At 43.2% G+C, this 144,179-nt stretch overlaps 6 protein-coding genes and 1 pseudogene across 11 annotated transcripts in view; 2 read left to right on the top strand and 5 right to left on the bottom strand.

Annotated features, from left to right (window-relative positions):
* Positions 1 to 27,040: 27,040 nt before the first annotated feature.
* LOC118371702 (suppressor of cytokine signaling 5-like) lies at positions 27,041 to 35,510 on the bottom strand. The gene is made up of 2 exons (XM_035757266.2): positions 35,308 to 35,510; positions 27,041 to 31,320 (listed from the first exon to the last, which is right to left on the bottom strand). Exon 2 carries the CDS (start codon positions 31,150 to 31,152, stop codon positions 29,500 to 29,502), a length of 1,653 nt encoding a protein of 550 aa, XP_035613159.1. The 5' UTR covers positions 31,153 to 31,320; positions 35,308 to 35,510; the 3' UTR covers positions 27,041 to 29,499.
* A 1,512-nt stretch (positions 35,511 to 37,022) lies between these two features.
* LOC118371703 (protein Smaug homolog 2-like) lies at positions 37,023 to 58,663 on the bottom strand. Of its 6 annotated transcripts, none has more exons than XM_035757267.2 (13): positions 57,937 to 58,663; positions 51,806 to 52,282; positions 51,153 to 51,629; positions 50,670 to 50,900; positions 49,084 to 49,214; positions 48,696 to 48,782; positions 48,115 to 48,394; positions 43,486 to 43,571; positions 43,037 to 43,176; positions 42,656 to 42,857; positions 42,078 to 42,204; positions 40,859 to 40,942; positions 37,023 to 40,638 (listed from the first exon to the last, which is right to left on the bottom strand). In XM_035757267.2, the coding sequence occupies exons 2-13, from the start codon at positions 51,999 to 52,001 to the stop codon at positions 40,610 to 40,612; spliced, it is 2,070 nt and encodes a 689-aa protein (XP_035613160.1). In that variant the 5' UTR covers positions 52,002 to 52,282; positions 57,937 to 58,663; the 3' UTR covers positions 37,023 to 40,609. The 6 variants fall into 6 exon arrangements, with proteins under 6 accessions (XP_035613160.1, XP_035613163.1, XP_035613161.1 ...); XM_035757270.2 differs by having other exon boundaries at positions 49,105 to 49,214; XM_035757268.2 differs by having other exon boundaries at positions 58,186 to 58,663.
* A 955-nt stretch (positions 58,664 to 59,618) lies between these two features.
* On the top strand, positions 59,619 to 61,488 carry gmfg (glia maturation factor, gamma). Its single transcript, XM_052467640.1, has 7 exons — positions 59,619 to 59,779; positions 60,256 to 60,352; positions 60,480 to 60,529; positions 60,647 to 60,698; positions 60,822 to 60,902; positions 61,119 to 61,192; positions 61,346 to 61,488. The coding sequence occupies exons 1-7, from the start codon at positions 59,777 to 59,779 to the stop codon at positions 61,415 to 61,417; spliced, it is 429 nt and encodes a 142-aa protein (XP_052323600.1). The 5' UTR covers positions 59,619 to 59,776; the 3' UTR covers positions 61,418 to 61,488.
* Positions 61,489 to 62,449: 961 nt separating this feature from the next.
* LOC118371704 (RNA polymerase II-associated factor 1 homolog) lies at positions 62,450 to 67,791 on the bottom strand. The gene is made up of 14 exons (XM_035757274.2): positions 67,413 to 67,791; positions 67,179 to 67,208; positions 66,647 to 66,739; positions 66,345 to 66,466; positions 66,163 to 66,229; positions 65,947 to 66,048; positions 65,733 to 65,838; positions 65,252 to 65,320; positions 64,942 to 65,045; positions 64,721 to 64,837; positions 64,354 to 64,482; positions 64,032 to 64,137; positions 63,712 to 63,793; positions 62,450 to 63,609 (listed from the first exon to the last, which is right to left on the bottom strand). Exons 1-14 carry the CDS (start codon positions 67,460 to 67,462, stop codon positions 63,173 to 63,175), a joined length of 1,614 nt encoding a protein of 537 aa, XP_035613167.1. The 5' UTR covers positions 67,463 to 67,791; the 3' UTR covers positions 62,450 to 63,172.
* A 3,213-nt stretch (positions 67,792 to 71,004) lies between these two features.
* Positions 71,005 to 108,796, bottom strand: LOC118371706 (serine/threonine-protein kinase TAO1). The gene is made up of 20 exons (XM_052467630.1): positions 108,217 to 108,796; positions 97,420 to 97,676; positions 97,246 to 97,317; positions 93,202 to 93,303; positions 93,040 to 93,085; positions 92,831 to 92,927; positions 92,583 to 92,696; positions 92,338 to 92,429; positions 91,974 to 92,067; positions 91,771 to 91,852; positions 85,472 to 85,642; positions 84,747 to 84,947; positions 83,422 to 83,562; positions 82,624 to 82,860; positions 82,360 to 82,488; positions 79,648 to 79,851; positions 79,159 to 79,398; positions 77,467 to 77,679; positions 76,883 to 77,065; positions 71,005 to 76,597 (listed from the first exon to the last, which is right to left on the bottom strand). The coding sequence occupies exons 2-20, from the start codon at positions 97,549 to 97,551 to the stop codon at positions 76,064 to 76,066; spliced, it is 3,084 nt and encodes a 1,027-aa protein (XP_052323590.1). The 5' UTR covers positions 97,552 to 97,676; positions 108,217 to 108,796; the 3' UTR covers positions 71,005 to 76,063.
* A 9,843-nt stretch (positions 108,797 to 118,639) lies between these two features.
* LOC118371695 (pre-rRNA-processing protein TSR1 homolog) lies at positions 118,640 to 133,918 on the top strand (annotated as a pseudogene).
* Positions 133,919 to 141,796: 7,878 nt separating this feature from the next.
* LOC127908689 (basic salivary proline-rich protein 3-like) overlaps positions 141,797 to 144,179 on the bottom strand; it is a 9,793-nt gene continuing 7,410 nt past the window's right edge. Inside the window, exon 3 of the mRNA XM_052467641.1 lies at positions 141,797 to 143,147. Coding sequence (XP_052323601.1) covers positions 142,850 to 143,147 — 298 coding nt within the window. The 3' untranslated portion in view covers positions 141,797 to 142,849. The remainder of the gene's footprint in view (positions 143,148 to 144,179) is intronic.

Below are 144,179 nucleotides of genomic sequence, written 5' to 3'. Positions count from 1 at the left end.
AAGGTTAATATAACTAGTCTCATACAAAGTTAGAACAAGGTTAATATAACTAGTGTCATACAAAGTTAGAACAAGGTTAATATAACTAGTGTCATACATTGTTAGAACAAGGTTAATATAACTAGTGTCATACAAAGTTAGAACAAGGTTAATATAACTAGTCTCATACAAAGTTAGAACAAGGTTAATATAACTAGTGTCATACAAAGTTAGAACAAGGTTAATATAACTAGTGTCATACAAAGGTTAATACTAGTCTCATACAAAACTAAAACAAGGTTAATATATCTAGTGTCATACATTGTTAGAACAAGGTTAATATAACTAGTCTCATACAAAGTTAGAACAAGGTTAATATAACTAGTGTCATACAAAGTTAGAACAAGGTTAATATAACTAGTCTCATACCAAACTAAAACAAGGTTAATATATCTAGTGTCATACATTGTTAGAACAAGGTTAATATAACTAGTCTCATACAAAGTTAGAACAAGGTTAATATAACTAGTCTCATACAAAGTTAGAACAAGGTTAATATAACTAGTGTCATACAAAGTTAGAACAAGGTTAATATAACTAGTCTCATACAAACTTAGAACAAGTTAATATAACTAGAACAAACAAGGTTAATATAACTAGTCTCATACAAAGTTAGAACAAGGTTAATATAACTAGTGTCATACAAAGTTAGAACAAGGTTAATATAACTAGTCTCATACAAAGTTAGAACAAAGTTAATATAACTAGTCTCATGCAAAGTTAGAACAAGGTTAATATAACTAGTCTCATACACAGTTAGAACAAGGTTAATATAACTAGTGTCATACAAAGTTAGAACAAGGTTAATATAACTAGTGTCATACAAAGTTAGAACAAGGTTAATATAACTAGTGTCATACAAAGTTAGAACAAGGTTAATATAACTAGTGTCATACAAAGTTAGAACAAGGTTAATATAACTAGTGTCATACAAAGTTAGAACAAGGTTAATATAACTAGTCTCATACACAGTTAGAACAAGGTTAATATAACTAGTGTCATACAAAGTTAGAACAAGGTTAATATAACTAGTGTCATACAAAGTTAGAACAAGGTTAATATAACTAGTGTCATACAAAGTTAGAACAAGGTTAATATAACTAGTGTCATACAAAGTTAGAACAAGGTTAATATAACTAGTCTCATACACAGTTAGAACAAGGTTAATATAACTAGTGTCATACAAAGTTAGAACAAGGTTAATATAACTAGTGTCATACAAAGTTAGAACAAGGTTAATATAACTAGTGTCATACAAAGTTAGAACAAGGTTAATATAACTAGTGTCATACAAAGTTAGAACAAGGTTAATATAACTAGTGTCATACAAAGTTAGAACAAGGTTAATATAACTAGTCTCATACCAAACTAAAACAAGGTTAATATATCTAGTGTCATACATTGTTAGAACAAGGTTAATATAACTAGTCTCATACAAAGTTAGAACAAGGTTAATATAACTAGTCTCATACAAAGTTAGAACAAGGTTAATATAACTAGTGTCATACATTGTTAGAACAAGGTTAATATAACTAGTGTCATACAAAGTTAGAACAAGGTTAATATAACTAGTCTCATACATTGTTAGAACAAGGTTAATATAACTGGTGTCATACAAAGTTAGAACAAGGTTAATATAACTAGTCTCATACCAAACTAAAACAAGGTTAATATAACTCGTGTCATACAAAGTTGGAACAAGGTTAATATAACTAGTGTCATACAAGGTTAGAACAAGGTTAATATAACTAGTCTCATACAAAGTTAGAACAAGGTTAATATAACTAGTGTCATACAAAGTTAGAACAAGGTTAATATAACTAGTGTCATACAAAGTTAGAACAAGGTTAATATAACTAGTCTCATACAAAGTTAATATAACTAGTGTCATACAAAGTTAGAACAAGGTTAATATAACTAGTCTCATACCAAACTAAAACAAGGTTAATATATCTAGTGTCATACATTGTTAGAACAAGGTTAATATAACTAGTGTCATACATTGTTAGAACAAGGTTAATATAACTAGTCTCATACATTGTTAGAACAAGGTTAATATAACTAGTCTCATGCAAAGTTAGAACAAGGTTAATATAACTAGTGTCATACAAAGTTAGAACAAGGTTAATATAACTAGTCTCATACAAACTAAAACAAGGTTAATATAACTAGTGTCATACAAAACTTAGAACAAGGTTAATATAACTAGTCTCATACATTGTTAGAACAAGGTTAATATAACTAGTCTCATGCAAAGTTAGAACAAGGTTAATATAACTAGTGTCATACAAAGTTAGAACAAGGTTAATATAACTAGTCTCATACCAAACTAAAACAAGGTTAATATATCTAGTGTCATACATTGTTAGAACAAGGTTAATATAACTAGTGTCATACAAAGTTAGAACAAGGTTAATATATCTAGTGTCATACATTGTTAGAACAAGGTTAATATAACTAGTGTCATACAAAGTTAGAACAAGGTTAATATAACTAGTGTCATACAAGGTTAATATAACTAGTCTCATACAAAACTAAAACAAGGTTAATATAACTAGTGTCATACAAAGTTAGAACAAGGTTAATATAACTAGTGTCATACATTGTTAGAACAAGGTTAATATAACTAGTGTCATACAAAGTTAGAACAAGGTTAATATAACTAGTCTCATACAAAGTTAGAACAAGGTTAATATAACTAGTGTCATACAAAGTTAGAACAAGGTTAATATAACTAGTCTCATACCAAACTAAAACAAGGTTAATATAACTAGTGTCATACATTGTTAGAACAAGGTTAATATAACTAGTCTCATACAAAGTTAGAACAAGGTTAATATAACTAGTCTCATACCAAACTAAAACAAGGTTAATATAACTAGTGTCATACATTGTTAGAACAAGGTTAATATAACTAGTGTCATACAAAACTAGAACAAGGTTAATATAACTAGTGTCATACAAAGTTAGAACAAGGTTAATATAACTAGTGTCATACAAAGTTAGAACAAGGTTAATATAACTAGTGTCATAACTTAGAACAAGGTTAATATAACTAGTGTCATACAAAGTTAAACAAGGTTAATATAACTAGTGTCATACATTGTTAGAACAAGGTTAATATAACTAGTCTCATACAAAGTTAGAACAAGGTTAATATAACTAGTCTCATACAAAGTTAGAACAAGGTTAATATAACTAGTGTCATACAAAGTTAGAACAAGGTTAATATAACTAGTGTCATACAAAGTTAAACAAGGTTAATATAACTAGTCTCATACAAAACTAGAACAAGGTTAATATAACTAGTGTCATACAAAGTTAGAACAAGGTTAATAATAACTGGTGTCATACAAAACTAGAACAAGGTTAATATAACTAGTGTCATAATATAACTAGTGTCATAATTGTTAGAACAAGGTTAATATAACTAGTGTCATACATTGTTAGAACAAGGTTAATATAACTAGTGTCATACAAAGTTAGAACAAGGTTAATATAACTAGTGTCATACATTGTTAGAACAAGGTTAATATAACTAGTCTCATGCAAAGTTAGAACAAGGTTAATATAACTAGTGTCATACAAGGTTAATATAACTAGTCTCATACAAAATTAGAACAAGGTTAATATAACTAGTGTCATACAAAGTTAGAACAAGGTTAATATAACTAGTGTCATACATTGTTAGAACAAGGTTAATATAACTAGTGTCATACAAAGTTAGAACAAGGTTAATATAACTAGTGTCATACAAAGTTAGAACAAGGTTAATATAACTAGTGTCATACATTGTTAGAACAAGGTTAATATATCTAGTGTCATACAAAGTTAGAACAAGGTTAATATAACTAGTGTCATACATTGTTAGAACAAGGTTAATATAACTAGTGTCATACAAGTTAGAACAAGGTTAATATAACTAGTCTCATACAAAGTTAGAACAAGGTTAATATAACTAGTGTCATACAAAGGTTAATATTAGAACAAGGTTAATATAACTAGTCTCATACCAAACTAAAACAAGGTTAATATAACTAGTGTCATACATTGTTAGAACAAGGTTAATATAACTAGTGTCATACAAAGTTAGAACAAGGTTAATATAACTAGTCTCATACAAGGTTAATATAACTAGAACAAGAACAAGTTAATATAACTAGTCTCATACAAAGTTAGAACAAGGTTAATATAACTAGTGTCATACAAAGTTAGAACAAGGTTAATATAACTAGTGTCATACAAAGTTAGAACAAGGTTAATATAACTAGTGTCATACATTGTTAGAACAAGGTTAATATAACTAGTCTCATACCAAACTAAAACAAGGTTAATATAACTCGTGTCATACAAAGTTGGAACAAGGTTAATATAACTAGTGTCATACAAGGTTAGAACAAGGTTAATATAACTAGTCTCATACCAAACTAAAACAAGGTTAATATAACTAGTGTCATACAAAGTTGGAACAAGGTTAAAATAACTGGTGTCATACAAAGTTAGAACAAGGTTAATATAACTAGTGTCATACATTGTTAGAACAAGGTTAATATAACTAGTCTCATGCAAAGTTAGAACAAGGTTAATATAACTAGTGTCATGCAAAGTTAGAACAAGGTTAATATAACTAGTCTCATGCAAAGTTAGAACAAGGTTAATATAACTAATACAAAGTTAGAACAAGGTTAATATAACTAGTCTCATGCAAAGTTAGAACAAGGTTAATATAACTAGTGTCATACAAAGTTAATATAACTAGTCTCATACAAAACTAAAACAAGGTTAATATAACTAGTGTCATACAAAGTTAGAACAAGGTTAATATAACTAGTGTCATACAAAGTTAGAACAAGGTTAATATAACTAGTCTCATACAAAACTAAAACAAGGTTAATATAACTAGTGTCATACATTGTTAGAACAAGGTTAATATAACTAGTGTCATACAAAGTTAGAACAAGGTTAATATAACTAGTGTCATACATTGTTAGAACAAGGTTAATATAACTAGTGTCATACAAAGTTAGAACAAGGTTAATATAACTAGTGTCATACATTGTTAGAACAAGGTTAATATAACTAGTGTCATACAAAGTTAGAACAAGGTTAATATAACTAGTGTCATACATTGTTAGAACAAGGTTAATATAACTAGTGTCATACAAAGTTAGAACAAGGTTAATATAACTAGTGTCATACAAAGTTAATATAACTAGTGTCATACAAAGTTAGAACAAGGTTAATATAACTAGTGTCATACAAAGTTAGAACAAGGTTAATATAACTAGTCTCATACAAAGTTAGAACAAGGTTAATATAACTAGTGTCATACAAAGTTAGAACAAGGTTAATATAACTAGTCTCATACAAACTAAAACAAGGTTAATATAACTAGTGTCATACATTGTTAGAACAAGGTTAATATAACTAGTGTCATACAAAGTTAGAACAAGGTTAATATAACTAGTCTCATACAAAGTTAGAACAAGGTTAATATAACTAGTGTCATACATTGTTAGAACAAGGTTAATATAACTAGTGTCATACAAAACTAAAACAAGGTTAATATAACTAGTGTCATACAAAGTTAGAACAAGGTTAATCTAACTAGTGTCATGCAAAGTTAGAACAAGGTTAATATAACTAGTGTCATACAAAACTAAAACAAGGTTAATATAACTAGTGTCATACATTGTTAGAACAAGGTTAATATAACTAGTCTCATGCAAAGTTAGAACAAGGTTAATATAACTAGTGTCATGCAAAGTTAGAACAAGGTTAATATAACTAGTCTCATGCAAAGTTAGAACAAGGTTAATATAACTAGTGTCATACAAAGTTAATATAACTAGTCTCATACAAAACTAAAACAAGGTTAATATAACTAGTGTCATACAAAGCAAGGTTAATTAGAACAAGGTTAATATAACTAGTGTCATACAAAGTTAGAACAAGGTTAATATAACTAGTGTCATACATTGTTAGAACAAGGTTAATATAACTAGTGTCATACATTGTTAGAACAAGGTTAATATAACTAGTGTCATACATTGTTAGAACAAGGTTAATATAACTAGTGTCATACAAAGTTAGAACAAGGTTAATATAACTAGTCTCATACCAAACTAAAACAAGGTTAATATATCTAGTGTCATACATTGTTAGAACAAGGTTAATATAACTAGTCTCATACAAAATTAGAACAAAGTTAATATAACTAGTCTCATACAAAGTTAGAACAAAGTTAATATAACTAGTGTCATACATTGTTAGAACAAGGTTAATATAACTAGTGTCATACAAAGTTAGAACAAGGTTAATATAACTAGTCTCATACAAAGTTAGAACAAGGTTAATATAACTAGTGTCATACAAAGTTAATAACAAGGTTAATATAACTAGTCTCATACAAAACAAGTTAGAACAAGGTTAATATAACTAGTGTCATACAAAGTTAGAACAAGGTTAATATAACTAGTGTCATACAAAGTTAGAACAAGGTTAATATAACTAGTGTCATACAAAGTTAGAACAAGGTTAATATAACTAGTGTCATACAAAGTTAGAACAAGGTTAATATAACTAGTCTCATACAAAACAAGGTTAATTAGAACAAGGTTAATATAACTAGTGTCATACAAAGTTAGAACAAGGTTAATATAACTAGTCTCATACAAAGTTAGAACAAGGTTAATATAACTAGTGTCATACAAAGTTAGAACAAGGTTAATATAACTAGTCTCATACAAAGTTAGAACAAGGTTAATATAACTAGTGTCATACAAAGTTAGAACAAGGTTAATATAACTAGTGTCATACAAAGTTAGAACAAGGTTAATATAACTAGTGTCATACAAACTTAGAACAAGGTTAATATAACTAGTGTCATACAAAGTTAGAACAAGGTTAATATAACTAGTGTCATACAAAACAAGGTTAATATAACTAGTCAACAAACTTAAACAAGTTAATATAACTAGTGTCATACAAAGTTAGAACAAGGTTAATATAACTAGTCTCATACAAAGTTAGAACAAGGTTAATATAACTAGTGTCATACAAAGTTAACAAGGTTAATATAACTAGTCTCATACAAAACAAGTTAAACAAGGTTAATATAACTAGTGTCATACAAAGTTAGAACAAGGTTAATATAACTAGTCTCATACAAAACTAGAACAAGGTTAATATAACTAGTGTCATACATTGTTAGAACAAGGTTAATATAACTAGTCTCATACAAAACTAAAACAAGGTTAATATAACTAGTGTCATACAAAAAAGTTAGAACAAGGTTAATATAACTAGTCTCATACAAAACTAGAACAAGGTTAATATAACTAGTGTCATACAAAGTTAGAACAAGGTTAATATAACTAGTCTCATACAAAACTAGAACAAGGTTAATATAACTAGTGTCATACAAAGTTAGAACAAGGTTAATATAACTAGTCTCATACAAAACTAAAACAAGGTTAATATAACTAGTGTCATACAAAGTTAGAACAAGGTTAATATAACTAGTCTCATACAAAGAACAAGTTAATATAACTAGTGAACAAAGGTTAATATAACTAGTGTCATACAAAGTTAAACAAGGTTAATATAACTAGTGTCATACAAAGTTAGAACAAGGTTAATATAACTAGTGTCATACAAAGTTAGAACAAGGTTAATATAACTAGTGTCATACAAAGTTAGAACAAGGTTAATATAACTAGTCTCATACAAAGTTAGAACAAGGTTAATATAACTAGTGTCATACAAAGTTAGAACAAGGTTAATATAACTAGTGTCATACAAAGTTAGAACAAGGTTAATATAACTAGTGTCATACAAAGTTAGAACAAGGTTAATATAACTAGTCTCATACAAAGTTAGAACAAGGTTAATATAACTAGTCTCATACAAACTAAAACAAGGTTAATATAACTAGTGTCATACAAAGTTAGAACAAGGTTAATATAACTAGTGTCATACAAAGTTAGAACAAGGTTAATATAACTAGTGTCATACAAAGTTAGAACAAGGTTAATATAACTAGTGTCATACAAAGTTAGAACAAGGTTAATATAACTAGTGTCATACAAAGTTAGAACAAGGTTAATATAACAAGGTTAATATAACTAGTGTCATACAAAGTTAATATAACAAAAACTAAAACAAGGTTAATATAACTAGTGTCATACACAAGGTTAATATAACTAGTGTCATACAAAGTTAGAACAAGGTTAATATAACTAGTGTCATACAAAACTAAAACAAGGTTAATATAACTAGTGTCATACATTGTTAGAACAAGGTTAATATAACTAGTCTCATCCAAAGTTAGAACAAGGTTAATATAACTAGTGTCATACAAGGTTAATATAACTAGTCTCATACAAAACTAAAACAAGGTTAATATAACTAGTGTCATACAAAGTTAGAACAAGGTTAATATAACTAGTGTCATAAAAATCTTAAACAAGGTTAATATAACTAGTCTCATACAAAGTTAGAACAATATTAATATAACTAGTGTCATACAAAACTAGAACAAGGCTGAAAATACCAGTGTAGCTTCATAACATTTGTATCCATTCAGATTTGAAGAATTAAAGTGTCATGACTTATTCTGTAATGAAGTGGAAGGGGATATATTGAGAGGAGGGTGCTCATGCTGCATCATTGTAAAACTAATGTTCAGAATGTATAACATCTTCGAAACTAGCAATCGTGATCTGACTGATTATATAGCCGCTGTACGAAAGTGCCTTGGAAGTTCTCCACTAACTAAATCAGTCTGGTGCTTTTGATCCTTCAGCCGGAGACATGCCTTCTGCCCTAGCAGCAGGCCACGCTGTGTGAGTGAACAGAATACAGAGGAAAGGCCTGAAGTACCACATACTAAAGAGATAGACTATTTTAGTAGCACTCAAGACCTCTTCACTATTTCAGTATGATGATGAGGGGCATGCTGACTAAGTATCCCATAAGTCAGAGGATTTGTCTTTGTCACCCCACAGGTTAACGCCAGCCAATGCATTTCCTTGGTGCAGGAAGTTATATTTGCCACAACAATGACAAGAGCTGAAACAAAAGAGTTATGTATAATCACTTTAATGAAAGTATTAAGGAGGAGTGACAAGAGCGCTGGAGCTGCGGACTGAGTGTTGCCTCTCTGACTCACCAATGCAAACCAATGGATGTTGGGTGGTAAAGGGCTCTGACTCCCTGCAGCCAGTGATGGGCTAAAATGACATAATAAAAATACAATGACAAAATACAAATACCATAAAGACCAATGTATCAAAATATACTATATATATTTAATTAAAATACATGTATTTTGTATTTTAAAATACAGAAATACATTTGCGAGTAGCTGACCCGAACAGCAACAGCATTCTCAGAAACAATTAAAGAAATGTTTTACTTGCTATGAGTGTGATATGTTATTGTTTATCTACCTTAGTTAAATAAAAGTCACTCTGGATAAGAATGTCTGCTAAATGACCCAAAATGTATACTGATCAAAAATATGAGCGCAACAAAATTGTTGGCACCCCTTTTTCATGAGTTGAAATAAAAGACCCCAGAAATGTTCCATATGCACAAAAAGCTTATTTCTCTCAAATGTTGTGCTAAAATGTGTTTACTTCCCTGTTAGTGAGCATTTCTCCTTTTCCAAGATAATACATCCACCTGACAGGGGTGGCATATCAGGAAGCTGATTAAACAGCATGATCATTAAATAATTGGGGCGACAGGTAGCCTAGTGGTTAGAGCGTTGGTCCAGTAACCCAAAGGCTGCTAGATTGAATCCCTGAGCTGACAAGAGTCTGACAAAAGTCTGTTGTTCTACCCCTGAACAAGGCAGTTCAGGGGTAGAACTGTCATTGTAAATAAGAATTTGTTCTTAACTGACTTGCCTAGTTAAATAGAAAATAAATTAAAAAAACAGGTGCACCTTGTGCTGGGGAAAATACAAGGCCACTCCTGAAATGTACAGTTTGGTCACACAACACAATGCCACAGATGGCTCAAGTTTTAAAGGGGGAAGTGCAATTGGCATGCTGACTGCAGGAATGTTCAACAGAGCTGTTGCCAGATACATTTATGTTAATTTCTCTACCATAAGCCGCCTCCAGCATCGCTTTAGAGAATTTGGCAGTACATCCAACCGGCCATGTGTAACCACACCAGCTCAGGACCTTCACATCCGGCTTATTTACCTGCAGGATCTTCTGAGGAGGGATTCTGTATTTAATAAAGCCCTTCTGGGGAAGAAATACAATTTTCTAATTAGCTGGGCCTGGCTGCCCAGTGGGTGAACCTGGCTCCCAAGCGGGTGGGCCTATGCCCTCCCAGGCTCACCAATGGCTGCACCCCTGCCCAGTCATGTGAAATCCATAATTTAGGGCCTAATGAATTTATTTCAATTGAATGATTTCCTTATATGAACTGTAACTCAGTAAACTATTTTAAATTGTTGCATGTTACGTTTATATTTTTGTTCAGTACACATGTGAAAATCAACATACCAAAATGGACTGCAAAGCACCCTGTGTAATATCTGTAACGGCGTTCTTCGTTTGTCAAAAGAGAGTCGGACCGAAATGCAGCGTAGTGGTTACTCATGACTTTAATAGAAAAAAGTGACACATGAAATAACGATACAAAATACAAAACAACAAACGGAACGTGAAACCTAATTACAGCCTATCTGGTGAAACTACACAGAGACAGGAACAATCACCCACGAAATACAAAGCGAAACCAGGCTACCTAAATACGGTTCCCAATCAGAGACAACGAGAATCACCTGACTCTGATTGAGAACCGCCTCAGGCAGCCAAGCCTATACAACACCCCTAATCAGCCGCGATCCCAAATACTACAAACCCCAATACGAACCACAACATATAAACCCATGTCACACCCTGGCCTGACCAAACATATAACGAAAACACAAAATACAATGACCAAGGCGTGACAATATCATTAGCCTTATTTCTTGGCAGATAAAATTATAATAATACTTAGCATGCTTTGAAATTGTTCATTTGTACATTTTTAACAACAAAAAAATGTGGACATGCTCTTTTACCAAATAGGGCTATCTTCTGTATGCCACCCTAGGAAACAGGAAACACGCTAGGAAACACTGTCACCACTGATAAATCTATTATAATCGAGAATTTCAATTATTATTTTTCTACAGCTGGTCATGCTTTTCATCTGGCTACCCCTACCCCGGTCAACAGCTCTGCACCCCCCACAGCAACTTGCCCAACCCCCCCCCATTTCTCCTTCACCCAAATACAGATAGCTGATGTTCTGAAAGAGCTACAAAATCTGGACCCCTACAAATCAGCTGGGCAAGACAATCTGGACCCTCTCTTTCTAAAATGATCCACCGCAATTGTTGCAACCCCTATTACTAACCTGTTCAACCTCTCTTTCGTATAGACTGAGATTCCTAAAGATTGGAAAGCTGCCGCGGTCATCCCAACTCTTCAAAGGGGGAGACACTCTAGACCCAAACTGTTACAGAACTATATCTCTCCTACCCTGCCTTTCTAAAGTCTTCGAAAGCCAAGTTAACAAAATTATCTCCGACAATTTCGACACCAATTTCGTACCTTCTACGCTATACAAACTGGTTTCCGAGCTGGTCATGGCTGCACCTCAGCCGCGTTCAAGGTCGTAAACGATATCATGACCGCCATCGATAAAAGACAATACTGTGCAGGCATCTTCATCGACCTGGCCAAGGCTTTCTACTCTGTCAATCACTGCATTCTTATCGGCAGACTCAACAGCCTTGGTTTCTCAAATGACTGCCTCGCCTGGTTCACCAACTACTTCTCAGATTGAGTTCAGTGTCAAATTGGAGGGCCTGTTGTCCGGATCTCTGGCAGTCTCTATGAGGGTGCCACAGGGTTCAATTCTTGGGCCGACTATTTTCTCTGTATACATCAATGATGTCGCTCTTGCTACTGGTGATTCTCTGATCCACCTCTACGCAGACAACACCATTCTGTATACGCCTGGCCCTTCTTTGGATCCTGTGTTAACAAACGGCCCAGACGAGCTTCAATGCCATACAACTCTCCTTCCATGGCCTCCAACTGCTCTTAAATGCTAATAAAACTAAATGCATGCTCTTCAACCGATCGCTGCCCGCACCTGCCCGCCTGTCTTGCATCACTACTCTGGACGGTTCTGACCTAGAATATGTGGACAACTACAAATACCTAGGTGTCTGGTTAGACTGTAAACTCTCCTTCCAGACTTAAGCATCTCCAATCAAAAATTAAATATAGAATCGGCTTCCTATTTTGCAACAAAGCATCCTTCACTCATGCTGCCAAACATACCCTTGTAAAACTGACTATCCTACCGATCCTTGACTTCGGCGATGTCATTTACAAAATAGCCTCTAACACTCTACTCAGAAAATTGGATGTAGTCTATTACAGTGCCATCCATTTTGTCACCAAAGCCCCATATACTTACCACCTGTCACGGCCTCTTCGCCTGAAGAGGAGTAAGGATCGGACCAAGATGCGGCGTGGTAAGTGTTCGTCATTTTAATGGGAAAACTGAACACTACAAAACAACAAAGTGACAACCGTGATGCTAATGAACACTGCGCTAACGTGCAACATAACATAGCCAATCACCCACAACCCACAATGACAAAACAGGCTACCTAAATATGGTTCCAAATCAGAGACAATGACTAACACCTGCCTTTGATTGAGAACCATATCAGGCCAAACACAGAAACAGACAAACTAGACATACAACATAGAATGCCCACTCAGATCACACCCTGACCAAACAAAACATATAAACATACAAAGCAAACTATGGCTCTGGCGGCCCTGGACCGACTGGCGGCTCTGGCGGCTCAGGACAGACTGGCGGCTCTGGCGGCGCTGGACAGACGGGCGGCTCAGGCGGCGCTGGACAGATGGGCGGCTCAGGCGGCGCTGGACAGACGGGTGGCTCAGGCGGTGCTGGACAGACGGGAGCACCTGTAGGGAGGAGACAGAGAGACAGCCTGGTGCGTGGGGCTGCCACAGGACCCACCAGTCTGGGTAGACCTCCAGGAGGCTTGGTGTTAGGAGGAGGCACCTGAAGGACCGGGCTGTGGGGGAGCACTGGAGCTCTGGTGCGCAGCCTTGGCACCACTCCCCCAGGCTGGATAACTACTCTAGCCCGGACCCTCCAGAGTGCAGGCACAGGTTGAACCGGGCTGTGGGTAAGCACTGGAGATCTAGTGCCTACTACACGCACCTCTCCCTTAGGCTCCAAACCCACATTTGCCCGGCACGAGCGGAGCACATGCATAGGACACACTGCACCCTCCCAGCGCCCCGGAGACACAGCACGCAGAGCCGGCGCAGGATACCCTGGACCGAAACGGCGTACCGGCGACCAGACACGCTGAGCAGGCACCATACGCCCTGGCTGGATGCCCACACTCGCATGACACTTTCGGGGGGCTGCCCTATAGCGCACAGGCTATGGGCACGTACTGGCGACACCGTGCTCTTAACCGCATAACATGGTGACTGACCAGTAACACGCTGCTTATAATAAGCACGCGGAGTGAGCTCAGGTCTGCTACCTGGCTTAGCCACAATCCCCGTGTGCCCCCCCCAAAAAAAATTGGGGGGGGTGGCTGCCGCCCGTACCTGTCGCGCTGCCGTGCTGCCTCCTCATATCGCCACCGATCAGCTTTCGCTGCCTCCAGTTCTGCTTTGGGGTGGCGATATTCTCTGTTTAAAATCTCCTCCCATGTCCAGGAGTCCTGAAATTTCGGCCGCTGCTGCTGCCCATTACCACGCCACTTGGTCCTTTTGTGGTGGGTGATTCTGTCACGGCAGATTTCCTCCTCTTCGTCTGATTTCCTCCTCTTCGACATGGTAAGTGTTCGTCATTTTAATGGAAAAACTGAACACTACAAAACAACAAAGTGACAACCGTGACGCTAATGAACACTGTGCTAATGTGCAACATAACATAGACAATCACCCACAACCCACAATGACAAAACAGGCTACCTAAATATGATTCCCAATCAGAGACAATGACTAACACCTGCCTCTGATTGAGAACCATATCAGGCCAAACACAGAAACAGACTAATTAGACATACAACATAGAATGCCCACTCAGATCACACCCTGACCAAACAGAACATATAAACATACAAAGCAAACTATGGTCAGGGCGTGACACCACCACTGCGACCTGTATGCTTCGTTGGCTGGCCCTCGCTTCATATTCGTCGCCAAACCCACTGGCTCCAGGTCATCTATAAGTCTTTGCTAGGTAAAGCCCAGCCTTATCTCAGCTGACTGGTCACCATAACAGCACCCACCCGTTACATGCGCTCCAGCAGGTATATTTCACTGGTCATCCCCAAAGCCAACTCCTCCTTTGCCTAGCTTTCCTTCCAGTTCTCTGCTGCCAATGACTGGAACAAATTGCAAAAATCACTGAAGCTGGAGTCTTATATCTCCCTCACAAACTTTAAGCATCAGTTGTTAGAGCAGCTTACCGATCATTGCACCTGTACACAGCCCATCTGTAAATAGCCCACCCAACTACCTCATCCCCATAATGTTTTTTTCTCCTTTGCACTCCAGTATCTCTACTTGCACATTCATCTTCTGCACATATATCACTCCAGTGTTTAATTGCTAAATTGTAATTATTTTGCAGCTATGGCCTATTTATTGCCTTACCTCCCTAATCTTACTACATTTGCACACACTGTATATAGATTTTTCTATTGTGTTATTGACTGTACATTTTGTTTATCCCATGTGTAACTCTGTGTTGTTTGTGTCGCACTGCTTTTCTTTATCTTGGCCAGGTCGCAGTTGTAAATGAGAACTTGTCCTCAACTGGCCTACCTGGTTAAATAAAGGTGAGAAAAAAAGAAAACATTTTTTACAAAATAAATGTAAAAAAAAAATTATATATATTGACATTGAAATAGGCAGAGCAGGTCAGTTAGGTACATACAGGTAAACAAAATGAGGTACAGTGTTATTGAAACAATCCAGGGTGCATCGGCTGTGTAGCCGAGTGATCATAGGGTCAAAAGAGCAGCAATAGGTGAGTCAGGGTGCCGTTCGGTTGTCACTACTACGCTAGGCGAGCAGGGGACACAGCGTTCAGAAAAGTTAGCGGGCCGGGGCTAGTAGATGGTTGTTCAGCGACATCGTAACAGAATAGCATGTTGAAACCACATCGGGCGATCACGTCTTCAGTCCAGTCATAATGGATCGGCGGGTCTCCGTGTCGACAAGAAAGGGTCCAGACCAATTGGCAAAGGAGGTATTGTAGCTCTAGAATTAGCTGATATATGGGCCTAGCTCGAGGCTAGCTCAAGGCTAGCTGGTGCTTGCTTCATACGGTAGGCAATTAAGGTCACAGTTCTGAAAACGCCTAAGACAGCACTACAGGGAGACTGAACGGACATCGTCCTCGAGTGGCAGACCACATGTAACAACACCTGCACAGGATCGGTACATCTGAACATCACAGCTGTGGGACAGGTACAGGATGGCAACAACAACTGCCAGAGGAAGGAACGCACAATCCCTCCATCAGTGCTCAGGCTGTCCTCAATAGGCTGAGAGAGGCTGGGCTGAGGGCTTGAAAGCCAGCATCCTGGAGTCGACTCTTTACTGTTGACTTTGAGACTGCTGTTGTGCGGGTACTATTTAATTAAGCTGCCAGCTGAGGACTTATGAGGAGTATGTTTCTCAAACTAGACACTCTAATGTACTCTTGCTCAGTTGTGCACCAGGGCCTACCACTCCTCTTTCTATTCTGGTTAGAGACAGTTTGCGCTGTTCTGTGAAGGGAGTAGTACACAGCGTTGTATGAGATCCTCAGTTTTATGCAATTTCTCGCATGGAATAGCCTTAATTTCTCAGAACAAGAATAGGCTGACGAGTTTCAGAAGAAAGTCCTTTGTTTCTGACGATTTTGAGCCTGTATTCGAACCCACAAATGATGATGCTCCAGATACTCAACTAGTCTAAAGAAGGTCAGTTGTATTGCTTATTTAATCAGAACAACAATTTCAGCTGTGCTAACATAAAAACATAATTGCAAAAAGGTTTTGTAATGATCAATTAACCGTTTAAAATTATACATTTGGATTAGCTAACACAACGTGCCATTGGAACACAGGAGTGATGGTTGCTGATAATGGGCCTCTGTACGTCTATGTAGATATTCCATTAAAACCAGCCGTTTCCAGCTACAATAGTCATTTACAACATTAACAATGTGTACACTGTATTTCTGATGAATTTGGTGTTATTTTAATGGACAACAAATGTGCTTTTCTTTCAAAAACAAGGACATTTATAAGTGACCCCAAAAGTTTGAACGGTAGTGTATATTATTTTTTGTTGTTGTAGCTAAACAGGTGTGGCTCAATGCTGTTTGATGTTCAATGAACAGCAGAGCAGATCCTCTGAAAAATGCAAGTGCATTTTCAAAATTAAAGTTATTTACTAACTATACACTTTGAGGAAAGGATGTAATTAAATACGAATAATTCATGGTTGTTAATTTACTACTTATTAAGCCTTTATAAAGCCAGACAGACAATTCCAATGTCATGCATTAGACCGGCCATTAAATCTCCTAAATGTATCTCAAAGCAAACCAAATTTACCTCAAAGTAAATCAAATGTACGTCTTCTACGTGAAACTAATGAACAGTGACCTCATGTAATTGTGCAGATGAAAATGAATGGCTATAGTCTTACAAGTCATATCAGTTATAACAGTCATATCCCAGTTACACATTAAATATTAATTCCATTGAACTGGCTATAAAGTCCTGTATTTAGCCAACTGTGCTATTATTCCAGCAGTCATGTGGGGGACATTTCCAGGAGACACGAGGATGTACAATGGAATGCTTTTCGATTACTCAGGCTGTATGTGAAGTTCTCAGATTGTACCAGCGTGTTTATACGTTTTCTCTCTGGAGGAAACAGTGAAAACACTGAGACAAGGATGAATGACCTAATCTCATTTTATTTTAAAAGGTTATCCTTTTTTCCACCTCTTGGGCCCCTGGCCTCTGCCTGCTCACCCGGGGTCCGCTGTCTCCCTCTTTGGGGCTAGCAGCTCTGTACCTTATGTAACTAGACATTTAGAAATGTCACAGGCATTAACAGTCAAAAAGCATCCCTAACCTGGATTTAAATGAGTTGCCCTGCACAATGAGAGGTCATTATAGTATCTGTAGCTCAAAAAATTACCTTAGCTAACTGATAACCCTCAAACTTCTAATGTATGTAATAGCGATTACTTACCATCTAGCCATCTTTACACAACATAAGCCATATCAAAGTTGGCTCAGATGCAGCTGTAATAGAGCCTGAGCATGCTTTACACAGAGTTCCTGGCTGCCTGCCATCTTAAACCTACAGTGCCTTCAGAAAGTATTCACAGCCCTTGACTTTTTCCACATTATGTTGTGTTACAAAGTGGGTTTAAAATTGATTTAGTTGTCATTTTTTGTCAGCGATCTACACAAAATACAATTTAATGTAAAAGTGGAACAACAATTCTAACATTTGTAAAAAAATCTATTAAAAAATCTATGAAAAATAAAAGTAATTTATCAATCAATACATGTTAGAATCACATTTGGTAGTGAGTACAGCTGTGAGTCTTTCTGGGTATGTCTCTAAGAGCTTTCCACACACAACATTTGCCCTTTATTATTTTCAAAATTATTCAAGCTCTGTCAAATTAGTTGTTTATCATTGCTAGACAACCAATTTCAGGTCTTGCCATATATTTTCAAGCAGATTTAAGTCAAAACTGTAACTCGACCACTCAGCAACATTCACTGTCTTCTTAGTAAGTAATTCAAGTGTCTGATGGAAAGCAGACTGAAGTAGGTTTTCTTCTAGAATTTTGTCTGCGCTTTGCTTCATTCCGTTTCTTTTTTATCCTGAAAAACTCCCCAGTCCTTAACGATCACAAGCATACTCATAACATGTTGCAGCCACCACTATGCTTAAAGATATGGAGAGTGGTACTTAGTAATGTGTTGTATTGGATTTGCCCCAAACATAGCACTTTGTATTCAGAACAAAAAGTGAATTGCTTGCCATTTTTCTTGCAGTTTTTATAGGAAAACGCCTCCTGTTTTGAGCCCCACATTTTTAGCAAAACGTTTTTTTAAATAAATTGTTTTGGGGGGCTCCCCTGTTTTGCATGTTATTTTTGGCAATACGTGTCACATATCAGGTGCAGGTGTTTCAGCCTAGCTCAGTGCTTTCTGTGGTGTTGGGGCAAGCCAGCAGAAAATACGGAGCGTAGCACTGTGATTGGCTCAGTGTTCTTTCACTCATGGGGACACTATTTCACCGCCAAGTCTAAGAGTAGAGCTTGAAAATTCAAGCCCCTTGGGTGCTGCCAAAGAGTTACATTAGAAGTGCCCATCCAAGAAGGCTCAAGGTCACTGGCCACAGATATAATGACGTCAAATCTATGACCTGAAGATCACTGACATCATGATGATTCAAACTTTTTTTCCTGAGTTCGCAGTTGTCTTGAAAGCACCATAAATCCAGAGAATGCCAGGCTTTGATGACAAAATTTGCCCACGAAGGACCGTCGTGCCACCTTCCTGTCCAAGTGAGCACAGACTCCAACAATGTCTGGTATCCAACAATGTCTGGTATGAATTTTCAAGCTCTACCCTTAGACTTTGTGGTGAAAGTGTCCCTATGAGTGACAGAACACTGTGCCAATCACAGCGCTACGCTCCGTATTTTCTGCTGCCTGACGAGCCGGCTGAGGCATGACGTGGGATCAGAGCCTGCCGAGCCAACTGAGGCAAGGAAGCCTCTCTAGCCAGCTAAGACGTGGAAGCCCGACGAGCCAGCTGAGGCACCCCCGGTTCCTCCGGCAGTGGCACCTGGAACCGTCATCACCAACAAAAACTAAAAACTAAAACTCCCTGATGGTTCAAATTGTGGTGTCAGCATTCTGTAAGGACAGCTGGGAGACGAGAAGCAAGTACAGGGAGTGAATATTTCATAAATACGGACATGAAACAGAACACAGACAGCGTCTGGAGAGGCGAAACAAAAACAACATTAGTGCTGACACGGGGAACAAACTGAGGAACACACAGATATAGAAGGGGCAATCAACAAAGTGAAGGATTCCAGGTGAGTCCAATATTGTGCTGATGCTCATAATGAGGGTGACAGGTGTGCGTAATGATGGGCAGTCTGGCGCTCTTGAGCGGGGGACAAGGAGCGGGCGTGACAGTTATAGTGTAATTAATGTGTTATTTAGTGTTGTGCTGTGGCTAAGCTGACATGCATCACACAAATTATTATTTTTTGCCCGCAAGATGTACATGCTAAAATCGCCACTGATTGTGGAGTAACTACAATGTTGTTGATCCATCCTCAATTTCCTCCTATCACAGCCATAAAGTCACCATGGTAAAATCCTTAAGCCATTTCCTTCCTCTCTGTCAAATGAGTTAGGAAGGGGGCCTGTACCTTTGCAGTGACTGGGTATATTGATACACCAACCAAAGTGTAATTAATAACTTCACCATGCTCAAAAGGATATTCAATGTCTGTTTTTCCCCCCATCTACCAATAGGTGCCCTTTTTTGCAAGACATTGGAAAACCTCACTGGTCTTTGTGGTTGAATCTGTGTTTATAATGCACTTCTCGACTGAGGGACCTTACAGATTTAATTTTTAATTTTAATTTTACCTTTATTTAACCAGGCAAGTCAGTTAAGAACATATTCTTATTTTCAATGACGGCCTGGGAACAGTGGGTTAACTGCCTGTTCAGGGGCAGATAATTGTATGTGTGGCGTACATACATGAAAATCATTTACAAAATCATGTTAAACACTAGTATTGTACACAGAGTGAGTCCATGCAACTTATTATGTGACTTGTTAAGCAAATGTTTACTCTGGAACTTATTTAGGCTTGCCATTACAAAGGGGTTGATTACTTATTGACTCAAGACATTTCTGCTTTTCATTATGTATTAATTTGTAAAAATTGTCCTCCAATTCAATCCATTTTAAATTCAGGTGGAAAAAGTCAACGGGTGTGAATACTTCTATGAAGGCACTGTAATTACACTGAATCATTCAATTTGGCATGAACACCATCATTTATACCTGCAATTGGTGCTCATTTGTTACATTTCTGCCCGTGAGCATAAATTTGTGCTCTAATGCTGATTGTTTATTTAATTTAGAGCTATTGTAAGACAGGAAAATAAGAACAGAGCAGCATTCACTCTCCCCTGCTGACGCAATCAACCATCAGTGGTGTTCCTCACCGTTCTCTCACCTCCCCTTCCACGACTACACATCTCTCAAATCGTCAGAGGGCAACTATTGTCAGGATTACAACGTCACAGCAACTGTATGTGAAACCAGTGGGTGGTGCGACGGACGTCGCTGTGGTCTCCAAGCTCCCAGGAGATATGATGATGTTGCGACAACATATTCATCATCAAGTCTGTGTGTGGGAGAAGTAGTGACCTTTAAAAACACAATGTTGTCTACAATGTTGTCTGGCAAACTCTGCCAAGCTACAACAGAACAAGCGGGAGTCCATCTCTTATCAACTCATAGAGTAAGTCCTTTGCATTAGTGAATGTTCTCTCTCTCTCACACTCTGAGCTGCATAATGGGACTAGGGGATTAATGCCACAATGCAATACTAATAAATCCATCTAGGTCTTCACTAAAGTAACTGCTCCATCCGCAGCAGCACAATGATCTGCCCAAAACATTAATATTCATCAGCCTTTAATAACTGATCTAAAAAGTTCATCACATTATAATTAATCCCAAGAGTAAATACTATTATCTAAAACATCCCAACTGCAGTACATGCATTTGAAGTTACCGAGATGTCCAGTGAACCTAAAAACATTGGATTCAAACAGCTGAATCTAATGTGTATGACAAAATGGACAAAGCCAAACATATGATGTTATTTTTCCGCACAAATCGACAATACATGTTTTAGTTCCACAGTGATATTTTTCCCAGTTTGCTCTGAACTATAAACATGAATAAATTGAAGCACTCCACCTGCCTGCCCTGGAAACTGCATGGAGCCCATTTCATTTGCAAGGGCCTCCTACGATTTCCCATTTAATTGAAAATAATTAATGAACAAATGAGTTCCCTGCTGACAGGATATACTGTATACTTTGAAAGGGCAACCCAAGAATGAATTTTAGACCAGGAACTTGACTTGGGTTGCCTGAGCTTTCAATGGTAATAAGAGGGAAATCAACCAGTGTTGGGATGCACTGTATTTAATCAGTGGACTTGAAGAGGTGGTTGTTTTGAGTAGCAGTTGAAAGGCTGAGAGTTAATTTGAATAGACACACATAGGCCAAACTAATGGCGTTCCTGCTTCATTACCTTAGTCTGCTCTTGCAGTGCTGAAGGAGTATAATTCAATAAATCTCTCTCACACACATCTATTCTCAATCACTCTCACTATCCAAAAGGAACTGTTTTTTAATCTGGTGTTGGTGCATTAGAGAAATGGTATTTCCAAAAGCCATTCCAATTTGTTTCCCAGATTTAAACTGTGGTCTGGCTATCATTGTGGTGTGAATAATCCCCTGCACCGGTCATTTACCCAGTCATGACTGGACTCTGATACGTTCAAATGAGAGTTCCTCTTGGTGAAGTGCTGAAGATAACAGGATGATTCATAGCCTTTCAAAGGAGGTCACAGCTTCCTGTGCTTTTCTGACAGGAATTTGGGATCGCCTCTACTCTGGCAGTCAGGGGCTGAAAGCCAAGCATCCTGGTTGGAATGCAAAATGAGCTATGGATGCAGAGCAAAGCATGTCCTCACAACTCCTAATCCTACACTCCTTTTGCAATTCACCATTTCAGAATTTTGTCTATTTTTTGGATAAGAATGGAAAAGCACCTTTTTGAGAAATAAGATCCCAAATCCCTACCTGTGAAAGGTTTCTCCTTCTACCCTCCTAAGCAGAGAAAGCAATTTTACAAAAGGTAAAAATAGCTTGCCTGCAGGACGCCAAGGTGTCTTTGTGCATGAAATGTCAAGAGAACGAGCACTGAAATGTCACAATCAGAGCCAAAGTTTATACCATTATACATTTAAAATGAAATAAAAACCATTGTAGTTACAACATTTACTGCACTGGTCATCTGAAACATACATGACAACAGAAAGGGGACTACAAATATATTCATAAACATCTGGATTACTGTGGTTCGCACCAAAAACAGGATGCTAACAGAAAACAGGATGCTAACAGAAAACAGGATGCTAACAGAAAACAGGATGCTAACAGAAAACAGGATGCTAACAGAAAACAGGATGCTAACAGAAAACAGGATGCTAACAGAAAACAGGATGCTAACAGAAAACAGGATGCTAACAGAAAGCAGGATGCTAACAGAAAACAGGATGCTAACAGAAAACAGGATGCTAACAGAAAACAGGATGCTAACAGAAAACAGGAAGGAACATTGGAAGATGTGACAAATTCACTGAGAAGAAAACAAGGAGACATGAAGGTTAAATACATTCTCTTCCCTCCATTCACCCTGTTTCTAATTATTGAGCAAGAGCGTGAAAGAGCAGTGCTCCTGATTGCAGCTGCTTGGTGCTGCAGCGAGAAGCAAATCTTCTGTTGTTAATAATATTGAAAGTGACCAAAGCTACAAGGTCCACAACTGTGTTTCTGTGAAGATAATGGCTTCCAACGTTGAGAACTGATTCTAAGTTCAACATGTCCATTTGACAGACACGCTCCCTTTCTGTCTAAATTAAACTGTATCTTAATTTCAGCATCATTGCACAAGACAGTTGGCAGGCAGTGAAATGGCATATTGTCAGTGTGCATGTTTATGAACTGATCTGTGAGTCACATCATCATGACATTTGTATGGAGACAATATTGTTAATTAAAGCTATAGTTTAATGAGAACAAGTGTTTGATATACACTTAGTGTAGAAAACATTAGGAACACCCTCCTAATATTGAGTTGCACCCCATTTTGCCCTCAGAACAGCCAAATGTTCATCGGGGCATGGACTCTACAAGGTTTTTAAAGTGTTCCACAGGGATGCTGGCCCATGTTGACTCCAATGCTTCCCACAGTTGTGTCAAGTTGGCTGGATGTCCTTTGGGTGGTGTACCATTCTTGATACACAGGAAACTGTTGAGCATAAAGTACCTAGCAGCGTTGCAGTTCTTGACACACCGAAACCGGTGCGCCATGCACCTATTACCATGACCTGTTGAAAAGCACTTCAATATTTTGTCTTGCCCATTCACCCTATGAATGGAACAATACACAATCCATGTCTCAATTGTCTCAAGGCTTAAAAAGTATTATTTAACCTGTCTCCTCCCCTTCATCTACACTGATTGGTTGATTTAACAAGTGACACAAGGGATCATAGCATTTCAGCTGGATTCACCTGGTCATGAGGTCTATGAGGTGGTCCTAATGTTGTTCACTCAGTGTACAGTACTGTAGTGTGGGGATACTGTATATGCATTAAACATTTTGAACCACAAACAATGGGTCACAGGAAGATGTCACAGGAAGGCCATAAAGATCATCAAGGACAACAACCACCCGAGCCACTGCCTGTTCACCCAGCTATCATCCATAAGGCGAGGTCAGTACAGGTGCATCAAAGCTGGGACCGAGAGACTTAAAAACAGCTTCTATCTCAAGGCCATCAGACTGTTAAATAGCTATCACTAGCACATTAGAAGCTGCTGCCTATATACATAGACTTAAAATCACTGGCCACTTTAATAAACGGAACACTAGTCACTTTAATAATGTTTACATATCTTGTATTACTCATCTCATATGTATGTACTGTATTCTATACTATTCTACTGTATCTTAGTTTATGCCACTCTGACATTGCTTATCCATATATTTATATATTCTTAATTCCATTCCTTTACTTAGATTTGTGTGAATTGGGTATATGTTGTGAAATTGTTAGATATTAATTGATAGATATTACTGCAATGTGGGAGCTAAAAACACCAGCATTTCGCTACACCCGTAATAACATCTGCTAAACACGGGAATGTGACCAATATGTTTGATTTGATTTGGATTGTTTTTTTTTGGACCATATAGATATTTTGGATTTGTTATAAGAGGAAAGAAGAGAGATTTATATTTAGGTGGCTCATACTTTTCACTTTTATAATGGAAGAAGACAAAACAAAATATATTGTTTACTTTGTGTCTGGTTTGTTTTCTATTTCCAGGTGAATCAAGGAGAGTTTTAACAGTTCTACATAGTGGATTATAGCCTATTCATCAAGGAGAGCGATGTAACTAATTAGTTCTGGAGATTGAGCGGCACTTTCTCTTAAGTACCATATCACAGCATCATTAATTAGCACATTCAAATCACTTAAGATACTGTCATAATCCACACGTTACATGCTAGATGTTATATGAATTGATAAAGTCATACAAAAACCCAACAGTCAAAGTAAAATAATAACACTGCTAGGAGTCCTTGGCTCTAACATAAATATGTCATTTGTGGCAAATGCATTTCTGGGCTATGTCTGGCGTTCTTTGCTATGCCTTTCCATCAAAAGTGTGCGCCATCCGCTGGCTCTTGTACACGCCTCCCATTGTGGCAACAAGGATTTGCCACTGCAGGAGAGAGGGAGGGGTTATGAGACAGGCAGGAAACTCTCTGCCATGAAGATACAGTATGCCACGGGGAAAACAGAAGTACAAAGAAGAAGTAATGCACTGGAAATATACTGTAAATACAACATACTGTTTCTCTGTGGTGTAAGGACATACAAAAAAGGACCAAAGCAAACAAGAAAATATTGGATGACAAAAAATAAGCTGTGTGCATGTACTAAGTTAAAGCTTGTATACAGGGAAATATCTACAGTAGAATACTGTGGGCTTATCACTGATAGTGGTATCCAATATATTCACCAAATGCTGTTCTCAGGGAACACAAGTTACCCAATTCAACAATATTTCAAAACTGTTATGAGTACTGCTTTAACAACACAAGTATGTGTATTTATTTGGTAAAAGGAAAAAAAATATTTGAAAAAGTCCTGTAGTTTTGATGATTCATAATGCAATCCATACTCAAGGCTGAATTTCAGTGGGATTCATTCACAGGAGGCTGCAGAGGGGAGGACGGCTCATAATAACAGCTGGATTGAAGTAAATGGAATGGTATCAAACACATAGAAACCATGTGTTTAAGGTGTTCAATGCCATTCCATTTATTCCATTCCAGCCATTACTATGAGCCCATTCTCCCCAATTCAGGTGCCACCGACCTCCTGTGGCATTCAGTTAGTAACAGTGAAAGAACTTGTCAGCTGCAGAGTTTCCTCTGCCAGCACAACTCCTGCTTGCTCGCTGTATTCCTACTCCCTGGGTGGACAAGAGGAATCTCTCGTCAAGCCTTATCCATCCGGCATGAATCTGGAATCAGTTGGATACACCCTCCTCTAAATTCATGTCCTAGATACAGAGTGGATGATTCTCATGATTATATTCCTGCTCAGGACCCAACACATACAGACACAGACAACATTACCACCCCTGAGAGACTCATACCCCAACGATGAGCCATTTCACTGATTTTTATGATTCTAAACCACATATTATTTGGGAACATATTGTCTTCAGTTGTTGTGAACATTCCAAGCGTGTTCTCCACCCCTGATTTCTTATTCTACAGATTAGGCTGAGAGGGAAAATATTCTCCCTCAAAGGAAGAAGGGAAAGACCCAAATAGACTAAGTATGTGTGGCCAATCAACTTTGTGCCTTGCTGTGCCTTGTCTCCCTCTGGGCACGTTGATCCAGGCGCAGTGAAGTCCTCCTTCTCCCCCGACGCCTGTAATACCTGCATGATGAGAGCCAGGGCGCTGGCAGCTGCAGCAGTCACACTCCCCCCACAGCACCCCACCCCCAACCACCCTCCCATCTACTGCACACACACACAGTCTACTGAAGCTCTTTAGAGCCACCTACTGCATTCCTGACTGTACAGCAGTGTTACTACTGCTTCTCTGCTCTGTGGGCTGTACTGAGAGTGATGTTTAGAACAACATGAGAGATTGCAATCGTAGGAGTTGATTGAGGCATCTAATAAACACTATGGCAGATGGGATGATTCTAATTAGACTGAAGCTAAACATAGTATGGTGACTAATTTTAGACCCAGTCATAAACCAGAAAGTGTTACTTTCCTTACTCATTTGAAAGTCCACTTTAGTGTATTTTGGGTACAAAGGCAATTGTTACCGTGTCTGGGAGGATTGCTGATTCTGGGAAACTCAATGAAAGTATTCCCAGTTTCCCACAACAACATCTAAACCTAATCAACCAGAACAGCACTCTTTGTTCAGCACTCTAAATCCAATTAAGGTTGTTTGGACAGATATCTGAATAAAAAATGTACCATGCAAAAACATAGTTGGTACTCAGCCAAACAAGATTGGTTTCCATTGGGATAACTATGCTCTTCTTCACAGCAGCACAGTGAGCAATCATCCCTCCCTAATAGCATGATGTGATACTGTAGTTCCCACTGTGGAAACTGATTATATCAATCACACATCATAAAAACACTTGGTGGAAAATCAGAGGAAGGGCAAAGACAGTAAGACATACAGGAGTTGGAGATCAACTCAAGGGCAAGTTCCTAGATTATGCCTTAGTGGGCAGTCAGAAATCTTTTGGCTGTTTCAAAGCTTGCTTACTGCAATTGTATATGTTTAACATTAACTCAGGCATAATCCATTGACAGCAACATGACATTTTGGGTGGGCATTGCCCAACCCTGCAGCCCCCTATAGCCAAAGTTTATCAACTCTAGAGTAGAGCTACAGAGAGAGTACTCAAGAAAGAAAATCTAAAGTTGAATGTTGAATGAGTTTACTGTACGCATATGAAGCTGGAGGAATCTCTAGCCAGGCAAAGGCATTCATGTTCACATCCACTGTTACATTCCAACACTACACTTTAATAGTTATATGTGCCCAAGAATAGTTTTGTGGGTTAAATGTGTCCTCCAACATAGAAAACATTTTAACATTAGACTTATGGAAATATACAAGGCCATCCCACTGAGCAAAAACTGGTTGAATCAACATAGATTTTTTTTGTAGACATGACGTGGAAACTATGTGATGTTGAATCAATGTGGAAAACTGACTGGATTTGAAAAAAGCCATAAACATAAGGGAATTTTGTCATTTTTTTCACCCAACTTTTAACCTAAATCCAATTACATTATATTTTTTTGTGGTTTTAACGTTAGTTGAAAACAACCAAATATACAATCAAAACTAGTCGCTGAAATGAAGTCTGTGCCCAGTGGGATGGCTCCCTAACACTGTGCATTTTGAGTGCTGCCATGGAACTTTTCATAAAGGATGGCGACATCCTCCTTAGTGGAGAAAAGGTTCAATACAAACAGTAGCATAATAAAAGAAACACTCTAGATGAAATCACAGCATCCATCTGAAGACATACCACAGTGATGATTCCTAACATGACTGCTGACAGAAGTGATCCATTCTCCATGCTCACTCAATATCAGGACGGCTGTCCACTGTACTCTCCACTGTATTATTGCACACTGCACACATTAATTAGCACAGAGGCCTCTCTTTGTGTGTTTCCATTAATACCAAATTGTGTTCACACAAAGTGGTCAATCACTTCACTGCATAGGTAAATTATGCAATTAATCCATGAATGGGTCCCCAAAATAACCGTCAAATGAAAGTCCTTGCATTAAATGCTTTTTGTTCTTTGTGTCTTGTTTGGGAACATTTACAAAGGCATTACTTTCTTTAATTTGCCTAGTTAAAAAAGGTTAAATAAATACAAAAATGTATTTCTTTAATTAATCCATGAATGGGTCCTCCATTCTATTAATTTACTAAAGGGATAGTTTCTATTTATATATGCAAATACAATTTCCTGTCTGTCACATTAGAAGTCTGCTTCATTGAATTCCTCCAGATCTGCTTTTAGTCCCAGCAGAAGGGATGTGTAAATGTACAAATAACTGTATCATTTCATCAGCCTTCCAGGCGCAAGCATCATCGACAGAGAGATGGCATATATTCAACAACAGCTTGGTAAGGTTTTCAGGTCATGTGAAGACATGGTACTAAAAAGGGAGTTTTATTTTCTGATAATAAAATGCTCCCTTTGATATAGCCACTACTGAAACATGATATTGCGATTACTTCGCAATACAAAATGGAGGCCTTCCGAAAATCACCATCATGCTGGAATGTGTATATTGGACCAGGCTACAGCAATAGCCTCAAAGCACAAGGCACAATGACTCAATAATCAAAACGTAAGGGTATCCTAAATGTGCTTCCATCATCATTACTCTGATTCCAACACAGGCTCAGTGGTAGGCTGAGAAGATCAATAGATCAAAGCTAGACAGAGATAGAGCTCTTCTCAGTAGGTGCTGCTTCATGTTCTGTTCTCAGCACCACAAAAAAACAGCTCTATTATCGTCACTCACTGTCTGTTTGCTCTAACACTGACAAACGGCTTCAACTCGCATGCAATTGGATTCATTTTGTGTTCGGCATTCAGCAATGTTCTCTCATTTGATAGGAAGTAACACAACGGTAAAATCTCACATGGATAGAAGCTTGAGACATTTACCTGCCTTATACCCCATAGTTTTAGTTTACCTCTGAAAACTATAGGCTATACAGGAAAGTATTGGATTATTCAAGTAATTAGGATGAGTCAAAAATTCCCTTTCAAGTACCTTTCTTTCGCCTTCAAAGGAATGACACAAAATATATAAAAAATGAATTTGCAAATGGTTTATACCACCAGCTAGGTCCTCAGCAGCTTGCCAGCAGGTTGCCATCCACATGATCTACTAGAAGACACATCTGTTCATCTCCAGTACCCTACATTTGGCAATGATAATTCATTGACCCATTATTAGACCTGTATGTGTTCCATATTGTCACCAAACCAGCATTGACTCTTCATTGTTCACTTCAACCCAAAGAATTGATACACCTCTACACACATGGTGTATCATTACCATGAATCTAAAGTTTATTGTGAGCAGAGAAAAATGGGTGAATGTGCATCAGAATTGAAATAACATAGTATCCACAGAGTTTAAGACATTGGTCTTATATTGTAAATTATAAATAGATAAAACAGGTAGCTAGGTATACAGTGAATGCAGTAGGTAGGTATATGTTAGAGTGAAATGGAAGAAAATGGAGTGAGTCAACTGGTTGTCCACTGAGTGAGGCCTGCCTCCATAGTGTTAAGTTAGTAGCCTAGTTGTGGTTCACTTCCACCAGAAGGTCTTTGTTATTCCCACCAGGTGTCCATCCTCCGTACCCTCACCCTCTGTTTGTAATGGTACTCCTTCAGGTGTTTCTTCAGGGTGTTGGGGATGGGCAGCACGTTGATGCCGTCGTAGGTGGTGCAGCTGCTGATCACCGCCCTGCACACATGCTGCAGGCTGAAGGGCAGGGTGCGGTGGATGGGGTTGGACAGCAGAGGCTCGAAGAACATGCAGGAGTTGGGGTCCTTGTAGTGCTCCAGCAGCCCCGTGACGGTGGGCGCATGGAAAACACTAGGGTCGTGCACGTCGAAGCTGAAGTTGTGGTTCCACTGCTCGATGCGGGCGTGCAGAGAGCGGCCGTAGCGGCGGAAGCTGACGGAGAAGAGGTAGTCTTCCTGGGCTGAGTCGCGGAGCAGGAAGGTGCCCTCTGGCTTACCCTCCAGCAGTGTCTCAGCCTCATAGCGGTCCATCACACCCCAGTAGCAGGGTAGGTTAGTGATCTGCAGCAGGTCAGGCACCAAACAGTGGATGTAGTCGATCTGGGTGTGGATGCGATAGCCGTCCTGAGTAGGGGGACCCTCAGCCTGGGGAACAACAATTTTGGTTGGCTGGAGGCTGGCTGTGACCTCAGGGTCAACCATGGGGTCAGGCACAGAAGCAGCTTCACAGACAGGGACCAAAGCAGATGCTGAGGCAGAAGAGGAGGAGGCTACGGCCACCACCTCATCCAGAGTGTCCAGACAGCTCTGCAGCAAGAGCTGGTGCTGCTGTTGCCTCTGGAGAAGCAGCTGCTGTTGCTGGTGAATGGTAGCTCTGTCATCCCCTGCAAGCTCATTCATACCATGGGCCAGTTTGGGCCCCAGCTTGTACAGAGGGTTGATCTGGGCCGTCACCTCAAACGTGTGGATCTCTGCGTTGGGCGGCGGCTCCACGCCTTGCTCGATGCTGATGCGCCTACGCTCTCGCAACCGGTCATCCACATCCTCCACGACGGCGGCCAAGTTTGAGGCAGAGGCACTAGCGCTGACCACCAAGGTGTCCACTACGGGAGGTGTGGAGATGGGGGCTGTGTGCTGCTTGATGAGGTACCACTTCTGAGCCAGCTCAGTGCCTGCAGCGAAGGGACAGTCATCCAGCATGAGTTCAGTAAGGTGGATCTTGCGGCGCGAGGAGGACCCAGCCCCGGCAGCAGCAGCTTGTGGCATGAAGACCTGCTGAGTGGAACTAGACGACGGAGTGTTGGTCTTTATGGGGAAACACTGCCCCATGGCATCCTGGATCTTTTGGCGGAGTGTGCGACTGCCACCTGCCCCCCTGCCCTCAGCCTCATTGGTTGGTGGCTCAGCTGTCCCCTGTGACAGCCTGGCTGTCCCCCTGTCCTGGCTGAGTGAAGTGACCCCCTCCAGGCCCTGCCATCTCCTGCCCTCCTTCAGTGGAGAGGAGGAACAGCGGTCCCTGGGCTCCAGACCAGTCAGCAGGTCCCCATACTCAAACCCATCGCTGACAGGCCGCTCCCCAGCTTGCTCATGGGATGTCTGGCCTTTCTTTTTTCCTCTTCCTCCCTTTTGCCCCCCGCCGGCATCTCTTCTCTCCTCAGACCGGCTCTGTCTCACCTTGGGACGGGCGCCCCGCTCCCTGTCTTTCCCACGATCACCCGACTCCTTCGGTTCAGACATGACAGGTTAATTATGGGCTGGAATAATGGCAGTTGCAGTCGGGGTCAGCTGCAGGGAAAAGGTGATTTGTGGCTGTAGTCAGTTCTCAGCAGCAAGCCCTCCCATTCAGAATCTTCCCAAAGGCTGTCAATAGCATGTCCCATGAATCACTGTCACAGTCACTTGGGCCTACAAGAGAAACAAAAAACAGAGTTTCTCTTAGCTGCAGCAATTAGGGGTAAACGATCATATGTACATTAAATATAACTAAGGCCTAAAAGCAAGATTTTTTTAAAGCATGCCAAAAAAATTTTGATCACACTAGACTTGTCAACTGGTTTCTACAAGAACGGAGGGGATGTAATTTTTTAAAAACTAGGACAAAATTCATAAAATGTCTTAAAATTATCAAAACATGATGTCAACTTTTTTCAAACATTGAAAAGGTATTTTTGCTGCACCCTGGCAGCAAAGACTATCGGTTAGTACCGTCAATAAACTACACTGCTCAAAAAAATAAAGGGAACACTAAAATAACACATCCTAGATTTGATTTCTTTACATAGTTGAATGTGCTGACAACAAAATCACACAAAAATTATCAATGGAAATCAAATTTATCAACCCATGGAGGTCTGGATTTGGAGTCACACTCAAAATTAAAGTGGAAAACCACACTACAGGCTGATCCAACTTTGATGTAATGTCCTTAAAACAAGTCAAAATGAGGCTCAGTACTGTGTGTGGCCTCCACGTGCCTGTATGACCTCCCTACAACGCCTGGGCATGCTCCTGATGAGGTGGCGGATGGTCTCCTGAGGGATCTCCTCCCAGACCTGGACTAAAGCATCCGCCAACTCTTGGACAGTCTGTGGTGCAACGTGGCGTTGGTGGATGGAGCGAGACATGATGTCCCAGATGTGCTCAATTGGATTCAGGTCTGGGGAACAGGCGGGCCAGTCCATAGCATCACTGCCTTCCTCTTGCAGGAATTGCTGACACACTCCAGCCACATGAGGTCTAGCATTGTCTTGCATTAGGAGGAAGCCAGGGCCAACCGTACCAGCATATGGTCTCACAAGGGGTCTGAAGATCTCATCTCGGTACCTAATGGCAGTCAGGCTACCTCTGGCGAGCACATGGAGGGCCCCCCAAAGAAATGCCACCCCACACCATGACTGACCCACCGCCAAACCGGTCATGCTGGAGGATGTTGCAGGGAGCAGAACGTTCTCCACGGCGTCTCCAGACTCTGTCACGTCTGTCACATGTGCTCAGTGTGAACCTGCTTTCATCTGTGAAGAGCACAGGGCGCCAGTGGCGAATTTGCCAATCTTGGTGTTCTCTGGCAAATGCCAAACGTCCTGCACGGTGTTGGGCTGTAAGCACAACCCCCACCTGTGGACGTCGGGCACTCATACCACCCTCATGGAGTCTGTTACTGACCGTTTGAGCAGACACATGCACATTTGTGGCCTGCTGGAGGTCATTTTGCAGGGCTCTGGCAGTGCTCCTCCTGCTCCTCCTTGCACAAAGGCAGAGGTAGCGGTCCTGCTGCTGGGTTGTTGCCCTCCTACGGCCTCCTCCACGTCTCCTGATGTACTGGCCTGTCTCCTGGTAGCGCCTCCATGCTCTGGACAGTACGCTGACAGACACAGCAAACCTTCTTGCCACAGCTCGCATTGATTGATGAGCTGCACTACCTGAGCCACTTGTGTGGGTTGTAGACTCCGTCTCATGCTACTACTAGAGTGAAAGCACCGCCAGCATTCAAAAGTGACCAAAACATCAGCCAGGAAGCATAGGAACTGAGAAGTGGTTTGTAGTCACCACCTGCAGAACCACTCCTTTATTGGGGGTGTCTTGCTAATTGCCTATAATTTCCACCTGTTGTCTATTCCATTTGCACAACAGCATGTGAAATTTATTGTCAATCAGTGTTGCTTCCTAAGTGGACAGTTTGATTTCACAGAAGTGTGATTTACTTGGAGTTACATTGTGTTGTTTAAGTGTTCCCTTTATTTTTTTGAGCAGTATATATTCATTGTCAATAACCCATCTAGTAGATCAGGGGTTCTGAAAGTGGGGTCCGGGACCAGATCTGAAATGAATATTACTCAGAGATTAAATTAATTTTGGCCAAGGATCAGTGGAATAAGTTGAGGGTGTAATATTTTTTGCTTTGTAATTTCACTCCACCTGTTTACATTTAGCTCCTTTAATCTACAATTTACGCTGGGCAACATTGGCCTGGAAGGGTCACAGGGATATTGGTATCCACAGTACTCCACCATTTAAATATTTTTCAACTCAACACTTCTTGCATTCCCCTTACAATGTTTTTGATTAAAAAAAAAAAAAAAACGCACTAGAATACCTCACAATCAAAAGCCGACCGTCCCAAGAGAATTCTCTTCGGTTATAGGCACAGCTGTGTATATTCCCCCTCAAGCAGATACTGTGACAGCCTTCAAGGAACTACACTGGACTTTGTGCTAACAAGAAACCACAAATCCTGAGGCCGCATATATTGTAGCTGGGGATTTTAACAAATCAAATTGAAGGAAAACGCTACCGAAGTTCTATCAACACATTGTCCGCGTACACATCACTGACAACCTGAAATGGTCCACCCACACAGACAGTGTGATGAAGAAGGCACAACAGTGCTTCGTCAACCTTAGGAGGCTGAAGAAATTCAGCTTGGCTCCTAAGACCCTCACAAACTTTCATAGATGCAGAATTGAGAGCATCCTGTCGGGCTGTATCACCGCCTGGTACGGCAACTGCATCGCCCTGCAACCACAGGGCTCTCCAGAGGGTGGTGTGGTCTGCCCAACGCATCCCCGGGGGCACACTGCTTGCCCTCTTGGACACCCACAGCACCCGATATCACAGGAAGGCCACAAAGATCATCAAGGACATCAACCACCGAGCCCATGGCCTGTTCACCCCGCTATCATCCAAAGACGAGGTCCATATAGGTGCATCAAAGCTGAGACAGAAGCTTTTTTTCAGTCTCAAGGCCATCACTGTTAAATAGCCATCACTAGCCAGCTGCCACCCAATTACTCAACACTGCACCTTAGAGGCTGCTGCCCTATGTACATAGACATGGAATCACTTATCAATTTAATAAGGTTTACATACTGTTTACCTAATTTCATATGTCTATACTGTATTTTAGTCAATGTCACTCTGACATTGCTCATCCTAATATTCATATATTTCTTAATTCTATTATTTTACTTTTAGATTTATGTGTATTGTTAGATACTACTACACTGTTGGAGCTAGGAGCAGAAGCATTTCACTACACCTGCAATAACACCTGCTAAATATGTGTATGTGACCAATAAAATGTTCATTGTAATTCAAGCTTTAAAACTGCACATTTTGCCATGAGACTGCCTCCTGGCAAAATGTGTAGAATTGCTGTATTTGAGGTTTAAAGCTGTAACAACAAAAAGTCGCCCCGATCCATGACAAAATATGTAGAATTGCAGAAAATGTGTTTTAAGCCTAGAAAATGTGTTAATTTAAAAAAATAAAACTGCTAAAAAAGTTCCTTCCCAGGGGTAGAGACTTGGTTCATCCGAACATGCAATAACAAAGTTAAAATAAATCTCATTGTATGCTATTTTTTCTCACTCCAGTTGTGTTCTGATTATGTGGCGGTTCCTGATGAATTTGCTATGACAAATGGGATTCCTGGCTCCAAAATGCTTGAGAACCCAAGTAGATAACTGACTTACTCCCTTCCTTCCTTGATAACGGAGATGACGCAAGAGTTATTTTATAGCTGGTTGAGATTGAAGCGGTGCCCCTGGCTAGCCAGTTAACGTTAGCTAGCTAGATGGTTATGTAGCATCTTCTGAAACGTCTCAGGAATCACTATTTTCTTTAGCAAGATGCGTTAGCTTACTTAGACAAAAACAATATATATTTGTTTCATAACAAAAACCCTTTGTCAATGTGCTAAAAACGAACTAATATAGTTCATGATAACGGAAGCAAGTTTGCTAGTTGAGCTAACACAGAAGGCAACATCAAGGGGGAAAAAAAGGTTAACTCAAAAGTATTACAAAGGAATGTTCGTGAAGTCTCCTTATTTGACCGTACTGTTATACTGTAATGAAAATGTGATATCAGTTTGATCAGATCAATTTTACTTACCATAAAAACTTCGTTGTTGTTCTCTCTAAAAGCTAGTGAATAAAACCAGGAAAAGTTCACAACCCGGAAGTAAAAACAAAAATCAAAGTAACTCTATGTAATCTATAACACAGGACATTTCAAAGCAAACGTATTGAAAATGGATTGGTGTATTATCCAGACGAAATGTATGAATGTACATGCAGTTCATATATTGTAGTTTGTAAATATTGACTTACTGAGTCTCCTGATGTTGTTGACTAACTGACTAGGCATGTAGTGTACTGGAATGGAATGTACTGATGGCACCATTACATGCAAAACATACACACTTGTAATCCATACTCATAGGTATGATAAATTAGAATTACCTATGATAAGGCTGTATGCAACTGTTGCAAAGTTTCTTATATAATACAATTCAAGTCAGAAGTTTACATACACCTTAGCCAAATACATTTAAACTCAGTTTTCACAATTAATTACATGTAATCCTAGTAAAAATTCCCTGTTTTAGGTCAGCTAGGATCACCACTTTATTTTAAGAATGTGAAATGTAGTAGAGAAAAATAGAAGAGAGAATGATTTATTTCAGCTTTTATTTCTTTCATCACATTCCCAGTGGGTCAGAAGTTTACATACACTCAATTAGTATTTGGTAGCATTGCCTTTAAATTGTATAAATTGGGTCAAACGTTTCAGGTAGCCTTCCACAAACTTCCCACAATAAATTGGGTGAATTTTGGCCCATTCCTCCTGACAAGAGCTGGTGTAACAGAGTCAGGTTTGTAGGGCTCCTTGCTCGCACGCGCTTTTTCAGTTCTACCCACACATTTTCTATAGGGTTGAGGTCAGAGCTTTGTGATGGCCACCCCAATACCTTGACTTTGTCCTTCAGCCATTTTGCCACAACTTTGGAAGTATGCTTGAGGTCATTGTCCATTTGGAAGACCCATTGGCGACCAAGCTTTAACTTCCTGACCAATGTCTTGAGATGTTGCTTCAATATATCCACATACTTTTCTTTCCTCAAGATGCCATCTATTTTGTGAAGCGCACCCACAACATGCTGCCACCCCCTTTTTCCTCCAAACATAACGATGGTCATTATGACCAAACTGTTTTATTTTTGTTTCATCAGACCGGAGGACATTTATCCAAAAAGTACAATCTTCGTCCCCATGTGCAGTTTCAAACCGTTGTCTGGCTTTTTTATGGCGGTTTTGGAGCAGTGGCTTCTTCCTTGCTGAGCGGCCACTCAGGTTATGTCAATATAGGACTCGTTTTACTGTGGATATACTTTTGTTGTACCTGCTTCCTCCAGCATCTTCACAAAGTCCTTTGCTGTTGTTCTGTGATTTATTTGCACTTTTCGCACCAAAGTACATTCATCTCTAGGACAGAACGCATCTCCTTCCTGAGCGGTATGACAGCTGCGTGGTCCCATGGTGTTTATACTTGCGAACTATTGTTTGTACAGATGAAAATTGTACCTTCAGGCGTTTGGAAATTGCTCCCAAGGATGAACCAGGCTTGTGGTCTCCTTTTTTTCTGAGGTCTTGGCTGATTTCCATTGATATAGTTTAAGAAATTTGTGGAGTGGTTGAAAATGGAATTTGAATGACTCTGACCTAAGTGTATGTAAACTTCCAACTTCAACTGTATGTAATAAATAAATATATACACACACACAATACTGTGAATAAAAGAAAAGACTGATGATACCACAAACGTAGTCACGTAGCAAAAAAATGTAACTCCTTTATTTGGACTGTCTATCTGATCAATGCTGTATTTCAGATTATTCAAACAATGTGTGACAGTAAAAAAGTAGAGTGTGTAAGCATGGGATGCAAAATGTTCATTCATAAAACATTAGAAAAATGTTTGGGGTCCAAATTAAATATAAATTGCACAAGACAGAGATGCAAAAAAAAAGCCTACAACGTACTGCTTATTTATTATGCCAGGCAGGGACATTGACCACATCTGACAGACCACTGGAGAGAAGGAGTCTCATGTATGACAGGCTGGCTATGTACCTCATAATTCTGCTTGGCATGTGAAAATAAAGCCTGACTCATGAAGTGCACTTTCTAACCCATTTCACTGGAATGTAAACATGGGGGTAAACATATTCCTTGGCCAGTTGTTAGTGTTAGGCTAGACTCAAACTCACATAGTATGGCTCAGATTGGCCATTTCATCCCTCTCTGCATCCTAAACCCCTGGCATGAACAGACTCAATTTAGCCTGGCCTAAAGAACTAAGCCTTTTCTACAAGTGGACTGGCCACCTCCTAAATGGAGGACTTACTTCAGGTGCCATTGTATGTATTGAGAGAAATTACAACCTGAGCCATATTACATGTCATGCTAGTATGAATGTATTATCAGTTTAATAGCTTAGATTGAGATCATTGGTTGCCTATCTGAACCATTCGACTCTCTTAGTGAGCATGAATCTATTCATAAAGTCAGATCTATCCAAGAGCCAGCTCAGAGGAAAACCATGACGACTAGGACACTACTCTGGCTCAATAGCCAATCAGAGAGAGAGAGGAAGCTGTCACTGTGCAATTCAGGTGATATCAACGGTCTATCAGCCTGCTGCATCTGACAGTTCAAACACACAAGGCCAGGCAATATCAGTCTTCTCGTCACTCAAAAACTTCAGGAGCACAGAGCAGAGGGTACAACAACATACCCTCATACAGGTCTCACTCACTAGACACTAGTATCTAGTCTAGTGAGAATGATGATTACAGCAAGTAGATAAGCAGCTGAGGGGGTAAAAGGCATCTGTCATTCTCTACCCAGCTAGCTCATGTGTTAGAAGGCTTAGCTACGAGCTTTAGGCCTTACATATTGAGGAGACAGTATATTAATGAGCACTGAAGTGCCAACAGTCATTTTCAGACCCATCATTACACATCACAGAACATGAAATGGGCACTCCCAGAGGGAGGTAAACAGTGCTATTAGGAGGTATCAACATTGAACTCCAGTCCCATCATCTCTGCTCTCTGGAGGATTTGTAGACATTGAGCACTACTGTGACTGCAACACTGCCCTCTCTCAATATCTACAACAATCGTTCAATTTGTGTGGGGGAAAACATGCAATTATAGGAAAAAAGGACAAGTTATAAATATTAAGGGAGGGTAGTAAAAAAAAGAAGTGGTAAAGTCAAGCTTGTAAATAACCATGTTTACTAAACAAATAGACCAGCCATGGCTCTGCAGAAATAAAATGCGAATGGATATCCCTGCCTCGTGATGCAACCAAAAGGTGATCCAAACGTTAAGACCATATACATACATGCACCTCCGCTCTGCCACATTCAAAGACAGAGGTTGTATAGGAGTTTCTGATTCAACACTGATACCACCAAATAAATGTTAGGGTTTTACAATTGGAACACAAAGAGATCCAAACAGGACATATTTCAAGCACCTTAAAAAGTTAGCCAGAATAGATTCCCACCCTACGCTTTCTTACAGTTGCACCGGGGTCGGACAGGCTTCCTGTTTAGATTAAGACACTGCGGAGCCGGTGTGAGATGTTGCTTGGAAAACGTACTTCAACCCAGGGATGAGAAATGCGTTGTACACCGAATTGTCCCATTATCAACTGTTACACCAAGAATATTGAACGACTGCTAGTTTCATCTTTGTGGTAGGTAGCAGAAGCCTCAGCAGCCAGATTGGAATGGCAGTGTCAGCCAATCAGCTCCATTGTTGTTCAACGCGACATGCCAGTCCATAATGGCTGTTGTGGCTACTGAGGGCGAAAACGGCAGTTTACTTAAAAACTAGCAGTCGTTCAATATTCTAGATGTAACATTTGAGATAAAGGGCCAATTCGGAGTACAAACACATTTCTCATCCCTGGATTGAGGTACGTTTTCCGAGCCATAGATGTCTTAATCTGTCATGTTAAACTGTAAGTAAGCGTAGGGTCGAATCTATTCTGGCTACATAAAAATGATGATTCATCAAATCTCTACACTGGCCATGTTGAGGAGAGGGCAGGGTGAGGTGGTGGGTAGTGGTTCATTCTGAGAGGCAGAGACAGAGCTTCCTTTGCATTTTTCAGAGCCAATCATAAATGGGACCTCTGGGTAGAAACAGAATTCATTAAGGTTCCTCACACAGCATAACATAGTGAGGTAACTACTTGAAAACAGATGCACCAACAGCTCCCCTCTTGGAATTATTTCCCCCCCCCCCATTTTCTTTACCAATGCAATTTCTCACTCAGGCCCCACATAGAACAAACCTCATCAGCCCTTATTCAACCCTGTGGGGTTTGCCTCGGCGCTTAACTTGCAAATGAGATACATCATCATTTTTGTAGTAGGGAACAAAATATCAATGCAGACAAGTTCCAGCCGACACGTTAACTTCAAACCGCCATTCTTTAAACAATTACCATGTATACTGTCGCATTGGCCACTCCAAAAATCATTCTAACATAGGGATACACACAGAGCCCTTCTCTTTGGCCTAGTAGAGGTGGAGAGGTGTCAGAGCCAGTAATACCCATGTTGGGGGTAAACCCATGTTGGGTACGTGAGGGGAATGAGCCAGGGTGTTGGGTGTCTACGTATAGGGCCTAACTAGCTCTGGCTGTAGCTGGGTAGGGTGGTTGTGTAGACAGCTGTAGTTGTGTTTTAGGATCAGAACAGCGCTACAGGCTGGTCGTGTTTTAGGATCAGAACAGCGCTACAGGCTGGTCGTGTTTTAGGATCAGAACAGCGCTACAGGCTGGTCGTGTTTTAGGATCAGAACAGCGCTACAGGCTGGTCGTGTGTGATTAATCACTGTTCTAGTTCCCAATTCCACAGAGTGTGTGGGAGGCCAAGTGCCTTACTCCTGGTCGGGAGACCCTGGCGGTACAGTTACAGTATCTGGGGGTGAGAGGCGTGGCTCTGCGTGTTTCTGGGAGGAAAAGGGGAGAAACCTGTAAGATAGAACACCCTTAAGACAGCACCAATCCTCCATTTTCCTCTCAGAGCTCAACAATCTGAGCCTCATTCTGCTCGTTTTAATGTCACAGTCCTGCAGAAGACATTGAGCATGTTGCACAAGTAACCTCTTCTCCCTCCTGTAATATAATAGTCATCTGTATTCCATTTATAATAAACTTACTTAAGTATAATAAAGTAGAAAAATATCAGAGAACATATACAGTTGTCGTTTTGTAGTGACCATTTTGCTTTGTTTTTTAAGCATATATTTTTGTGCTGGGCAAGAGAAACTGAACAGGCCTCAGTTGAAGTGAAGTGTCGGTTTGGTTTCTTCTTTTCACTGCTTTTATTTTCAAATTGTTGATGTTCGGTCAATTCCATCTACAGGAAGGAGGATTGGGAAGAAATTTATAATAGATACAAAATGTATTATTTTTTTCATTTTGATTTCATATCGTAACTTTATTTCACTCTCTGCCAAATACAAACTATTCAACAACATCAGAAAATTCCAGTTAACCTAAATGTGGTTTTAAATATCAGTGTCATAACACTTCCAAGAAGTTGGATGTGGGAGTGTAAGACGTGTGTTTTGACTCACCTCCTAAGGCATGCTCTGTCATACTGAGGCACAGTGACTCCAGCGTGGGGTTGATCTCCAGGTCTGCACCTGGAACTTGGCATTCTGGGAGACGAGACACAGGTCACTCAGTTACCCCGCTTGTGTGTGTACTATATCTGGACCATAAATCACTTATTTTTAAAAAACTGACAGATGCATTAGATATGGAGCCGTGTGAATGCGGTTTGTAGGGCTATGTGTGGGATGTGTAAGCTGCCGTAAAATTGGGTTTAGAAGGCTATGTGGGTGAAATGCATAAAGACCATGTATGATTGGGTTTGGAAGGAGATATCGCTGGGATATAAAAGGAAATGTGAATGAAGGTTGTAGTGACACATGCATGTGTATGTGTAAAAGACAGTGGGAATAGAGATTGAAGCTAGGTGTGACTAGTATGTGTAAAAGACAGTGGGAATAGAGATTGAAGCTAGGTGTGACTAGTATGTGTAAAAGGACAATGGGAATAGAGATTGAAGCTAGGTGTGTCTAGTATGTGTAAAAGGAGCATGGGAATAGAGATTGAAGCTAGGTGTGACTGGTATGTGTAAAAGACAGTGGGAATAGAGATTGAAGCTAGGTGTGACTAGTATGTGTAAAAGGACAGTGGGAATAGAGATTGAAGCTAGGTGTGTCTAGTATGTGTAAAAGGACAGTGGGAATAGAGATTGAAGCTAGGTGTGACTAGTATGTGTAAAAGGACAGTGGGAATAGAGATTGAAGCTAGGTGTGACTGGTATGTGTAAAAGGACAATGGGAATAGAGATTGAAGCTAGGTGTGTCTAGTATGTGTAAAAGACAGTGGGAATAGAGATTGAAGCTAGGTGTGACTAGTATGTGTAAAAGGACAGTGGGAATAGAGATTGAAGCTAGGTGTGACTGGTATGTGTGAAAGGACAATGGGAATAGAGATTGAAGCTAGGTGTGTCTAGTATGTGTAAAAGACAGTGGGAATAGAGATTGAAGCTAGGTGTGACTAGTATGTGTAAAAGGACAGTGGGAATAGAGATTGAAGCTAGGTGTGTCTAGTATGTGTAAAAGGACAGTGGGAATAGAGATTGAAGCTAGGTGTGGATGGTATGTGTAAAAGGACAGTGGGAATAGAGATTGAAGCTAGGTGTGGATGGTATGTGTAAGACAGTGTATATGACGTTTAGAAGAGGTTGTGGTAATGTTTGAGAAGGGGGTGCTAGGATCCTACCGTGCTGCTGGAACAGGAGCATGGTTTGCGGGGAGGTGTGGACAGGGAGTGAGTGGGTCCGTTGCACGGAGCTGCGACTCTGGCTTGGCATGCTGTTGCTGCCCCCAGGGTTGGCAAACCACAGGTTCTACAGGGACAACAGAACATCTCTCATCACAAACATGCCACTCATCCTATATGTTCTACACCGTGTTAGTCTTCCCAGCACAATGACTACAAAGAGACTCTTCCAGCTATGATAATGAACCAATGCATATCAAAATGCAGTGCCTAACCCAAGTGTTTCCCTGGGTATTGCATTGATTAAACTGTCAGCACTTTCTGTGGTTGCACTTGTTAATCTGTCAAAACAAATGTTGTCTAAGGAAAGTTCATCACCCTGTGGGTATAATAACATGTAGATCAATAGAATAATGTTAAATCTAATGTTGGCTAACTAGCTGCAACCCTCAATGAAAAAGAGTTCTTAGAAAATAATTTATCTTGTGAATGAATCTGACTTTCCTATAAAATTAACTTCCGTGGGTGTATCCCATGCCAACAGGCTATATGACATATGATCCCATCCTATGACTGACCTGTCTGCCCTGGCCTGGCAGTGTGGGGCTGGTGAGGGTGTGGCGTGGGGAGGCAACCCCAATGCCACCTGGACTCAGGAGCCCCATGCGCCCGGCAGGGAGGCCACGAGGGGGCATCTGGAATGCCCTCTGCCCCCTACGTGCCAGACCCCCAGCACTCACAGAACCTGCTGTGGGGAGGGAGTTGGAACCATATGCCCAGCTAGAGGAGGCAGAGAGAAAAGGCGTAAGACAGAGCCCTGAGGGAAATCCAGCTAGAGGAGGCAGAGAGAGAGAACCTGAACAAACTGCATACTAAAGTAGCAGAGAGAGCATGGCACAAAAACACAGCTGCCATGACAGTGATAGATTAAAAGGAGAAGAGAAGTTCAGTGGTCTTACCCTTTCTGTCGGTACACAGGCATGTCCAGCATGGCTTTCCTTGGGAACAAGCGGAGCAGCTTGAGAACCTGCTGCTTCCAGGAGACCAGCCTCTTCCTCTGAGTCTCTGTGAAAGCCTGAGAGACAGAGACAAGAGAAAACTGTAAGAGAGACAGACAGATATAGTGATAGAGAGGGAGAGATGGTGAGTGAGAGAGAGAGAGGTAAAAGAGGGAGAAGTAAGAGAGAGTGAGCGGTAGAGAGCACATAGCAGCAAAAAACAAAACAAAAAACCCATTCCATTACTTTCTTAGTGCAGTGAAAGTTATCTTTACAACATACCGTTGAGAGTATCATTACGTGTTTTTACACATTGGTTGCAGCCTTGTCACATTTTAAACTACCAGCTGGCTGAATGTGACAAAGTTTAAATGTATTTATTTTATAGATGTGGTTTTGCGCAGTCTCACCTCATGTGTCAGACATTTCTCAATGAGCTGCAGGTAACAGCTGATATTCTCCTCGTCCGGCCTGGACACCAGTAGCTGAGTGCACACTGCAACACATGGACAGGAGGTTCACACAATGCAACACAACACCAACACACACAAACCCTCCAAAACTAATTCCAAACAAAACACATCAGCACACATCTCACATCCACAACAACCAAGAGCAACATTTGGCCAAATGCACGATATACAGTGCATTCGGAAATTATTCAGACTCCTTAACTTTTTCCACATTTTGTTACATTTTGCCTTATTCTAAAATGGATTACATGTTTTTTCCCCCTCAATCTAAAACAAAATACCCCATAATGACAAAGCAAAAACAGGTTTAGAAATCATAGCAAAATTATGAAGACACACACCCTCCCGCAAAAAAATATTACCTTTACATACAGTTGAAGTAGGAAGTTTACATACACTTAGGTTGGAGTCAATAAAACTTGTTTTTCCAACCACTCCACAAATGTATTGTTAACAAACTATAGTTTTGGCAAGTCAATTAGGACATCTACTTTGTGCATGACACAAGTCATTTTTCAAACAATTGTTTACAGATTATTTCACTTATAATTCAGTCAGAAGTTTACATACACGAAGTTGACTGTGCCTTTAAACAGCTTGGAAAATTCCAGAAAAGGTTGTCATGCCTTTAGAAGCTTCCGATAGGCTAATCAACATCATTTGAGACAATTGGAGGTGAACCTGTGGATGCATTTCAAGGCCTACCATCAAACTCAGTGCCTCTTTGCTTGACATTATGGGAAAATCAAAAGAAATCAGCAAAGACCTCAGAAAAAACAGACCTCCACAAGCCTGGTTCATCCTTGGGAGCAATTTCCAAATGCCTGAAGGTACCATGTTCATCTGTACAAACAATAGTACGCAAGTATAAACACCATGGGATCACGCAGCCGTCACACCGCTCAGGAAGGAGACGCGTTCTGTCTCCTAGAGATGAACGTACGTTGGTGCTAAAAATGTCAATCCCAGAACAACAGCAAAGGACCGTGTGACGATGCTGGAGGGAACCGGTACAAAAGTATCTATATATCCGACATAACCTGAAAGGCCACTCAGCAAGGAAGAAGCCACTGCTCCAAAACCGCCATAAAAAAGCCAGACTACGGTTTGAAACTGCACATGGGGACGAAGATTGTACTTTTCTGAGAAATGTCCTCTGGTCTGATGAAACAAAAATGGAACTGTTTGGCAATAATGACCATCGTTATGTTTGGAGGAAAAAGAGGGAGACTTGCAAGCCGATGAACACCCTCCCAACCGTGAAGCACAGGGGTGACAGCATCATTTTGTGGGGGTGCTTTGCTCCAGGAGGGACTGGTACACATCACAAAATAGATGGCATCATGAGGAAAGAAAATAGGAATGGGCCAAAATTCACCCAACTTATTGTGGGAAGCTTGTGGAAGGCTACCCGAAACATTTGATCAAAGTTAAACAATTTAAAGGCAATGCTACCAAATACTAATTTAGCGTATGTAAACTTCTGACCGACTGGGAATGTGATGAAAGAAATAAAAGCTGAAATAAATCACTCTACTATTATTCTGACATTTCACATTCTTAAAATAAAGTGGTGATCCTAGCTGACCTAAGACAAGGAATTTTTACTAGGATTAAATGTCAGGAATTCTGAAGAACTTAGTTTAAATGTATTTGGCCAAGGTGTGTGTAAACTTCCGACTTCAACTGTACGTAGTCAGACCCTTTCCTCAGTACTTCGTTGAAGCACCTTTGGCAGCGATTACAGCCTCGAGACTTCTTGAGTATGACTCTACAAGCTTGGCACACCTGTATTTGGGGAGTTTCTTCCATTCTTCTCTGCAGATGCACTCAAGCTCTGTTAGGTTGGATGGGAAGCGTCGCTGCAAAGCTATTTTCCCCAGAGATGTTCGAGTCCGTGCTCTGGCTGGGCCACTCAAGAACGTTCAGAGACTTGTCCCGAAGCCACTCCTGCGTTGTCTTGGCTGTGTGCTTAGGGTTGTTGTCCTGTCGTTCATTTTCCCCCTCAATCCTGACTAGACTCCCAGTCGCTGCCGCTGAAAAACATTGCCACAGCATGATGCTGCTTCACCATTGGGATTGTGCCTGGTTTCCTCCAGATGTGACACGTGGCATTCAGGACAAAGAGTTCAATCTTGATTTCATCAGACCAGAGAATCTTGTTCGTCATGGTCAGAGTCTTTTAGGTGCCTTTTGGCAAACTCAAAGCGGGCTGTCATGTGCCTTTTACTGAGGAGTGAGTGTCTTCCGTCTGGCCACTCTACCATAAAGGCCTGATTGGTGGAGTGGTGTAGAGATGGTTGTCCTTTTGGAAAGTTCTCTCATCTCCACAGAGGAGCTCTGTCAGACTGACCATCAGGTTCTTGGTCACCTCCCTGACCAAGGCCCTTCTCTCCCAATTGCTCAGTTTGGCCAGGCTGCCAGCTCTAGGAAGAGTCTTGGTTGTTCTATACTTCTTCCATTTAAGAATGATGTAGGCCACTGTGTTCTTGGGGGCCTTAAATGCTGCAGACATTTTTTGGAACCCTTCTCCAGATCTGTCCCTCAAAACAATCCTGTCTCAGAACTGTACGGACAATTCCTCCGACTTCATAGCTTAGTTTTTGCTCTGACATGCACTCTCAACTGTGGGACCTTATATAGACAGGTGTGCGCCTTTCCAAATCATGTTCAGTCAATTCAATTTACCATAGGTCGACTCCAATCAAGCTGTAGAAACATCTCAAGGAAGATCAATGACAACAGGATGCACCTGAGCTCAACTTCAAGTCTCATAACAAAGGGTCTGAATACTTATATAAATAAGGTGTATGTTTCTTTATTTTTAATATAAAATGTAAAATGTATAAAACCTCTTTTCGCTTTGGGCTATTGTGTGTAGATTTATGAGGAACATTTTTATTTAATCAATTCTAGAATAAGGACGTAACGTAACAAAATGTGGAACAGTCAAGGGGTCTGAATACTTTCTGAATGCACTGTACAGTCATGGGAAAAGATTTGAGAATGACACAAATATTAATTTTCACAAAGTCTGCTGCCTCAGTTTGTATGATGGCAATTTGCATATACTCCAGAATGTTATGATGAGTGATCAGATTAATTGCAATTCATTGCAAAGTCCCCTTTTGCCATGCAAATTAACTGAATCCCCCAAAAATATTTCCACTGCATTTCAGCCCTGCCACAAAAGGACCAGCTGACATCATGTCAGTGATTCTCTAGTTAACACAGGTGTGAGTGTTGACGAGGACAAGGCTTGAGATCACTCTCTCATGCTGATTGAGTTCGAATAACAGAATGGAAGCTTAATAAGGAGGGTGGTGCTTGGAATCATTGTTCTTCCTCTGTCAACCATGGTTACCTGCAAGGAAGCACATGCTGTCATCATTTCTTTGAACAAAAAGGGCTTCACAGGCAAGGATATTGCTGCCAGTAAGATTGCACCTAAATCAACCATTTATCAGATCATGAAGAACTTCAAGGAGAGCGGTTCAATTGTTGTGAAGGCTTCAGGGCACCCAATCTCCTAAAGTTGATTCAGCTGCAGGATCGGGGCACCACCAGTACAGAGCTTGCTCAGGAATGCCAGCAGGCAGGTGTGAGTGCATCTGCAGGCACAGTGAGGCGAAGACTTTTGGAGGATGGCCTGGTGTCAAGAAGGGCAGCAAAGAAGCCACTTCTCTCCAGGAAAAACATCAGGGTCAGACTGATATTCTGAAAAAGGTACAGGGATTGGACTGCTGAGGACTGAGGTAAAGCCATGTTCTCTGATTAATCCCCTTTCCGATTGTTTGGGGCATCTGGAAAAGAAGCTTGTCCGGAGAAGACAAGGTGAGCGCTACCATCAGTCCTGTGTCATGCCAACAATAAAGCATCCTGAGATCATTCATGTGTGAGGTTGCTTCTCAGCCAAGGGAGTGGGCTCACTCACAATTTTGCCTAAGAACACAGCCATGAATAAAGAATGGTACCAACACATCCTCCGAGAGCAACTTCTCCCAACCATCCAGGAAGTTTGGTGACGAACAATGCCTTTTCCAGCATGATGGAGCACCTTGCCATAAGGCAAAAGTGATAACTAAGTGGCTCGGGGAACAAAACATCAATATTTTGGGTCCATGGCCAGGAAACTCCTCAGACCTTAATCCCATTGAGAACTTGTAGTCAATCCTCAAAAGGCAGGTAGACAAACAAAAACCCACAAATTCTGACAAACTCCAAGCATTGATTATGCAAGAATGGGCTGCCATCAGTCAGGATGTGGAGTGGCCGGGCTTAATTGACAGCATGCCAGGGCGGATTGCAGAGGTCTTGAAAAAGAAGGGTCAACACTGCAAATATTGACTCTTTGCATCATCTTCATGTAATTGGCAATAAAAGCCTTTGACACTTATGAAATGCTTGTAATTATACTTCACTATTCCATAGTAACATCTGACAAAAGACACTGACAAAAGACACTGAAGCAGCAAACTTTGTGGAAATTAATATGTGTCATTCTCAAAACTTTTGGCCACGACTGTACATGTACTCAGCCCTGTAAAAGCCTTTTTCCTCTCTTACCTTTACCCATGACACGCGTGAACTGCCCAGCAATGTCGCCGTCTGAGATGGGTGTGGCTGAGGACTCTCCGTCGCAGGGAGGGGGGTTGTGGGGCTGGAAGCCCTCCTGGGCCAGGTCCTTGTCCTCCCCAGGGTTGGTGTGGTCTGAGGGGGATCCACTCCCCTCCATATCTCTGTGGGAAACACTGGGAGGGCTGTAGCTGTAGACCTTGATAGGGGTGGTGATAATCTGCTGCAGTTCCTGTAGGGCGTTACGCAGGTTGCCCCCCTCCAATATATCCTGTTGGATCAATCATAGAATTATCTTATTAGCAAAGCGGTCTTGAAGTGTGACAGGACATTTTCACGGAACTTGCTGGTTAACTTTTAATTGAAAGAAAATGTGAGTCGTATCATATCTAAAATATTGGTGATAATTATAGTGGATATGTTCATTCACATTTAATTGGATTTCTCTAAATAAGCCACAGGGATCCAAATGGAAACTAACAGTTAAGTTGTTCAGAACAGCATGCCTATCATGAGATAAATGTGAATCTGAAATGCTTTTAAAATAATAGTGATGACAGTATGTGATTTACCTTCTCTAAAGACTTGAGAACGCTTGGCCTCTCCCGTAGCTTCTGGACACTCAGGGCTATCTTGTGCCGCGCACCTTTGGTCACATTCTGGAAGACGACGAAGAGTTAACAAAAGGAGGAATCATTGCTCACAGAAACATGGACATCCAGATATCCAGTTACTAAATAACACTTCTGATCACCATCTGTTTCATTAAAGCTATGGAGCAGAGCCAAGACGTTTATCTGTGCTGGGGAGGCTGTGTATAACTGTATAACTCTATGCAGCGATGATTCATTTCATGGCTCATTGAGATATCACTATGCTGGACAAAAAATTGGCCGTATCTATTCAACACTGATGAGGAGGGCAGGGGAAAGAGAGGACTAACGAGAGAAGCTGACCAACCTGTGACAAACGATGACAAACCTGTGACTCCAGGTGGTGCTCTGTCAGAATCATCATCTCCTCATAAGTCATCTGGGAGAAAAGTGCTGCGTACTTATGAAGACGGAGGCTCTTCAGCCACATGGGCACATCTGAAACAGAAAGTAGAAAAACAACATGCTCAGAAGTTATTCTTCTCCTGCTGAGTCCTTGTAACTCTAGTCCATGAACAATGAGAAGGATAGAACTGTAACGAATATTATACAACAGGTGGGTCTAATACTGAATGCTGATTGGTTAAAACAGCATTCCAGGCAGTGTCTATTCCACAAGTTGCCACCGGCTAAAATCTATGACATCAAAATGCCTATTTAATCTGTTCCACCTGACTAATCCACTGTGTCATCAGCCCAGCCAGGCAACTTAGAAACTTGATCTCCACTATAAAAAGTATCAAGACCTTATCTCACATTTCTTTAAGACTAACATGTAGTTTTCCACAACGGAGACTTGTATAAACCTTGCTGTCTGTCTCTCCGACATTTACGATATTGTTTCAATATTCAAATTGATTCTCCTGTTGTCCCATAGTAATGATCGAGTCGGGAGACGAGACAGACAGGCAGGCAGCGTTTCTCAGCCAGTCGAAATTATGAATTAGCTGGCATCATTTTTATGGATATATACAAAAGAATGTCAATTGAAAAAAGGTAAAACAAAACGCAGCTAATTTGCAGTCTTTCCAGCTTCAGTTTGAAGTGATTGTGTTACTGTAGCTGTGTTGTTGACTAGCTCCTCTGAACAACAGTGTCCTGATGAGTGAGCACATTTTCTATACCAGGCGAAATTGTGCCTCATTAGCTCATTGTTATGGATGTATCCAAATAAATGTCACTAGTAAACAGCTTAAACAAACGCAAATACTTTGCTGTTATTCTGGCTGACTACGTTAGCCGTAGTTGGCTAGCTAGCAAGCAAGGGATAAGTACATTGCCAGCCAGTATGGCAATGGAACATTTAGAACGAACGACTGGGTCGCGCCCATTGATACAGAACAAAAAGACTGAATGACTGGGTCGCGTCTTCAGCAACCATAGATGTGTGTCGGGACTATATATTGTGGAAGGATGAAATAGTATGAATAAATTAATCAAAATATATTTTTTTATGAAAATATGTCAATCATTATTTGAACATGTTGGTAACACGTTGTATAAAAGTGATGATACCTGAGAAGCCAGTGTTTGGAGACTAACAACACCTGTGTCAATATATCCAAACACCGGCTTCTCAGGTATTATCACTTAAATAGATACTGCTCTGGAATGCTTGACGTATCTGTGCAGTGCATGTCAAAATAGTTAGAGAACGCTGTCCTACTTAATTTTCATGGACATCTGGAGCACACGCAAACAAAAAAAAATGAAACACGAGGGAGGGAGACCAAAAAAATAACATCCCACTGACTGGGCAATTCAACCATCGCCAAGTGCAGTAGCCATTGGCATGTCATGGCTTTTGCCAGAGTGAAATACCAACAACAATGTGACCGACCCTGGCCTGTTGTTGGCTTTGAACACCTAGCGTATTATGGTTGACCTCCTGACCTTTCATGCCACTGCCATCCTCCTGGAAGGTGTTTCTGGAGCCCTGTTCCTCAGTCTGCTCGCTGCCTGAGGATGCCACACTACTCTGGGGGGACAGGGGGGCGTGGTCAAAGGCCTGTCGCCCCCCCAGGTCGTCCTGGCTCAGCCAATCTGTGCCACAGATCTGGGAACTGGAGGGGATTAGGGACGAGGACCTCTTCAGAGGACTGGGCTGGCCCATCTGACCCATGCCTGGCAGGGGACACAGTAGGGTCAGGATGTTAGAGACAATCACAGTAAACCATCCCTTTAATGAAGGCTAGGCCTAAACAGAGAGATTCTTTAGATGTGACAATCATTACAAAGATCACAGACTAAATAGTTGATTAATAGCATGAAAAAGTTGTATTGTATCTCGGTTATGTTTAGCATATTCCTATTCACCCCAACAACAGGTCCTTGCTCTCCCTCAGTCTGTCTTGGTTGGAGATGTGAGCCACTGACCTGCGTTGTTGCTATTTATGGGAGAGGGCATCCCACCCTGGAAAGACATGTGTCCGTTCTGCCCTGCAGGGGAGGAGCTAGAGGAGGGGGGCTTGTCCAGCCAGCCATGGCCAGGGTCCAGGACCTCTGCTGAGCCCGGCCACTCATCTGAGCCCTGGCGGGGGTGGTAGGAGCCAGAGGGGGGCCGGGAGGGCGCTGGGTAGCCGCTGGAGAGGTGCTCCTCCAGGTGGTTGAGCCACATGGCCAACGAGGTGCGGTCATCCAGGGTGGTGGCCGGGTGGATGAGGGCGTAGGACAGCAGCTGTCTACTCTCTTCCACAAACAGACTGCTCTCGATGGTGTGGCTCAGCACCTTCTGCAGCAGCTTCATGTACTCACACTTGGCCTCGCTGTTGCGGGGCTGCAGCAGGGGCAGGTGGGACAGCAGCAGGGACACCGCCTTTTCCATGGGTTCCAGGTGCCACTGGCTCACAATATCTGGAGAGGTGAAGGACAGAGGGGCAATTGTTTACAAGTAAAATACATTTTTACAGGTTGTAGGTCTATTTGTTACATGGTTTTTACACCATAAGATAGGGTATACCGGTAATACAATATGACTAATCCAATAGGGTTTCAAATGTGTTCTTCAGAAATCTGCAGTTATTAGCTACCTGCATTGTTGGCCTCAGCCTCCAGGATGTGGATCTCAGTGCAGTCTGCCAGCCAGTGCTCCAGGCAGATGTGCAGGAAGCGGGCCTGGGTACGAGATGCTCTCTTCAGCAGGGACAACAGCGCCACCGTCTGCTCACACTCGTTCCAGCCCTTGAACCAGTCCGTCAGGATGCCCACCTGGTCTCGGAACATCATGGCGAGTTGCCAACAGGAAGGGGGGTGGGAATATGTGGGTGGGGGTTAGGCGGAAGACTGCTTGCTCACACACAGGTTCACTCTGGCCCCGCTCAGTGGCTGCTTTTACACAACAGTCCTGGGATCCCCTCAAAGTGGAGCGAGGGGCCCTCACATGGTTCAGATGCAGGAGATGGGGGTGCTGAGGGGAGGGCTGGGAGAGTGTGTGTTAAATCCAGCTGGTTGTGTCTTAGACAGGAGGGTTCTCTCTCAGGTGCATCAGTATCAGCATCATCCAAATCCTAACAAATCAACGGAAAGGAAAACTACATAGAATACACTGAACAAAAATATAAACTTGTAAAATGTTGGTCCCATGTTTCATGAGCTGAAATAAAAGATCCCAGAAATTGTTCATACTCACAAAAATAGTATTTCTCTCAAATTGTGCACACATTTGTTTACATTCCTGTTAATGAGCATTTGTCCTTTGCCAAGATAATCCACCCACCTGACCGGTATGGCATATCAAGAATCTGATTAAACAGCATGATCATTTTATTTCATTTTTTTTTTTTTTTACCTTTATTTAACCAGGCAAGTCAGTTAAGAACAAATTCTTATTTTCAATGACGGCCTAGGAACAGTGGGTTAACTGCCTGTTCAGGGGCATAACGACAGATTTGTACCTTTTTACCTCGGGGGTTTGAACTTGCAACCTTCCGGTTACTAGTCCAACGCTCTAACCACTAGGCTACCCTGCCGCCCCATTACACTGGTGCACCTTGTGCTGGGGACAATGAAAGGCCACTAAAATGTGCAGTTGTCACAACACAATGCCACAGATGTCTCAAGTTAATTGACATGCAGACTGCAGGAATGTCTACCAGAGCTGTTGGTGCCAGAGAATTTAATGTTCATTTCTCTACCATAAGCCGCCTCCAACGTTGTTTTAGAAAATTTGGCAGTACGTCCAACCAGCCTCAACTGCAGACCACATGTATGGTGTCTTGTGGGCAAGCGGTTTGCTGTCAACATTGTGAACAGAGTGCCTCATGGTGGTGGTGGGGTTATGGTATAGACTGGCATTAGCTACGGACAATGAACATAATGCTAAAAAAAACAATACAGTAATGAGATCCATCCTGAGGCCCATTTTTTAAAAAGGCATCTGTGACCAACAGATGCCCATCTGAATTCACAGTCATGTGAAATCCATATATTAGAGCCTCGTAATTGTATTTTAATTGACTGATTTCCTCATATGAACTGTAACTCAGTAAAATCTTAGAAATTGCATGTTGCGTTTCTATTTTTGTTCAGTAGAATTTAACTAGGAATTTGATGCTCGTACTGAACCCTGATCATGACGATGAAATCCCAATACCAGAAATGCTGTTCATGCAATAAATTGAACTAACCAATATTAACACGGTGGCATGACTACCACAGACCACAGGCTTAAGTCAGGGCAGTCTACAAAACACCTTTTTTTTGTGGTTATTTCAATATACTGAGGCTCCAATATAATAACCATAATGTGAGACAAATGCAAACTTACAACAGGGGCCAATCACGAAATCTGACACTAACCACGTTTCCATCCAGTTTCAGAAATGTTGACAGAATGTTTGTTCGGCATGGTGGGATATTTCTGCGTCGGTAAAATGAATGATGGGACAAATAGCGGTGGAATCTATTTATTGCGCATTTGTTGATTGAACAACCATGTCGAGGTATATTTGCAGTCACGCGATGCTATGTTGTGTGGTCTTCCCACTACTTAAAAAAGCATTCCGTTTATTAGGCTACAGATGCAATAAGTTCTAATGAACATAACAGGGTGGTGAAAGTGCACGGTGGTGAGCGTGACGCTCCGTTTCAATAAATATGTAAAGTAGCGACCCTTTGCCTTGATGACAGCTTTGCACACTCTTGGCATTGTCTCAACCAGATTAAACTGGAATGCTTTTCCAACAGGGTTCCCACATATGCTGAGCACTTGTTGGCTGCTTTTCCAAGTGCACAATGTTTCCTCCGACACATTGGTGCGGCTGGCTTTCGGGTTGGATGCGCGCTGTATTAAGAAGCAGTGCGGCTTGGTTGGGTTGTGTATCGGAGGACGCATGACTTTCAACCTTAGTCTCTCCCGAGCCCGTACAGGAGTTGTAGCGATGAGACAAGACAGTAGCTACTACAACAATTGGGGAGAAAAAGGGGTAAAATTCACAAAAAATAAAACTATGACAAACATGAGATTTTTTTCTCTCCAGAAAATCACATTGTAGGATTTTTTATGAATTTATTTGCAAATTATGGTGAAAAATAAGTATTTGGTCACAGACAAACAAGCAAGATTTCTGGCTCTCACAGATCTGTAACTTCTTCTTTAAGAGGCTCCTCTGTCCTCCACCTGTATTAATGGCACCTGTTTGAACTTGTTATCAGTATAAAAGACACCTGTCCACAACCACAAACAGTCACACTCCAAACTACACTATGGCCAAGACCAAAGAGCTGTCAAAGGACACCAGAAACAAAATTGTAGACCTGCACCAGGCTGGGAAGACTGAATCTGCAATAGGTAAGCAGCTTGGTTTGAAGAAATCAACTGTGGGAGCAATTATTAGGAAATGGAAGACATACAAGACCACTGATAATCTCCCTCGAACTGGGGCTCCAGGCAAGATCTCACCCCGTGGGGTCAAAATGATCACAAGAACAGTGAGCAAAAATCCCAGAACCACACGGGGGGACCTAGTGAATGACCTGCAGAGAGCTGGGACCAAAGTAACAAAGCCTACCATCAGTAACACACTACGCTGCCAGGGACTCAAATCCTGCAGTGCCAGACGTGTCCCCCTGCTTAAGCCAGTACATGTCCAGGCCTGTCTGAAGTTTGCTAGAGAGCATTTGGATGATCCAGAAGAAGATTGGGAGAATGTCATATGGTCAGATGAAACCAAAATATAACTTTTTGGTAAAAACTCAACTCTTCGTGTTTGGAGGACAAAGAATGCTGAGTTGCATCCAAAGAACACCATACCTACTGTGAAGCATGGGGGTGGAAACATCATGCTTTGGGGCTGTTTTTCTGCAAAGGGACCAGGGCGACTGATCCCTGTAAACGAAAGAATTAATGGGGCCAAGTATTGTGAGATTTTGAGTGAAAACCTCCTTCCATCAGCAAGGGCATTGAAGATTAAACGTGGCTGGGTCTTTCAGCATGACAATGATCCCAAAAACACTGCCCGGGCAATGAAGGAGTGGCTTTGTAAGAAGCATTTCAAGATCCTGGAGTGGCCGAGCCAGTCTCCAGATCTCAACCCCATAGAAAATATTTGGAGGGAGTTGAAAGTTTGTGTTGCCCAGCAACAGCCCCAAAACATCACTGCTCTAGAGGAGATCTGCATGGAGGAATGGGCCAAAATACCAGCAACAGTGTGTGAAAACCTTGTGAAGACTTACAGAAAACATTTGACCTCTGTCATTGCCAACAAAGGGTATATAACAAAGTATTGAGATAAACTTCTGTTGACTTATTTTCCACCATAATTTGCAAATAAATTCATAAAAAATCCTACAATGTGATTTTCTGGATTTTTTCTCTCATTTTGTCTGTCATAGTTGACGTGTACCTATGATGAACATTTACAGGCCTCTCATCTTTTTAAGTCAGCACAATTGGTGGCTGACTAAATACTTTGTTTTTTTTATTCAGTACATGAGAATTTCTGCACAAAAGTGTTCATGTGCACTAAATCAAAAGATGCCATTTTAAAGCAAGTTTGTTGCAATCATACACATTTTGCCATGGGGCACAAAGAAGGTTTAGCAATTTTATAACTTGTGTCATGCAATTCTACTTATTATGCCCTAGGGCGGAGAGAAAAATGTGCAGTTCTACAACTAACTCACTGCAATTCTAAACATGTTGCCATAGGGTGGAGGCAAATGTTTGCTGTTTTTAATATGATAACTAATGGGCCCTACCCCGCTACCACACTTACTACAAGTTTAGATAGCTAGCCACTAGACTAATTTACCAATCTAAAAACATTTTGTTGACATGGGCAGGCTAATTGAGTGACTGCTGATGCACAACCAAATTTCAAAATTGCACCTTGTGAATTAGATTATTCTTCCAACAGTAAGTTGAGACCCCGACTGAGTAACTCATTTTATTTTATTGTTTAAATTGGTCTGCATGCCTACAAACAGGGGGGCATACGCACCAGTTGCCCATCCCTGATCTAGGCTACACGTGTGCCCTAGCCAACAGCTCGCAGAAGGCGCCAATACCAGAGTGGGCACATGCTATATAAAGCATAACAAATTTGTGAGGAAAATAATCAGTAAAGTTGAAAATATGATGGAAACACATTTATCTTGTATTTTTTATTCCTTACATGAAAAAAAAAAGTTTTGTAGTAAAACTATGTGCACTACCTCATCACGTACTGCTTTTAATCTGCAACAAGTCAATTTGATGGAAACATCTGGTAAAATGTGCATAGTTTTTATGCTCATTTTAGAATATTCACATGAAACTTTTGCCAATTGGATGGAAACCTAGCTAGTGTCACTCTGTTACCGTGGAATTGCCAGAGTAAAGATGGTCTCTGTACAACACGCTAATATTTAGGCCAGCTAATCATAATGCAGGATAATCAGCTTCATGGTGCAGTGAAAGTAGAGCACATTATTGCCAGCATCATCACTTCAGCATCAACACAGAGAACTTCCATGCAGTATGCATGCACATTTCTATTGACCATTCAGCCAACATCTGTGAATGTTTGATAAAGCCAACATCTAAGCCTAACTGCCCAGTCAATGCATGAGTTTGTTTGACTTGAAGCAAAAAATAAAGACTACATTATCTACATGCAATCTACATGGCTGTTATATATTCTTAGAACAATCAATACTAAGTGATGACTTGCAATACAGCTTGTTACAGGGTAAAGTAATGGTGTCACAGGTTGCCAATAGGCCATGGCATGATCAATCAAATCTGAAACAGTCATCCAACCATCCCAGTATTGCAATGACTATCTGAGTTGTGGGTATAGAACTTGCAATGCCTAGTTGTTATGTTTCATTTACATAAATAGAACTAGCCTGGTCTCATAGGCTAGACTTAACATAGTAAATTTAAATCCGGGCACTCAAACTACCATAATATGTTATGTTTGGTATGGTTACACCAGACAGATGCTAACTTATGGTAAAAACGAAAGTAGGGTGGTTGTCGTGGGGTGGGCGTATAACGAGAACGTCTAGTTGGAGTCTCTTCTCTGACAACTTTTCTTTTTAGCTACTTTGTAACTACTTAGCTAACCCTTCCCCTAACTCCTAAACTTAACCCCAACCCCCAGCTAACGTTAGCCACCTAACCAGAATTCAAAAGATATTGTACGTTTTTGCAAATTTGTAAAATATATACGAATTGTAATTCGTAACGTATCATACGAAATGGATGTTAGACATCCACAAATGAATACATACCATACGAAACGTAACATACCATACTAAATGGGGTGTCTCGGATTTACGTACAGAATAATACGAAGCGTTCTGATACCAGCCAGCAACCTATAGATATTTGTCCAAGTTTTAAAAAAACAGAACGTAACGTTGGTAGCTAAATTCTGGCCAGGATGGTCTGTATTAGTAGTAACTAGCTAACAAATAGGAGGGGTATGTTATTCTAACTAGGCTAACGTTCGCGTAAAACAGTCCATAAACAAGGGCCTATCTACAGAGCTAACGTTACTCATCTACGTTAGCTAGGTTGTTGGTAGACGTAGCAAGATAGCCAGTAACTATGTCAAACGTAACTAGCTAACGTCAACTCGCAGCCTTACCTATGCAAGTTAGCTTGCTAGCTACGTTTGACCAGGTCATACATGTAGTTAGCTAAGCTAGTTGGTCAGAAAACGTAAAAACAAACCTGTGTGACAACGGTGACGTTTCCAGGGTACGGCTGTTACCAGTGTGTATTTGATGGGCTGGGGGGCAGTTAGCTAGCTAAAAAAACTAGCACCAGGCCTTCACCGTGTAAATTGATGGGGGATTCAGGAATGGTAACGTTGCTGTTGGAATGTCTCTCTATTTTTCATCTCGTAAAACGACATTTGAGTCCTCGCGTTGCAAAGGTTCCCCATGGTCCATTTAGAAAAAAACAAGTCAGATTACTTACATTATATCCACATCCCATTCTCCAACCTCTAGCGGTTGGTTTGTTTACCTTCTTTGTAAATTGTCACTTGTTAGCTAAAGTAGCAGGCAGCTATTGCTTCATTTATAAACGCTGGATGAGACGAAGATTTCGATCCAACAGTTGTCGTTGGTTGCTTTGAAAATAATGATTTTCTGATTATTTCAAAGATAACATTTAAAACAGTCTAGCTATGTATAACATGTTTATTTGAACACAGAGAAATAGGGAAAGTACGCTTGGCTCAATCTAGATAGCCAACTTCGATTCAGAGTTGACGCAACGTCGGAGACCAACGTAATGGCGTTTGGGCGGGGTAAACAAAGAGAAAAATCCCCCATCTAGTGGATTAAACGCAAACACCCACACCACTACTTAACTGAAGTTGATCGATATGATCACAGAGTATACATTATATTGACCAGATACTCAAGTGGCCACTCTAACAATGGAAATACATGTCTTAAAAAATGGAAGGCAGTCGGGAGGAGGCAATATCAGGTGGGACGATTCTAGCCAATGAGAGGGCAGACGCGTGTGAACAACAGGCACAACTCCAATATAAAGTGTTTTTTCTCAAAGTTGCCGGCATATTACGTGTCCTACTTATTTCAGTGGAGTTGTAACAACCTAAGCATTACGAAACTTCTATTCGATCAAATAAACCACACGTAGCAAATAATCCATGCAATGTTTGTTGCCCAAATTCAACATCCTCATGACCTCCATACAAAAACACCACCTGCGGGAGAAGTAGATTTTGGGTCCATTATCCCTCTCGCTTCTTCTCTTCCTCTTTGATATGATGCATAGCTGCTGTCAAACCAAGCACCCCGCTCATTCAAATTCAACTCCTTAGTCTCAAACATATTTGGATTGATTGCATTTGATCTGTTAGATTAACGTTTGAGGAATGAAGATAGAAATGACAGAGGACACAGACAGTGCCTTGGCAACTTTTCAGTTTCTTGAAATAAAGGCTGAAAACACTAATGTAGAATTAATCACAATATCAAAGAATGCTCACCTTTCTCTGACTGCACCCATTCAACAAATTTGAAAAGAGAATATCACTTTATTTTATCTTGTTGCAACACTACATATTTTGGTTATTTTTGTATTTAACTAGGCAAGTCAGTTAAGAACACATTTTTGTTTACAGTGATGGCCTAGGAACAATGGGTTATCTAACTGCCTTGTTCAGGGGTAGAACGACAGACTTTTACCTTGTCAGCTAAGGATCAAGCAACCTTCTGATTACAAGCCCAATGCTCTAACCACTAGGCTACCTGCCTAGAAACAATTTGCTGTCGGGTACAGTGACAAAGGATTGCAGATAGAACTAACGATATCCCTAACAAGAAGGCTAGATCTGACACAGTGCAGTGAGGGGGTACTGGGGATGCTCATATGTGTACATGTCTGCCCTCCCCTACTGTATGTGCTACTACATAAAAGGAGGATCTTGAGAGTAAGACAGCATCCTGTCACAAGCAGTTGGCAGAGGAGTAACAACCTCAACAAGAAGACAATATCTTTGCAGACAAGAAACCGAAACAAGACCTCTTCTAGAATGGTATGGGAGACCGTTTATTTTTTACGATATTGCACTGGAAAATGTATTTTGGCATGGACGGTGATGTCCTAGTTTATGTTGTAAAGGTTTTTAGGCTGGCGTAAATTTATTTTTGCTACTTCCCTCCCTTACCCCATACCATCTTGACACAGGAAGCTGTGTCGTTCCATGATGCAACAAAAGCACTTCCTGGTCTCAATATGTCACTTTAAGATTTTGTTATGAGCTATGCGTTCATGGAATCTTGCACTTTAGATATCAAAACAAGTTGCTCTAAAACCTATTTCTCTGGTTCCCTCCCTCCCTCTTTCTTTCTCCCCTGTCCCTATTCTCTCTCTCTCTCTCTCTCTCTCTGAGTGAAATATGACAGAACTTTCAATGATGTAGCCTGACAGTAGCAATATGACCAACATATACAATTACAACGTGTCAAAACTTCCCACGGTTGATGAACTTGTTTCACATTTACATTCTAGTCAAGCTCTTTGGTTGTGTGCGAGGTGGATGAGAGTCTGAAAGAAAAACTGAAGAAGTTCAGATTTCGAAAAGAGACCAACAATGCAGCCATCTTGAGTGAGTAAGACTTAATTGAAAGCGTGTTCCAATTGTCCTGTTTCACCTAATTAAAAAAAACATAATAACCCAGAAACAGAAAAACATGTTAAAGACTCAATATAGAATAATGATCCTATTCCCTCAGTGAAAATTGACATGGCAAAACAGCTTGTGATCCTGGAGGAAGAGTATGAGGCAAGTCACAATGTCTACCTGAGATGTTGAATATCCCATACTGAGTTAATAATTACTCAAATCCATCCACGCCTGTATCAATACCAGTTCAACTCAAAACATGCTCTCACATTTTAGGACATCTCCCTGGATGACCTGAGGAATGAACTTCCCGAACGGCAGCCAAGATATCCTTTTATAACATGTCGGAGTGATACAGCAGAAATCTGTTAACCTCATATTCACCAGCACTGCCAGTGTTGAGTTGTATCATTGACCAGTGATTGGATCTCCTTGACAATATAGTGTACATTCATTGTTTACAGCTACAAATACATCCATACAGATGGCAGGGTGTCCTACCCGCTGTGTTTCATATTCTCAAGTCCAGTGGGTGAGTAAACCACCCTAATTCAGTGAACAGCCAATTGAATGAAGGATTAGCATTTTACTGTACTGCAACATCCCTTTGAACAAAATAACTTTTTAAAGGTAGTAAGGGTTGATAATTGAAAGTAGAAATGAGATTCAATCAGTGTTTACCATATGGAGATCAAAAAGGTTCAGTGGACAGACATCTGTGGCTTATGCACACTCCTCATCTCAACAGGGTGCAAGCCTGAGCAGCAAATGATGTACGCAGGAAGCAAGAACCAACTAGTCTCCGCAGCAGAGCTCACAAAGGTCAGGAGTATTGTCCGTTTCGAGTATTGACTGATAATAATGATCTGAACATAAGCCCAACACTAAACTCATAAAATAGATAAGTTATAATAGAAAATGTTCAGAAAAATAAGCATGTTAAGCCTGATCCTCCTACCCCTTTTTTCTCAATAGGTTTTTGAGACGCGAAACATAGATGACTTGTCTGAAGAGTGGCTGATAAACAAACTGTCTTTCTTTCGCTGAACAGTGTTCATGGTGGCAAAAGTGCAACATGAACTTCATTACCAGTTTGCAATAAATTGCTTTTATTATCACTTGTGTTATTGCATTCTTATTCCTTAGCTATACTCAAACCATTACTACTAGCCCGGTTGCCAGTTTCTGCTCTCTTAACAACTCCTCGTGGAATTGTCATGCCAATGAGTGAGAAGGAGTTGCTGATAGGCCAAACAGATCTAGGACCAGGCTACATTATTACTACGTCAGAAGGAGTTGCTGATAGGCCAAACAGATCTAGGACCAGGCTACATTATTACTACGTCAGAAGGAGTTGCTGATAGGCCAAACAGATCTAGGACCAGGCTACATTATTACTACGTCAGAAGGAGTTGCTGATAGGCCAAACAGATCTAGGACCAGGCTACATTATTACTACGTCAGAAGGAGTTGCTGATAAGCCAAACAGATCTAGGACCAGGCTACATTATTACTACGTCAGAAGGAGTTGCTGATAGGCCAAACAGATCTAGGACCAGGCTACATTATTACTACGTCAGAAGGAGTTGCTGATAGGCCAAACAGATCTAGGACCAGGCTACATTATTACTACGTCAGAAGGAGTTGCTGATAGGCCAAACAGATCTAGGACCAGGCTACATTATTACTACGTCAGAAGGAGTTGCTGATAGGCCAAACAGATCTAGGACCAGGCTACATTATTACTACGTCAGAAGGAGTTGCTGATAGGCCAAACAGATCTAGGACCAGGCTACATTATTACTACGTCAGAAGGAGTTGCTGATAGGCCAAACAGATCTAGGACCAGGCTACATTATTACTACGTCAGAAGGAGTTGCTGATAGGCCAAACAGATCTAGGACCAGGCTACATTATTACTACGTCAGAAGGAGTTGCTGATAGGCCAAACAGATCTAGGACCAGGCTACATTATTACTACGTCAGAAGGAAAATGTTTCAAGGAATACATGTTCATCTAAAAACAGGGGACGTTGGAGAGGGTAACTGTTAGCAGTATAAGAAGCGTACAGGCATAAATGTTGTAAAGTCAGCTACTACCATTTATTTACAATGTCTAAATGTTACGAAGTTTCCGTCACAACTGAACTTAAACAGGTTCATTGTAATCGTTTGAGGGGGAAACAAGAAACGGGCAGAAAAATAAATGTTCTTCTGAAAGTTAACTCAAAAACATTTTAAAAAACAACTTTTCCTTACAAAACTAGCCCACATTTTATTGGCTGCTCCAATTACATTTATAATGTATTGAATCCTCAAAAGCCAAGGACAAAAAAAAAAAAACATTTAATAGATTTATGCACAAGAAAAGTCTACAGAATTATGTATTTTTTTTATTTTTATCTGCTTCACACCACTAAGTGCCTCATATTGAGTGAGACAAAAAAGAAAAGAAACCCAGGCTTAAAAGAACAAACTAAATATGTTGTTGGTAGGAAATAATTGTATTCAATGAAGCATGTCCTGTACACAAAACTACTAAGATAGTGGCTCCAACTATATCTATGAGCAAAAGTCTGACATTTGAGTAACTGGCATTTACAGGTACCCAAAAGATTTGTAGTAGTTAGTCCCTTAGAGATTGTGTCTCTCCTAAAAAAAAGTAGCAGACCAACACTCAACAGGAATGAGATGCTGGCCTCTGTAAAGACAGGGCTGTTCTGCGGGTGGGACTTGTGAGACTGGGCTGGCTGGAGCTCGGGGGTAAGGCATGGAGTGCCAGCGTTGTCACAGTAAGGCCTCTTATTCACTGTCACTGCCATCGCTGGAATCTGAGGCCTGCTCACTGCCACTCCCGCTCTGGGCACGGCCACCCTCTGAGTGGTCACTACCGCTACTGTGGGCCGGAGACACGCTGCCACTCCTACTCCTCTCCCTATGGCTCCTCTTCTCCTCCTCGCTCCCACTGCCCTCCTCCCCACTGCTCTGGGCTGCTCCATTCTTGGGCTCGTTATCATCGTTATCACTGTCGTCATCGCTACCGAAGATCTCCACCTCATCCGCCAGCTTGACCTCCTCCTCGCCACTCTCACTGCCGCTACCACTGGCCTTCCTCCTCCGTTTCGCTCCCTCCTCGTCATCATTCTCAGCTCCACTCCGCTTTCCATCCTCATCCTCCCTGTCAGAGTCACTGTCAGAGTTGTCTACCTCACTCTCGCTGCCTTTCTCCTTCTCATCACCTGGGATTGGAGACAAACAGATACAGACAATTAGTTCATATGGATCTAAGAAGCAGTCGTAAACAGACACAGTAGTAAACATTGGGGAGGACAGAGACTGACCAGAGTCCTGCAGTTTACCCAAGTCCATGTCCTCTTCTTCATCCTCTGGTTCATGGTTCTCTAGCTGAGCCTTACGCGCATCCTAATGGACAAAGACAGATGTTGTTATTACTCTCATTATTTAGATGTTTGCAAATGTACACTTTTCTGCTGATGTCCAGCACTACCTGTTCATCTCCATCAGCGTTGAAGTCCACGTATTAAGTAAACACAGTCGTTTCCACAGATTTAAAGTAATGCTCAGTGTAGAAAACAGAAGTAAAAAACAGAAGTAACCCCCCCCTCCCACCCCCAAAGGAGGGCCTGACTAGCAGTTTCACCTGTGCTTCCAGCTCCTTGTCGTTCATGTCTCTGTGCTTACACACCAGCACAGCGTTTGTAGTAGACTGGGCTCCAGCCTTAGCTCTCCTCTTACTCAGCCTCACTCTGCAATCCAGGACAACACAGTCAGAACAACACAGTCAGAACAACAACCTTCACAGGTGGTGTCCTCAGGCCATAACAAACTAACTAAACCCACCCTAGAAAATACTAATCTACCAGAATGCAATTTTCTCTTCCAAGAGAAACCCATGTCACCTCCTGTTACAGTAAACCCAACAGACCCCCACTTTGAGACCCCCCACTCCAACCAGTGGTTACCTGGTCTCCAGCTCATTGTAGTAGACTCCATCTCCGTCTCTGAAGATAAAGAAGTAGTTCTCCTCATAGCCCTTGCTGGCTTTGTTCTTCACGTTCCAATTGTACTCCCTGGCTATTTTATAGTCATACCTAGAACACACAAAGAATCCATCCTCATCACATCTAGTTCAATGTTACAGTAAGTGTGTTTCAGAGATTCCAACACCATAAAGGTCCTGTACTTGGACAAGGTGAACCAAGTAGGTGTGAGTAAGTAGACAATGACAACGTGAATACTATACTATCCCAATAATATTCAGTTAACATATCAGTAGAATTGTTGGTGTCCTGTCTACTCAAGTGTGTAAATGCTTGTTGGATGACTCACAGATCATCAGGCATGTAGTCCAGCTCCTCATCCACGTCTCTCTTGCGCTTGCGAATCGTTTCCTCATTGGGCAGGAAGTAGGCCACAAACTGGTTTCCTTCCTCATCCATCATACCTCTGCAGGTCACAACAATAAACAATTCAGAACATTATGTAAATTGTCATAGTGCAGGACGGTCACAGAAAATCACAGACACACAATGTGGCAATGTTCTCCTCACCTAATCATGGCCTGTGACATCATCTCCACACCCTGGGGTGCTGACATGTCTTTAGGCGCAGGATCAGAGTCGAAGATTACCTGAGCACACGGGTTGATCCACATCTGGGGAGCAGAGAACAGAACATACAAATGCTTACTCTTTACCACAACACACTAGGGCAAGACAACAACAGTTAAACACATCCAGCTTGAAACAGATACAGGAACCAATGACTCCCCAAGAACAAAGACAATGGGCATAATCCAGATAGGTAGCCAAGACCAGTACAATGATACTGTATGTCCTGATGAGTGCTATGGATGCTCACCTTGAAGTCAGGGAACACAGGCATCACCTCCACAGGAGTGACTCTGGGTTTACTGTAGTGCTGGGCAATCTGGGGGAAGAGGAGGAACACAGCGTGTGATGTACAGATACTAGGATCTTAATTTGATCACTTTTGTTGCTGAGAATTTTCCTGTTATATTATACAGCTACATTAACAGTGTACCACTTTTCATGTAGCCTCGTTTTGACCAGCTAATAGCCTAAACACCAATCAAGAAACATTATGGACTAAACATTAAAATCCTGTTGCTGCACGATTATTTTGCTGTGACAATTTATGTACAAATAAGATCCGACATTAACTTTGTTTGTGATGGAATTAATCATATTATAAGGAGCATACAATGAACTGTGTCATCTCTGTGTAGCTGGACATTGACTTTGAAGTTGTTACTGAAAGACCTATTTGGACTGAATATCGCACAGTAAATTGTGCAGAGCCAAACACGGGGCACTCTCACCGGTTTCTGTGCATCCTCAAAGGTCTTTTCAATAGCAGCAATCTGGCTGTCCCTATCCTTGTATATCTCCTCCTCTGTGAACTGCTGTTTGACAGACACACCGATCCTAAGGACAGAACACATAGGTCATAGAAGGGGTGGGACAAACAGAAAACAAGATGGGAAGTGTGTACGCTGAATGTGGTGGTTAGCTAGCCTGTTAGGTCACACTCACTTGACTTCCACTTTCTCATTGGAGACACCATATCTGTTGAACTCTGTAGAGATGTACTCAGTTTTCCTCATCCACGGGACCACCTTGGCATGCTGCTGAGATCTACAGGAAAACAAACAAAGAGCTCATAACACAGATTCCAAGTCATTCTTAACATTTTAGTTGAATTTTGTCACACAGATACTGTATTTTCTGGTATACAGTCAGTATCCAAACCTTTTCGAGCTGGATGGAGCTGTGATGTCTTCCTCCAATAACTTCTCATCAGCTGGATCAAGAAGAACTAGAAAAATAAGGATGGGACGATTCTAATTCAGTACTACACAAGCTTCAAGTAACCACCACAAAAATATACTGACTGTGTGGTATAACAGTGTGTATGTCGTTCAGAAACGTACTGCTGGGGTCGACACGGTAGGTGTCTGGGTTAATGAGGTCGATGGTGACGCCAAGGTCAGGCTCAGTCAGCAGCTCATGTTTGTGTTGCTTCTCTAACGATGTAGCCTTGTACTGCACAAACCTGTCAACACCAGACAGAGCAACATCCAGTCACATCAGAGTCAGATCGGTATTTATGGGAGAAGGCTTAGAAAAGAAAAGCTGGACACTGTGGCTCCAAAAACAATACATTTAATAGACATAGCAACATCTGGACTGACCTTTATAGCAGAAGGAACTTGGTAGGAACAAGGGTGTTTACCTGTGCTGGTCAAATGGATATGTGATGAATTTGGGATCAAATGGGATGTCAGGCAGGCTATTGCAGTACTTTACCCGACAGACCACGCCGGACCTGGGAGAATGGTTGGGACAAACATGGAAGCACACATTTTTAAAAAATGTACAGAGAAGAAGTCATCATCATGTTCTATCAACCACTGATGCCACATATCCTCATAACCACCTAATGGTCATGTGGGTTTTGATCTGTCAATGACGGGGCAGGTGGCAGGCAGGCAGCCTAGAGGTTAGAGCAGTAACCGAAAGGTTGCTGGATCGAATCCCCAAGCTGACAAGGTAAAAATCTGTCGTTCTGCCCCTGAACAAGGCAGTTAACCCACTGTTCCCCGGTAGGCAGTCATTGTAAATAAGAATTTGTTCTTAACTGACTTGCCTAGTTAAATAAAGGTTAAAAAAAATAGTGATCTCCAACCCCATTTGCATAAAAAAAAAAAACACTTATTGAATTGTAACTGAATCTCTTTTGTTGAAACATCAAACTGCAAGCATACCTCTCTGGAACAGTTCTGTGTGATGAACTCCTAGACATGTTGATAGAAAAAGCAAGTGTTGTTAGCTACACACTCAGCTGAGACTCAATAAATAGGAAGTAACACAGCCCCCATTTCAACAGTAACTTATGATGGCACAGTCAGAACATATGTAAATTAATTAATGATCGCTAACTAGCCATGCCGTCATTAGCTCGGTTGCGGCAAAGCAAATACAATCGAGAAAAGATTTACCTGTGACCGTCTGAGTCTCGCTGGGCTTGTGTCTGTATAGTTGGAGCCATTCTCTTAAAATAATGATCACGACTGGAAACACAGCTTCACGTAAATTCAGACAACCGATCAAGTAACTCCTTACTAAAACACTTTACCTGAAAGAATAAGAACCTCCGTTGACTACCTAGCTATTTACTCCAAAGTAGTCAGAGCTTGCGCTCTTTTTGCTTTTCTGTCTTGGCTGGCGGCATCTTACTACTAGTAGGACCCCTAATATTTTCATGGGTAGCTTCGGAGCGGCCTGAATGTAAATTGCGCAGTAGATCTACCGTCATGTATTTGCTATATATCGTATGTGGATTTGTGGTAGGCAGTTGTACCTTAAACCGGTCAGTATCAATTTAAACGATTCTACGTCGGAAAGCAAGCTACAAAAATAAAATATCGCCCTCTACTGTATTGGAATATAACATCGAGAAATGACATACTGACAACCAATCTGTAGCATAAAACTGTTTGAAATAGAAGTGCAACAACAAGCTTGGAAAAAGCTAGAATTTATTCTGTCTTCGGATGCAAAGAAATAAAAACAAACGTACCATAGATGTCACTGCCCAGCTTAATACCTGACATGTCACTTTCCTAAACAAGAAGTCGACATTAAAGACAATACTTGTTTTAGGCTATGCCTGACATTACAGAAGGACAATCTTTTAATTAAGACAATTGACATGTTATGAACAGGTACAAATCGAAATGTGGAATTAATCTATGGATTCTAATAATTTTCCTCATTTGCTATTAAGGCATTCATGACATTATTATTGAGGTGTGAGCTTTACAACAGCATCAAAAAACAAGGAAACCGAGAACTTTGATCTTCATCAAAAAAAGCTTCATTCAACATTTTAGTTTGAGCGCAAATTTCAAAACATGCAAAATACTGATGAGTGCAAATTATATTTTCATAATGTTGTAACATTTCCAAGAGTAAAGCTTTTCATTAAATATGTGTGTCATGTCAATAATGTTAGTATTCTACATAACAAAACAATCCAGTGACACTGTCATGTAAGTGCCCAGACTGAAGCGGATTATGTATATAGACAGATTTGTGAAAACAAACGTGTACAACCATGATAATGTGCAAGTCTGCCAAAATCCACAAAAATGACAGACTATGGACTAAATTGCAGTTAAAAAAACTTTTCAAAGCATCTGCCAAGTGTTTTTCACATTTTTTGACCTATATCACATATTAACACAGACAATAGAAATAGAACATGTGTATGATGGTTCATGCTTTGGTGGGGAACACTTAGCAGCCTTACTATGCATCAATTCCAGTTACTGCAGGACCCCCTCCCTGGTTCTTCCCACCAAGCTGGGTGTCTCTACCCATATCCAACAACAATCCAACTGCATTCAATGCAGTTTGTTCATGTTGACAAAGACCATGCGCTAAATCTAAGAGGGAACCAGTAGCAGGGAGGTAGAAAACGACTACTTGTTCTCATTATTTTATAGGAGTGGCTCAAACATACAGCTCCCATCATTTTATATCTGGAGAGATCCATCCAACAATCCACGATGTGCTGTTCCTCATATTCTTTCCCTATCTCAGGTCTGCATCTGTACAGAGGGATCCACTCTGTCGAAAGAGGACAATGGAGACTTTATTCATGAAAGTGTCAAAAACATGACCGGATCATGCCTATTCACTTGTCAGTATCTGTAAACACATTCTTGTGACATGCTACATGGTAATAACTATTAACAACAGTATAGTTTCCCATTTCAGATACAAGTTATAGTACTGCATTTAATCTGATCACATCTAAGAACAGATAGAAATCAAAATTAGGACTCACCTGCTCAACATGTACAGCATTTGGCCAGGGTCATCTGCAAATACCCTGTAGTAACACAATGAGAAAGGAAGGTCTGTTTGATACTTCATCTGGATATTTGTAAGACGATTGAAAATCAGCAAGTTGCCTGTGTGTAAAATATGATTAGATACTCATACCCATCTCCCCAGTGATAAAATGTCTGGTCCTGGTAGAAAATACATAGGAATAGCCACACGCTTATGGTCTCCACCCAAAATATTACAAAAAGGAACCACAGTGAGGAGACAAGCAGCTCACACACCATCCTGGGGCTTCTACATTGAGACAGAGTAGAGAGGAGAGTTAAACCATAGGGGAACATACATACACTACACTACGGTCCTATGCAGACAAATAGTGAAGGTACTGGTGGCAGCAACATGAGAACTGCTAGTCCTGAAGAAAGATAACAATATTAAGCAATGCCAATTTTAGATCTGGATTGCAAACACGGTTTGTTTTTTGGTTGAAAGCAAGGACATTTCAGGGATTATCAACACTAGCACATGAACTCAAGCCCAAACCAAACAAGCAGTATGTTGGTCTTTGCAAACTAGCAGATGTCCTAGCTAAGTAGGGAGGAACGTTGATCAGCTGTGTTCAGTGAGAGGGTAGCTAGCTGCTAGCTAACTCAATCTTGGTGACATGCATCATTGCCAGCTAACAACAAATATTGGAAGTAAAGTATCTTACCTTTATTCGTCGTGATGGGAGCAGATTTAATGGTATCCAAGTCCGTGAATATCAATAACATTCATGTAGGCAAGATGTTTAGCTAATCTTGGTTGGTCTAGCTAGCTAACGTTAGTTATACGCAATGCTACATACAGCTAGATAGCAATTAGCACCAGCTAACTGAGTTTTTGTATTGTTGGCAAGCTAGAACACTTAGCTTGCTTGCTTATTAATAACTTATTTGGGAAGTTAATATGATTTTACTTGATCAAATATAACATTGTATCGCTATTTAGCCAGCTAACATGCATGTTTTCAATGTTCATGGGCAGCTTTGCCTGCATGCACCAGCAAAGTTAATGCGTTACCAGTGAGTTATTTCCGGTGTTGTGCCGAAAAGCTCCCCCCTCACGTTTTAGGCAGCGTTTCATGTATTTTTTTTATGACGGTTTGATCGCGGGGAGGCACTAGTAATGCCTGCAGTTTTCGGTTTGGCTATTTGTTTCAAGTGTATTAGTCTATAAATAAATATATTTGCCAAAATTCGTAATCTTTCCCATGTCTTATTCGACGAGTAGTTCTGAAATGTTTATTGCTTGCCTACAAACTGATTTGTTGGAAAGGTGGCATCCTATGTTGGTGCAACGTTTAAAGTTACGGCGTTATTCAATAAGGCCATTCTACTGCCAATGTTTGTCTATGGAGATTGCATGGCGGTGTGGTCAATTTTATACACCTGTCAGCAACGGGTGTGGCTGAAATAACCAAATCCACTCATTTGAAGGTGTCCACATACCTTTGTATATATAGTGTATATATATATAATATAAATTTAAAAATTATGGAATTAAAATGCAATGTCTGTTAGCACTGAAATTGTGCCATACATATTCCAAATTTGGCAAATGACAGTACAGGTAGTGGAATGTAATAACTGAACAAAGAATGGCAACCAGGCTCAATGATTCTGTACAAAGTGAACATTTTCTAACACAATGTTCAAATTTCTTATGCTCCAAATTGAAAAGACAGGACACAAATGATATACTAAAATTACTTTATTACAGCTGATTTCTGTTCAATATCCCTCTGCCAGCACAATAGTCATTATAATACAAACAAAATAGTAGATTTGATCCTAGTTTTATTCTTCTGTTTCATGAATCTTTTTACACATTTCAATGAACTTTTTTGTATTTTGTTTTGGTGAAAATGTATGTATAATCTTCATAATCTTTCAGACATTCAATAACAGGTTTCACAATTTATACATTTTAATACAGGTTATATATGAGTTGTAGTGGTAATGCTGTGCCAAGGAAGAATACTGACATCCTCATAGAAATGGATCCTCTGTTTTCATAAGTAGCCCATTACCACTCAATCTTTTCAAGCCTCTACATTGACCATCTGACCAGAATCAAATAGCTCACATCATGCTATTTTTTAAATGTCATGCCATCAGGCCAAGCCAAAGGGAACTCTGGAGATGAAACAATGCAGTGGTGTCTGGGCTTGGCAGCTCTGGGATGGCACAGTGTTTGACCAGAGGGAGGACCTCCATTTTTCTTTAGCTGACACCATCAATGCTAAATTATAATTAAAACATTATCCAGGTTGGTGGAGAAGCCTTGGTACATCATTAAAACAAATATGACTAAAAAATATCTAAGTAGTCTCCCTCACAAAAAAATTATATTTAAAAAACATGAACAAAAAGGTGTGATGGGTTGGCAATCGATCTCGTATGAGATGAGGTTTCATTGGCGGTTAGTGCTATCCGGGATCCTTGGGACATCCCTACCCTAAACCCTAAGTATTTGAAAATGTCAACTCCAATGGGGTAGGGACATCCCAAGGACCATGGATAGCAAGGACCTTTCATTGGCCTGACATGTGAATTAACCATTGACCTAAGAAGCTGTTGACCTGAACATGGGCTAGGTCCCAATAATCAGAAATACCTTTTTTCCCGACCACTGATCATAGAAGACTTGGTCGGTATAAGCATTATAGTGGTAAATTAACCTTTTGAGGTGTTTCAACTCTCTGTGGTTACAAATGAAAGGAAACATGAGGTGGAAGGTTTTGGAGAGTATTGGGACACACTCACAGCCCTATGTACTGTAACATAATGAAACCCATGCCTGCTTTTTGGAAAGGACAGTTGGATATGATTCTGAGGCAGATAATGAGAATTGTATTGGGGGATTAGAGTCTGCAACCATTTAAAACAAACTTCTCCTGCATCTCTTTGTGCCCGTAAAAAATCAAACAAGTTTTTGCCGCACAATTGTAGCATCACATTCAACAAGAACAAACATCAGAATAGGTACTAATCTGGTGGATGTGAATGTAGAGAGGGTGGAGTAGAAGGAAACACAGGAAGTACAGACTTACTGCAATGACAGGTGTCATGAAGGGTGCAATGACTAACAAAGTGTGTGACAGTAAAGGAAAATGACACTGTAGGCTATGCATGCACAGGAAGCAGTAAGAGTCAGTGTACACACAACCAAGCTCACTTTTCATCAGTTACTTTTACAGACCCTCATACCAATCTCAACGTTGTTTAATATTTGGTTAGTGTCTGTCAAGTTAAATAATGTTAGTCTTATAGATTTCTTTTTTTTTTTTAATGTTCTTCGTCACAAAGAAAGTTTAGTTAAAACGTTTAATCTCTTAAATTGTTGATATACACAATATGAACATTTCACCCCACTTTAATTTCCTAAGATATCTGCAACATTAGGTCTTTTAAAGCCTTGTGGCCTTCTCAATATATATGTTTTTAAAGTGTTTTAGATTTCCATACAGAGATAGTTACCCTCATAGGAAATGCAGACTTGGTGATTGAGGGATGGAGGGTGAGAAAATAAAGAGGGGAACCACAATGGCATAAACTCACCCATGAAAGAAGCAGTTTCATGCGTGAGAGAACGAGATCGCATAGAACCCACTGTGGGTGTCCAAGGAAATAACTACATAAGTGCTTTGCCACCTTTAAAAGATGGAATCCGCATTAGGGGAAACAGTGCCACTGTCCGCCCCAGCACCTTGGTTATTAATTTGTGGACGAAACTGAGAGGTGCGTTGAGCAGTGTGGTAAAAAAAAATAGTGTTCGTTTTTTGCAGTAACTTCGGTTGTTGTAACATCCCAAATGGACGTGGCAGTTTTACCATTAAGGATTCCAGCTTTAACCACTTTTTAACCACTCACCAACATAAGTGTAGAATGATCATTTAGTGCGAGTGTTATATTTACATGCAGAACACCAGTAACTAACAAGTATATGCACTTCATTTACCTGCCACTGTTACTTTTAGGGTGATGAGATGGTCTCTTTTTTCATGATTGCAGAGTTTTTAGCGTTGCTCAAGTTGTGGACCATTATCATTTTAAACACTGACTGCATTACATTAACCAGCTCCCACAACATGTACTCCTTGCCAAGCCTGCTGTCATGGTCAAAAACAGCCATTACATTGAGATTAAATCTTTCCTTTTCAAACACATTCTGAAATCATATATAATTTGTCCTACTTATGGAAGCTATGCTCTACTGTGCCCACTTACTTCATGTTAAACCTGGCCTGCAACATTTAGTGCAAAAGGTGTTTTTTAACCAAGCATACAATAAAAGTCCTTTAACTATCCCTGTCACCATATACCATAATCTGGTTCGTTCTTGTCCAACATGAATCCTCCATAGAGCCATAGAAATAGGTCTACATACTGGTATGACTCTGCTAACTCACTTGTAATTAACCCCAGGTATTCAAATCCTCACTACGTATCTGACTTTAAGGTAAACTATTAGCTAAACTTTTCAACTTCCCCACCTCAACCACATAATACAGACACACAATATTCATCCCTCATGTTGCTGTGCCTAAAATAAAGTCAAACTACCATGTGTTTTACTGTATACATTGTATGTACTGTATAAAGTGCTTTGACAAGGCAGCAGTATTTAAAGGCACTAAAATAAAATCAACTGATAAATGTCAGGGTTCTTATTAAAGGTATTACAGAGTCTTGGCTCTTGTATGGGACAATCATGTAGCCCATCATTAATTATACTGATCCCCTCCTCGATCATTCAGCCAACTAAGATGGAACTCACAATCTGTCATCCTCCGCACAGCAGACACCCAGAACCAGCCCTCAAGTACCTGTATGCATGATATTATCACCTTTAGAACTTCTGTTCAATTGATCACTTCGCAAAACTCCTGATATGGACATCATTTTCAGAGGTACATGAGGATAGATGTTAGGATCCTCTCTTCCTGAATTACATCATTTTCATTGAATGATGAGAAATGTAATACAAACTTGGTTAACTATTTAATAAATCTGAGCTGAACTAAAACATAAAAAATATGCCAGTTTTACACTGAGAATAAATGATCAGTATCAGGGCATAAAAAGGCACCATCTTACTGAGTATTAACATACATATACACTTTTAGCTGTTAGCTAAGCCTATAGTTTATTATGGATCTGCCATGTCCCTCTGGTTTTGGCTGATGTAGTAATGCTATGAGAGACACCGACCCACTTGGAAACCCTAAACAACAGTGAAGATTTGGATCTACTGTAGGTGGGCTATTATGGCCTAAAGAGCGGTTGAAGACTGCAACCTAGTGGCCAATGCCACACACTACAGTAGTACAGAACAGCTGAATGTGGCCATAGTTGAAGCTATGGTTAGCCTGGACCCCTAGCTTTGCATTCGAAACAGACAAATACAAAGAGTAGCATCTAAAAACATTCATATTCTGCTTTAGTGTTCTTATTGGCAAATGGATAAATTAGCAGCTTAAACTCCCACAGGGAGGCATAAAATAAAATGCAGATCACTAAATGTTGGCAAAATGCTAACATTGCTAACATTGATATAAAAAGGTTCACTGTCTGTTACTGCTTCTTCAATATATTAAATGTAAACATTTAAATCTTTCAAAGTCTAACTGTGAAATTCACAACAAAAATCCTACCTCGATGATATGACATTGCTAAAAACACAAACTTCTCTTGCTCTTACCAGCTGCAATTACAAAAAAACTATTATCTTTCTTTCTTAATAAAAAAGGAGAAATAATAACAGCCAAAATATAATTGATCTAATTCTACAAAACCCTCAGATTCTTGTATGTAAAAACGTTTAAGAAAATCCTATTCACAAAATTTCACCACATTCCTGCAACAGGGGTTGATAGTAAATAAGTTTGTGAGATGTTTAATAACAACTGCCTGGCTTAAAAGTAGGCTTGGCTACAACAACAAAATCGAGTTTCATGGAAGCTGGCCAAAATACAAGCCAACAACATTGTGTCCCAGTGTTCCTCACAATCTCAAACCTAAAATCTAATGTCAAACCAACTTTCATTTGTTTCCGGTATTGTCAAGCAGCTCTATACGGTATCTGAGCAGTTTATTAAACCTCTCCCTGTTAAAACATTTTAGAACGCAAAACTTTCTTCAGATTTGGAAAAAGACACAATCTCTGCGATTTAAAATGACCATAAAAGCAGGCTAGCATAAGGAGAGTAAACAAATAAATAATAAAGTAACTGGATAGATAGATGGGCCAATATATTATCAAATTTGGAGCAGGGGTATTTCCTGGGCTGTCTTAGTTTGCTGTGATTGGTAGACACTAAGCAACTTTTAAATTAAAAGCAGTTGGCAGATGTCAAAAGGCTTTTTGACAGTGGTCTCAGTGGTGCAAAAGGAGAGCAGTGGCTATGGATAACACATAAATGTACATTAAAATTATTTCTAAGAGAGAGAACACGAAATAATAAGTATTTAGTGTTGACACTGAATGGTTTCTATAGAAACAGAAGAACTGATCTGTATGTGTGCTAATAAACTGATGTGTAGAGGGGGTGTGCCTCTTTCAGCCCTTTTGACCTGAGCAAACATTTATTTCCACACGCATTCACATCTGTACACAGGACAGGAGAGGAATAGGAGAGAGGGGATGAGAAATGTGTGAAAGAGAGGTGGAGGTGTAGTAGAGCTCAGCCCATACTGTCCCACTCTGCTCTGTGGACTTGGCAGCATCCTACTCTGACTCTGGGACTGGGAGTCTATGTGTAGGACAGGTGCGACCCGTTGGATATCTGAGAGTTGACGCTGGTGCTCCTGCTCATAGCCTGCTCACTGCGCCCCCCTGAGGCTGTCCTGCTCAGTGCCTGGGGGCTGTTCTGCACTCCTCCACTGCCTCTGGCCCCCAGGGGCAGTGCCGACGGGTGGCCCCACGGCTGAGGACCCCCGCCCCCCTGCATGCCTTGGCCCCAGGCTTGCTGCATGGGGGACCCTCCTTGACCAGAGTGATAGTGGTGTTGGTGATGGCTACCTTGGTGCCCTGACCCTCCACTGCCCCAGTGTGGCCCTTGAGAGCCCCCAGAATGGTGCTGTGTCTGGGGGTGGGCCCAGCTGCCTGGGGCCCCTGGGAAGCTGTGGCTAAAGGCCTCTGGGGAGAGGTTGGACAGCACCATGTTGTTGAAGCCTAGACGCATGCTCTCTGAGTCAAACGCTTCGATCTCCCTGGCCTGGCGCTCCAGCAGGCTACGGATCCTCTCCGAACGCTCGTTCTGAAGGGCCAGCATCTCCTCCTCAATCTGAAGATACACACGTACACACAGCTGCTCAGTATCATAATATTTTCATGTAAAGATAACACTGGTTTAGCAATGATAAGAGCAAACTCTGGAGCTTGAAATTAAATAAAGCCTCAATTTCAATTTAAGCTTTTTGCCACTAATACACCATTACTACATCCCAAATGGCACCCTATCCACTTAAAATGCACTACTTTTGACCACAGTGCACTATACAGGGAATAGAGTGCCATTTGTGACGCACCCCATGTAAAAAAAAAATGTTCCCAGTATGGAAGATCAGACCTTCTGCTCCAGTAGGGCCCTCCGGAGCGACACTCTCTGCTCAAGGTCCTTCCGCTCACGGTCGTGCTGGGCATCCGTCTGCATCTTGATCTTGCTCTGGTAGGCGTTGAGTAGCTCCAGCTCCTGCTGCAGCTGCATCCTCAGCACCTGGCACTGAGCCTCCTGAGCCTCATCCAGACGCAGCTAGAGACGAGGGGTGCCAGACAGGGGGTCAGCACAATGTTAAAGTGATACTTCGGGATTTTGGCAATGAGGCCCGTATCTACTTCCCCAGAGTCAGATGAACTTGTGGATACCATTTTTATGCCTCTGTGTCCAGTATGAAGGAAGATAGAGGTAGTTTTGCTAATGAGGATTAGCACAATGACTGGAAGCATACGGTATCTGCTAGCGTGCTAGTTAGCAACTTCCTTCAAACTACAAGCAGAGACATAAAAATGTTATCCATGAGTTCATATGACTCTGGGGAAGTAGATAAAGGACCTCATTGCCAAAAGGCCCATCATCAGTAGTCAGCTTTTTAGAAACGTATCCCTCTCCTGCCTCCCTCCCTGCAGTGTTTTCAAGGTCTCTGTGTGACTCACAGCCTGTGTGGAGAGCATCTCGTTGATAGAGTGGTCGTACTGCTCAGCCAGGATGGCCAGCTTGCGGGTCTGCTCCTCCTTTAGACGCTTCAGGACAGCCTTGTGGTCAGACTTTGGTGTGCTCTCCAGTAGGTGGTTTCTCAAGGCCTTGTACTGTCTGGTCTGGATCTTACATGTGTCTTGGAACTGTTTCTTAATCTGGAGCTCTTTGGACTGGGACAGAGGGAGGGAGGAAGAGAGGACAAACAGAACAGTGAGGGGTCAGGTCTGGAGCTCTTTGGACTGGGACAGAGGAGGGAGGAAGAGAGGACAAAGAACAGTGAGGGGTCAGGTCTGGAGCTCTTTGGACTGGGACAGAGGAGGGAGGAAGAGAGGACAAAGAACAGTGAGGGGTCAGGTCTGGAACTCTTTGGACTGGGACAGAGGGAGGACAAACAGAACAGTGAGGGGTCAGGTCTGGAGCTCTTTGGACTGGGACAGAGGGAGGGAGGAAGAGAGGACAAACAGAACAGCGAGGGGTCAGGTCTGGAATTCTTTGGACTGGGACAGAGGGAGGGAGGAAGAGAGGACAAACAGAACAGTGAGGGGTCAGGTCTGGAATTCTTTGGACTGGGACAGAGGGAGGGAGGAAGAGAGGACAAACAGAACAGTGAGGGGTCAGGTCTGGAATTCTTTGGACTGGGACAGAGGAAGAGAGGACAACAGAACAGTGAGGGGTCAGGTCTGGAACTCTTTGGACTGGGACAGAGGAGGGAGGACAAACAGAACAGAGAGGGGTCAGGTCTGGAATTCTTTGGACTGGGACAGAGGGGGGAGGACAAACAGAACAGAGAGGGGTCAGGTCTGGAGCTCTTTGGACTGGGACAGAGGAGGGAGGACAAACAGAACAGTGAGGGGTCAGGTCTGGAGCTCTTTGGACTGGGACAGAGGAGGGAGGACAAACAGAACAGTGAGGGGTCAGGTCTGGAGCTCTTTGGACTGGGACAGAGGAGGGAGGACAAACATAACAGTGAGGGGTCAGGTCTGGAGCTCTTTGGACTGGGACAGAGGAGGGAGGACAAACAGAACAGCGAGGTTTCATGTCTGGAGCTCTTTGGACTGGGACAGAGGAGGGAGGACAAACAGAACAGTGAGGGGTCAGGTCTGGAGCTCTTTGGACTGGGACAGAGGAGGGAGGACAAACAGAACAGTGAGGGGTCAGGTCTGGAGCTCTTTGGACTGGGACAGAGGAGGGAGGACAAACAGAACAGCAAGGTTTCATGTCTGGAGCTCTTTGGACTGGGACAGAGGAGGGAGGACAAACAGAACAGCGAGGTTTCATGTCTGGAGCTCTTTGGACTGGGACAGAGGAGGGAGGACAAACAGAACAGTGAGGGGTCAGGTCTGGAATTCTTTGGACTGGGACAGAGGAGGGAGGACAAACAGAACAGTGAGGGGTCAGGTCTGGAGCTCTTTGGACTGGGACAGAGGAGGGAGGACAAACAGAACAGTGAGGGGTCAGGTCTGGAACTCTTTGGACTGGGACAGAGGAGGGAGGACAAACAGAACAGAGAGGGGTCAGGTCTGGAGCTCTTTGGACTGGGACAGAGGAGGGAGGACAAACAGAACAGTGAGGGGTCAGGCTCCTACATAACGGCCGTTAACAGTAAAAGAAAACAACAATTTGTCTGTTAGTATACAATGTGTGCTCACCTTGAGGCTCTTGGGCTGCTGTCGGACCTCCATGACGTGTTTGCGTCGGAGCTCTCTCTCCCTCCTCTTGTTGTATTCCTGCTGGTTGGTGAGTTCTGTCTGGTGCTGCAGGCGGATCAGCTCAGCCCTCATCTTCTGGATGGTGTTGACCTGGCGGAACTCCAGCTCCTGCATGGACTCATGGTGCCGCAGCAGCATGGCATGCTCCAGGTCCTTCTGCGTCTGACGCTTATTCAGCTCCTACACACAGACGGACAGGCAGGGAGGAGAAACCATACAGGTTAGGAGAAAACTGCATTCTATAAGACAACGGGCAGTATTCGAAAGGAATGTTTGAACTATGTATAGAAGTAGGAAAATGAGCAGAACACACAGCTGAGCCATTGTTACAAAACGAAGACCGAGAGCAGGCAAGGGGACCCTCTTTTGAGGAGATTGAGAGAAACAAGGGACTGTATGAATGAGGAGAGCTGAGTGATTACAGCTAACCTCTCTCACTAGGTCCTGCTCCACGTTATGGCGAGCGATGAGGATCCTCCTCTTGAAGCGTCGACACTCCAGCTCTAGGTATTGTCTCTGTCTCCTCAGCAGGTTGGCCTCCTCCTCAGCCTGGAAGTGCTGGAAGTTCTCCTTCTGCTTGGAGAGCCACTCCTGCTTCTCCTTCTTAGGGGTCGACTGGTTCTCATTCAACTCCTGGGGGAAGAACAAGGGCGGACATTAGTTTAGTTCAACTGTCGTACCCCATCAGTAGCCAAAATAGAGCTTGTTTTTCCAATGTTTGCAAACAACGTAAATGTAAACAACACTGTATAGCCTCAAAACATGGTTAAAACTATCATTTAGATATCATGGATGGTCAGTCTATTTTTCTACGGCTGGCCATGCTTTCCACCTGGCTACTCCTACCCCGGTCAACAGCACTGCACCCCCCACAGCAACTCGCCCAAGCCTTCCCCATTTCTCCTTCTCCCAAATCCAGTCACCTGATGTTCTGAGCTGCAAAATTTGAACCCCTACAAATCAGCCGGGCTAGACAATCTTTTCTTTCTAAAATTATCTGCCGAAATTGTTGCCATCCCTATTACTAGCCTGTTCAACCTCTCTTTCGCGCCGTCTGAGATTCACAAAGATTGGAAAGCAACTGCGGTCATCCCCCTCTTCAAAGGGGGGGGGACACTCTTGATCCAAACTGCTACAGACCTATATCTATCCTACCCTGCCTTTCTAAGGTCTTCGAAAGCCAAGTCAACAAAACAGATTACAGACCATTTTGAATCTCACCATACCCTCTCTGTTATGCAATCTGGTTTCAGAGCTGGTCATGGGTGTACCTCAGCCACGCTCAAGGTCCTAAACAATATCTTAACCGACATCGATAAGAAACATTACTGTGCAGCCGTATTCATTGATCTGACCAAGGCTTTCGACTCTGTCAATCACCACATCCTCATCGGGAAGCTCGACAGCCTTGGTTTCTCAAATGATTGCCTCGCCTGGTTCACCAACTACTTCTCAGATAGAGTTCAGTGTGTCAAATTGGAGGGTCTGTTGTCCGGACCTCTGGTAGTCTCTATGGGGGTGCCACAGGGTTAAATTCTTGGACAGACTCTCTTCTCTGTATACATCAATGATGTCGCTCTTGCTGCTGGTGAGTCTCTGATCCACCTCTACGCAGACGACACCATTCTGTATACTTCTGGCCCTTCTTTGGACACTGTGTTAACAACCCTCCAGGCAAGCTTCAATGCCATACAACTCTCCTTCCGTGGCCTCCAATTGCTCTTAAATACAAGTAAAACTAAATGCATGCTCTTCAACCGATCGCTGCCTGCACCTGCCCAACATCACTACTCTGGACGGCTCCGACTTAGAATACGTGGACAACTACCTAGGTGTCTGGTTAGACTGTAAAGACCCACATCAAACATCTCCAATCCTAAATTAAATCTAGAATCGGCTTCCTATTTCGCAACAAAGCATCCTTCACTCATGCTGCCAAACATACCCTTGTAAAACTGACCATCCTACCAATCCTCGACTTCGGCGATGTAATTTACAAAATAGCCTCCAATACCCTACTCAACAAATTGGATGCAGTCTATCACAGTGCCACCCGTTTTGTCACCAAAGTCCCATATACTTCACCATTGCGACCTGTACTCTCTCGTTGGCTGGCCCTCGCTTCATACTCGTCTACCAAACCCACTGGCTCCATGTCATCTACAAGACCCTGCTAGGTAAAGCCCCCCTTATCTCAGCTCGCTGGTCACCATAGAATCACCCACCTGTAGCACGCGCTCCAGCAGGTATATCTCTCTGGTCACCCCCAAAACCAATTCTTTCTTTGGCCGCCTCTACTTCCAGGTCTCTGATGCCAATGACTGGAACGAACTACAAAAATATCTGAAACTGGAAACACTTATCTCCCTCACTAGCTTTAAGCACCAGCTGTCAGAGCAGCTCACAGATTACTGCACCTGTACATAGCCCATCTATATTTTAGCCCAAACAACTACCTCTTTCCCTACTGTATTTATTTTATTTATTTTGCACCCCATTCTTTTTATTTCTCCTTTGCACATTCTTCCACTGCAAATCTACCATTCCAGTGTTTTACTTGCTATTTTGTATTTACTTTGCCACCATGGCCTTTTTTGCCTTAACCTCCCTTATCTCACCTCATTTGCTCACATCGTATATAGACTTGTTTATACTGTATTATTGACTGTATGTTTGTTTTACTCCATGTGTAACTCTGTGTTGTTGTATGTGTCGAACTGCTTTGCTTTATCTTGGCCAGGTCGCAATTGTAAATGAGAACTTGTTCTCAACTTGCCTACCTGGTTAAATAAAGGTGAAATAAATAAAAAATAAAATAAAGTCCTTGCATCCATAACTCTGTCTATGAACTTAAGTGTGGTTACAATTTTTCCAGCCACACCCCTCATCCTCAGTGGGAGTATGCTTTGTTATCGTTTCAACTGCGGATTGCCGCTTTAAGCAAGTCGACATGGGAGCTTGCTGTCCATATTTGCACATTTTCTGTAGAGGTTTGTCATTCATTGAGTCTGTCTGACATACTGAGAGGATTATCTAGGCAAGCAATGGTGCATATCGTGTTTTTTCTTGAAATGATATATCAATGATTGAAGCCTTTGTGTTCATCTGTGTTCATCTGTATGACCGCGTGTGATTCTCTACCTCTTTGAGCTGCTCCTTGCGGAGTTTGTACTCTCGTTTCTGGGACTCTAGGAAGCTGTTGAGCTCTTTCTTCTGCTGGCTCTGGATGTGCTGCTGGAACTTCTTCTCATCATTGGAAAAGGTCTTCGCCTGCAGAGACACAAAAATTAAACACTTGAACATTTCAAACAAGAATATTCAACAGAGACCTAGGGAACAGTAGTAGAATCTAGACAGAGTATGAATTATGAAGTAAGTATGGAGTAAGTGAGCAAACGACCGTACATCTTTCTCCATGGCGGCCTGGTGCTTCTTAATGAGTTTCTCCATCTCCTGGGCAAAGCTGTTCCTCTGGTTCTCCAGCTCTTTGTCCAGACGGAGCCGGTGTTCGTCCATCTCAGCCTTCAGCTTGTTCTCCAGGGCCATCAGGTGCTTCTGGTGCTGCCTCCTCATCCTCTTATAGCCTGACATCTGCTCTCTCAGCTCACTGTCCTGCTCGTGCTCCTTCATCTGACGGGTCACCTGGGGGAAACATAGGGCTTATCATAGAACTCTAGGTTCAGCTTATTATCTCCTACAGGAGCAGACACTTAAAAAACAGCTGAATTGGGCCTTTATCTCAATATCAAATTATTTCTGGGTAACAATTAAGTACCTTACCGTGATTGTTTTCAATTAAAATACTCAAAAAGAAAAATAAACAGTTTCTTAGCAAAGATCAATTTCTCAAGCAAGAATTTTGCTAGGACTGTCTGGGAGGTGTCTGAGTGGGGAGAGGAAAAATAAAAACTAGCTGTTATTGGCAGAGAGGTTTGGAACTCTTTCTTATTGGTCTATTAATCAATTTACCACCTGGTGATGTCACCAGGCATGCCAAAACTCCATCCCACCAAAACAGGCAGAAATTTCAGGCAGTCTTTTCAAACAGCTCTTACACTAAAAGGGCATTATAATAATTATTACAATTCTACAGTATTATTCCATCTTCATAGGAAAAATCATGTTTTTGACTGCACTTGGCCTTTAAGGGTCCATTTTAAAATCATGTTATCTACAGTATCATTGTATTTCTAGGGCTCTTACCAGGGAGGCTGTGCGTATTGTGGCAAAGTGCTCGCGATTGCGGTGGTGTTTTGGCCGTGGAGTGTGTGCAGGGGGAGACTGGGGCTCAGTGGGCGGCCGGCTGTTAGGTTCCGACTCTTCGCGATAAGTCGTCTCCTCCTCCTGAAGAAACAAATACAACATAGCACATTAACAGCATAAACAAATAATCTGTGAAAGGCACCAGGAAACACTATGTCTTGTATATCACTGAATCATCTCACAATTATTAACGCAGTGTCCAGTTATCCTGCGAGCAATGTTCCCTCTAAGATCCCCTGGGACTGCAGCGCAGAAGAAATATCAGCCTGCACCGAGAAGCACAAGAGTGAACTTCACTCTACTTTCTGGTGCTCCCCTTTAGTTAACACTATCAACGTTTCTATTGTGCGAAATGTGATCAAATCAACGCAACATTCCCGAAACAAAACGAACTATGCAAGAGATACTCCACACAGACCGGTGCACCATAACCAATCAGAGCTGCAGTATCCCTATTTGCAAATCATTTGTATTTAACCTTTATTTAACTAGGCAAGTCAGTTAAGAACAAATTCTTATTTACAATGATGGTCTACCCCGGCCAAACCCTCCCCTAACCCGGATGACGCTGGGCCGATTGTGCGCCGCCCTATGGGACTACCGATCACAGCCGGTTGTGATACAGCCCGGGATCGAACCAGGGTCTGTAGTGACGCCTCTAGCACTGAGCCACCCGGGAGTTAAAGGGGCAGTGTTGTATTTTGAGACCGGCTTGAATAAGCTAAGCAGCCAATAGACAGAGGGTAGCATAATTTGTCTGAATCTCTAATAATGGTATGAGAATAATAATGCATTTTATTTTGAAAAGTGGTTTCTTGCAACAAACAACAACATTTTCAGTTACCTCCTTGTGTGAAGGACAAGTGGATAAACAGGTTGACAATCCCTACCTGTTTCATAAATCTCATGGAATGTAGGCCTACATTGAACACCACACATCGGCTGCTACTGTAGGCTGAATGATGGAACAGCTATTTCCATGTTAAAATGTCATAAGATGCATTTTCTCGACTGTTTTGTTATGGCAGGCCACTCTGATAGGCCTACATTATGATAAACAGCCACAGTAGCCTAATTGGTCACTATCATCACTGTAACTTAATGCGGGTACAGCCTCAGTGTTCACAGTAAACGTGTGCCAGAAGTTGCACAGAATTTTCACAACGTTCAAGTTTGCGCTCAGCAGACCAGAAATGTGTTTAGTATCCCAGATAAATTGAGGGAACATTGCCTGCGGATCCAGCTCTAAGATCATCTCTACCCACCGGTTTGAGGTGAATGACGGAGCTGTTGGACATGACCGTGTGGTCTCCCTCCATCATGTCCAGTTCACTCTTGTCATCTCCGGCGTCGGTCAAGCTGTTGACAGAGCTGCTTTGGGAGCTGGCGCTGATCGACATACTGGGGATAGACTGGTTACTGCCAACGCTGCTCACTGTGCCTGTCCTGCCACTGTTCTCCGGTTCCTGGGGTCAACACCATAACAACAGCAAGACACAGGTGAGTGAAATACTTTCTGAATGACAGTGCGTCAACTACAGCAGGTTATGAGCAGAAGATAAAAACGAACAACTGAATATTAAGAAAATCTTTAAGACCCACCAGGCCTACCTTAATATAATAATTAACTGTAATATTATAAGGTTAAGAGTGCATTTAGAGAAACTTACATTGAACAATTTACTTGTTTTAAACACAACTGAAGAGCTAACTATTCAAGCAGGTTTTTATTGTTTGATCGCTTAAAGTGGTTTGATGTATTGTGAATGTTTTTTCCTGTTTTTTCTTCTTTTTGTTGATGAATTTTGTTTGTGTCTTGTTTTCTACCTTATTGAGTGTGGGAAATACACTTTGACAAATCAAATATAATTATTATTAATATTATTATTATCCTACCTAGATTTTTTTCAAAAGAGTATGATGGTTCTGGTATAAACCATGCTCTCAAACTAAGCTCCACAGGAGAGCAGAGCCAGATTGGGTGACTGACCTCCTCGTCTCCGTCCTGTGCCTCGGCTGCAGGGCCGTTGTGAGCTTCCTGGAAGAGGATCTTCTTCATCTTGCGGTACTGCAGGTTGTCCAACTCTCGCACCGCAACCTTGGTCCTCAGGATCAGGTCCATCAGGACAGAGTCGGGCCGCTCGCGCTGCACAAACGCATGCTAAAAAAGAGGGAGGCAGAGGGACAATAATTTTCTTTTGAGTTGAGGGTGGGTATGATTCATGTTAATTTAAGGTAAACTCAAAATCAAGTGAACAGAGCTCTGTATCTGTCTTGGCATTGGTAGATCATGATAATCATAAATAAGATAGACACACTATACAATGAATTCGGGAAGTATTTAGACCGCTTTCCCACATTGTGTTACATTACAGCATTATTCTAAAATTTTACATTTACATTTAACATTTAAGTCATTTAGCAGACGCTCTTATCCAGAGCGACTTACAAATTGGTGCATTCACCTTATGACATCCAGTGGAACAGCCACTTGCATCTAAATCTTTTTTTTGGGGGGGGGAAGGGGGGGGTGAGAAGGATTACTTACCCTTACTTACCCTATCCTAGGTATAAAATTTATTAAATATATTTTTTCTCATCAATCTACACACAAAGCCCCATAATGACAAAGAAAAAACAGGGTAAGATATTTTCGCAAATGTATTAAAAAATAAAACATTGCATTTACATAAGAATTCAGACCGTTTATGCAGAGTGCTTTGGTGAAGCAGCTTTGGAAGCTATTACAGCCTTGAGTCAACTTGGGTATTACACGACAAGCTTGGCACACCTGTATTTTGGGAGTTTCTCTCATTCTTCTCTGCAGAGCCTCTCAAGCTCTGCCAGGTTGGCTGAATGGTGTTGATGCACAGCTATTTTCAGGTCTCTCCAGAGATGTTCAATCGGGTTCAAGTCCAGGCTCTAGCTGAACCACTCAAGGACATTCAGAGACGTGTCCCGAAGTCACTCCTGCGTTGTCTTGGCTGTGTTCTTAGGGTCGTTGTCCTGTTGGAAGGTGAACCTTCGCCCCAGTCTGAGGTCCTGAGCGCTCTGGAGCAGGTTTTCACCAAAAATCTCTGCACTTTGCTCCGTTCATCTTTCCAAACATCCCCACAGCATGATGCTGCCACCACCATGCTTCACCGTAGGGATGGTGCCAGGTTTCCTCTAGAAGTAACGCTTGGAATTCAGGCCAAAGTTCAATTTTGGTTTCATCAGAACAGAGAATCTTGTTTCTCATGGTCAGCGGGCTGTCATGTGCCTGAGGAGTGTCATTTTATTGAGGAGTGGTTTCCATCTGGGCACTCTAACATAAAGGCCTGATTGGTGGAGTGATGCAGAGATGGTTGTACTTCTGGAATGTTCTCCTATCTCCAAAGAGGAATTCTGGAGCTCTGTCATAGTGACCATTCAGTTCTTGGGGACAAATCAAGTTGTAGTAACATCAAGGATAAATGATTTACATTTTTTTTAACCTATATTTAACTAGGCAAGTCAGTTAAGAACAATTTCTTATTTACAATGACGGCCTAGGAACAGTGGGTTAACTGCCTTGTTCAGGGGCAGAACGACAGATTCTTACCTTGTCAGCTCGGGGATTCAATCTAGCAACCTTTCGTTACTGGTCCGATGCTCTAACCACTAGGCTACCTGCACCCGAGTTTAATGGAAATGCACCCGAGTTCAGTTTCTAGACTCAAAGCAAAGGGTCTAAATATTACAGACTACAAAAGGGAAGCACAGCCACGAGCTGCCCAGTGACACGAGCCTACCAGACGAGCTAAATCACTTCTATGCTCGCTTCGAGGCAAGCAACACTGAGGCATGCATAAGAGCATCAGCTGTTCCAGGCGACTCTGTGATCACGCTCTCCGTAGCTGACGTGAGTAAGACCTTTAATAAACAGGTCAACATACACATGGCTGCAGGGCCAGACGGATTACCAGGACGTGTGCTCCGGACATGTGCTGACCAACTGGCAGGTGTCTTCACTGACATTTTCAACATGTCCCTGATTAAGTCTGTAATATCAACATGTTTCAAGCAAACCTCCATAGTCCCTGTGCCCAAGAACACAAAGGCAACCTGCCTAAATGACTACAGACCCATAGCACTCACCTCCGTAGCCATGAAGTGCTTTGAAAGGTTGGTAATGGCTCACATCAACACCATTATCCCAGAAACCCTAGACCCACTGCAATTTGCATACCACCCAAACAGATCCACAGATGATGCCATCTCTATTGCACTCCACACTGCCCTTTCCCACCTGGACAAAAGGAACACTTACGTGAGAATGCTGTTCATTGACTACAGCTCAGCGTTCAACACCATAGTACCCTCAAAGCTCATCACTAAGCTAAGGATCCTGGGACTAAACGCCTGCCTCTGCAACTGGATCCTGGACTTCCTGACGGGCCGCCCCCAGGTGGTGAGGGTAGGTAGCAACACATCTGCCACGCCGATCCTCAACACTGGAGCTCCCCAGGGCTGCGTGCGCAGTTCCCTCAGTCCCCTCCTGTACTCCCTGTTCACCCAGGCACGACTCCAACACCATCATTAAGTTTGCAGACGACACAACAGTAGTAGGACTGATCACCGACAACGACGAGACAGCCTATAGGGAGGAAGTCAGACCTGGCCAGGTGGTGACAGAATAACAACCTCTCCCTCAACGTAACCAAGACTAAGGAGATTATTGTGGACTACAGGAAAAGGAGGACCGAGCACGCCTCCATTCTCATCGATGGGGCTGTAGTAGAGCAGGTTGAGAGCTTCAAGTTCCGTGGTGTCCACATCAACAACAAACTAGAATGGTCCAAACACGCCAAGACAGTCGTGAAGAGGGCACGACAAAGCCTATTCCCCCTCAGGAAACTAAAAAGATTTGGCATGGGTCCTAAGATCTTCTTCTACAGCTGCAACATCGAGAGCATCCTGACCGGTTGCATCACTGCCTGGTACGGCAACTGCTCGACCTCTGACCGCAAGGCACTACAGAGGGTAATGCGTACGGCCCAGTACATCACTGGGGCTAAGCTGCCTGCCATCCAGGACCTCTACACCAGGCGGTGACAGAGGAAGGCCCTAAGAATTGTCAAAGACCCCAGCCATAGACTGTTCTCTCTACTACCGCATGGCAAGCGGTACCGGAGTGCCAAGTCTAGGACAAAAAGGCTTCAACAGTTTTTACCCCCAAGCCATAAGACTCCTGAACAGGTAACCCGGACTATTTGCATTGTGTTCCACCCCCAACCCCTCTTTTTACACTGCTGCTACTCTCAGTTTATCATATATGCATAGTCACTTTAACTATATATTCATGTACATACTACCTCAATTGGGCCGACCAACCAGTGCTCCTGCACAGTGGCAAACCGGGCTATCTGCATTGTGTCCCACCCACCAACCCCTCTTTTACGCAACTGCTAAACTCTGTTCATCAAATATGCATAGTCCCTTTAACCATATCTACATGTACATACTACCTCAATCAGCCTGACTAACCGGTGTCTGTATGTAGCCTCACTACTTTTATAGCCTCACTACTGTATAGAGCCTGTCTTTTTACTGGATGTCATAAGGTGAATGCACCAATTTGTAAGTCGCTCTGGATAAGAGCGTCTGCTAAATGACTTAAATGTAAATGTTCACCGAATACTTTTTTTGCATGAATGGTTAAAGCCTGTAAGTAAGCATTTCCCTGTAAGGTCTATTCAGCGCACGTGACAAATAAACTTTGATTTGATAAACTTTGATTTGATTTGTTTTTAATTTTGTATGTTAGTAAAAATGGCGTGAAAAAAACAGTTTTCACTTCGTCATTATGGGGTATTGTATATAGACTGATGAGGGGAAAAAAAACAATTGAATCTATTTCAGAATAAGGCTGTAACGTAACGTAAAACGTCATGGGGTCTGAATAGTTTCCGAATGCACTGTATAAACAAAAGTATGCGGACACCCCTTCAAATGAGTGGATTTTGCCATTTCAGACACTCGTTGCTGACAGGTGTATAAAATCGAGCACACAGCCATGCAATATTCATAGACAAACATTGGCAATAGAATGGCCTCACTGAAGAGCTCAGTGACTTTCAACATGGCACCAACTGTTGCTACCTTTCCAACAAGTCAGTTCGTAAAATGTCTGCCCTGCTAGAGCAGCTCCGGTCAACTATAAGTGCAGGTATTGTGAAGTGGAAACATCTAGAAGCAACAACAACTCAACCGCGAAGTGGTAAGCCACACAAGCTCACATAACGGGACTGCCAGGACTAGCGAGTAAAAATGGTCTGTCATCGGTTGCAACACTCAATACCGAGTTCTAAACTGCCTCTGGCAGCAACGTCAGCACGATAACTGTTCATTGGTAGCTTCATGAAATGTGTTTCCATGGTCAAACAGCTGCACACAAACCCAACATCCCCCATATGCAATGCCAAGCGTCGGCTGAAGTGGCGTAAAGCTCACTGCCATTGGACTCTGGAGCAGTGGAAACGCTTTCTTTGTCAGTCCGACTGACAAATCTGGGTTTGGCAGATGCCAGGAGAACGCTACCAGCCCCAATGCATAGTGCCAACTGTAAAGTCTGGTGGAGGAGGTATAATTGTTTGGGCTAGGTTCCTTAGTTCCAACGAAGGGAAATCTTAACGCTACAGCATACAATGACATTCTAGACCCTTCTGTGCTTCCAACTTTGTGGAAACAATTTGGGTAAGGCCGTTACCTGTTTCAGCATGACAATGCCCCTGTGCACAATGCGAGGTCCATACAGAAATGGTTTGTCGAGATCGGTGTGGAAGTACTTGACTGGCCTACACAGAGCCCTAACTTCAACCCCATCAAACACCTTTGGGATGAATTGGAATACCGACTGCAAGCCAGGCCTAATCGCCCAACATCAGTGGCCAACCTCACTAATTCTCTTGTGGCTGAATAGAAGCAAGTCCCTGCAGCGATGTTCCAACATCTAGTTGAAAGTCTTCTCTGAGGAGTGCAGGCTGTTAAAGCAGCAAAGGGGGGACCAACTCCATAGTAATGCCCATGATTTTTAATGCCCCCAGGTGGTGAGGGTAGGCAACAACATCTGCACCCCGCTGATCCTCAACACTGGGGCCCCACAAGGGTGCGTTCTGAGCCCTCTCCTGTACTCCCTATTCACCCACGATTGCGTAGCCACGCACGCCTCCAACTCAATCATCAAGTTTGCGGACGACACAACAGTGGTAGGTCTGATTACCAACAACGACGAGACGGCAAGTTTTAAGTTCCTCGGCATACACATCACAGACAAACTGAATTGGTCCACTCACACAGACAGCATCGTGAAGAAGGCGCAGCAGCGCCTCTTCAACCTCAGGAGGCTGAAGAAATTCGTCTTGTCACCAAAAGCACTCACAAACATCTACAGATGCACAATCGAGAGCATCCTGGCGGGCTGTATCACCGCCTGGTACGGCAACTTCTCCGCCCACAACCGTAAGGCTCTCCAGAGGGTAGTGAGGTCTGCACAACGCATCACCGGGGGCAAACTACCTGCCCTCCAGGACACCTACACCACCCGATGTTACAGGAAGTCCATAAAGATCATCAAGGACATCAACCACCTGAGCCACTGCCTGTTCACCCCGCTATCATCCAGAAGGCGAGGTCAGTACAGGTGCATCAAAGCTGGGACCAAGAGACTGAAAAACAGCTTCTGTTCTGTTTTGTTAAACAGCCACCACTAACATTGAGTGGCTGCTGCCAACACACTGACACTGACTCAACTCCAGCCACTTTAATAATGGGAATTGATGGGAAATGATATAAATATATCACTAGCCACTTTAAACAATGCAACCTTATATAATGTTACTTACCCTACATTATTCATCTCATATGCATACGTATATACTGTACTCTATATCATCGACTGCATCCTTATGTAATACATGTATCACTAGCCACTTTAACTATGCCCCTTTGTTTACATACTCATCTCATATGTATATACTGTACTCGATACCATCTACTGTATCTTGCCTATGCTGCTCTGTACCATCACTCATTCATATATCCTTATGTACATATTATTTATCCCCTTACACTGTGTATAAGACAGTAGTTTTGGAATTGTTAGTTAGATTACTTGTTGGTTATTACTAAACTGTCGGAACTAGAAGCACAAGCATTTCGCTACACTCGCATTAACATCTGCTAACCATGTGTAAAATTTGATTTGATTTGATTGACGAGCAGGTGTCCAGATACTTTTGTTCATGTAGTGTATATCGGAGGTCTTACATTTAAAAGTTCCTCAGAGTTGGGCCTGTCTTGGGGGAATTTCTGAAGGCAAGAATCTACAAAGTTTCGGAAGTAATCCGTCCTGAAGTGAGAGATGGGGGAAAAGAGGGAAGAGTTAGTTTCGTTCTCACCATGACACACTTTAAAAGCGGACAAATTCCTTCTCCTAAAAGAATCAACTCTGATGAAGCTACATGACGTACCATTCACTTGACTGCAGTGTGGGGCTTTCATTCTGCGCTATGTGATACAAGGCACTCATCGCATTCATATTGAACAGTGGAGGTTTTCTCTCAGCTAGAAAAAAAGATCAGAGAAAACAATAGGTTACCAGGATCCACTAACAGCCAAACATAACAAGGAGGACAGTGGGGAGGAGAAGAACTAGGAAGACAGACAAAACCTTGCACATGTATTATTTCAACCAGTATGAAAAAATGAAAAATAGGTATACTTTCTTTACTGGCCAGATATTGGTTTGAGATATGGAATGAACAAAGGAGAACATTAAAACAACAGGAGAGCTAGAGTTGAACCAGAGCAGAGTACATGGACTAAAGAGTTTACCTAATTCAATGCAAGTTATCCCCAGAGACCAGATGTCAATCTTCCCATCATATTGACCCTCGTCCATAGCCAGGATTACCTCTGGGGCCATCCTGAGGAAACATACCCATTTTAATGACCGTTACACCGCTTTTGATTTGATGGAAAATATTGAATGAGACTATAGAGGGTGCCCCATTTCAGAATTCTTCCCCATGTTTCAAACACCATCCATTTTTCTTGTACATTGGAATTCTGCCACTCACCAATATGGCGTCCCCACAAAAGAGTTGGCTGGAGAGACAATGGAGGCAGAACCAAAATCTGCAAGTTTCACCTGGCCAGGTTCTGTCAGCAAGACGTTCCCTGCCTTAATATCTCTGTCAGACAGACAAACAGAGGATAGCAATTATGGCATGAGAGCTTTGTTCCACTGGCACAGGCACACTCCCCCCTAAGGGCACAAAGAAGTCAGTCTAGCACATCCACATATACAGCTACTAGCACTACTCACCGGTGAATCATGTTGTGGGAATGAAGGTAAGCCAACCCCTGTAGAGCACCGTGGGTAATCGCTGCTATTTCCATTTCTTGTAGAGGTTTCTTGTGAACTACAGAATATGTAGAGATAGAGGTGATGAGAGTGCTGCAAATCATGGTGAAAACCACAAAGAAGAACTCATCTTATAAGTCATGACTGTGTCATAAAAACTCCCATCTTACCTTCCAGGACATCAGAGGCAGAGCCTAGACAGTATTCCATCACCAGCTACAGAGACAGAAAGAGAGAGTGTTGTACAGGGTTAACTAATGTACCTGTTTCAGAGTATTCACAATAGCATTTTGACCTATTGTTTATATTTTCCATTCAGATAACACTCTTACCCAGGCAGTGTGCTCTCGCAGATAGCATCCCTTATACTCTATGCTGTTTGGGTGCTGTATTCTCTGCAGAAACTTCACCTCCTTGATTATGTCTTGCCATTTCTGTAAGGTAAAACAGTGGAACGATTACATCATGCTTGCGTAACAAGCTCTAAAAGGGCCAATCCCATCCTCTTGTTTTGGTAAAAAGCTGAGGGATGCGCCTGGAGAAATGTACTGACCATCCAAGATATCACATTTATAGTTTTAAGAATGTTTTGACGCTATACAGTTTGTTTACAATTACGATGCTTACAAATACTGGAGTAAAACAAGGTTATATTTGGGGTTCTGATGGGGTACGACAGTTAAACTAAGCTCATTAAGTATTTATAAAAGTTATATTCTTCAAGAATCAATAGGTATATCATTCATTTATAAGTCCAAAAATGGATCTAGCAACTGCAGATTGCCACTTTAAACAATAAGGACAGAGATGCAGGCTGGAACTATGTGTTCTACATGGAACTTTAGTTACTTCCCTTTGAGTTCCACTCTACTTCTTTGAGTTAATGAATTACCCAATCCAGTCATTTTGTCAGATTCAAATCTGATTATCAACTGTTTTTAGACTGCGCTTCAGGGAACAGGCCACTGATTTGCAATTCCACTACTTTAAGCAAATAAGCTAGATGTTTTAACTGCTGAGAAACACAACAAATCCCCTTGAAGACCAAAATGTAGAGAAAATATAGGCCTAAAGCTCCAAACTCAATGAGGAAAGGATCTTGAAGGAATAGGCCTTGTTAGATTAGATGCTATTGAGCCTTTTCACTGTAAACCAATAGAGACAACAAACAAAACATCTGTAACAGCCCTGCACTGTCTCAACTCATTGAAGTTGGGTAACCTTTAAAACGAGGCAACCGTATCCTGGAGAACACGTTGTGTCATCACACCACTGATCAAATCAAATGTCATGGGATTAATAGATCATATTGTTTGTACTCCATGCCTACATTGTCACACAATTATCTGATTTACATATTTTTGAGCCAACTGTGTATTTTTTAGAAAAAATAATGCTATTTGCAAGTAAGTGAGAAATGCTAACTAACAAAACTAGAATTATGAAAGGTGCTGTAACAAAGTAAGCTTAACCTGGTAACTGATAACAAGTGTGACATTTTTGGCTGAATCTGTTGTGTTATAACTAGTGTTGTGACGATACCATGTGGAGAAAACAATCTGTGGCCTAGCATCCCGTTTCCCCCTGTACCCCAGCCCCTTGTTCACGTTTTCACTGAAATGCACACTTCTACTCAATACAACACATATTGAATTTAATGTCACACGTTCAGTGTATAATATAATACTGCATAGACTGGCTGATTTGCTCATATTTAAAAAAGGCCTACCTGTGATTTGTCTGGAGGAAGGAATACAAATGCATAATGATCTGCAGGTCACTGTGTCAGTAAGGGGAAAACACTGCATAATGATCTGCATGTCACTGTGTCAGTAAGGAGAAAACACTGCATAATGATCTGCAGGTCACTGTGTCAGTAAGGGGAAAACACTGCATAATGATCTGCAGGTCACTGTGTCAGTAAGGAGAAAACACTGCATAATGATCTGCTTGTTATTGTGTCAGTAAGGGGAATACACTGCATAATGATCTGCTTGTTATTGTGTCAGTAAGGGGAATACACTGCATAATGATCTGCTTGTTATTGTGTCAGTAAGGGGAAAACACTGCATAATGATCTGCTTGTTATTGTGTCAGTAAGGGGAATACACTGCATAATGATCTGCTTGTTATTGTGTCAGTAAGGGGAAAACACTGCATAATGATCTGCTTGTTATTGTGTCAGTAAGGGGAAAACACTGCATAATGATCTGCTTGTTATTGTGTCAGTAAGGGGAATACACTGCATAATGATCTGCTTGTTATTGTGTCAGTAAGGGGAAAACACTGCATAATGATCTGCTTGTTATTGTGTCAGTAAGGGGAAAACACTGCATAATGATCTGCTTGTTATTGTGTCAGTAAGGGGAAAACACTGCATAATGATCTGCTTGTTATTGTGTCAGTAAGGGGAATACACTGCATAATGATCTGCATGTCACTATGTCAGTAAGGGGAAAACACTGCATAATGATCTGCAGGTCACTGTGTCAGTAAGGGGAATACACTGCATAATGATCTGCATGTCACTGTGTCAGTAAGGAGAAAACACTGCATAATGATCTGCATGTCACTGTGTCAGTAAGGGGAAAACACTGCATAATGATCTGCAGGTCACTGTGTCAGTAAGGGGAAAACACTGCATAATGATCTGCAGGTCACTGTGTCAGTAAGGGGAAAACACTGCATAATGATCTGCATGTCACTGTGTCAGTAAGGAGAAAGCACTGCATAATGATCTGCAGGTCACTGTGTCAGTAAGGGGAAAACACTGCATAATGATCTGCTTGTTATTGTGTCAGTAAGGGGAAAACACTGCATAATGATCTGCTTGTTATTGTGTCAGTAAGGGGAATACACTGCATAATGATCTGCAGGTCACTGTGTCAGTAAGGGGAAAACACTGCATAATGATCTGCTTGTTATTGTGTCAGTAAGGGGAAAACACTGCATAATGATCTGCAGGTCACTGTGTCAGTAAGGGGAAAACACTGCATAATGATCTGCATGTAACTATGTCAGTAAGGGGGAAACACTGCATAATGATCTGCATGTCACTGTGTCAGTAAGGGGGAAACACTGCATCGGTTAACACAGACACACACTCTCTCTCCCTTCCTCAGTCTCCCTCGCTCTCATAAACACACACACTCTCTCGCTCTCTCTCTCCCTTACTCTTGTAATTGTTTTATTTAACCTTTATTTTAACTAGGAAAGTCAGTTAAGAACAAATTCTTATTTACAATGACGGCCTACATGGCCAAACCCGGACGACGCTGGGCCAATTGTGCGGGACTCCAAATCACGTCCGGTTGTGATACAGCCTGGATTCGAAACAGGGTGTCTGTAGTGATGCCTCTAGCACTGAGATACAGTGCCATAGACCACTGCGCCACTTGGAGCCCAAACAAAACACACACCACTCTCTCCCTCTCCCAAACACACTGCTCCCAACTTTTAAAGCTTTAGGCACCAAACAGAATTTAAGGAGCACCAGAAAGAAATAGATTGTTGATATAGTTTATTCTTACACTAGGCCTATATGAATCCTACCTTTGAAGCACACCTCATGAGTAGCAGACCCTTTCCCTTTCTTCCTGTGCCAATCAAATTTGCTTAAACCTAGTCAAGTTACCAGGTTGTTAGCTAGCTAGGTAACATTACTGAACAACGTTGTTCGTTATCAAACCAATAATTAGAAACCCAGGATTAGTTAACAACAGACAGCGACATGGTTTATTTAATCATTTAAAATGCGCGTGAATCCTGAAAGAAAGAAAAACTGGAAATATGGGTGATATTTTTTAACTGTTTAGGCTAGAAACAAGCCGTATTCGTTGCTGTAAAGCTGCAACCATGCCTGGGGCAAAGCGCTGCTCCACTCCCCTCCCTGACACTCAGAGGCTGCATGACAGTGAACTTGCAAAGACTACTCAGACTGGTCTGTGTGCTCTTGGTCAAAACATGCAATGAAATTATATAATGTGCCAAAATTTCTCGCTTAGCACACTGCTAACAACACTGCTAACAACAGGAGACTCATCAGGGTCTGGGTCTGCATCCCCGCTCACCATCACGGCTAAATTCTATTTGAAAATCCTGACAGAGGAATAGATGTACATGGAGAGAAGCAGGTGACAGGGCTGGTAGGGGATGTGGATGGCTGATTACAGCTGCAACATGTGATATGTGCTTGAAAGTGAAGTGGATATCATTGGACTAGTAGTATCACATGAAACAGCACTACGGTATTCTAAATTGAGGTATCATAACGTTTTGGTGCAGTGATATTACCAAAGTACCGGTATACCGTACAACACTGGTTATAACCGTTTGATGTAACATCAACGGCATTTGGTGCACAGTCAGTCTCTTACCTCGTTGGATTGTTTTCCACTGTACGACATCTTCTTGATGGCCACCACCTCAGTGGTCCGCACATCTCGTGCCTGAAGAAAAATACAGTCAACACCCTGCCCTATATCATAAACAGTTCTGAATGTAAGTCCAGCTCTGTTACTGAGCACAGAGTGGCGGGTCCAAGTACTCACAAAGTAGACTGCACCGAAGCTGCCATGTCCGATCTCTCGCAGGTCTGAGAACAGTTTCTCAGGGTCCTCCTTGAAGAAGAGCTCAGCAACATCGGGGTCTTTCAGGCTCCCCGCCCGACTAGTGTTGGGCATGCTGAGGGGGGGACGTGCCAGTGCCGCCACCGCCGCGGCCAGGGATTATCTGGATATGCGACAGTGACGTGACAGCCCCCACCGACGGTTCATCTGCAGGACAGTGGTCTCATACGTGTACACACCTGGGGGGATGGAGAGGACAGAGAGTGAGAATAGGACTTTTAATACTGATTAACTAATGCTGAAAAGCCTACATGGGGGACGGGGCAGCCCTAAGCTCAGAATAAGCCTCCTTCAAACCTTTTCCTGCACAGTCAGTATCGGGCCATGTAACCATGATAACTAAAGAGGCACTATTCTGTAAAAAAAAAAGAGAAAAAAAAAAACACTGTCTCTAGCTAGGCTTCCATCCAATTGGCGACAGATTTTCATGTGAATATTCTTAAATCTGCATAAAGAAAATATATGCATTTTCCCACCAGTGGTATCTCCATCAAACTGACTTATTGAGGATAAAAATCAGTGCGTGATGACATATTGCACACAAAATGTACTTTTTTTGCTTATGTTTTCGTCTACCGAATAAAAATCTAAAGTTGAATGTGTTTCCATCGCATTTTCAACTCTACCAATTTTGTTACTCTGGTCTTGTCACTTGTGTTTAAACCAACAGCTCGCAGATACAGCGCGGTAGGCTAGTCTACATGAGATTATTGGGGATACAAGCAAGAATATTTATTAGTCAAACTGCAGTCATGCATCGGTCCTCATGTCACCAGAATCAGACCCTCGATACTTATTGGAAAGGAGCATCAAGATCATTGTGCACTCTCACGACCCTGTGAAGTTCATACATTGTTTCATCTGTAGCCTAATAAAAACTACGACTCGACACCATATCGCTCAACTCCAAGATTACTTCGATATGATGGTTAATATTGTCCTTAAAAAGGTGTTTCTGTAACGGCTCTCTTCTATCTCCTCCTCTGACGAAGAGGTAGAACAAGGATCGGACCAAAATGCAGCGTGATGATGATTCATGATATTTTAATGAAGGAAAAACTATACATACAGAAACTACAAAAATAACGAAATGAAATAATGAAAACCGAAACAGCCCTATCTGGTGCAAACACAAAGACAGGAACAATCACCCACCAAACACTCACAGAATATAGCTGCCTAAATATGGTTCCCAATCAGAGACAACGATAATCACCTGACTGATTGAGAACCGCCTCAGGCAGCCATAGACTACGTAGACACCCCACAAAACCCCAAGACAAAAACACACCACAATAACCCATGTCACACCCTGGCCTGACCAAATAAATAAATAAAAAACAAAATACTAAGACCAAGGCGTGACAGAACCACCACCCTAAGGTGCGGACTCCCGGACGCACATCAAAACCATAGGGAGGGTCCGGGTGGGCGTCTGTCCATGGTGGCGGCTCCGGCTCGGGACGTGGACCCATCTCCATAAATGTCTCAGTTCCTCCCCCTCGCGTCCTGGGATAGTCCACCCTCGCCACCGACCATGGCCTAGTAGTCCTCACCCAGAACCCCACTGGACTGAGGGGCAGCTCGTGACTGAGGGGCAGCTCGGGACTGAGGGGAAGCCCAGCACTGAGAGGAAGCTCAGCACTGAGAGGAAGCTCAGGCAGGTAGTTGGCTCCGGCAAATCCTGGCTGGCTGGCGGATCTGGAAGAGTCTGGTTGACTGGCAGATCTGGAAGAGTCTGGTTGACTGGCAGATCTGGAAGAGTCTGGTTGACTGGCAGATCTGGAAGAGTCTGGTTGACTGGCAGATCTGGAAGAGTCTGGTTGACTGGCAGATCTGGAAGAGTCTGGTTGACTGGCAGATCTGGAAGAGTCTGGTTGACTGGCAGATCTGGAAGAGTCTGGTTGACTGGCAGATCTGGAAGAGTCTGATTGACTGGCAGATCTGGAAGAGTCTGGTTGACTGGCAGATCTGGAAGAGTCTGGTTGACTGGCAGATCTGGAAGAGTCTGGCTGACTGGCAGATCTGGAAGATTCTGGCTGACTGGCAGATCTGGAAGAGTCTGGCTGACTGGCGGATCTAGCTGCTCTGGCTGCTCCATGCAGACTGGCAGCTCTGGCTGCTCCATGCAGACTGGCAGCTCTGGCTGCTCCATGCAGACTGGCAGCTCTGCTGCTCCATGTAACCTGGCAGCTCTGGCTGCTCCATGCAGGCTGGCAGCTCTGGCTGCTCCATGCAGGCTGGCAGCTCTGGTTGCTCCATGCAGGCTGGCAGCTCTGGCTGCTCCATGCATGCTGGCAGCTCTGGCTGCACTGAACAGGTAGGAGACTCCAGCAGCGCTGTAGAGGAGGAAGGCTCTGGCAGCGATGACCAGGCGGGAGACTCCGGCAGCGCTGTAGAGGAGGAAGGCTCTGATAGAGCTAGACAGGCGGGAGACTCCCGACAGCGCTGGAGAGGCGAGGCGCACTGTAGGCCTGATGCGTGGTGCTGGCACTGGTGGAACTGAACCGAGAACACGCACAGGAAGCCTGGTGCGGGGAGTTGCCACTGGAGGACTGGTGTGTGGAGGTGGCTCTGGATAGACCGGACCGTGCAGGCGCACTGGAGCTCTTGAGCACCAAGCCTGCCCAACCTTACCTGGCTCGATGCCCACTCAAGCCCGGCCAATACGAAGAGCTGGTATGAACCGCACCGGGCTATGCACCCGCACTGGAGACACCATGCGCTCCATAGCATAACACGGTGCCTGCCCGGTCTCTCTAGCCCCCCGGTAAGCACAGGGAGTTTGTGCAGGTCTCCTATCTGGCATAGCCATACTCCCTGTGAGCCCCCTCCCAATAATTTTTTAGGGCTGACTCGCAGGCTTCCATCCGTGTCGCCGTGCTGCCTCCTCATACCAGCGCCTCTCCGCTTCCGCCTCCAGTTCTTCCTTGGGGCGGCGATATTCTCCAGGCTGAGCCCAAGATCCTTCACCATCCAGTTCGTCCTCCCATGTCCAGTCCTTCTCTCGCTGCACCGTGGTGCGGCTACACTCCCCTGGTTTAGCCCAGGGTCCTCTCCCGTCGAGGATTTCCTCCCAAGTCCAGAAATTCTTGTCGCGCTGCTCCTGCTGCTGCTGTTGCCTGTTACCACGCCACTTGGTCCTGTTGTGGTGGGTGTTTCTGTAACGGCTCTCTTCTATCTCCTCCTCTGACGAAGAGGTAGAACAAGGATCGGACCAAAATGCAGCGTGATGATGATTCATGATATTTTAATGAATGAAAAACTATACATACAGAAACTACAAAAATAACTAAATGAAATAACGAAAACCGAAACAGCCCTATCTGGTGCAAACACAAAGACAGGAACAATCACCCACCAAACTCTCACAGAATATGGCTGCCTAAATATGGTTCCCAATCAGAGACAACGATAATCACCTGACTCTGATTGAGAACCGCCTCAGGCAGCCATAGACTACGTAGACACCCCACAAAACCCCAAGACAAAAACACACCACAATAACCCATGTCACACCCTGGCCTGACCAAATAAATAAAGAAAACACAAAATAATAAGACCAAGGCGTGACAGTTTCCACCATCATCTCTCACATAATATATTTTACAGACACAAAAAGATTCCATCATGTCAAACAAACAAATTGTCTGCATTTATAAAATTGTACCGAAACTGTAACGAGTTTCCTCCTCTTCTTCCGAAGAGGAGAGGCGAAACGGATCAGAGGACCAATACGCGGCGTGGTAATTTTCCATGGTACTCTTTAATGCTATCAGGTACACATGAACAAACTAACAAAACAAAAAATGTGAAAACTCAAATTACAGTCCTATCTGGTGCACACACAGAGACAGGAAACAATCACCCACAAACACACAGTGAAACCCAGGCCACCTAAGTATGATTCTCAATCAGAGACAACTAATGACACCTGCCTCTGATTGAGAACCATACTAGGCCGAAACATCGAAATAACCAAAACATAGAAAAACAAACATAGACTACCCACCCAACTCACGCCCTGACCATACTAACTAAACACAAAACACAGAAAATAAAGGTCAGAACGTGACAGTACCCCCAAAGGTGCGGACTCCGGCCGCAAAACCTTGACCTATAGGGGAGGGTCTGGGTGGGCGTCTGTCCGCGGTGGCGGTTCTGGCGCGGGACGCGGACCCCACTTCACGATTGTCTTTGTCCGCCTTATTAACAGAACCACATCCTCCATCTCCACTATCTTACTTCCCACCAGGAACATGATGCCGAACGGGACGTACCACATGATCCAGGACACCAGCACCATGGTGGCTTCATTGAAAGCGTTGAAGAAGCGTATGAGCTCCTCCCCTCTTCTCCCAGCTTCCTCAGTGCCACACCGAACACCATGGCAAAGAGAACCAGGCCCAAGATGTTCATACCATCTGGTTCTGTGCCCACAGGAACCATGGCAACCCCTCTCAATGACCCCACTGGACAGAGGGGCAGCTCGGGACAGAGGGGCAGAAGCTCTGGACAGAGGGGCAGGGGCTCCGGCGCCTCTGGGCTGAGGGGCTCTGGCGCCTCTGGGCTGAGGGGCTCTGGCGCCTCTGGGCTGAGGGGCTCCGGCAGCGGCGCCGGACAGGCGGGACGCTCCGGCAGCGGCGCCGGACAGGCTGGAGGCTCCGGCAGTGGCGCCGGACAGGCGGGACGCTCCGGCAGCGGCGCCGGACAGGCGGGACGCTCCGGCAGCGGCGCCGGACAGGCGGGAGGCTCCGGCAGCGGCGCCGGACAGGCGGGAGGCTCCGGCAGTGGCGCCGGACAGGCGGGAGGCTCCGGCAGCGGCGCCGGACAGGCGGGAGGCTCCGGACAGGCGGGAGGCTCCGGCAGCGGCGCCGGACAGGCGGGAGGCTCCGGCAGCGGCGCCCGGACAGGCGAGAGGCTCCGGCAGCGGCGCCGGACAGGCGGGAGGCTCCGGACAGGCGGGAGGCTCCGGCAGCGGCGCCGGACAGGCGAGAGGCTCCGGCAGCGGCGCCGGACAGGCGGGAGGCTCCGGACAGGCGGGAGGCTCCGGACAGGCGGGAGGCTCCGGCAGCGGCGCCGGACAGGCGGGAGGCTCCGGCAGCGGCGCCGGACAGGCGGGAGGCTCCGGCAGCAGCGCCGGACAGGCGGGAGGCTCCGGCAGCAGCGCCGGACAGGCGGGAGGCTCCGGCAGCGGCGCCGGACAGGCGAGAGGCTCCGGCAGCGGCGCCGGACAGGCGGGAGGCTCCGGACAGGCGGGAGGCTCCGGCAGCGGCGCCGGACAGGCGGGAGGCTCCGGCAGCGGCGCCGGACAGGCGGGAGGCTCCGGCAGCGGCGCCGGACAGGCGGGAGGCTCCGGCAGCGGCGCCGGACAGGCGGGAGCACCTGCAGAGAGGAGACAGAGAGACAGCCTGGTGCGTGGAGCTGCTACAGGAGGCAGCGGCGCCGGACAGGCGGGACGCTCCAGCAGCGGCGCCGGACAGGCGGGAGGCTCCGGCAGCGGCGCCGGACAGGCGGGAGGCTCCGGCAGTGGCGCCGGACAGGCGGGAGGCTCCGGCAGCGGCGCCGGACAGGCGGGAGGCTCCGGACAGGCGGGAGGCTCCGGCAGCGGCGCCGGGACAGGCGGGAGGCTCCGGCAGCGGCGCCGGACAGGCGGGAGGCTCCGGCAGCGGCGCCGGACAGGCGGAACGCTCCGGCAGCGGCGCCGGACAGGCGGGAGCACCTGCAGGGAGGAGACTGAGAGACAGCCTGGTGCGTGGGGCTGCCACAGGAACTACCAGGCTGGGGAGACTTTCAGGAGGCTTGGTGTTAGGAGGAGCCTGAAAGACCGGGCTGTGGGGAGCACTGGAGCTCTGGTGCGCAACCTTGGCACCACTTCCCCAGGCTGGACAACTACTCGAGCCCGGACCCTCAAGAGTGCAGGCACAGGTTGAACCGGGCTGTGGGTAAGCACGGGAGATCTAGTGCTTACTACACGCACCTCTCCCCTAGGCTCCACTCCCACAGTTGCCCGGTACGAGCGGAGCGCAGGCAGAGGACGCACTGCACCCTCCCAGCGCCCGGAGACACAGCACGCAGAGCCGGCGCAGGATAACCTGGACCAAGACTGCGTACCGGCGACCAGACCCGCTGAGCAGGCACCATACGCCCTGGCTCAATGCCCACACTCGCATGGCACTCTCGGGGGGCTGCCCTATAGCGCACCGGGCTATGGACACGCACTGGCGACACCGTGCGCTCAACCGCATAACACGGTGCCTGACCAGTAATGCGCTGCTCATAATAAGCACGAGGAGTGAGCTCAGGTCTGCTACCTGGCTTAGTACCACACCTCGTGTGCCCCCCCCCAAAAAAAAAATTGGGGCTGCCTCTCGTACCTGTCGCACTGCCGTGCTGGCTCCTCATATTGCCGCCGATCAGCTTTCGCTGCCTCCAGCTCTGCTTTGGGGCTGCGATTTTCCCCAGCCCGTGTCCAGGGTCCCTCTCCGTTCAGTATCTGCTCCCATGTCCAGGAGTCCTGTGATGGTGGCCTCTGTTGTTGATGCTGCTGCTGCTGTCGTCGCTGTCCTTTACCACGCCGCTTGGTCCGATTGTGGTGGGTGATTCTGTAACGAGTTTCCTCCTCTTCTTCCGAAGAGGAGAGGCGAAACGGATCAGAGGACCAATACGCGGCGTGGTAATTTTCCATGGTACTCTTTAATGCTATCAGGTACACATGAACAAACTAACAAAACAAAAAATGTGAAAACTCAAATTACAGTCCTATCTGGTGCACACACAGAGACAGGAAACAATCACCCACAAACACACAGTGAAACCCAGGCCACCTAAGTATGATTCTCAATCAGAGACAACTAATGACACCTGCCTCTGATTGAGAACCATACTAGGCCGAAACATCGAAATAACCAAAACATAGAAAAACAAACATAGACTACCCACCCAACTCACGCCCTGACCATACTAACTAAACACAAAACACAGAAAATAAAGGTCAGAACGTGACAGAAACCTCCTGTTCCCATCACAGCTGTCGTAAAAATAATATATATATATATATATATATATATATATATGGTATGACTTTACTCGCATAAAAACTGTATATGGAAACATGGTTCATGTCATTATTATTTTAAGAGACTAGAGGTCGACCGATTAATCGGAATGGCCGATTAATCGGGGCCGATTTCAAGTTTTCATAACAATTGGAAATCTGTATTTTTGGACACCAATTTGGCCTATTTTTTAATATATTTTTTTTACACCCGTATTTAATCTTTATTTAACTAGGCAAGTCAGTTAAGAACACATTCTTATTTTCAATGGTGGCCTAGGAACAGTGGGTTAACTGCCTGTTCAGGGGCAGAACGACAGATTTTTACCTTGTCAGCTCGGGGGATTCAATCTTGCAACCTTCCGGTTAGTCCAACGCTCTAACCACTAGGCTACCCTGCCGCCCCTGTATTATATTAAGTTAAAATAAGTGTTCATTCAGTAGTTGTAATTGTCATTATTACAAATACATTTTTTTTATTTTTTTTAATTGGCCGATTAATCAGTATCGGCTTTTTTTGGTCCTCCAATAATCGGTATCGGCATTGAAAAATCATAATAGGTCGACCTCTAAAGGAGAAACCCTCGAGTGGCAGAGTTGTGTGCAGTCTTCGGTCTCAAAGGTTTCCTCAGGTGTAAAAATTTTGTTGTGTCATCATTGGTTTGAGAGAGAAATAACACCAGTGCTGTGCTTCCAACTTTTTTGGCTCAGTCCAGTGTTCTCTCCCTTGGATATGACGCACGCCATGGGCTGCTTTAGGCAGAGGATGAGAAAGAAACTAGTGTGCCTGCCATGTCCAGCCCATTACTGTAGGATCATGGCCCTCTGAGCATCCCTGGCTGCCACAGGAAAGCCTAATAATAGGAGCGAGGGATGGGCACACTGGCCAGTGACGTCAGGCTGAGCTCTGGAGAGTGGCCAGTTATAGCTCTCGGTCCATTCCGGCAAACGAAGTAGGAAGAGACCACAGTCTCCTGTTTCCATAGAAACAGCAACTACTGTAAGAAAGCCAGTGGGCTGTGTCCTGGCTGATAGACAGAGGTATGCAGACAGACAGATGTAAGGGGGAAACAAATAAAATAGTCCTGCAGCTGATAACCTCACACAAAGAAAACCCAACATTACAACACAGTAGGTGACTAAGGAATGGATGATATGAGCTATGCACCATACCATCCATAACATAAAACTGGCTAGTTGATAGACCTGTATGGTCAAGACAGACATTTCCTCAGTCAATTGATTCAAATATATATTTAGGGGGTATTTTCCATCCTAAAAAAAAAAATGTTTTTACTAGGCCTATTCCAACATTGCCAGAGGAAGACCAACAAGTGTGGTAGTAACATGTTGCTCCTATGGTTCATAGCTGCCTGTGTAACATAGCCACTCCTCGACAACACCAGAAAATTGACTAGGCTACAGTGCCAATTTACAGCTACAGTGCCAATTTTGCAATTCAAAAACATTTCTGGCAGTAACACAATATGTCACTGTCTGTATGCCTCAATAAACATGTAACTTATCTCTGGCTCTTAAACATGATGTAATTGTTGATAGCTAACTAGTTATCTGAGGAAGGTTGACTGTGCCCAGCCAGCTCAGATGATCAGTTGCACACAGACATACTGAGCAACACTCTCCCTCTGACGCCAGAGTCACAAGACTGTTCCTTTCCTTCTCAGCCTGGGAGGAACAGCACAGCCGGACTCCAGTCCCTCAGGCACAGCAGGCAGACATCCTTTGTCCCACTGGACGACTCACTCACTACCCTGTTGTACAGATGCAGCCACAGCCCTGAAATAAAGTCTCATTAACGGCATGGGACTGTGGCTTTATTGCCATTGTTGTTTACTACATTGTTGTTCATGAATGAGCATTGTTGTTGTAGCCTATCTCTCATGATGATGACGTTTTGAACGACAGGGTGCATGTGAGAGCAGTGACAGCAATGGTAACTGATACATTTAATGATACACTTCGACGTGCAAGACAGACAGACACAGAGAGAGAGAGAGACAGAGAGAGAGGGCGAAAGAGAGAGACTGCAAGAATACAACCGGACAGGACAACAAAGCTGGAGGGATGGAATTCCCTCTGCATGCTGTCACTGCACTGCATTTCTCAGCATTTCCTGTTCGCTCAGCTATAGGCCCTGCTGGGAATTGTTTCAGGCAGTAAGACTATTCTATCGTAGCCTATACAGCCCTAGCAATGGTGTTGCTTTGGAGCTCTTAGAGGGGGAAACTATTGTATTATATGTGTAAGTGTAATGTGGTCTGTGATGGGCTAATCAATCATCTCATGTATTCACAATGCAAGGCTGTGGATACAAACATGGCCATCCTTATTGCCTATCCCTGGGACCCATTTGTGTCTCTCTCTCTGGAGTATCCAGGACACTGTTTTTGAAGTGAATTGAAATGCAATTCATGAATTGATAAATCCTCATAGTAGAAAACAATTAGCAATATTCAATTAACTTCCTGATTTGAAAACTGAATTGACCCAACCCCTTTGTTTTCATGATTATATAAGAGCCCCATAAACAAATGAAATTAGTATGAACACATAGCCAACTCATTTCAGTTCACACGGTGAAGTGGCACCCACTTAATTGACCAACCCCCCCAACACACACACAAACTGAACCAGGGAAATAATTATTATTAATCAATATGCAAGGAGGACATCATATTTAATGTGCCTTCCAGCATTCATGGAGCCTTTTAGGCCAACGTTAACGGATTGGGGCATATGAATGTCACAGCTAACAAATCCAATCATAGAGGGGTCCAAACTAGGGTAATTAGCAGCTAGATGGGAATGCAAACTTTTGCCAAGTGCTGTCTCATTATTTAAAATAATAATAGCCAGGCTTGTGCACTTGTAGGTTTATTAAAATGCATTTAGTAGTGTTCTGTTCATATTAATGATGTGTACCTATTGCACAAGGACTGGAACACCCAGCATTTGTAAACCAATTTTGTGTGGATCAAAGAAACAGATGACATAACAAAACACACTATTGTTTACCTTCTGATCTTTGCAATAGATGCAACATACACCTAATATGTACCCTAGTTAATGTGACAGTACAGTAGCAAGATTGTAAATGGGCGAATGGCGTTCAAGGCAAACTCATCATTGAGAAACGTCCCTAGACGCTCACTGGCAAGCTGCCCAGCAAATGCTAGTAGTGGCATAGCTAACACATACCTAGCTAGCTATAGCCAGGACATTGCTCGAAGTTCTGTCAGAACTCTCCAAAACATGTAACATTACTACGAGACAATGCTGCCAACTTTAGTAGCAAGCTATGTAATTGCTTTACTAATGTCAACAAACTGGAAAGTTACCGGTAGCTAGTTACCTACACCCCATTCGAGTAGTTCGGTCGATGCAGCCAAGAAAACGTGAAGCAGCTAACTAGTACTACTGTTAGCTAACGATGTTACTAGTAACGTTAGCTAGCCATAGAAGCCAACTTAGTTTCTTACGTGGTGTGCAAGCAATACATGGTGATATGACAAGTGTTGTAGGTATACGTGTATTTTAGGGCTACGTTGCAAGTACTGTTTACCACCGTATCATTCACATTTTAACCCGTTAAAAATGTGATGCTAGCTATCATTAGCTGCTGCTAGCCAGTTTAAACTCACCCTTCCGACGGGCCTGGCTGGTTTGAGCCGAGCAGAGAATGTCGTGTGGTTGAACCAATTGTGGACAGGAAGAGTACTGGACGTGTGTTTTTTCCTCGATTATATTTTCCTTACACTGATTTCTGATGTTTTTCAAAGTTGTCAACCGATTTGTTGATTTAGATTGGCTGTGTAGAGTTGGCAAAAAATCTCCACCCTTGCCTTGGACTAACGGGGGCCCAGATTGTCGAATCTCGTACTACAGGCAGATCCCAAAGATGGCGGCCGTGCTTTCCACCGCCTCCCTCCGTGACAAATACGGTGGGGAAAAATGTGAGGGAAGCTCAAGGAGCACCACGAAAACAACTACACTGAAAGCGACCGCACCCTTGATATCATCGGAAAATTGGAAAGGCCTTTTCTTTGAATGAGAGTAGGAATATGTTCAATATTTCACAGTGTTTATGCTGGGATTCTCTCCCGTCCTCTTTCAATTCAGTCTGTTTCTGGAACGCCAGTTCCGCCCTATCGCTGTAAACTCCCTCTGACCCATTCATAATTATACAGTCATTGCTCTGACCCAATACTCTGACCTAAACGCGTGGAACAGCTACCAAAACCCCTATGAGAGGTGACAATGCAGTTACTGGTCTGCAGACTAAATAGTTTCTCTAATTACTATGGACAAAATAAAATGGCATGCCCATATAGCATAACAAGTTCTTGAAGCTATGGACATTGTTTTTACAACTTTTCCCCAGCATTACTTAGCATGATGTAGCTCTTTTACATTTTTATTTTATTTCATCTTTATTTAACAAATTCTTATTTACAATGATGGCCTACCAAAAGGCAAAAGACTTCATGCGGGGACAGGGGCTGGGATTAAAAATAAAAATGACAAGAGAGACTGCCTTTTGGTAGGCCGTCATTGTAAATAAGAATTTGTTCTTAAATGACTTGCCTAGAGAAACCACAACACAACATAAAGAGACCTAAGACAACAACATATTATAGCTCTTGAGAACCCAAGCAGACCAAAGGTGGTTTACAGCCGGTCCCAAATGTGATGCAGTTGGAGTCATGTTAAGGGAAAGGCATTTCCATGAACATCACTGAAGTTGGGTTCAATTAGTGCAATTTAGTTTCAGACAGATACATTATTGGAATATCTAACAAATAATGCCGATGGTCATAACTAGGCTATTACAGATTGACCAATTGTGAGTCCACTATTCTATTTCGACAACCCAAAGAAAAGGAAAACAGATGATGTATTGTATCAGTGATATTAGTAGGCCTAATATGAAGTGCAATGAGAGACTAGTCAGGGACCATATCACCTCCACCCTACCTGACACCCTAGACCCACTCCAATTTCCTTACCTCCCCAATAGGTCCACAGACGACGCCATTGCAGTTACACTGCACACTGCCCTAACCCATCTGGACAAGAGGAATACCTATGTAAGAATGCTGTTCATCGATTACAGCTCAGCATTTAACACAATAGTACCCTCAAAACTGGTCATTAAGCTCGAGACCCTGGGTCAGGACACCCTATGCAACTGGGTCCTGGACTTTCTGACGGGCCGCCCCCAGGTAAGACTTTTTCTTGGTTTGCTGCTCTTGAAGGATTTTTTTTCATGTGTAGCGCATGAAGTGAAGTCAATGTCTGTAACATTTTACAAGAAAACACCCTAATGGAATATTAGGGACTTGTGTAATAACACTGTAATCACACTAGTTATAACATAGCAAATTAGAATGAATTGCATTACGTAGAATGTATGCACACATGACTGTAAGTCGCTTTGGATAAAAGCGTCAGCTAAATGGCATATATTATTATATTATTATATTATTATATTATATTATTATATTATTATATATTATTATATTATTATATATTATTATTATATTATTATTATTCGTATTATATTATTATATTATTTATTATTATTATTATTATTATTATATATTATTACAGGCTAATTAATCCAGTTGATCCTACATTAAGAAAACCTTTGACTAATTCATGATTATACGGAATGTGAAACAGTAAAAAAAAGCTGGTGACAACTTTCTCTTCTAAACTACAGTGAACCAATCGGTGCTCCAAATAAGCAGTTTATACTCTTGTTTGGCTCCCATCCAAATGGCCAGCCCTACCAATAAGGCTGCAGCCTCTCTTTATCCAAATGAACAGGAAGCCTTTCAGGCCATATCATGAATGGGAGATACAAAAGTGCTGTACTGCAAGTAAAAATTCTGATGCCAAAGAAAAAAAGGTGATCATGAAGAATACAATGCTGTATATGAAAGGTGCTTCCAGATTAAGATAAAGAGGATTTTAAAAGATACTCCTATTAAATGTACCCTTTTACAAGAGGACACAATTTAGAAAGAGGCTGGATGATAGGGCGCTAGATGTAGCCTATCCCAAAGCTGTTCAAGTGTTTGCTAAGAAGAAGAAAACTGTGAGCTCAGTAGTGCTATACTGCCTAGAACTTCCTTCATCCTATCTCTGCCTCTAGGCATTTTCTGAGATAGGTCTGCGTGTGCTGCCTCTGCCCTATTTAAGGGCTTTATTGGCATGTGAAACATATGTTAACATTTCCAAAGCAAGTGAGTAGATAATAAATGAAAGTGAAATAAACAATAACAATTACAAGTAAACATTACACAGTTCAAAAGTCATATTATGTCCTAATGCAGTGTTGTAACGATGTGCAAATAGTTAAAGGGGAAAATAAATAAACATAAATATGGGTTGTATTTACAATAGTGTTTGTTCACTTCACTGGTTGCCCTTTTATTGTGGCAACAAGTCACACGTCTTGCTGCTGTGATTGTACACTGTGGTATTTCACCCAGTAGATATGGGAGTTTATCAAAATTGGGTTTGTTTTCGAATTCTTTGTGGATCTGTGTAATCTGTGGGAAATATGTGTCTCTAATATGGTCATACATTTGGCAGGAGGTAAGGAAGTGCAGCTCAATTTCCACCTCATTTTGTGGACAGTGTGCACATAGCCTGTCTTCTCTTGAGAGCCCTGTCTGCCTACGGCGGCCTTTCTCAATAGCAAGTGAACTACGTCATCAAAGTTGGCATGCCGTCACACGAGCGTGGCGAAAATGGTGTCTGGTGGAGAACAACAACAGGGCCACATAAACGTAGCAAGCATCGGAGGAAATGAGAAATCAAACGGGAGAACAAGGGTACGTTTGTGACGGAGGAATGTGTCCCTTTCTGTCGCTGGTTGTAGCCATGGACGTGCTGCTGCTGTGCTGCCGAACACGTGCTTCAAATTCTGTTTCGAACGTAACGTTAGCTGTGACAAATTAATGTCATCAGATGTGGGAACTCCATACTTTCAGTGGGCGATTTTAGCATGGTGGGGCAAACACAAAAAAACGTTTTGGGGATACATGACAGCAAAGGCACAACACTAAATTATACATTAATTGTACATCTATCCCTCCAGTGATAATGCTAAATTGTAATTATTTAGCCTCTATGGCCTATTTATTGCCTACCTCCCTACTCTTCTACATTTGCACACACTGTACAGTTTTTTTCTATTGTGTTTTTGACCGTACGTTTGTTTCTGTGTAACTCTGTGTTGTTGTTTTTGTCGCACTGCTTTATCTTGGCCAGGTCACAATTGTAAATGAGAACTTGTTCTCAACTGGCCTACCTGGTTAAATAAAGGTGAAATAATGACAATAATAATTGCGCTATGACGGTGACAAACGGTGCCCACATACTGTTAGGGCGTACTGTCCCAACATCTTACCACTGCCGCACCAGGCTAACAACAGAGCCTTGTCTGGCAGCAAAACAGTTCATTTAGCCGAATTGACTTCCTTTAAAAAAACAGCTGAAATGGCTGACTTGCTTAACCCTTGTTGTGTTCCGGTCTGTGGGACCCATTTTCAATGTTTACTAAAATTGGAGAAGAAAAATGACACAATAAATAATGTTTTCAATCTGAGACTCGTTGGCCTTTGGTAATTTTCTGCGAAGAACATGTACAATAACACATTTTCATTGAGTGCTGTGCACTCCCTACTAAATGTATATTACATATGTGGACCTGAGGGTAATACAAGTGGGTGAAAAACAGTAAGTAAGGTTTGCTATGTGCCTTCACTCTGTCTTCTTCCTCCCTGGGCCTGCTGTTTCAACATATCACCAATAACCTGTCTCCTGCTTTTCTCACACACTTTACCCTTTGTAGTGTGTGAAACCACACAATGTCTTGTGGGAACCTGCACAATGTTATTACAGTACATTATTTTGATACATTGTACAAAATTCAGTATTTTCCCACACTCTATACCAGCCAGGTGCAAATTGGGGGAGTAGCACAACAAATATATAGCTTTGCATGTGTGGCTCCTTACCACAATCAATCAGTATGGCAAAAGTAATCTCTCCTCAGAGGGCCTAACAAATCATTTTTGCAGAGACAGCTGGTGTGAGCTAGTGTGGAAGGAGCATCTTCCACTTTGGAAGATGAAGAATTTTCTGAATATGAGGATCATGTCTCTGTCAATTCGGAGTCTGACAGTGAGTTGGAAGAAGAGGATGAGATTGACCCTCAGTCAGCCCGTCAGCAGCCAGCCTAGGACCAACCCGTTGGCAACCAGCTCATCAACAGCCTGCAGGAGAAGAAATGTGGACATCAAAGAATTCTGAAATTAAATGGTCTTCTTGCCCAAGGAATGAGCCACCCCGCATGGCTGCCAATGTGATAAGGATGCAACCAGGGCAGATGAGGATGGCGGTTCCTCATGTCTTCTTTTGAACTGTTCATCCCAGACACCATCCATAAAATCATTCTGGACTTCACTAATTTGGAGGGAAGGTGTGATTTTGGAGAGAGAGATGGAAGGAGATGGACCAAACTCATTTGCATGCATACTTTGGAGTTCTTATCCTTGCTGGTGTTCAGATCCAATGGGGAATCAACAGAATCCCTGTGGGATGAAGAAACTGGCAGATAACTTTTCCGTCCAACAATGTCTCTGGAAAATTTCCACATTATTTCCAGGATTATCTGCTTTGATAACTGAGACACCAGACCAGCCTGGCTGCAGAGAGACAAGCTCGCTGCAATCAGGTCAGTGTGGGACAAGTGAGTGGTCCGCCTTCCCCTGTTTTACAACCCTGGTGTAACGGTTCTCCTCGTCATCTGAGGAAGAGTGGTCAAGATCGGACCAATGCGCAGCGTGGTATGTGTCCATGTTAATATTTAATAAATCAACTGAACACTGAATAACAAAACAACAGCGAGTGAACAAAACACACAAAACACTAAAGAGGAAATAACTACCCACAACTCAAGTGGGAAAAACAGGCTGCCTAAGTATGGTTCTCAATCAGAGACAACGATTCCCAGCTGCCTCTGATTGGGAACCATACCAGGCCAAATACATAGAAATGGAAAACATAGAACACAAAACATAGAATGTCCACCCCAACTCACACCCTGACCAAACTAAAACAGAGACCTAAAAAAGGAACTAAGGTCAGGACGTGACACCTGGGCCCAACGTTACTGTTGATGAACAGCTTATGCCATTTAGGGGCTGCTGCCCCTTCAGGCAGTACATACCGTCTAAACCCGCAAAATATGGAATCATGATCTGGGCTGCTGTGATGCTGCTTCATCATATGGGTGGAACTTGCAAGTGTATACAGAGAAGCCATATAGAGGAGGCCCTGAGAAAAACCAAGGGATCTGGGTTGTCCTGGACTTGACACAGGGACTCTGAGGCCACAACATCACATGGGATAAAAGGTGCTGGTGCCCTCGACCAGCACAAAAACATCCTGTGGCGGACTGCAATAGCATCGAATAGCCCCTGTGATATGCAACTGTTCAGGGAAGTCAGGAACCAATACACGCAGTCAGTCAGGAAAGCTAAGGCCAGCTTCTTCAGGCAGAAGTTTGCATCCTGTAGCTCCAACTCCAAAAAGTTCTGGGACACTGTGAAGTCCATGGAGAACAAGAGCACCTCCTCCCAGCTGCCCACTGCACTGAGGCTAGGAAACACGGTCTCCACCGATAAATCCATGATTATCGAAAACTTCAATAAGCACTTCTCAACGGCTGGCCATGCCTTCCGCCTGGCTACTCCAACCTCAGCCAACAGCTCCGCTCCCCCCGTAGTTCCTCACCCAAGCCTCTCCAAGTTCTCCTTTACCCAAATCCAGATAGCAGATGTTCTGAAAGAGCTGCAAAACCTGGACCCGTACAAATCAGCTGGGCTTGACAATCTGGACCCGCCATTTCTGAAACTATCTGCCGCCATTGTCGCAACCCCTATTACCAGCCTGTTCAACCTCTCTTTCATATCGTCTGAGATCCCCAAGGATTGGAAAGCTGCCGCAGTCATCCCCCTCTTCAAAGGGGGAGACACCCTGGACCCAAACTGCTATAGACCTATATCCATCCTGCCCTGCCTATCTAAGGTCTTCGAAAGCCAAGTCAACAAACAGGTCACTGACCATCTCGAATCCCACCGTACCTTCTCCGCTGTGCAATCTGGTTTCCGAGCCGGTCACGGGTGCACCTCAGCCACACTCAAGGTACTAAACGATATCATAACCGCCATCGATAAAAGACAGTACTGTGCAGCCGTCTTCATCGACCTCGCCAAGGCTTTCGACTCTGTCAATCACCATATTCTTATCGGCAGACTCAACAGCCTCGGTTTTTCGGATGACTGCCTTGCCTGGTTCACCAATTACTTTGCAGACAGAGTTCAGTTATTTCAAATCGGAGGGCATGCTGTCCGGTCCTCTGGCAGTCTCTATGGGGGTGCCACAGGGTTCAATTCTCGGGCCGACTCTTTTCTCTGTATATATCAATGATGTTGCTCTTGCTGCGGGCGATTCCCTGATCCACCTCTACGCAGACGACACCATTCTATATACTTTCGGCCCGTCATTGGACACTGTGCTATCAAACCTCCAAACGAGCTTCAATGCCATACAGCACTCCTTCCGTGGCCTCCAACTGCTCTTAAACGCGAGTAAAACCAAATGCATGCTTTTCAACCGATCGCTGCCTGCACCCGCATGCCCGACTAGCATCACCACCCTGGATGGTTCCGACCTTGAATATGTGGACATCTATAAGTACCTAGGTGTCTGGCTAGACTGCAAACTCTCCTTCCAGACTCACATCAAACATCTCCAATCAAAAATCAAATCAAGAGTCGGCTTTCTATTCCGCAACAAAGCCTCCTTCACTCACGCTGCCAAGCTTACCCTAGTAAAACTGACTATCCTACCGATCCTCGACTTCGGCGATGTCATCTACAAAATGGCTTCCAACACTCTACTCAGCAAACTGGATGTAGTCTATCACAGTGCCATCCGTTTTGTCACTAAAGCACCTTATACCACCCACCACTGCGACTTGTATGCTCTAGTCGGCTGGCCCTCACTACATATTCGTCGCCAGACCCACTGGCTCCAGGTCATCTACAAGTCCATGCTAGGTAAAGCTCCGCCTTATCTCAGTTCACTGGTCACGATGGCAACACCCATCCGTAGCACGCGCTCCAGCAGGTGTATCTCACTGATCATCCCTAAAGCCAACACCTCATTTGGCCGCCTTTCGTTCCAGTACTCTGCTGCCTGTGACTGGAACGAATTGCAAAAATCGCTGAAGTTGGAGACTTTTATCTCCCTCACCAACTTCAAACTTCAGCTATCCGAGCAGCTAACCGATCGCTGCAGCTGTACATAGTCTATAGGTAAATAGCTCACCCATTTTCACCTACCTCATTCCCATACTGTTTTTATACTGTTTTTATTTATTTACTTTTCTGCTCTTTTGCACACCAATATCTCTACCTGTACATGACCATCTGATCATTTATCACTCCAGTGTTAATCTGCAAAATGGTATTATTCGCCTACCTCCTCATGCCTTTTGCACACATTGTATATTGACTGCCCATTTTTTCTACTGTGTTATTGACTTGCTAATTGTTTACTCCATGTGTAACTCTGTGTTGTCTGTTCACACTGCTATGCTTTATCTTGGCCAGGTCGCAGTTGCAAATGAGAACTTGTTCTCAACTAGCCTACCTGGTTAAATAAAGGTGAAATAAAATAAAAATATTTTTTTTACTTCGCACAAGCTGGGACAGCAGCTCCTCAAGAGGAAGCTGATGATAGGAACAGTACGAAAAACCAAGCCAAAGCTCCCATCTTAGCTGTTGAATACACGTAACAGGCCTATCAATTCCTCTAAGTTTGTGTTCACAGCTGACACATCCCTAGTGTTCTACGTGCCAAAGAAAGGCAAAAATGTGGTACTCATGAGTACGCTGCATAGGGATGGGAGAATCTGTGGCCAGGAACATCAAAAACCAGAAATCATAATGGATTACAATGCCACAAAAGGAGGAGTGGACAATTTAGACAAGTTGGTGACTATTCTACTGTCACACTGTACGCTACTGGGGGAGAAGTCAGGTGCAGGAGAGCAGAGTTGTGAACAGGAGCACACTTTATTATTTATTTATTGCAGAGGCAATAAAACAGACAGACGCCACTGCGTCAAAACCTGCAGCCAAAGGTAAAAGTGCTATGCGCGAAACTGTCACAAAAATTTAGCAAATGTTGTACAATAAACATCCCTCGTGAAAAGCCACGGAATAACAGGAAAAAACCCAGTGTAAGGGTTTTCTTTTGGTGAAAGAGAGGCGGACCAAAATGCAGCGTGGTGGTTATTCATGTTTTTAATAAAGACGACTATACATGAGCAGACTACACAAAACAAGAAAAATGAAAACCTAAACAGTCCCCACTGGTGCAAACACAGAGACAGGAACAATCACCCACAAAACCCAACACAAAACAGGCTACCTAAATATGGTTCCCAATCAGAGACAATGACTAACACCTGCCTCTGATTGAGAACCATATCAGGCCAAACATAGAAATAGACAAACCAGACACACAACATAGAATGCCCACCCAGCTCACATCCTGACCAACACTAAAACAAGGAAAACACATACGAACGATGGACAGAACATGACACCCAGCCTGGCGCGTACACACAAACATGTAACAAAAACAATTTCACACAAAGACATAGAGGGGAACAGAGGAATAAATACATGCAGTGTGATTAGGGAATGAAAACCAGGTGTGCAGGGAACAAGACAAAACAAATGGAACAATGGAAAAATGGAGCGGCAATGCCTAGAAAGCTGGCGACGTCGACCGCCGAATGCTGCCCGAACAAGGAGAGGAGCCGACTTCGGCGGAAGTCGTGACATCTACAATGTAGAAAATAGTAAAAAATAAAGAAAAAACATTGAATGATGAGTAGGTGTGTCCAAACTTTTGACTGGTACTGTGTATATATATATATATTTTTTTTTACATTGTTTGCAAACTGATATTTGACATGTATTAATGACAAAATAACAACGAACCCCCCCCCTGCCCTGAATGACGGGTCGGCACTGCATACTCACTGCATACTTACTCAAATCCAGGCTGCATCACATCCGGCTGTGATTGGGAGTACCATAGGGCGGCGCACAATTGGCCCAGAGTTGTCTGGGTTTTGCCGGATGTGCTACAGCCTGGATTCAAACCAGGGACTGTAGGTGACACCTCTTGCACTGAGATGCAGTGGCTTAGACCGCTACGCCACTCGGGAGCAACAGCAATGAGCAAACAGTGGTTGTATTTGATGAATGCTTATTGAAAATGTATAGATTTCAGCAAACAATGAAAGGCACGCAACTACAGAGGACGAACATGGGTACATGGTAGGCGTTTCATAATTTACATTTTTGAAGTATTGACCTTGGGCAAGTCCATGTAGTAGGAGCTAGATTCCAAAAAAAGCCAGGTTTCTGCTCCACACCTTTGGTGGAAACCTCCTTCACCATGGAGAGGCGTTTAGTCCATTACCCTTACATCAACTGTAATTGTCTATCTGCTAGTGCACATGTTGGTAACTCTTTCATTTGTTTCCATCTGATCTGTCATTCACCTTTGAATGATGTCATCTCCAACAGTCGATGACGTCGATGACTGCGAGAAAGCTGGACAAACGACACAAAGCCAACCAGCTGCGGCAAAATAAGAAGGACCTGGTAAGATGCATTTGACACAATGTCACTTTGGAACCACAGCGGTATAAATCAGGCAAGTTAAAAGTAGAGTCAGCTTTATGACATTGCAACAATCAGCACCGCACATATTGAGATCACGACACGATGCAAGACTTTGTAGTCACACAGAGTATATGCTACAATGTGGTAGATATGGCACCATAACAGAGGAGAAGTTCAGCATCAATACACTCTAGTTGTTGTGGAAATCAGCACAATATTGCTTTTACTTCGTACATTGCTGAGTCTACCTTAAATGCTACGTGTCTGTCCTGTCCAGGTCCTGGCAGAGAAATGTCATCTGGGCAGCAGGGATGGTCCCCCACCTGGTGGCTGTGGTGGCCCTCCATGCAGGTGTAGATGCTGAGGCTGTGACCAGGCTGCTGTGGTGTGAGGAGGCTGGCTGGCTGGTGAGTGAGGAGAACAGTGTGTATGAGGTCAGTGACAGCTTTAGCCTGGTCATGGCCCGCTTCAAACAGAGGTTCACCTTCCTCCACCCAGACCCAGGTAGCTCACCAACTTGGCTACAACAATGTGTTTATGTTGTCGAAACTAAAGTTATATAGATACTGACTATAGTTTACGTAAATGAAAGTGTAATCCATGTCTGGATGTACTCAACAATTATAAGGGGAATTCTGAGTCATTCATTTACATTTTATATTTTATTCATTTAGGGGACGCTCTTATACAGAGCGACTTAAGGCATCCGCATTCTTCCCATCCGAAACAGTTTAGAAGTATTTGTGCATATATTATGATGATGTTTATGTTCGTTTTGGAATTGGGGGGTGGTGCATTTTCTGGGGGCAAGCTGAAGTTCGGAGCCGAAGTCTACGCTCCTTCGTTGGTGATTGGTCAACAGTAGAGATTCTTCTATAACGAGAGACAACTCACTTAGATGTACATTTTTTTCATTGAGAAATACTGCACCAAACATCTTAGTTAGATGCTAAATTAGATCTTTGCAAAAACATAATTTAATGATAGATTTCTTGAGATATCTTAGATCAATTCTGACTATTTTGAGGAAGTGTACACTTGCTATGTTGTCTCAAAATGGACAAACAGTACTATTGTCATTATATTTACATTTTTTAAGCAGGGGTTTTCTAAGGGAGTATGCAAGCACACTCATTCGGTTCGGCTAGACGGGTTTGGCTAGGCACCAGCCAAACTGAAGCATGATGACTCCTTTACAGGAGCAATTAGGGTTAAGTGCCTTGCTCAAGGGCACATCGACAGATATTTCACGTAGTCTACTCGGGGATTCGAACCAGCTACCTTTCGGTTGCTGGCCTAACACTCTTAACCACTAGGCTACCTGCCTTCATTCGATGCTGACGCTAGTACTAATTCGATAACATAATCTCTGACTCTATTCTCTCCCTTCTCTCTCTGGTTGATGCACTCTCTACTGGATGTGGTGAAGGTAGCAGATAGTCTGGTGTTTGTGCTGGACTCTACAGAAGGCTGGGACAGTTATGGAGACTACTGCCTCGGACTCTTTGCACAGGGGCTACCAGCCCATTGTAAGCTTCCATTCAAGCTATCCAAAAAAGATGCTCACAGTGCGCTTGATTTTTTTCAACTTGTTCTCTCCCCTTGCAGATTAGATAAATGTTTAGCAGATGACATACTGTAGATATTATACTGATTCCTTTACTCCAAATCTCAACTACCCCATGGATTTTTTTCTCTGCATCCATTGTCATCTCTATCCTATATAACCCCCATTTCTCTCTCCCCCAGCTCTGTTGTGTCAGGGTGTTTCAGACCTGGCAGTGAAGAAGCTTGTCGACTCACGGCGGGCGCTAGCCAAGATATCCAAAATCTGCTTCCTTGGGGCGCGCCTCTTCCCTCTGGACCAGGACGCCACACTGACTTCAGACACCTGGGAGCACAGAGGCAGAGGAGGTTGGGCTTCTGCTCCCGTCGGCCTCGCCTCCTGGGCCAGCAGGCCCTACACCCCCAACAGCTCTGAGAAAGGGAGAGGGGAAGCCCCCACGGGCCTGGGGACCCTGCGTGTGTCTGGGTATGTCCGAGGCTGCCCTCTGCAGGTGGACAGGCTGGTGCACATCTCTGGGTTTGGAGACTTCCAGCTCAGTCACATCGAATCGCCCATAGACCCCCTTCCCCTCAACTATGACCGCCCGTCCTGCCAAGCCTGGGAAGGAAGGAGACGTAGGCATTCAGGTGGGTCAGTTTCTCCCTCTCTCTCTCCCTTAGGGCTCAGTTCCCCCGGGAGGGGAGAGAAATGGTAGGATTAGAGGGAACGTATTTAAGTTCACACAGGACAAAAGATAGGATAGACTGACCCTAGCTCCCGGGCACATACAGGTGAAGTCGGAAGTTTACATACACCCAGGTTGGAGTCATTAAAACTAGATTTTCAACCACTTCACAAATTTCTTGTTAACAAACTATAGTTTTGGCAAGTAGGTTAGGACATCTATTTTGTGCATGACACAAGTCATTTTTCCAACAAATGTTTACAGACAGATTATTTAACTTATAACTTCACTATATCACAATTCCAATGGGTCAGAAGTTTACATACACTTAGTTGACTGTGCCTTTAAACAGCTTGGAAAATTCCAGTAAAGGATGTCATGGCTTTAGAATCTTTTGATAGGTTAATTGACATCATTGGAGTCAATTGGAGGCCTACCTTCAAACTCAGTGCCTCTTTGCTTGACATCATGGGAAAAATCAAAAGAAATCAGCCAAGACCTCAGAAAACAAATTTTAGACCTCCACAAATCTGGTTCATCCTTGGGAGCAATTTCCAAACGCCTGAAGGTACCACGTTCATCTGTACAAACAATAGTACGCCAGTATAAACACCATGGGACCACGCAGCCATCATACCGCTCAGGAAGGAGACTCGTTCTGTCTCCTGGAGATGAACGTACTTTGGTGTGAAAAGTGCAAATCAATCCCAGAACAACAGCAAAGGACCTTGTGAAGATGCTGGAAGGAAACAGGTACAAAGTATCTATATCTACAGTAAAATTAGTCCTATATCGGTATAAGCTGAAAGGCCGCTCAGCAAGGAAGAAGCTACTGCTCCAAAAAAAGCTAGACTACGGTTTGAAACTACACACGGGGACAAAGATCGTACTTTTTGGAGAAATGTCCTCTGATCTGATGAAACAAAAATAAAACTGTTTGGCCATAATGACCATCGTTATTTTGGAGGAAAACAGGGGAGGCTTGCAAGCCAAAGAACACCCTCCCAACCATGAAGCACGGGGGTGGCAGCATCATGTTGTGGGGGTACTTTGCTGCAGGAGTGACCGGTTCACTTCACAAAATAGATGGCATCATGAGGGAGGAAAATGATGTGGATATATTGAAGCAACATCTAAAGACATCAATCGCGAAGTTAAAGCTTGGTCGCAAATGGGTCTTCCAAATGGACAATGACCCCAAGCATACTTCCAAAGTTGTGGCAAAATGGCTTAAGGATAACAAAGGACAAAGCCCTGACCTCAATCCTATAGAGAATTTGTGGGAAACTCAAAAAGTGTGCGAGCAAGGAGGCCTACAAATCTGACTCCGTTACACCAGCTCTGTCAGGAGGAATGGGCCAAAATTAACTCAACTTATTGTGGGAAGCTTGTGGAAGGCTGTCAAGTTCGTCATTAGGAGTAGACCAAGATGCAGCGTCGTATGTTTCCATCCTTTATTTTGGAATAGAAAACTTCAAAACAACAAAGCGAACAAAGGAACCGTGAAGCTATAATAATGCTCACAGGCAACTATGCATAGACAAGATCCCACCCAGCACAATGGGGAAATGGCTACCTAAATATAATCCCCAATCAGAGACAACGATAAACAGCTGCCTCTGATTGGGAACCATACGAGGCCAACATAGATATACAATTCCCCTAGATAACCCAACCTTAATCACACCTGACCTAACCAACATAGAGAATAAACAGCTCTTTATGGTCAGAGCGTGACAGTACCCCCCTCCTCCCCCAAAGGTGCGGACTCCGGCCGCAAAACCTGACTCAATAGGGGAGGGCCCGGGTGGGCATCTACCGTCGGGGGCAGCTCCGGTGTGGGCCAAAGTCCCCACTCCGCTCATGGATACGTCATCGGAGGAAATGGACCGTAGATCGTCACCGGAGGCTCTGGACCGTGGATCGTCGCTGGAGGCTCCAGACCGTGGATCGTCGCCGGGGACTCCGGACCGCGGTTCGTCTCCGGGGACTCTGGACCGCAGACTGTCGCTGGAGGCTCTGGATGGAGGACAGTTGCTGGATGTTCCGGACTGCGGACCGTCTCAGGAGGTTCCGGACCGTGGACCGTCTCAGGAGGTTCCGGACTGTGAAACGTCGCCGGAAGCTCTGGACTGGGAACTGTCGCCGGAAGCTCTGGACTGTGGAGGCACACTGGAGGCCTGATGCGTGGGACCGGTACAGGTGGCACCGGGCTGATGACACGCACCTCAGGGCGAGTGCGGGGAGGAGGCACAGGACGTACTGGGCTGTGGAGGCGCACTGGCAACACAGTGCGTAGAGCCGGCGCAGGATATCCTGGACCGAGGAGGGGTACTGGAGACCAGGAGCGCTGAGCCGGCACAACCCGTCCTGGCTAGAAGCTCACTTTCGCACGTCAAGTGCGAGGAGCTGGCACAGAACGCACCGGGCTGTGGATGCGTACTGGAGGCACATTGCGTATCTCCGCAAAACATGGTGCCTGACTGGTCCCACGCTCCTCACGGCGACTGTCTCGCTCCAGACACCAAACCATCCACTCTACCTCATCCCTCCCCTCAACTATCTCACAATACTCCTCGCTCAGTCTATTTCAATATTCTTCTTCGCTCTCAGACTCGCCCCTCGGCTTCGCCGACCACTCCGTGTGCCCCCGCCAATTTACTTTTTGAGGCTCCCTTCCGTTGTGGCCGCGAACCCCGGTGTCGTCGTTGTCCTTCCTTCACCTCTTGCGTCTGCTTCCATGGAAGGCTTTCGTCTCCTGCCATTATCTCCTCCCAGGCCCAGGATACCTGCTCCTCCTGGCCATATATGTGATATGTTTCCATCCTTTATTTTGGAATAGAAACCTTCAAAGAACAAAACAAGAAAGCGAACAAACGAAACGTGAAGCTATAATAATGCTCACAGGCAACTATGCATAGACAAGATCCCACCAAGCACAATGGGAAAATGGCTACCTAAATATGATCCCCAATCAGAGACAATGATAAACAGCTGCCTCTGATTGGGAACCATACCAGGCCAACATAGATATACAATTCCCCTAAATAACCCAGCCTTAGTCACACCCCGACCTAACCAACATAGAGAATAAACAGCTCTCTATGGTCAGGGCGTGACAAAGGCTACCCAAAACATTTGACCCAAGTTAAACAATTTAAAGGCAAGGCTACCAAATACGAATTGAGTGTATGTAAACTTCTGACCCAAACTTCTGACCCACTGGAATGTGATGAAAGAAATAAAAGCTGTAATAAATCATTCTCTCTACTATTATTCTAAAAATAAAGTGGTAATCCTAACTGACCTAAGACAGGGAATTTTTACTTGGATTACATGTCAGGAATTGTGAAAAACTGAGTTTAGATGTATTTGGCTAAGGTGTATGTAAACTTCCGACTTCAACTGTCGACTATTGCAGCATAGATACTGGAGGCTGAGACGCGGGGGTCGGGGGACACTGTGGCCCTGTCCAACGATACCCCTGGACAGGGTCAACCAGACAGGATATAACCCCACACACTTTGCCAAAGCACAGCCCCCACACCTCTAGAGGGATATCAACAGACCACCAATTTACTACCCTCAGACGAGGCTGAGTATAGCCCTCTATAGCCCTGCCTCCAGCTGTTTGCTTAGAAATTCTAGGGACAATAAGGAGGCCTGCGTCTTGTGACCGTAGCGTACGTGTAGGTATGTACCAAATCGGAGAGATGGGTAGGAGCAAGTCCATGTAATGCTTTGTAGGTTAACAGTAAAACCTTGAAATTAGCCTCAACAGGAAGTCAGTAATATTACTGGAGTAACATGATACCATTTTTTGGTTCAGGTCAAGATTCTAGCAGCCGTATTTAGCACGAACTGAAGTTTATTTATCAGTTTAGCAGGAGAGTATATCATTGCACTAGTCTAATCTAGAATTGACAAAGGCATTGTTTAGCTATTCTGCATTTTTGTGCACAATATTTCTGATTTTTGCAATGTTACGAAGATGGTCACAGCTTATCACGGGCTGATATCATTACATACAAAATTGACAGTGATTTAATTAATAATTGACAAACTATAGTGAAGGCATTTATCAGTGCTGCTTCTGCTTGTTGGCAGTACGTGCTAACTGTGATCTCTATGTGTTTCAGGATGGTGGTGTTGATGAAATGGAGTCAGTGCGGGTGCTGATGAAGGCAGACCCAGCTCGCAGGGAGAGTGGATGGAGAGCAGACCTGGCCCACTGATACTGAACTGCTGGAGGCTGAAGGTAAAGGGAGAGAGAGGGCAGAGTTATAGAGGGTCGTTACGTTGAATTACATGTTAGATCTATGGTCGCAGTGCTGTTGTTGGCATCCATTGTATGGGTACTTTGAACTGGTTCATGTTGAGTTTATTATTGTCTCAGGGTTTACAATGTAATGAACTTCTTTAATAAATGTTCTCCTTCCCCCCTCGTCCTCCCCTCAGAGGTCAGAAAGAGCATGCGTGCTATGAAGGTGCCTAAGGGGGCATCAGACTACCAGGCCACGTGGATTGTGGATGAGGAGGATGAGAATGGTGAGGAGGATGAAGTGAGCACGGACGATGAGGAGGATGATGACGCGATGATGGACGAATCCATAGATGAAGAGGACCTTGACTCTCAGGTGGTGTGTAGTGAATACAATCCACAGCCTGGGAAACTGAAAAGTCTGCACAGAAGAATAGTTATGTATGTGTTTGTTTACATGTTTGTTTACCCTCTGCCTGTTGCGATAGTGAAACCACTAAAGGAAAGCGTAAGCAGTGTAAGGTGTAAGGAGAAGAGGGTGATCCTACAGTCTGAGTTGATGTGGGGTGATGCGGAAGACGTCAGGGGGAAGCAGCTCAGACAGGACAGTGATTGGTGTCCAGACGGTGTGAGGTTGGGGGTGGAACAAAACAGTGTATATGTAACCAGTGGTTGGTCTGCGGCGCAGCACCACTGTTTGTTTTCTCAGTGTCTGCCTCTGGGCTGTAGTGCCAGGCTGCTCACCGTGGCAACAATAGTGTTTGGAGCAGGGGTCCCGAGAGAAGCCACCTGATTTCCTGCTCCGCGGACACAACTTCCTGTCTGGACCAAGGGAGGGACGGCCATTTATTTAAACAGCCTTGCTTGAAAGAAAGGGGGAAATTCGTCTTTGGAGAAAAGGTTCAGCTCCATTTATTTTCTTTAATCGTTATTAGAATGTGTTTGATGTTGGGGTTAGACAGGATTTAACATCTAGGAGATGTTAACAATGGAGGAAAGGGTGCTGGGGATGATCATGATTATTATTATTATTACAGCTGGAGTTGTTCTGAAGGTTGTGAATCGACCCCATGCAGTGTGGATCCCCCCCCCATGTATCTCTTGCTTACTCTAATGCCACTTCTGTGAGAACCACTTTTACACTTCCTTGGGCCAACACCATTAGGTTTATAAATAGTAGAGGTTGACCGATTATGATTTTTCAACGCCGATACCGATTATTGGAGGACCAATTTTTTTTTTAAATGTATTTGTAATAATGACAATTACAACAATACTGAATGAACACATATTTTAACTTAATGTAATACATCAATAAAATCAATTTAGCCTCAAATAAATAATGAAACATGTTCAACTTGGTTTAAATAATGCAAAAACAAAGTGTTGAAGATGAAAGTAAAAGTGCAAAATGTGCTATGTAAGAAAGCTAACGTTTAAGTTCCTTGCCCAGAACATGAGAACATATGAAAGCTGGTGGTTCCTTTTAACATGAGTCTTCAATATTCCCAGGTAAGACGTTTTAGGTTGTAGTTATTATAGGAATTATAGGACTATTTCTCTCTATACCATTTGTATTTCATTAACCTTTGACTATTGGATGTTCTTATAGGCACTTTAGTATTGCCAGTGTGACAGTATAGCTTCTGTCCCTCTCCTCACTCCTCCCTGGGCTTGAACCAGGAACACAACGACAACAGCCACCCTCGAAGCAGCGTTACCCATGCAGAACAAGGGGTACAAACACTCCAAGTCTCAGAGCGAGTGACATTTGAAACGCTATTAGCGCGAACCCAGCCAACTAGCTAGCCATTTCACATCGGTTACACCAGTCTAATCTCGGGAGTTGATATGCTTGAAGTCATAAACGGCGCAATGCTTGATGCACAACAAAGAGCTGCTGGCAAAACGCATGAAAGTGCTGTTTGAATGAATGCTTATGAGCCTGCTGCTGCCCACCCCCGCTAAGTCAGACTGCTCTATAAAATCATAGACTTAGTTATAACATAATAACACACATAAATACAAGCATTAGGTCATTAATATGGTCAAATCCGGAAATCATCTCGAAAACAAGACATTTATTCTTTCAGTGAATTACGGAACCGTTCTGTATTTTATCTAATGGGTGGCATCCATAAGTCTAAATATTCCTGTCACATTGCACAACCTTCAATGTTATGTCATAATTACGTAAAATTCTGGCAAATTAGGCGGCCCAAACTGTTGCATATACACTGACTCTGCGTGCAATGAACGCAAGAGAAGTGACACAATTTCACCTGGATTTCTTTTAGCTAAATATGCAGGTTTAAAAATATACACTTCTGTGTATTGATTTTAAGAAAGGCATTGATGTTCATGGTTGGGTACACATTGGAGCAATGATACGCACCACATAGATTATATCCAACACAGGACACGCTAGATAAACTAGTAATATCATCGACCATGTGTAGTTAACTAGTGATTATGATTGATTGTTTTTTATAAGATACGTTTAATGCTCGCTAGCAACTTACCTTGGCTTACTGCATTCGCGTAACAGGCAGTCTCCTCGTGGAGTTGACAGTGCATGTCAGAGCAAAAACCAAGCCATGAGGTCGAAGAAATTGTCCGTAGAGCTCCGAGACAGGATTGTGTCAAGGCACAGATCTGGGGAAGGGTACCAAAACATTTCTGCAGCATTAAAGGTCCTCAAGAACACAATGGCTTCCATCATTCTTAAATGGAAGAAGTTTGGAACTACCAAGACTCTTCCTAGAGCTGTCAGCCTGGCCAATCTGAGATTAAGGTAGCCCCCCGCACCTCTCTGAGGGGTTGGGTTAAATGCGGAAGACACATTTAATTTGAATGCATTCTGTTGTACAACTGGCTAGGTATCCCCTTTCCCTTCCCAAACGGGGGTCTTGGTGCATCTGTGCAGCACTCCACCAATCAGGCCTTTATGGTAGAGTGACCAGACTGAAGCCACTCCTCAGTAAAAGGCACATGACAGCCCACTTGGAGTTTGCCAAAAGGCAACTAAAGACTTTCAGATCATGAGAAACAAGATTCTCCTATCTGATGAAACCAAGATTGAGCTCTTTGGCCTGAATGCTAAGTGTCACATCTGGAGCAAACCTGGCACCATCCCTACAGTGAAGAATTGTGGTGGCAGCATCATGTTGTGGGGATATTTTTCAGCGGCAGGGACTGGGAGATTAGTCAGGATCGAGGCAAAGATGAACAAAGCAAAATACATAGAGATCCTTGATGAAAACCTGCTCCAGAGCGCTCAGAACCTTAGACTGGGACGAAGGTTCACATTCCAACATGACAACGACCCTAAGCATACAGCCAAGACAATGCAGGAGTGGCTACAGGACAAGTCTGAATGTCCTTGAGTGGCCCAGCCAGAGCCCGGACTTGAACCCGACCGACCGAACAGCTCTGGAGAAACCTGAAAATAGCTGTGCAGCAACCTGACAGAGCTTGAGAGGCTCTGCAGAGAAGAATGGAAGAAACTCCCCAAATACAGGTGTGCCAAGCTTGTAGCGTCATACCGAAGAAGATTGGAGGCTGTAATCGCTGTCAAAGATGCATCAACAAAGTACTGAGGAAAGGGTCTGACGACTTATATAAATGTGATATTAATTTTTTAAAATTTGTAATAAATTAACAAACATTTCTAAACCTATTTTTGCTCTGTCGTTATGGGATATTGTGTGTAGATTGAAGAAAAACAAATTTTATCAATTTTAGAATAAGGCTGTAACCTAACAAAATATGGAAAAGGTCTGGTGTATATGATGTAGTATGTATGTACAGTAGCTCTACAGTAGAAACTAGTGATGGGGGGGATCGATACATTTGCATATCGGGATATTATTTTTGACAATATATTGTATTGACAATGTCGCAATATTATTTTTGCGCCAGATGGCTGTACTTTCACCAAAATTCCAGCATATTTCCTTCATAGCTTGTTAAATAGGGAGCGAATTTTGTTTTCAGCACTTTTGTTTCAATGTTTGCTGTTTGGGGTTTTAGGCTGGGTTTCTGTACAGCACTTTGAGATATCAGCTGATGTACGAAGGGCTATATAAATACATTTGATTTGATTTGATTTGAATGTCTGAACAAAACTTGTTTTCTCATGGCTGTCTCTTGTCCCTCTGCAGCAGACATATAGTGAGCAATATGTTTGGAACATCGAGTGATAATAAAATCACAGTATCTAATCGCAATACATATAGAATTGTGAGAATCGCAATATATATAGAATTGTGAGAATCGCAATACAATTCCCAGCCCTAGTAGATGCTGCCTCAGGTGGTGGTTCGGAGGAGGAGGAGGAGCTGAATTCCACATCAAACAAGGGTGGATCAGACCAGCGCTATGATGAGCACATGGATGAGGCAGAGGAAGGGTAGGGGTTAAAACGCTACCGGGAGGCTCGGGCCAATGAGATGTTCCCAGATGAAGTGGACACACCTCTAGACCAATCGGCTAAGAAGGGCATGACAATGATATTGTCTATCAAATACACAGTGGCCCCTTTTCCTTCAGTACTGTACAAGACCCTCTGCTCTTAATGTAGGCTACAACACAGCGGGGCCGTCTAAGCAAAATCATTCAAACGATCCATGAAAAAGACATGTAACATCCACAGTCACCCATGACTCACATACAGGTAACTGACAAAATAAAGGAAACGCCAACATAAAGTGTCTTAATAGGGCGTTGGGTCACCATGAGCCAGAACAGCTTCAGTGCCCCTTGGCATATATTCTAAGTGTCTGGAACTCTATTGGAGGAATGCGACACCATTCTCACACGAGAAATTCCATAATTTGATGTTTTGTTGATGGTGGTGGAAAACATTCTCAGGGGCTCCAGAATCTCCTATAAGTGTTTGATTGGGTTGAGATCTGGTGACTGAGACACACACACCATTTAAACCCCCTATGCTCTTTTGAGACCCCTGAGATCTCTTCTAGCCGTAGTAGCCAAAATAATGGCAATTTCTGCATTTTTATACATAACCTTAAGCATGATGGGATGTTAATTGCTTAATTAACTCAGGAACCAAACCTGTGTGGAAGTACCTGCTTTCAATATACTTTGTGTCCCTCATTTACTCAAGTGTTTCCTTTATTTTGGTGGTTACCTGTACGTTGAGTTTATATTTACATTTGGAAAAATGGTCAAGCAGAATGTGATAACCTTGATGAACAGCTCATTTTCAGCCAGTGACTTGATCCTGGCCTCTGGTCAAAGAGTCAAAGCACTCCAAGATGTAACATTTCCTTTAGCAACACTCAAGGGAAAGTCTGAGGAGGGAGGAATGTACCAAACTTGTCTGAAACATCTGGTCATATGTAGTAGACAATGCCTTCGAGCCGTTAACGCCCAAACTTTACTTTCCAGGACGTCCTGGCCCAGCGTAATTATTTAGCTATACGTTGACGTTGCTAATTTCCTGTGTGCTCAGGTTCCAGCGTTACAGGGGCCTGAAGAGTTTCCGCTCTTCCCCCTGGAACCCTGTGGAAAACCTGCCTGCAGACTACTCCCGCATCTTCCAGTTTCAGAGCTTTGAGCGCACAGGCCGCCGCATACTAGCTGAGGCTGCTCAGGAGGAAGGGGGGGCCATGGTAAGAGTCTGCCGTGTGTGTGTGTGACATCCTGTTTCAACCCTGTCCCCTCTCTGTGCCCCCCCATCCATTAACCCTGCTCTGCTCTCTAGGTGGGCTGGTATGTGACCCTCCATGTAGTGGATGTTCCCCCCACAGTGATGGAGAGTGTCCAGGCAGGCAGGCCTCTGGTGCTGGTCTCCTTACTGCCACATGAACAGAAGGTATACACTATTGGCATACTCCTGAATGACTGTCTTTAATCTGAAAGTTAAGAATTGTAACCCATTTCTGCTGTAAAATATGTTGCTAAAAGTGTACACAAACTACAGAAGAGTAAAAGAAATTCTGAATATATATATATTTGTATATTATAAATATGCACTATATATACAAAAGTATGTGGACAGCCCTTCAAATTAGTGGCTATTTCAGCCACACCCGTTGTTGACAGGTATATAATATCGAGCACACAGCCATGCTATCTCCATAGACAAACATTATACATTAGGCAGTAGAATGGCCTTACTGAAGAGCTCAGTGACTTTCAACATGACACCGTCATAGAAAATTCCAAAAAGTCAGTTTGTCTAATTTCTGCCCTGCTAGAGTTTCCCCGGTCAACTGTAAGTGCTGTTATTGTGGAGTGGAAACGCCTTTAAGGAGCAACAACGGCTCAGCCGCAAAGTGGTAGGCCACACAACCTCACAGAACAGGACCACCAAGTGCTGACGTATTAAAGGACGTATTAAAAATCGTCTGTCTTCGGTTGCAACACTCACTACTGAGTTCCAAACGGCCTCTGGAAGCAACGTCAGTACAATAGCTGTTCATCGGTAGCTTCATGAAATGGGTTTCCATGGCCAAGCAGCCGTACACAAGGCTAAGATCACCATGAGCAATACCAAGCGTCAGCTAGAGTGGTGTAAAGCTCACCACCATTGGACTCTGGAGAGTGGAAGAGTTCAACTATCTGGAGAGTTCAACTATGTGTCAAAAGTTTGGGAAAGCCCTTTCCTGTTCCAGCATGACAATGCCCATGTACACAAAGCGAGGTCCATACAGAAATGGTTTGTCGAGAGCGGTGTGGAAGAACTTGACTAGCCTGCACAGAGCACTGACCTCATTCCCATCAAACACCTTTGGGATGAATTGGAATGCTGACTGCGAGCCAGGCCTAATCTCCCAACATCAGTGCCCAACCTCACTAATGCTCTTGTGGCTGAATGGAAGCAAGTCCCTGCAGCAATGTTTTAACATCTAGTGGAAAGCCTTCCCAGAAGAGTGGATGCTTTTATAGCAGCAAAGGGGGGACCAACTCCAAATGAATACCCATGATTTTAGAATGAGATGTTCGACGAGAACGTGTGTGTGTGTATTTGTGTGCGTGTGTACAGTGCCTTCGGAAAGTATTCAGACCCTTGGACTTTTTCCACATTTGGTTACGTTACAGCCTTATTCTAAAAATATATATTTTTTTAAATCATCAGCATTCTACACACAATAGCCCATAATGACAAAGAAAAAAAACTGGTTTTTAGACATTTCTGCACATTTTTTTAAAGTAAAGAACAGAAATACATGATTTACATAAGTATTCAGACCCTTTGCTATGAGACTCAATTGAGCTCAGGTGCATCCTGTTTCCATTGATCATCCTTGTTTTTTCTACAACTTGATTGGAGTCCACCTGTGGTCAATTCAATTGATTGGAATGATTCAAAGGAATTGTCCGTAGAGCTCCTAGACAGGATTGTGTCGAGGCACAGATCTGGGGAAGATCTGTGACTCTTCTCAGACTCTTCCCAGAGCTGCCCGCCTGTCCAAACTGAGCAATCGGGGGAGAAAGGCCTTGGTCAGGGAGGTGACTAAGAACCCAATGGTCACTTTGACAGTGCTCTAGAACTCCTCTGTGGAGATGGGAGAACCTTCCAGAAGGACAACCATCTCTGCAGCACTCCACCAATCAGGCCTTTATGGTAGAGTGGCCAGACTTAAGCAACTCCTCAGTAAAATGGTTACAGCCCGCTTGGAGTTTGCCAAAAGTCACCTAAAGACTGTCAGACCATGAGAAACAAGATTCTCTGGTCTGATGAGTCCAAGATTGAACTCTTTGGCCTGTAAAATTAGCTAACATTTCTAAAATCCTGTTTTTGTTTTGTCATTATAGGGTGTTGTGTGTTGACTGATGAGTCTAATAACATGTGGAAAAAGTCAATGGGTCTGAATACTTTCCGAAGGCACTGTATGTAGATAGATAGAAGTTCTAATTCTAACAACCCTAGCTTCTGGTTTTATTAACACTATAGTTCATCAGAAACTATTCTTCCAGTTCCTTACCCCTTGGTTTCTTTCTATCCTCTGTGATCAGATGTCAGTGATGCACATGCTGTTGAGGAGACACTCCATCAACACAGACCCTATCAAGTCTCAAGAGGAGCTGGTGTTCCACTGTGGATTCAGGAGGTTCAGGGCCTGCACCATCTTCTCCCAGCACACATCAGGTTAGGGGACCTGGCTAAACTGCACCATTTATGTCTTGAACAAAATTATCTATTTAATAAAAAGTATGGCAAATATGCTGACACTGTGGGGAGTATTGTGAGTTGGCTAGCTTTCAGCACTTTAGCATTAACAAAGCAAGTGATGGAACCATGTCTACAGTCAGTGTTCGGCTCAGTGTTGTATCTAACCTGTGATTGGCTCTCTCTCCAGCCGACAAGCACAAGCTGGAGCATTTCCTTCGAGCTGACGCCCCCACGGTGTTTTCTGTAAAAGCCCCCATTACATTCCCCACCGCTGGGGTACTGCTCTTCAGACAGAGGGAGGATGGTAAGGGCATGGATAGAGTGATGTTTGGCTGAATTAGTATGTCTATCTGTTTGAAGATGGGGAAGGCCAGAGGAACACACCGCCATGTTTTGCTTCTGTGTTCATATAAATGTTTGTGTATCTGATGTGTAGCTGAATTAGTATCTCTGCCTGTGTTTGAGCCTGTATCTCTCCTGGGCTCCCGAGTGATGCAGTGGTCTAACACACTGCATCTCAGTGCAAGAGGTGTCACTGTAGTACCTGGTTCGAATCCAGGCTGTATCACATCCGGCCGTGATTGGGAGTCCCATAGGGCTGTGCGCAATTTGCTCAGCGTTGTCTGAGTTTGGCCGGGGTAGGCCGGCATTGTAAAAAAAAATGGTTCTTAACTGACTTGCCTAATTAAATAAAAGTTAATAAATAATAATAAATACAATTGTCTCCCCCAGGCATGCAGAACCTGGTGGGTACAGGTAGTCTACTGAGCTGTGACCCCCAGCGTGTGGTACTGAAGAGGATCGTGTTGAGTGGACACCCTTTCAAGATCAACCACCAGTCCGCTGTTTGCAGATACATGTTCTTCAACAGGGGTGAGGGGTCACTGAGCTGAGCACTACATGTTTCCCAATAATATCCCCATAACTTCTCACAGTCTGTTGCAAATGGCACCCCATTCCTTTGATAGTGCACTACTTTTGACCAGGGCCCATAGGTAGTGCACTATATAGAGAATCTGTACCATTTGGCACACAACTTCTGTCGTACTACCAATGTGGCGATGTAGGAAATGGCTCTGACTCACCTGTGGTTTACATGATGTATCTTCATTTTAACAGACCTCTGCTCTTTTCTCTATGGTAGATGACATCCTGTGGTTTAAGCCTGTTGAGCTGAGAACCAAGTGTGGTTGGAGAGGACACATCAAGGAGGCCCTAGGTACAGAGAAAACATAAATCTTGTCAATACGTCGCTGGACATATGACCCCTATGTACCTCTGCCCCTGCCCTGGGTCAAGGGAGAAGGGACTCCCTTGACCAAGATGGCGTAGCAGTCGAACGTCTTGTCGTGTCGTGTCCCTTGTATATATCGTTTTTTATATTTTTTAAACATATTTTTCTTCGCATATCTTTAAAAACATTTTGTTAAACCTCAACTTCTAAATACTCTCCTGCAACCCGTCTCACCCAATGTAGGTATTTTCTTCTAAAGTACTTATATCTACTTTGGATCCGAAAGCCCTCAACTGAAGCTAGCCAGCTAACTACCAGCTAGCTACCAGCTATCAGTCAGCAAACCATTGCTCGCGGTCTTCAGCTAACCGGGCATCAGCTAAACTTTAGCTCGGAAAGCTCTCGCCAGTTCGAACAACGCGACTCAAACCAGAGCATAACGGACCTATTATTTTTTATCCCCGGATTCCCACCGGATTCCCACAGGATTCACACCGCAAACGGAACATTTTCAGCTGGATTCTTCACAACTAGCTATCTAGCTAACCGCAACCCCGGATGATTACTCCTGGCTAGCGTTTCCACCCACTTAGCTTGAAGCTAGCCCGGCCAGAGCTCCTGTGCTACCACCGAAGCATACTCCTGGGCTACAATATCCGGACCCTCGACCCTCAATATCCGGACCCTTGCTTGCTAATTCGGCCTGCTAACTGCTAGCTTGTTTAGCCCCGGTCCGCTAACTGCTACCTTGTTTAGCCCTGGCCCACTAACTGTTAGCTTGTTAGCACAGGCCTGCTAACCGTCTGAATCGCCGCGTCCCAAACACTTCCGGTAACCTGCCAATGTGATACGGAATCGCCATTATTTTTTATTTTTAGAACACACTCAAGAACCTCCAGAAGCTAACCAGCTAACTAGCTACAAGCTATTTAATCATTGTTAGCCACTGCTAACTGTTTTTTAACCTGGATAACACTCGCCAGTCCAGCTTCCCTGCCCCATCCACCGCTGCCCCCCCCCCCCTGGACACTGATCACTTGGCTACATAGCTGAAGCGTGCTAGACTGTCCATTAATCACGGTACTCCATTCTGCTTGTTTATGTTTTATCTGTCGGCCCAGCCGCACTCAGGCTCTGTGTGTAGTTAATCCGACCCCCCTGCCGAGCCTACGCCATTTTACCCGCTGTTGTTGTGCTAGCTGATTAGCTGTTGTTGTCTCACCTACTGTTTTAGCTACTGTTTTAGCTAGCTCTCCCAATTCAACACCTGTGATTACTGTATGTCTCTCTCAAATGTCAATATGCCTTGTATACTGTTGTTCAGGTTAGTTATCATTGTTTTAGTTTACAATGGAGCCCCTAGATCCACTCTTCATACCCCTGATACCTCCTTTGTCCCACCTCCCACACATGCGGTGACCTCACCCATTACAACCAGCATGTCCAGAGATACAACCTCTCTCATCATCACCCAGTGCCTGGGCATACCTCCGCTGTACCCGCACCCCACCATACCGCTGTCTGCGCATTATGCCCTGAATATATTCTACCATGCCCAGAAATCTGCTCCTTTCATTCTCTTGTCCCCAACACTCTAGGCGACCAGTTTTGATAGCCTTTAGCCGCACCCTCATACTACTCCTCCTCTGTTCCGCGGGTGATGTGGAGGTAAACCCAGGCCCTGCATGTCCCCAGGCACCCTCATTTGTTGACTTCTGTGATCGAAAAAGCCTTGGTTTCATGCATGTCAACATCAGAAGCCTCCTCCCGAAATTTGTTTTACTCACTGCTTTAGCACACTCTGCTAACCCTGATGTCCTTGCCGTGTCTGAATCCTGGCTCAGGAAGGCCACCAAAAATTCTGAGATTTCCATACCCAACTATAACATCTTCCGTCAAGATAGAACTGCCAAAGAGGGAGGAGTTGCAGTCTACTGCAGAGATAGCCTGCAAATAATGTCATACTTTCCAGGTCCATACCCAAACAGTTCGAACTACGAATCTTGAAAATTACTCTCTCCAGAAATAAGTCTCTCACTGTTGCCGCCTGCTACCGACCCCCCTCAGCACCCAGCTGTGCCCTGGACACCATTTGTGAATTGATTGCCCCCCATCTAGCTTCAGAGTTTGTTCTGTTAGGTGACCTAAACTGGGATATGCTTAACACCCCGGCAGTCCTACAATCTAAGCTAGATGCCCTCAATCTCACACAAATCATCAAGGAACCCACCAGGTACAACCCTAAATCTGTAAACAAGGGCACCCTCATAGACGTCATCCTGACCAACTGGCCCTCCAAATACACCTCCGCTGTATTCAACCAGGATCTCAGCGATCACTGCCTCATTGCCTGTATCCGAACGGAGCCGCAGTCAAACGACCACCCCTCATCACTGTCAAACGCTCCCTAAAACACTTCTGTGAGCAGGCCTTTCTAATCGACCTGGCCCGGGTATCCTGGAAGGACATTGACCTCATCCCGTCAGTTGAGGATGCCTGGTCATTCTTTAAAAGTAACTTCCTCACCATTTTAGATAAGCATGCTCCGTTCAAAAAATGCAGAACTAAGAACAGATATAGCCCTTGGTTCACTCCAGACCTGACTGCCCTCGACCAGCACAAAAACATCCTGTGGCGGACTGCAATAGCATCGAATAGTCCCCGCGATATGCAACTGTTCAGGGAAGTCAGGAACCAATACATGCAGTCAGTCAGGAAAGCTAAGGCCAGCTTCTTCAGGCAGAAGTTTGCATCCTGTAGCTCCAACTCCAAAAAGTTCTGGGACACTGTGAAGTCCATGGAGAACAAGAGCACCTCCTCCCAGCTGCCCACTGCACTGAGGCTAGGTAACACGATCACCACCGATAAATCCATGATTATCGAAAACTTCAACAAGCATTTCTCAACGGCTGGCCATGCCTTCCGCCTGGCTACTCCAACCTCAGCCAACAGCTCCGCCCCCCCGCAGCTACTCGCCCAAGCCTCTCCAGGTTCTCCTTTACCCAAATCCAGATAGCAGATGTTCTGAAAGAGCTGCAAAACCTGTCACGTACAAATCAGCTGGGCTTGACAATCTGGACCCTCTATTTCTGAAACTATCCGCCGCCATTTTCGCAACCCCTATTACCAGCCTGTTCAACCTCTCTTTCATATCGTCTGAGATCCCCAAGGACTGGAAAGCTGCCGCAGTCATTCCCCTCTTCAAAGGGGGAGACACCCTGGACCCAAACTGTTACAGACCTATATCCATCCTTCCCTGCCTATCTAAGGTCTTCGAAAGCCAAGTCAACAAACAGGTCACTGACCATCTCGAATCCCACCGTACCTTCTCCGCTGTGCAATCTGGTTTCCGAGCCGTCACGGGTGCACCTCAGCCACGCTCAAGGTACTAAACGATATCATAACCGCCATCGATAAAAGACAGTACTGTGCAGCCGTCTTCATCGACCTTGCCAACAAGGCTTTCGACTCGGTCAATCACCATATTCTTATCGGCAGACTCAGTAGCCTCGGTTTTTCGGATGACTGCCTTGCCTGGTTCACCAATTACTTTGCAGACAGAGTTCGGTGTGTCAAATCGGAGGGCATGCTGTCCGGTCCTCTGGAAGTCTCTATGGGGGTGCCACAGTGTTCAATCCTCGGGCCGACTCTTTTTTCTGTATATATCAATGATGTTGCTCTTGCTGCGGGCGATTCCCTGATCCACCTCTACGCAGACGACACCATTCTATATACTTCCGGCCCGTCCTTGGACACTGTGCTGTCTAACCTCCAAACTTGCTTCAATGCCATACAACACTCCTTCCGTGGCCTCCAACTGCTCTTAAACGCTAGTAAAACCAAATGCATGCTTTTCAACCGTTCGCTGCCTGCACCCGCACGCCTGACCAGCATCACCACCCTGGATGGTTCCAACCTTGAATATGTGGACATCTACAAGTACCTAGGTGTCTGGCTAGACTGTAAACTCTCCTTCCAGACTCATATCAAACATCTCCAATCGAAAATCAAATCAAGAGTCGGCTTTCTATTCCGCAACAAAGCCTCCTTCACTCACGCCGCCAAACTTACCCTAGTAAAACTGACTATCCTACCGATCCTCGACTTCGGCGATGTCATCTACAAAATTGCTTCCAACACTCTACTCAGCAAACTGGATGCAGTTTATCACTGTGCCATCCGTTTTGTCACTAAAGCACCTTATACCACCCACCACTGCGACTTGTACGCTCTAGTCGGCTGGCCCTCGCTACATATTCGTTGCCAGACCCACTGGCTCCAGGTCATCTACAAGGCCATGCTAGGTAAAGCTCCGCCTTATCTCAGTTCACTGGTCACGATGGCAACACCCATCCGTAGCACGTGCTCCAGCAGGTGTATCTCACTGATCATCCCTAAAGGCAACACCTCATTTGGCCGCCTTTCGTTCCAGTTCTCTGCTGCCTGTGTCTGGAACGAATTGCAAAAATCGCTGAAGTTGGAGACTTTTATCTCCCTCACCAAAAATCTGCTATCTGAGCAGCTAACTGATCGCTGCAGCTGTACATAGTCTATCGGCAAATAGCCCACCCATTTTTACCTACCTCATCCCCATACTGTTTTTATTTATTTACTTTTCTGCTCTTTTGCACACCAATATCTCTACCTGTACATGACCATCTGATCATTTATCACTCCAATGTTAATCTACAAAATTGTAATTATTCGCCTACCTCCTCATGCCTTTTGCACACAATGTATATAGACTCCACTTTTTTTTCCTATTGTGTTATTGACTTGTTAATTGTTTACTCCATGTGTAACTCTGTGTTGTCTGCTCACACTGCTATGATTTATATTGGCCAGGTCGCAGTTGCAAATGAGAACTTGTTCTCAACTAGCCTACCTGGTTAAATAAAGGTGAAAAAAAAAATGTATAAAAAAAAAATGCTGGATGATTTTTACATAGAGTAGGTCTGTTGCAAGAGGTGTAATGTATGGGTTTTGGAGTCTGTTCTGATGAACTTGCATGGACTGTGGCAATGACATTTTCACTCCAAGAGATGGATTGTCATTTGTATTAAATAAAACCAATCAGACCAAATCACTTGTTATTTTTATTTCATTAGAAAACGTCCTTGTGGTCCAGTTAGTTTGTTTCCTGGCCATTAGATGGCAGCAGTGTATAAGAGGAAACAGGCTCTTTGTTGCAGTGACTGATAACTGGGTAGAACTGAACTCACTGATTATCTGAGACTCATGCACTGTCATGTCCCTGTACTCAAACACTAAAAAGGTGAAAAAACATAAATAAAATGTTGAGGCTTAATCAGAGGGAGCATGTTCAGATCAATAATACTGTTGTACAGATTACATTCTCAATTTCAACATGTTTGGCACATGAATTACACTGAAATAGATCATCTGAACAACAATGATCACAATTTTGGATGAACTAGCTTGCCTTTCCTATTTAGGTCCATTGCTCACTCTGTTTGGGGAAGTCTTCTCCAGCTCCTTCCACTGCCATTCATTTAGGTCTTTACATTTTATTCCCATATTGTAATTGTTTTTTTGTTTATTTTAAGCAGATAGTGTACATTTCTGACGAAACAATTTGTTCCTGTTCAATTAATTGTATTGATTGAAAAAGTTTATTCTAAACACTTGGTCGACTGCTTATATCCTCCACACTAGCTACGGTCTCAGACCTTTACACAGTGCACCGCCCCCATCTCCCCGGTTGTCTCTCCTGGACCTGAAGACTCCATTTCATCACCAGTCAGACTCAAGCAGAGAGCGCATGACCCCATGTTGGTCTCTCTGGTTCCCCAGCGCTCAACAGTTTTACATCCCTCCCCATCCTCATCTCATGCTTTATGCTCCTCAGAGAAACAGTGATTTATGAATTGTAATATTTATCATAAAACTGCGCTCTTGCATGCTTGCAGCTCCATTATTCATCCGGGGTCTCTGTTGGGACTGCACCAAAGAGGCCAATATGTCTGGGAAACTAGAAGGTGAAGATTTGGGGTTGGACAAGCGGAACATGATCCAAGAAATGGAGGGGATCAAAAGTTCACTGTGTACATTTTTTCATACTGCGAATTTGATTACAGTGAGGAAAAAGTTGAAAAATAAAGATTAAACAATCGCACGAGTAATGCCTCTTTATTACCTTGGGGGGCACGCCGGGAGCCCTGGACAGTTTTGCTGAAACACTCCATTTATTATCAGCTTTTTTTTATTTACTCGTGTGGATGGAGGCAAGGGCACTGAACAGTGCTGTGTTGAACACATCTTGTTTAAAGCTGAAGGAAGGGGTGTGGTGTGGCTGTTCTAGCTAGCTGTTCATGATCAGGAGGGGGGGGGGGGCAATATCCCCACCCGCCATGGAGAATGTCCTTAAAGTAACACGTAAAAGAATGGGACTATGTCTATAGACAGCGTACACAAAATTTCCCGCCGACACTATCAATTTGAAACAGATAAAAATGCAGTTGTTTAGGGACCAACGGCGATGTGGTAACACAGTGGAATCAAGCCTAAAAATAAGTGAAGTGTGTGCTTGGTACTGCTGGGTGCTGGCCATGGTCAGAAGGAGTTAACTAACGCGACTGACTGAGGCCTGCTCTGCTTGCTGCAGGAATGTCCTGTGGTTCCCAGTTCACTGCCACCACACTTAGCTGGCTCCCACTGAAGATATAATGGGTGAGATTTTTCCGTTGGATGTGTATAAAGAGAGAGGGGGCTAGTCAAGGAGTGAGAGATAAGGGAAGAACCCATCTAGGGGTGTTCAGATGGAGAGAGAGAATGCAAAAGGGATCTATAGAACTGGTAAATTAGAATAAGAGCTGAAGAGGAAGAGGGAGAGCTAGGTGGTGTGGGTGAGGGAGAAGGAAAGCGAGAGTGTCTGGCGTTTATGGATAGCAGATGTGGCGCTGTGGGGTTTTGGCAGGGGCCAAGCACGCCTGAATCCCGCACCGGCTGGGTGGCACCGGGGTGAGAGGGAGGTCACTGCACCGCAGCACACAGCACATAAAACACAAAGAGGGAGAGAAGGGAGACTGCCTGGGCCTCACACACCAGCCTGGGACTCCAAGGCTGTGAGGGTGAGCCAATCACACTCACAAACACTATACATTCTTAGGTTGCGAAAAAACAATGATCTCTTAGACCTGGGATTTTAAAATTGGCCTGAGGTACTGCAAATGAGGTACAGCAAGGGGTCCACAATTGTGATTTTTTTTTTTTATAAATATCGCTAGCTGCAACAGAATACATACCATCGTGGATACAATTTGTATTTGTCTGTGTCCAGTATGAAGGACGTAATAGGTATTTTTATGAGTCAATGCTAACTAGCGTTAGCGCAATGGCTGCAAGTTTACAGGAAAAGTTAGCATGCTAGCTATTCCTTTGGTCCAATTCTGAGGATGTAGATAAAGGGCTTCCTTGACAAATTCTTGAACTATCCCTTTAATATGGAGGAAATGACAGTTATTGGTGCTAATTACAGGGGGTTTTCTGTATAGACAATTCTTAGGCTGGCTGTCTAAGTGGTAATTTAGTTGACACTGAAAAACAGTTTGTGTCAACTTCAACAACCAAAACCAGATAAGAAGCATGCAGAAAAGATATTGAACTATATATATTTTTTATTAATACCATCTTTGAGAACAAACAATCAAAATAAAAGCTAGACAGTCAGGGATAATATATATTTGTTTAATTAAACAGGCATTCAGGCCACATACCCATTGATTTTATTATAATGTTTGAGCAGAAGAACATAGCCTTTCGAATGGCAAAATGCATAGAATTGCAGGAAATTTGCTTTAAAACTGCTAAATTTTCTCTGAGCTCCATGCCAAACTGTAGAATTGGTGAAAATTTGCTTTACAACAGCAAAATGCTCTCTACGCCGACAAGATAACTTTCCCGTTCTAGTTAATAGACTACGTTAGAGTGAACTCTGGAGACGTCAAAATAATGAAACTATCTACCAAAAATGTTCATTTAAGGGTTACGGTATAGGCTGGCATAAGCTAAGGAAAACAAACACAATTTAATTTTATCGATGGCAATTTGAATGCAGAGATACCGTGACAAGATCCTGAGGCCCGTTGTCGTGCCATTCATTCACTGCTATCACCTTGTGTTTCAGCATGATAATGGAAGCTGAAAATGTCCCAGTTCTTCCATGGCCTGCATACTCACCAGACATATCACCAATTGAGCACGTTTGGTATGCTCCGGATCGATGTGTATGACAGCGTGTTACAGTTCCCGCCAATATCCAGCAACTTCACAAAGCCATTGAAGAGGAGTGGGACAACATTCCACAGGCCACAATCAACAGCCTGATCAACTCTATCAGAAGGAGATGTGTGGCGCTGCATGAGGCAAATGGTGGTCATACCAGATACTGAATGATTTTCTGATCCACGCCCCTTCTTTTTTTAAGGTATTTGTGACCAACAGATGCATATCTGTATTTCCAGTCATGTGAAATCCATAGATTAGGACCTAATGCATTTATTTAAATTGACTGATTTCCTTGTATGAACTGTTACTCAGTAAACTTTGAAATTGTTGCATGTTGCATTTATATTTTTGTTCAGTGTATTATTATTTTTTCATAACAGATGATGGGAGTCCCTGGGTCGCCGGTTTGCCTGGGCGGGGGTCCCTGGTTCGCCGGTTTGCCTGGGCGGGGGTCCCTGGTTCGCCGGTTTGCCTGGGCGGGGGTCCCTGGGTCGCCGGTTTGCCTGGGCGGGGGTCCCTGGTTCGCCGGTTTGCCTGGGCGGGGGTCCCTGGTTCGCCGGTTTGCCTGGGCGGGGGTCCCTGGGTCGCCGGTTTGCCTGGGCGGGGGTCCCTGGGTCGCCGGTTTTCCTGGGCGGGGGTCCCTGGGTCGCCGGTTTGCCTGGGCGGGGACTGGAGGCGGGGACCAGTCTTAGACCACTAGAAATCTAGTAAACTCGTAAATGATCAGTGCATCAAACAGTTAAGTAATGACACAGATTTCTTATGTCAAATGGATCAGTAATGTTCCCTCAGTGGTCGGTTCTCCATACAGTGAAACATATCATTTGATAATGTGGGTAGACTGGGAATGTTCAGCCACACCATAGCTCTGCATTGAACTCATGGCAGGATTGTTACAACGATGCTAGAAAGTAGGCCAACCACATGTGGTCTGACCCATTCTTACACTGTCTATTTTCTTATTATCAATCCATCCTCAACACTTTAACACTGCGAACATACCAGACTAGGGCTGATAGAGGATCACACCGGACACATCTCTTACCTCAAACTACCACTCTCACCATTAAGATATCACAATGTCTTATCATAAATCCTGTATTTCCCCCCGATTGAATATACTCTCCCAAACTTTTCTATCACCTCACACTTTATTTTGCTCTTTCCTTTACGATATCCCACCCTCTCTTTCTTGTTCCCCTTCTTTCTCCCCCTTAGCCTGGTCCTGACTCCCTGGTTCCTGGGGCCTGGCCAAGGCGTGTGTCCCTGGAGGAGCCAGCAAGGAGATGGAGAGAGGGGGCAGCGAGGGGGTGAAGAGACAGGCTCCAAAACCACAGCTGCAGCAGTCTTTCCTTCCCTTCCTCTCTCTCTCTCTCTCTCTGTCTCTCTCTCTCTCTCCTGTCCTCTTCCCTTCCTCTCTGTCTCTCTCTCTCTCTCTCCTGTCCTCTTTCCCTTCCCTTCCCTTCCTCTCTCTCTCTCTCTCTCTCTCTCTCTCTCTCTCTCTCTCTCTCTCTCTCTCTCTCTCTCTCTCTCTCTCTCTCTCTCTCTCTCTCTCTCTCTCTCTCTCTCTCTCTCTCTCTCTCTCTCTCTCTCTCTCCTGTCCTCTTTCCCTTCCCTTCACGTTGTAAGGAACTGGCCTGGCACACTCCCCAGCTCTGCCATTAATCAGGGAGTGAGGGGTAGTTCAGTGTGTGTGTGTGT

Source organism: Oncorhynchus keta, chromosome 18 (assembly GCF_023373465.1).
Source record: "Oncorhynchus keta strain PuntledgeMale-10-30-2019 chromosome 18, Oket_V2, whole genome shotgun sequence".
NCBI lineage: Eukaryota > Metazoa > Chordata > Actinopteri > Salmoniformes > Salmonidae > Oncorhynchus > Oncorhynchus keta.
Note: the sequence above shows the minus strand (reverse complement) of the source record. Positions and strands in the feature narration are given on the sequence as shown.

Excerpts from the sequence above, each read along its gene's own strand:
- LOC118371702 (XM_035757266.2), bottom strand. The coding sequence starts at position 31,152 with ATGTCTGAACCGAAGGAGTCGGGTGATCGTGGGAAAGACAGGGAGCGG.
- LOC118371703 (XM_035757267.2), bottom strand. The coding sequence starts at position 52,001 with ATGATGTTCCGAGACCAGGTGGGCATCCTGACGGACTGGTTCAAGGGC. Across the intron at positions 48,395-48,695 it reads TTCTCAAGTCTTTAGAGAAG|GATATATTGGAGGGGGGCAA; the intron begins GTAAATCACATA and ends TTGATCCAACAG. Across the intron at positions 43,572-48,114 it reads CACGCGTGTCATGGGTAAAG|TGTGCACTCAGCTACTGGTG; the intron begins GTAAGAGAGGAA and ends CATGTGTTGCAG.
- gmfg (XM_052467640.1), top strand. Across the intron at positions 60,530-60,646 it reads TCCTGGAGGAAGAGTATGAG|GACATCTCCCTGGATGACCT; the intron begins GCAAGTCACAAT and ends CTCACATTTTAG. Across the intron at positions 60,903-61,118 it reads CATATTCTCAAGTCCAGTGG|GGTGCAAGCCTGAGCAGCAA; the intron begins GTGAGTAAACCA and ends TCATCTCAACAG.
- LOC118371704 (XM_035757274.2), bottom strand. The coding sequence starts at position 67,462 with ATGGCTCCAACTATACAGACACAAGCCCAGCGAGACTCAGACGGTCAC. Across the intron at positions 65,321-65,732 it reads TTGAGGATGCACAGAAACCG|ATTGCCCAGCACTACAGTAA; the intron begins GTGAGAGTGCCC and ends CTCTTCCCCCAG. Across the intron at positions 64,483-64,720 it reads GACTACATGCCTGATGATCT|GTATGACTATAAAATAGCCA; the intron begins GTGAGTCATCCA and ends TGTGTGTTCTAG.
- LOC118371706 (XM_052467630.1), bottom strand. The coding sequence starts at position 97,551 with ATGCCCAACACTAGTCGGGCGGGGAGCCTGAAAGACCCCGATGTTGCT. Across the intron at positions 85,643-91,770 it reads ACTCTGAGGAACTTTTAAAT|CATGCGTTTGTGCAGCGCGA; the intron begins GTAAGACCTCCG and ends CCTCTTTTTTAG. Across the intron at positions 82,489-82,623 it reads AGGCCGCCATGGAGAAAGAT|GCGAAGACCTTTTCCAATGA; the intron begins GTACGGTCGTTT and ends GTGTCTCTGCAG.